This window comes from Carcharodon carcharias, chromosome 15 (genome assembly GCF_017639515.1).
Source record: "Carcharodon carcharias isolate sCarCar2 chromosome 15, sCarCar2.pri, whole genome shotgun sequence".
Taxonomy (NCBI): Eukaryota; Metazoa; Chordata; class Chondrichthyes; order Lamniformes; family Lamnidae; genus Carcharodon; species Carcharodon carcharias.
The window spans coordinates 63,941,751-64,077,086 of record NC_054481.1 but is presented as its reverse complement, the minus strand read 5'-3'; the positions used below and the strand labels follow the sequence as shown (position 1 = coordinate 64,077,086).

The 135,336-nt window shown below is 44.6% G+C and overlaps 2 protein-coding genes across 7 annotated transcripts; both read right to left on the bottom strand.

Moving 5' to 3' along the window:
* Positions 1-31,764: 31,764 nt before the first annotated feature.
* Positions 31,765-40,802, bottom strand: LOC121288316 (SUMO-conjugating enzyme UBC9-B-like). 5 transcript variants are annotated; one of them, XM_041206853.1, is made up of 7 exons: positions 40,505-40,802; positions 38,280-38,356; positions 37,512-37,595; positions 37,355-37,427; positions 36,131-36,240; positions 33,418-33,497; positions 31,765-32,497 (listed from the first exon to the last, which is right to left on the bottom strand). In XM_041206853.1, exons 2-7 carry the CDS (start codon positions 38,343-38,345, stop codon positions 32,434-32,436), a joined length of 477 nt encoding a protein of 158 aa, XP_041062787.1. In that variant the 5' UTR covers positions 38,346-38,356; positions 40,505-40,802; the 3' UTR covers positions 31,765-32,433. The 5 variants fall into 5 exon arrangements, with proteins under 5 accessions (XP_041062787.1, XP_041062786.1, XP_041062789.1 ...); XM_041206852.1 differs by lacking the exon at positions 40,505-40,802 and adding an exon at positions 39,560-39,897; XM_041206855.1 differs by lacking the exon at positions 40,505-40,802 and adding an exon at positions 39,384-39,542 and having other exon boundaries at positions 38,217-38,356.
* An 8,669-nt stretch (positions 40,803-49,471) lies between these two features.
* Positions 49,472-135,114, bottom strand: LOC121288160 (BTB/POZ domain-containing protein KCTD5-like). Of its 2 annotated transcripts, XM_041206562.1 has the most exons (7): positions 134,859-135,114; positions 82,530-82,638; positions 79,938-80,029; positions 76,358-76,453; positions 73,486-73,602; positions 57,590-57,715; positions 49,472-52,876 (listed from the first exon to the last, which is right to left on the bottom strand). In XM_041206562.1, exons 1-7 carry the CDS (start codon positions 135,084-135,086, stop codon positions 52,847-52,849), a joined length of 798 nt encoding a protein of 265 aa, XP_041062496.1. In that variant the 5' UTR covers positions 135,087-135,114; the 3' UTR covers positions 49,472-52,846. The 2 variants fall into 2 exon arrangements, with proteins under 2 accessions (XP_041062496.1, XP_041062497.1); XM_041206563.1 differs by lacking the exon at positions 73,486-73,602.
* Positions 135,115-135,336: the final 222 nt, after the last annotated feature.

Sequence of the window (135,336 nt, the reverse complement as noted above, 5' to 3'; positions counted from 1 at the left end):
GAAAAATTAATCATTAAAGGTTGGCACCACGTGTCAGCACGAGCCAGTACAGCACAGGTTAGATACAGAGGGTAGAATTTGCCAGGCTGGTGTGTGGGGATGGGCCCGACACGCCAATGCGTAAAATGACGTGTGATGACATCGGGCATGCGTCCCGACATCACCACGCATCATCACGATATTTCGGAAGGCGGGTGCGCCTGCCATTAATTAACGGGTCAGTTAAGGCCCCTAAGACAGAAATTGAAGATGATTTTTCGCAGCCCATGCAATTTTCAGGGCGTCGCACGGGCAGGTGGGTAGGCCACATTTTTAAAAACTTCATCCACGGGCAGGATAAGAGGGGTGAGTGGGCTCGCTAATGCGAGTTGTTAGAACTTTACTTTATTACTTACTGCTGCTTGCTTGTGTGAACAGGTCAACTTCATTTCACTTCAGAACTGCTTTGACAGAAAGAACAGGCTTCAGTTCAGGGCCCTGGAGGAATCACAACACTTGGGGCCTTCCAGGTATCAGACAGCCTTCCCTTACCCTGGGAATGGGGATTGTGGTCTCCGCTGGAGGCACTGCCTCTGAGGAGGAAGAGAGGGCCAGAAGGGGGAGGAGGCCAGGTGTCCCTATTCAGCCTCCAGGGGAGGGACCTGTGGGAGGAGAGGCGCAGGCACAAGGGGCGCAGGGCCAACAGGAAGTTCAAGGCGGAAGGGGCTGCAGAAGATGCCACTATCCTGCTGCCAGGGTTTACAGGAGGCGATGCAGCTACCTCAATATGTCCTAAGTGCAATGCTGAAGGAGGCTACATCCCTCAGGGGAGACAATGACCTCCATCTGTCAGATGATTGGCCCTGAGATCAGTTCCAACTGTGTGGGTGGACACCCCATGCCAGTGGCGCTGAAGGTCACAGTGGTCCTCAACTTCTATGCCTCTGGCTCTTTCCAGGGGTCAGTGGGGGATCTTTGTGGAGTGTCCCAATCAGCTGCCCACAGTTGTGTCAAGCTGGTGACAGACGCTTTGTTCAGGCTTGTGTTGACTTTCATTCACTACTGCTCGGATGAGGCCAGCCAGGCAGAGAAAGCCAGAGGCTTTGCAGCAATTGCTGGCTTCCCCCATGTCCAGAGTGCAGTCGACATATGGACATCAAGGTGCCAGCAGGTGAACACGGTGCCTTCGTCAGCAGGAAGGGCTTCCACTCCATGAACATGCAGATAGTGTGTGATCACAGGATGCAGATTCTATAAGTCTGTGCAAGGTACCCAGGCAGCTCCCACGATGCTTACATCCTAAGACACTCTCAGGTGCTGAGGCTTTTCAGTACTCCAGCCTAGCTGGATGGATGACTGCTGGGTGACAAGGGTTATCCCCTCAGAAGGTGGCTCATGACGCCTCTCCACCATAGGAAGCCGAGCAGCGGTACAATAGGAGCCATGCCTTCATAAGGGCTGTGGTGGAGAGAACCATTGGTCTTCTCAAGATGCACTTCCAATGCCTGGACCGTTCAGGGGGTGCACTGAAATACCCCCCGATCGTGTGTCACTGATAGTGGTTGCATTCTGCGCTCTCCACAATCTGGCGCTGGAAAGAGGGGCGCAGTGGAGGAAGAAGATGTTGATGTAGCTGCTCTGGCAGCAGACGAGTCCAGTAGTGAATCCGAGGACGAGCACGCTCAGGAGAACACTGAGAGGATAGACACTGATTTCGGCAATCTCCAGGGAGGCAGGGACACCCAGGAGGCTTTGATCCAATGCTCCTTCAGCTAGCCTACCAAAGATGAACCACCACATGCCAGGGCTCAGACTCCATACTCGATACCTGAAAGCAACATTTACCTGGTCAGGAACATGCACTATGTGCCATTTCAATAAAGCTCAATGACAAACAAGTCACTGATAACATCATGGGTTCCCCTTCACCTACAGAACTAATGAAGCACCCAGGGGCCTGTTGAGAACCAAAACATTTAATATTTGCCAATTTGCATACAGAAATCAAAGTATGTTAAAAGGTGTTGAACAGCACAGCTACTTAAAATCAACTGAAACGTGGGGCAAAAAAATAGCCCATGTTGTGTCTAAGGTGATTTACGCTTATGCTTGCGAGTGCTACGTCTAGGTTCTCCCCCCTTGCAGGTGCCAGCATTGGAGGCAGCCTGCTCACCCTGCTGTCCTGTTGGCCTTGATGTCCCTGGCGGGCATCCTCTGGCCAGTGGAGTCTATGCTGGCCCCGCCTGGGAGGGAGCGGCCAGTGGCACGGCTGGCATCTCCCCTGTCACCACAGCCTCATCAGTTGCCAAGGTCACTGGCAGAGGGATGGAGGAGCTGCTGCCATCATCCAGAGAACCCCGAGAGGAGCCCGCAGAGACAACAGGCAGCTCATGCGCCAACGTGAGGTCGCTTTGGACCTCCCTGCTCACCATTGATGGGCGGGCACCGAGCTGGGATACTGGGTGCCCAATCCATCTCCCACACTGACACTGACCACCTGAGGTCATTACCGCTGTGAGGGCTTGCAGGTCCGAGCGCATCCTCAGGAAACCCTGATTGATCTCCTGGAGGAGCCTCTTCATGAGAGTTGCCACTCTCTCTATGGGGGAGGCAGTGCACTCGGCCATGAGGGTCATAGCATTGCTCATGCTCCGCATGGACTCCTCTATCATGGAGACCATGGCACACATTCCCTCATTTATCTCCGCCAGATCCCACCTGCACACCCTACTGGACATCCAGTGTCTGTTACCTTAGGGACGACTCCAGAGGCTTATCATCAGCCACTGACTGAGCATGTTCCTGGTCCCCAGCATTTCTCTGACTGCCAGCGCCCTGGGCACACTCTGTCTCCGCCTGCACCTCAAGCAAGCGTGAAGTGCCCTCACCGTTGTGCACTGAGATACTAGTCGACGATCTTATCCCCACCGAGGTGCTGGTATCTACACTGGTGCCTGCCTAGCTGAGAGGGTGTGACGCTGATGCATTTATATCTTCTGTGATTTCAGGGGTCAGTAGTGGTCCCTCTGCCTTCTGAGACCGGGCATGTTCTGGAGAGGCTGAAAGGAAGAACAAGGACATTTGATTAGTTGAAGTTGTTACACTGTTGATGTGCCTGCCTGGCACGCATATCAGGATGCGCTCCTCCTTCCATTATCAATGGGCATCCCATGTTGGATGCTGAAATTAATACAAACTCAACAGTGGAATGTTTGCACTGACGGACATTGTGACCTCAGCACGGCACTCTTACCTCCCAGTGGCACCTCACCCTCACCGCGGCCAGTTAACCTGGGCACATGGCACCTCTCCAGCTCTATTGCCTCCTGCTCGTATCTGGTCCTGATGAGAAGGTGGGGCTGCCCTCCGCCAGTCTGCAGCCACTCTGCATTATTGTGGGCTGTCTTCTCCTGAACGGAGAGGAGCATTGATTAGTCCAGCCTGTACCTGCATTGCCATTGCAGCCTGGCCAACCCCACCTGAGGAAAACCTTGCAGGGCTCAGCCAATTTGTGACCCTGGAGCCACCATACACTCACTCCAAGCAGCCAGGGCTGACCCCCTCGCCCAGATGCTGCCTCCATGACATTTGCCACTCACATTCTAAGACCTTCCAAACCCATGAACACTACTACCTAGAAGGATAAGGGCAGCAGATAGATGGGAACACCACCAACTGGAAGTTCTCCTCCAAGCCACTCATCACCCTGACTTGAAAATGTTTCAGCGCTCCAGCACTGTCACTAGGTCCAAATCCTGGAACTCGCCCCCAACAGCACTGTGGGTGTTCCTACACCAAATGCAGCGGGGACAGAAGGCAGCTCAGCACCACCCTCTCAGGGACAACTAGGGCTAGGCAATAAATGTTGGCCTGCCCAGCGAAGGCCAGATCCCATGAATGAATACAAAAACAAAATTCTGAGTTGGGGGGAGCCCAGGGTTGGGGTGGGGGGGTGGGGGGGTGGGGGCGGGGGGGGTGGCACGGGCAATCTAACTTCTGTGCTAAGTGGCCCATGCCAACACGGTACTCACCCTTCCCGATCGCAAGAGGTCATTAAACCGCTTGCACCACTGCACCCAGGTGCGTATCACCACATCGTGGGAGCTAACCTGTTCTGCCACCTCCCCCCAGGCACATTTTGTTATGTGGGGGGCCTCTTCCTCCCGCCCCTTGGCACCAGGATTACGTGGTGTGTGCCACCTCCTCGAGGAGGGCAGTGAGGCACACATCTGAGAACCTTGGGGCCAACTGCCCCACCGACCTGCTCTCCCGCCTTAGGAAAAATCCTGGCCAGAGTAAAGCTCCCACTACACTGTCCCATCAAATACTCCCAGGACAGGTACAGCACAGGTTGTATACTGAATAAAACTACGCTACATTGTCCCAGCAAACACTCCCTGGGCAGGTACAGCATGAGCTAGATATAGAATAAAGATAGGTGAGGAGGGATAGTAAGTAGGGCAGATAGAACATAAAATTGCAAAGTGACACAGACAGGTTAAGTGAGAGCAAGAAAATGAAGGACCAGAGTTTAAAATGAGCAAGTGTGAGGGGAACAATTTTGGATATAAGAAAGATAAATTGGAATATTTCCTAAATGGTGAAAGACTAGGAACTGTAGTGAAGCAAAAATATTTGGGTATCAAAGTACAGAAATCATTAAAATCTGGTGCACAGAGTAAAAAAAAAATGCAATTAAAAAGACTAATAGAATGTTGATCTTTACCTCAGGGAAGCTAGAATACAAAGGGGAAGAAATTCTACAGTCTCCGTTGGACCTCTTTCGGAATATTGCGTATAGTTTTAGGCACCATGTCTCAGAAAGGATATATTTTGGCCTTGGAGGGGGTGCAGCATAATTTCAGCAGAATAATACGGAGATTTAAAGGGTTAAATTATCTGGAGAGGTTTACATGAACTCTCTTGAGTATAGAAAATTGAATGGAGATCTGACTGAAGTACTTAAAATGTTAAAAGGATTTGATAGAGTAGATAAGAAGGAACTGGGATATCAAGAATGCAATGGCGGGGGGGGGGTCATAATTTTAAAATTATAGCTAGGCCATTGAGGAAGGACATCAAGAAGCATTTTTATTGCACAAAGATCATGGAAATCTCTCCCTCAAAAGATGATGTTGGGCCAATTTGAACTTTCAAGACTAAGATCGATAGAGGTGAGAGGGATGTTCTGAGCCATGAGGTTGTGGTTTGTTATAGAGTTGATCTTCCAGACAACTTTTCTTGGTGGACACATTTTAACTTTATTTACAAGAGAGCAGCAGCTACATGCGTGTATCTAACTCTATAACTAAAGAAAAACTCTCCTCCTAGTGGTTCCCCGCGCTGCTATCTCATTGGTTTGCACAGACCATGCGACCTTACAATATAAGATTATGCTTAAAGTTACAGTCCTACATTTATCAGAGCTATAATTACTACATCTCTTCCCACCCCCTCCCCCTTTAACTTTTCTGTACATTTTGTATTTACAAGGATATTTATCTCATGACATTACAATACTTACACAGATCATGAAAATACAAGTTCAGTCTTTCAGGTGGTTTCCTGATCTGTGTGGAACATCAGATCTCTATGACTTCCTATTCTTTTGCAGGAACCATATTCTCTGGAACCACACTAACATCAGCTACCTCATTAGGCACATGCAGTTCAAAGTCTTCCACTCCGACAGAGACATCGGGCATATCTGTCCTTGGTTGAGCAACTTCAACAGCAACCACAGGTTCGGTAATGGTTACAGGTGAAACATCATTTTGTTCCTTTTTCCTTAAATGATCCACATGCTCACGGATGACCTGGCCGTCCACTTCCACATTGTATGACAATGGTCCAGTCACAGATCTTACTTTACCAGGTAACCACTTCAGTCCTCCACTGAAATCCCTTACATATACTGCTTCACCAACAGTAAATTGTCTCTCACAACTATGCAAATAACGAGAAGTTTTGTAGTTCCTTTGACTTTTCTCCACCTTCCCCTACAAATTGAGAAGTATCACGCTTAGCCTTGTTCGAAGATGGTTCCTTGGTAAAAAGTTAGAGGTATTTTTGGAACACTTGGGTAAATGGTGCCAACTGGTACTTTTATCGCTGGATTGACTTGTTTGACCAGCGTTTGTGTCTGGTAATTCTGGTAGTTGTAAGTGAACAAATGGCACAGCCATGGGTTGCCTCTGATCCAATGTTCTTGAATTATTCACAAAATCAGGGGCAAAAGGGACAAAAGTCTGTTCAGGCTTATTAAAGGATGTATTAGCCTTGAGTTCAGGTCCAGCACATTTATCATAATGGCTTATCTGAGGTATCAAGTGCTGCTCAGATAAGTGCTTTGTTATGGTAGAAACAGAAGACCATCCTTTTTTCAACTGATATTCCTCTAATTGCTTCCTGATTTCTTCCCCTAATTTTTTATGCAACTCAATTTTCAATAAAATTCTTCTCCAGGGTGTTGCACTGTTGCTGCATCAGCTCCTTCAGATGGCTTTGCCTGTAGATGAATTCCTCTTGTAACCTGTGTGTTGCAACAAGGTCCTCCCTCTATCTATACAGCTGTTGCTGCAATTCTTTCAAAAGTTCTTGTTGAACTTGAATACCTACTGTTGAAGCATGCAATCTCTCTTGATCCCTCAAAACTTCAGTATGTTTTGTCAAGGCTGTGGAAAGCATTGAGTGTTTCAAAGCTCCGCCTGAAATTTCTGATGTTCCCAGATGTCCTCCTTGGATTGATCAAGCAACATCTCCATGAACCTTACTTGTGTCAGGCTTTGCTGTGGCTCAACTATACCTGAAGTCCCAAATGCAAGGTTCTGATACTTCTGGGCCGTTCCCTTCAAGTACAGTGTAGGGCCTATTACATTTCTTTCAGATTTTGGTGAATCATGTTGACTATTGCTTATATTGCATACAGCAGACTGGTTTTGATTAAGATGGTCAGGGTCTCTAGAACTACTTAATCCATTATCAGTTATTCTGGCTATATTTTGTTTTGCCAGTGTATTCTCAGCAGCGGCAGCATGTTGCTGGGAAGTTTTGAGCAATGCTGAATCCCACACAGTATGATTTTTTAAAAGTTGGTGCCTTATCAATAATTCTGCATCCATTTTCCTACGTGTCTTCTTCTTTTTTCTACCACAGAGTTTGATCTCGGCCTTCTTTTTGACTTCACTGTTGGCCAGATGTCTCTTAGGTGAAATCTCAACTTGCCTTGGTTCAGTAGTTGAGCTACCCATGATTTCATTATCTACTCACATCTTCGAATGTCCTACAACTTCTGCTTTCAAAGCCTTTTTATCTGCATTCAGCTGATCCTTCAGCTCTTCTGTCTTTTTCTGTTGGCTTCCTCCTGGAAATTTGAACATTGCTGCTTCTTCTCTGCCAACTGGTTCTTCAATTTGTTCAGAGAGGTGTCAAGTTCTTTCTGTTTCTCTTCTTAATTTTTCAGAGGTACAAACTTTGATCAGAGGGATCCTTGTCGTGCGTGAAGATTTTTCAACAGATTTTCCTTTTCTTTGTGAAGCTCATTCACTTCATCTTGAAATCCATCATTCAGCAGAGTCTTCTTGGGTTTCTTCTGCTGTTCTTCCATGTCGTTGTTTTAGTCAGTCTTCATTTCTTCAGGTTGCTGAATGTTTACACACTCCTTTTTCATCCTGTTGCAGTCCTTGGACTCCCCAGGCTCTTTCTGAAGTACCTTGCCTTGTTCCTTTTCCAACTTCCTGCTTTCTTTTGAAATCTCACTGACCAATCAAGTTAATTTCCCTCATCCAATTTTGGCCTAGAAGGATTGGTCCTCTGCCTTCTAACACCATCATGGGTAGATATGCTGTTTGGTGTATATGAAGAACAGTTACGCTTGTGATACCTTTTACCTGGATTTCTTCGTCTGTGCATGTTTTCAACTTGGCAGATGTTTGTTCTAAATGTAATTGTTGATCAACTTTATTTAAATAACTGAAAGTGTGTTCTCCTATTACAGTGGTAGAAGCTCCCGTTTCGGTTAGCAGGGGCTGTTTCCTGCTTTGCAGCAGAGTTCCAGCTGTTCCCACCCAACTAGGAGAACGGTGCCATTTTGCACCCCTTGAATTGCTTGTGAATCTCTTATAGCGCTTTCCATCATAATCACTATTTCTGATGCTTCCTTAAAATCAAGATCCACTTCAACCAGCAAACTTCACTGAATAGCATCCTCCTGCACGCCACATACCAAATGATCTCTGAGAATGTCATGTATGGTTTCACTGAAATCACAATATTCTGTTAGTTGTTTTAATTTTTCCACATAGGTAGCAATGGTCCCATGGGGTTCTATTCCATGAATTGAACCTGAACCTCTGCATTGTGACTGAGGGCTTGGGTTGAAAATGTCAACCCAACTTAACAAAGTCTACTAATTCATTGAAAGTCTTCCTATCTGGGGCACAGGGAGCTGTCAAGCTTTGAATTAAACTGTCAGTCCTGCTCCCACCACAAACACTCAGGAGAATCACTCTCCTCTTTTTGTCTCCCGTGATTTTGTTGGCTTGAAAGTAGAATGCAAGACGTTCTATACATTGTGACCAGTCGACTGTGGCTGGCTCAAAGGGATCAAGTCTGCCAAACTGTGGCATCTAGGATGAGTATAACTTCCTTTCTTGTTAATGAACTTAGATACTGACAATCGCTGGGCGAGATACTGCAACAGATCTGATTTATCCTTGTCACCAGTTTGTTGTAGAGTTGATCTTCCAGGCAACTTTTCTTGGTGGACACATTTTAACTTTATTTACAAGACAACAGCAGCAACTACATGTGTGCATCAAACTCCATAGCTAAAGAAGAACTCTCCGGAGAGGTTCCCCAAGTTACTAACTCATTGGTTTACACAGATCATGTGATCTTACAACACAGGATTATTCTTAAAGCTACAGTCCTATATTTATCAAAACTATAATTACTATATGGTTGTATACAGTTCTGTTGCTGCTTCTGATGACCCAGGTTTGAGTTGCTATGTTGTTTTCCAATTAGTGTGATATTAGTTTCACATTACATGATGAAGATTGTCCTCACCATTAAGGTGAGACACTAATTTCCCTTTACTTTCCCCTTGCTCTAGATTGATTCAGGAAGGTTTGCAATTGGGAAATGCTCAGCCAGTTGAGGATAAATTACCCTAAAACTGTACAAACTCTTGGTACAGTGCCATGATATCCCAAAAATAGCCTCAATTACCATGAGCAACAAAGGACACAGAGTATCTCATTATTTCAAAAGAATTGAACATCTGAACAAGAATCAACTGCTTTTGCATTTTGATTCAAATATCAGTTCAGATAATTGCTCTCTGCTTCATGTATCCTGTCACAGAGATCCTGCCAGAGATGAAAGACTGGTTTCACTGTGCTGCATAATGCTCACTTGTGTAAAGGAGGGGAGATGGAAGGAGAAAATTCACTTCTCGTGGTGTCTTTGAATTGCCATCAAAGTGTATCTTTGATTAATAAGGGAAGGCTAATTAATTTTGGTTGTTTTCAGTACACAATTTCAAAAGAAAATTTTGAATTAGGCCAGGTACTGACGGCAGTTTTATGAGCTTTTATCAACTTCTCCCGTACCAATGGTAACTGATGGGCATTGGAGGAACCAGGGTAGGCTGAATGGGAAGGGGAGAGGAAGAAAGGAAATGATCTCTCAGATAGTGATAAAAACCTTATACGGATATTGAAAGAGAGTATTTGAAGGATGTTGGTGAATGGAGTTGGTAAATCTAAAATTTGAGGGAAAGGTTAGTTCTACATGTTAGTGCCAGCACATGCACCAAGAATGTGGGAATGCTGCTGGTCAGTGTGTACAGTGTGCCAGTGTATACAGTGTGTTGGTATACAGCATGTATAGTGTGTTGATATATGATGTGTACCGTGTGTTGGTATGCAGTGTGTACAGTGTGTCAGTGTACAATGTGTACTGTGTGTACAGTGTTGATATAGAGTGTGTCAGTATAGGGTGTACAGTATGCCTTTGTTGGTGTGTTGGTAACTGGTGTGTACAGTATGCGCAGTGTGCTGTGTGCCAGTGTAGTGTGTGAAACATGTTGGTATGCAGTGTATAGTGTGTCTAGTGTACAGTGTGTCGGTATATGTCATATATGGTGTGTCAGTGTACAGAGTGTACAGTTTCCACAATATTGGTATGCAATGTGTACAATAAATTGATATAGAGAGTATGCAACATGCTGGTGTTCATTGTTTACAGTGTTGGTATATAGTATGTACAGTGAATAAGTTTACAGTGTGTACAATGTGTTGCTACACAACATGTACAGTGAATTGATATACAGTGCATACAGTGTTAGTACACAGTGTATACCATGTGCCATATGCTGTGTGCACAGTGCGTTGGTGTATATTGTGTCAGTGTACAGTGTGTAGTGTCAGTGTACAGTGTGTGAGTATACAGTGTGTGATTGTACAGTGTGTGAGTGCACAGTGTGTTGGTATACAGTGTGTGTACTGTACAGTGTACAGAGTGTACAGTTTGCACAATATTGATATACAGTATGTACAATCGATTGATACAGAGAGTATACAACATGCAGATGTTCATTGTGTAAAGTGTTGGTATACTATATGTACAGTGAATAAGTTTGCAGTGTGTACTGTGTGTTGGTACACAGCATGTACAGTGCATAAAGTGTCAGTAGACAGTGTGCACTGTGTGTTGGTGTATACTGTGTCAGTGTACAGCTTGTGAGTTTTTTTTATTCGTTCTTGGGACCTGGGCATCACTGGCTAGACCAGCATTTATTGCCCATCCCTAATTGACTTTGTTCAGTGGGCATTTTAGAGTCAACCACATTGCTGTGGGTCTGGAGTCCCGTCTAGGCCAGAGGACAGCAGATTTCCTTCCCTAAAGGGCACTAGTGAACCAGATGGGTTTTTATGACAATCAACAATGTGGTTTTATGGTCACCATCAGGCTTTTAATTCCAGATTTTTTTTTATTGAATTCAAATTCCACTATCTGCCACGGTGAGATTCAAACCCAGGTCCCCAGAGCATTGCCCTGGGTCTCTGGATCACTAGTCCAGTGACAATACTACCATGCCACCTCTTCCCTCCTTGAGTGTACGGTGTGTGAGCGTAAAGTGTGCCGGTGTACAATGTGTGAGTATAAGTTGTGTCACTGCACATTGTGTCAGTGTACAATGTGAAAAATGTGCAGGTGCTGTGTGCCACTATACAGTGCGTCAGTGTACACTGTGTCACTGTATAGTGTGTGAATGTACAGAGTGCCACTGTACAATGTTTCAGTGTACAGTGTGCCAGTGTGCAATGTGTACAATGTGCTGGTGCACAGTGTGTAAGTGTACATTGTGTGAGTGTACAGTGTGCAGGTGTACACTGTGTTAGTGTATAGTGTATCAGTGTACAATGTGCTAGTATACGGTGTGTGGGTATACAGTGTGTCAGTGTACAGTGTGCCAGTGTACAGTGCGCCAGTGTACAGTCTGTGAGTGTACAATGTCTGAGGATACAGTGTGTTAGTGTATAGTGTGTGAGTGTACAGCATGCAGGCGTATATTGTGTCAGTGTAAAGTGTGCCAGTGCACAGTGTGTACAGTGTGCCAGTGCACAGTGTCTCACCGTACATTGTGGCAGTGTACAATGTGCCGGTGTACACTGTGTCAGTGGACAGGTGAAATGTGTGCCAGTAGCAGAGTGTACTGTGTGCCAGTGTACAGTGTGTGCAGTGCTTCAGTGTAGCGTGTCAGTGTATAGAGTGTGAGTGTACAGTGTGTCAGTATACACTGTGTTGCTGTATAGTGTGTGAATGTACAGTATGCCAATGTACAGTATGCTGGTGTACAGTGTGTACTGTGTGCCAGTGTACAGTGTGTCAGTGTACAGTGTGTACAGTGTGTTGGTGTATAGTGTGTGAGTGTACAGTGTGTCAGTATACAGTGTCAGTGTATAGTGTGTGCACTGTATCAGTGTACAGTGTGCCAGTGAACAGTGCATCACTGTACAGAGTGTGAGTGTACAATGTGCCGGTATACACTGTGTCAGTGTACAGTGTGTGAGTGTATGATGTGCTGGTGTACACAGCGTCAGTGTACAATGTGTACAGTATGCCAGTGTACGGTGTGTCTGTGTACAGTGTGTGAATGTACAGCGTGTGAGTACCTAGTCACCAGTGTACAGTGTGTGAGTGTGCAGTTTGTTAGTGTAAAGTATGTTGGTATACAATGTGTGCAATGTGTTGGTAGGCAGTCTGTACAGTGTGTGTAGTGTACAACGTGTTAGTATACAGGGTACACAGGGCGCCAGTGTACAGAGTGTGCAGTTTGCACAATATTGTTATACAGTGTGTACAATAAATTGAAATGCAGAGTATACAATGTGCCAATGTTCATTGTGTACAGTGTTGGTATACAGTATGTACAGTGAATAAGTTTACAATGTGTACAGCATGTTGGTACACAGCATGTACAATGCATTGATATACAGTGTATACGGTGTCAATATACAATGCACACATTGTTCAATATATAGTGAGCAGTGTGCAGTGTGTGAGTGTACACTGTGTCAGTGTATAGTGTGCCAGTGCACAGTGTCTCAGTGTACACTGTGTTAGTGTACACTGTCAGTATACAGTGTGAAATGTGTGCCAGTGTACAGCACGTACTGTGTGTCAGCGTACAGTGTGTACAGTGTGTCGGTGTACAGTGTGTCAGTGTATAGAGTGTGAATGTACAGTGTGCCAGTACACAGTGTCTCAGTGTACATTGTGTGAGTGTACACTGTGTCAGTAAACAGTGTGAAATGTGTGCCGGTGTACAGTGTGTACTGTGAGCCAGCGTACAGTGTGTCAGTGTACAGTGTGTACAGCGTGTCGGAGTATGGTGTGACAGTGTATAGAGTGTGAGTGTACAGCATGCCAGTGCACACTGTGTTGGTGTATAGTGTGGTAATGTACAGTGTGCCAGTGCACAGTGTGTGACCATACAGTGTGCTGGGATGTGGTGTGCCAATGTACAGTGTGGGTGTACAGTGTCCCAGTGTTCAGTGTGCCGGTGCACAGTGTGTCAGTGTACAGCAGGTACACTGTGTTAGTGTACAACGTGCACCATCTGCCAGTGTACAGGGTGTACACTGTGTCAGTGTACAATGCGTACAGTCTGTACACTGTGTCAGCATTTGGATGTTGCAGAAAAACTATTGAAACTTTCAGCAAATCACACTGAAGCAGTGTTGTGCAATTTTACTCCTTTTTCACTTCATTTGGAAAATCCAATTACCCCTATCAGTTTATCGGCATTCTCTTGGGTTCTTTCAGCCCGGAATGGGGTCAGCATTAAAATCATTGAATTGCTTTGCAAAATGCACATTCAGAACTATGGTACTTGATGATTTTCTGTTAACAAATGTGATTCACGAGTTTATAAAAGTGAACATTTGCTTTTTGATGCAGATTTACTCTCTCTGAAAATTTGATTGAGCAAAACATGAAACACTTTGCCCTCATGCCCGTGCTGTGGTTGATCTTCAGCTTGTCACCTTGGTAACCAACAGCCTTGTGGATCTATTTGGCACTGTACTCTGCATTAATGCACAATGTTCAGTCCATCTCATCCTCACAGTTCCTAATTACAGCTCACAGATTTATGCAGCTGAACTTGTTTGCAGCACTTCAGAGAGAGGGCGAGAGAAATACACTGACAGGACGAGAGAGAGACACACACACAAACAATCACAGCTGCAAGGAGGGATGATTTGCTAGAGGAATCATCGAATTAGGTCAAATTAGTTGAGCTGAGGATCAAAAAAGGGCAATCACACTGCTAGTGTTATACTATATTTCTCCAAACAGTCAAATCAGAGAGAGATAGACGAATAAATATATAGAGAAATTGCTGAAAAATGCAGAATCTATAGGCCAGTAATAGTAGGGGGATTTCGATTACCCTAAAATTAATTGAGTAAAATCAGTGTAAAAGGTGTGGAGGGCAGAATCCTTAGCATTCATTCAGGAGAACTTTTTTTAGCCAGGACGCTGCCTGAGGGAAGGGATAGTTCTGGCGTTAATTTTAGGTGGCCATTCAAGTGGGGTAGAAAATATAAGTGTAGTTGTAGTGGGGGACAGTATAGTTAGGGGGATAGATATTGTTCTCTGCAGCTGAGAGCATGAGTCCTGAAGGCTGTGTTGCCTGCCAGGTACCAGGGTTAAGGACATCTCCTCAGGGTTAGAGAGGAACTTGGAGTGCGAGGAGAGGATCCAATTGTCTTGGTCCACTTGGGTGCCAATGACATAGAGCAAAGGAAGAGGTTCTGCTGAGGGAGTATGAGCAGATAGGGGTTAAATTAAAAAGCCGAACCACAAAGGTAATTATCTCTGGATTGCTACCTCAGCCACTGCGACTTGGCAAAGGGTAAAAAAGATCATGGTAAAAAATGTAGTTCCATCATGCTCTTGTGAATTTGAAGGGTGCACACAAGGGTATATAACTAGGGGATAATCATTGCCAGTTTAAGGGATCAGTGTTGCAAGAACGGGTGTAATTGCTTCACTTTGCTGACTCCCTGCATGTCAATTGAACACCTGATAATCTGTCTCAGCTGTGGCTCTGTCCTCATTTTGGAAGTTACATTTCAGTTGGGTGGCCCTTTAGTGCCCCCTCAAGTCATGTGTTTCAATGCAATCTTCCCTGCTTGTTGCCCACAGTGGAGACCTTGCCCTGCAGCACAGCAAAATCCACCCCCGCCTCAACCCTGGCGTGGCCACTGTGGAGACTTGTCTGAGAGATCCCCTGATGTTGATGTGGTGCAGCCTGCGAAGCCTGGCACTGATCCCTGCGAGTGCTGCATGATTCAACTTATGTGAACTAGCCTCGGAGCCCTGAGCGAAGTGCAGGTCGCCAGCTGCATGCCGTTTAAATCCTGTTGTGAAGTACATCATCCTAACTGCACACTGACCTGGGCTCTTAATCCAGTGTGGTGGGGTGATTCTGGTGAGCAGGCACCATAATTAGATGCAGATTTATGTTAATTACGCTAGTGATGTTCAGTGGCAGGAAACATGTCTGCCATTGATGGTTGAAATGCACAATCGTTTCCTCATTTTATGTCATCTGAAATCGCGTTTTAGGCCTTCTCGCAAGATTCAGCTCACGCACCTGCCATGACGCCCATCCCGATTGGGAGCAGAAAATCTCGGCCCATGTTCTGAAACCAACCAGGGAATAATCTATTTTAGACTGACTTAATGTGGTAATGAGTACTACATTACTCTCATGTGTAATGAGACAGGATTAGTTAATGACCTCATTGTAAAGGATCTTCTAGGTAAGAGTGATCATAATATGATAGGCTTTCACATTCAGTTTGAAGTTGAGGAAACTAGTGCCTTAAACATAAATAAAGGCAATTACAAGGATATGAAGACAGAGTTGGCTAAAGTGAACTGGAAAAATAGAATAAAAGGTAATAACAGTAGAGAAGCAGTGGCAGATATTTAAGGAGATATTTCATAACTCTCAACAGAGATATATTCTATTAAGAAAGAAAGGTTAACGAGAAGGATGCACCATCCATGACTAACTGAGCAAGTTAAAGATGGTATCAAATTGAAAGAAAAGATGTACAATGCTGCAACTATTAGTAATAGATGAGAAGATTGGGGAAATTTTAGAAACCAGCAAACGTGACCAAAAAGATAATGAAGATGAAAAAATGGAGTATGAGAGAAGACTAGCAAGAAATATAAAAACAAACATTAAAAGCTTCTATAAGTATATAAAAAGGAATAGAGTAGCGACAATGAGCATTGGTCCTTTAGGGGTGAGACTGAGGAATTAAAATGGAAAGCCAGGAAATGGAAAATGTTTTGAACAAATATTTTGTATCTTTCCTCACAGTAGAAGTCACAAAATGCATCCCAAAAATAGTAGAAAAACAGGGGGAAAGAGAGAGACGTAAAACAATCTCAATCCCTAGATACAAAGTTGAGACAATGGCTTCCCAAATACCAGACCAACACCATAGATGGTATCTCTTTCGACCACTAGTGACTGGGACATTATCAGCCCTGAAATCAAAGCCAATTCCAGATGATGGATAAACATCCCTTTTGAAGTCATCGTGGAGGAGGATGGTCACATGACTCAAGTGACCATTTTGAAATTCCTATACACCTTTGAGAACTGAGGACTAGTTAGTCTGCTGTTTTAACATCCAGCTGGTGAGTCACCAAGAAGCAGCACCACCCCCCCCCAGGCAGAACAACAGCCTGTACCTCGAAACCTGCTACTGCTGGAAAATTTCATACCATCGCCTATAGGCTCGACTCAATCTTTGTGTGCCTACCTCGTCATACAGTATCAGCACCAGCTGAAAGGCAAATACTATAACTCTGGTCTTCAGCCAGCCGAACTTGAACTACTACATGAAAGAATCCCTCGTTGGATTCTGGCTTGGGATTCTGGAAATGACATGAACTAATATTCATTTCTGTGGCTTTTGTCCTGTAAAATTCCTTTTTCCTGTCCCACCTTTGCTGTGTAAGTGTGTGTGTGTCTTTGGAGTGAAATGTTGCAGACAGTCCTTCTCCCAGGTTTTTGAATGTGAAATAAACTTAACCTTCTGAGTTAATCCTAACTCTAGTTTTCTGCGGACTATTAATAAATTGGATCACAAAAAAATGAGGGGTTGGGAAAACACGCCACTGCATATTAAAAAAAAATCAAAACACCTGCTTACGGACGGGTGGTAAGAGGAAATAAATACAGTGAGCCTATCTCCCCACCCCTGTCCATAACAATAGCCTGGGGGTTTCTTCGAAACAGAGGAGGCTAAGGAGAGATTAAATTGATTAAAGATTGTAAGGGACCTAGAAAAGGACAAATAGGAAAGACCTAAATCCCTTAGCAGAGAGGTCAATAACCAGGGTGTATAGATTCAAAAGTAATTGGTAGAAGGATTAGAGAACAGCTCAGGGGAAATGCTCTCAACCAGTGGGTGGTAAGGATCTGGAATTCATTCCCTGAAAAGGTGGTAAAGACAGAAATCCTCATCGCTACTTAAAAAAATACTTAAGAGACTTGAAGTGCTGTAACCTATTATGGATCAAGTGCTGGAAAATGACATTAGATTGTATAGCCCTTTTTTTGGCTGGGACAAACATAATGGGTTGAGAGGCCTCCTTCTGTGCATGAATTTTCTTTGTTTCTATGTAGGGAGAGGGAGACATGCAGAGAAGGAGAGAGACACACACAGACACACACAGGTGAATTGAGACAGAGGGATGGTGAGAGACACAGAGGGTGAGAGTCACTCAAAGGGGCAGAGATACAGAGGGAGGGGGTGGGAGGGGCAGACACAGAGGAGTTCAGCACTTTGTGTGAGGGGCTCATTTTCTGATGAGCAGGTTTCCTAACACTTGTGTAGAATTGATTTTGAAGATTCTGTGAAGGAGGCATTGCTGGGTCTGGTGCTGGAGAATGAGGTGGGCCGAATAGACCAAAGATGGAATTTGACGGCCCGTCATGGCGGGGGTGGGGCTGGGGCCGTAAAATGCAGGGAGGCGTTTAAAAGGCCCCTTGACTTTGGCGGGACTGTAAAATCCCACTGTCATACAATTCGGCCTCAAGTGTCTGTGGTGGATCATCGTATCACAAGGTTTAGATTCGTAATGGAGAGGAGCAAGCAGCAGACTATAGTAGTACTTCTAAATAGGAAGAGGGTTAATTTCAATGGGATGAGAGGGCATCTAGCCAGAGTAAAATGGAACCAAAGGCTGACTGGGAAAACTTTAATGAAACAATGAGTGATCTTTAAGAGATGTTTCAGGTACAGATTCAGTACATTCCAAAAAGTCATTTGCACATCTATCAGAATTTCAATTCTCACAATCCCAGAATGGGAAATAAGAATACTGGTCTGAACTGGTCTTGTATACCTTAAAATGGAACACCAGTAAAAACTGGGAAATAAGAGTACTGGTCTGAACTATTTTTTCCTTCTGGGATGCCATATGCAGACCATGGATAGGTTTTAGATTGCATCAGGCATCAACTCATAGAAGGGTGGACACTCCTTGTCTTGGGGAGCTGTGCACAGGATATGGGTGGGTGCTGAGCTCAGTAGACCCATAGCAGGAAAAGAGAAATTTACATTTGAATCCAGGTACTAGAGAAAAAAGTATTGGAAAAATGATGAATATTGGAATAATCTGCACTTGTGCGGTGGAGTCAAAAATATTATGGAAGTTGTAGCTGGATACTCTGGGCTTGGGGGTGGTGTACTGGAAAAGCACCAAAGTGGGTAAACATGTATGGAATTATAGAGTGTACAACACTGACACCTTAAGGCAGGTGATTGATATGAACAGTGATAACACAGCAGGGAGCTAAATAAAACAGGAGAGCCCCAGTCACTCACAGGGCAGAGTTTTACATCCTGCGGCCGGGTGCGCGCCCAACCCCTCAGGTGTAAAATAGCGTGCGATGATGCCAGGCAAGCGTCCCGATGTCAACGCGCACTCACGCGATATTTTAGGTGGCGGGCACGCGCAAGAGTCGGCAGTGCGCCTGCCGACAATTAAGAGGCCAATTAAGGCGATTAATCAAATAATTGAAAGCTATTTTTTGCTGCCCGCCCAACCTCACGATTGGCGGGTGGGCAAATCGGCCAGGCAGCCTTTGGATTTTTTATGAAACCTCATCCAGAGGCGGCATGAGGTTTCTAGCAGCAATAAAAAAAATTTACATATAATTTTTAATACATCCCTGTTCATGCGACTGAGTCACATGCGGGGACATGTTTCTCTCATTTTTAAAATCTTTATTTTTGTCTCCACAATTCTTCAGCTCCCTGAAGCAGCACCGTGCCCTGAGGGAGCTTTCATTGCGGGGTCCCCTGCCCATCTACAGACTTCAGTGGTTGCCCTCCTCCTGCTCCCACCCCGGCAACGCTGAGCTTCTCAGCGCACCTTCCAAGCAGGCTGGCAAATTAACGGGGGCCTATCATGGGCAGTGGTGGACCGTTTCCTGGCTGCCCTCGGGCATGCCCACTGCACCTGCCCGACAGTTCTGAAACAGAAGTTTCTATTTGAGTATATAGAACTCCTATTGTCAAAGTGCTGCTGTTGTTGGGAAACAGTTCCAGTGGTCGCTCTCTGCTCTATGTCCAATCAGCCACTTCCCATGTAATTCTTATTACAGTGTCAGGCTATTCAAATGAGGGCACAATACAGTCAAACTTGATGCTGACCTCAACAGCTGTCCACTCACCACACACTTAAGTCCTGAGTCACGAGACAGTGATCGAGAGTGCAGAACCCTGTTTGTCCCCTTCCTAGCCCAGTGCTTGTACTGCTGGCCTATAATAATAAATTAAAATCAGGCCTATACTGTTTGTAGAATATGTTGAGATCAGGTGTTACATATTGTATAAACCAGGGGTGGGCAACCTATGGCCCATGGGCCAGATCTGGCCCACTGCTCAATTTCATCAGCCTACAGCAAGACTTCTAAAAATTGAAATGAGCTCAGGTGTTTTGTGTAGAGTCTGAATACGGTACTAGATCCTTCTATTGTCTAAGTAACTTCTTTTGTTGTTGTCTCAGATGCTATTTTTGGTGAGATCTGTACAAACTCATCATGACAGCATGGATGCTCATTTGTCTCTGTAACTGACCACAATGGTGCGTGAAAACAATTAAGCCCTGGGTGAACTTTAGGACAGTGTTAGGCTTTTGGGTTTGGAAACTTGCCATCTAATTTAAACAAAAGAATGACACCAGGAATGCTGAGAAACACAGGCTTGAATTTCGCGTCTGTTGGGTGCACGCGATCGGCGGGTCTGGGAGCAGATGGGAAGCGCTTCCCCGGCCGCGATCGGCCCCTGACTAATTAACCAATTAGCCAATTAACAGCCAGCTAGCATGAAATGTGCCCAGAGAAAAGCTCAGCCCTGCTGGGGTGGAGGCAGGAAGAGGGCGGCTGCTGACGTCACCGCGAGTGCTGCTGAGTGCTTCCATTGAGCTCCCTGAAGACAGGCAGCTGCCTCAGGGAGCTGCAGACCTCCAAATAATAAAATAAAACACAAAATTGCTGCAAAAATTGTCCACACAGCACAATCAAGCACCTGAAAACATACTTCATAAAAAAAGTCACCAGATATTTTTTATTTTTTACCCTTAAGGAGATATCATTCTGCCCTTAGATGAGGTTTCATCAAAAATATAAAGCCTGCCTGGCCGATTGGCCCGTCTGCCAACTGTAAGGTTGGATGTGCCACAAAAAAACCGCTTGCAATTGGGCTGTTAATGTGCTTAATTGCCTGCTTAATTGTCACCATGCGCTCTTCCGACTTCTACACGCGCCCGCCAAGCAAACTATCACGTGAGTGCACAATGGCATCGGGACGCTCACCCGAAATCATCTCACATGATTTTATGCCATTTGGGTTGGGCGTGCGCCTGCCTGCGGGGCGTACAATTCTGGCCATGATCTTTAGCTATGGTTGCTGTCTTGTGGGAAGAGCTCAAATCAGCAGATTACAAGTTGACAATGCAGTTTGATGTACTAAAACTCCACCCACACTGTTGATTTTTATGTGTGCGTGGCCAGCAACTGATTTCGTCTATGTGTGAATGGCCCGTGATATGTAAAGGTTCCCCACTCCTGGTATACACACATTAGCTGTTTGTATCACACTTACTATCACAGCAATACTGGATCCCTGGGAAAACTAGCCTTCACTCACACTTAATTTTGTTGGTTTTGTTTCATATTTGGGACAGTTGTATGAAACACATTTCCTATCATTGGCTGGGTCTCATATCCAAGCCATTGATGTTGGCTGCATTCAGCAAAATTTATTAAACCAGAAATAGTTGAAGATAAACTATATTAATTTACATTTAGATTTTATTCACAGCTACTGTTGTTCCGATATCTGGCACCTCTTAGCTTGAATCATTGCATCAATATTTGGAGCGGAGGGCTGGGCTGAGGTCTGTCTTGGATAAAAACATGAGAATGACTTGTCACTAAACAATTCTGTGCTCCAATTTCTAATCCTGGAAGTGAATTCCACAGCTTCAGAGCTCTGTGTAAATAAGTTTCTCTTGATCACTATTCTCATTCTCTTACGTTTAATATAGTATCTATAGGCTTGAATTTTCAACAGGTTGAGATGACTTGGGAGCCTTTTAAAATGGCGGTGTAAGAAACTGGGGTCTTTAAAAGCAGGTATTTTCTGCATCATATTGGATTAGTTACGTAGCATTGTCTCTCTGGAAAGAGGATTTCTAAACACTTCGAACTCTAAATAGTCTTATTTCAGGTTGCTATTTTGACATTCCTAAGCTGTTAGGATGACACCTTGTGCACCCCCATATCTATGCAATTGTTTAGAAAGGGCTAGGATATAACCCTCAGCAGGATGTAAACTAAAAAGTTGACCTGGTGCAGGGTGGTGAGCAGGGGGGCTGGTAACCACCCTGACAATTTGGGTACCTGTCTTGTATCCATTAGTCTAAAGGATGTAGATTGGTGATTGACATTGGGTAAGCTACCAGCCCCCAGAAAAAGGGTATATTAACAAGTGCACACACACAGGGGCCAGGTCGTATACTGATAAGGGATCTTATACTGCTGAGGTGCTGGGGAGGTTGCAGTACTTGTCAGCAGCCAATCTCTAGCATGGATAAGGAGGAGGACGAGGAGGAGGAGGTTGATGAGATTAACACACTCTGTGCCAACTGTTTGTCTGCCGTCTGGAACCAGTAAACCATAACTGTCACGGGTTGTATACTTTGTCTAATTAGTTAACATATCATATCTAAACTGTTGTTTCTGAATAAACTTTAATAAATCATCTTAAAATTACTAATGACTAGTTGACGGCCTATTTAGGTATCTGTGGCCCCCAAACCCCAGGAAATCTTACTTTGGGCAGGTCCTGATTCCAAGATTCCTATTCCTGGGCTGTCTGATTTTCAGGAGTGTTTTATTAAGACGCAGGCTGGTTCTAGTCAAAAGCCTGCACCCTGCACTCCTCACTTGGTCAGCTCCATTGCGAGGTCTGCAGCTTTCACTGAATCAGGCCAGGTTTTAAAGGACTTGTGGTTCACAGCTCCTCAGAGGAGTCGAGAACCATAGTCAACATGAGGGGATTTTTTAAAAGGTAAGTTTGCCCTCCCCCATACCTGGGTTTGCCCCGTCCTGCCCCCATAGGTCCTTATGCCCCCTATGTCATGGTATGCTCCCACTCACTCCCATGGCCCCTCATGCCCATGCCAAGCTATGGCATTTTCATGCCCATTCACCAACTACAGACTTTATGGGAATAATGAACCCAATAGTGACAGTAGGATGTGTTTAAAAAAAAGCTTTTCAAAAAAAGTTATTCATTCATTAATTTCCACTATGTTAAAAAAGTCCTTTCACTACAACCCTATGAAATTATCAATCATCCAGGCCCTTTGAAGTTTCAATAGCTGAAGCTGCAGGCATTTTAAACCTTTTTATTTTGTGTAAAATAAACATTGTGCAATTGACAGAAGAGATCAGAGCGCCAGAGCTGTCAACCAACCAATGTTTTCTCTGGGGCTCAGGTGATTTAGAACGCTAATGGATTTCTGGGCTCTGAGCCAAGCTCATTATGTATTCTTGGCGAGCCGAGCTGGGAATTTTCCCAACTCTTACTATGCGCCTTAGTGATGAAAATCCTGGCTTGTTCCTTGTCTTGACACCTCAACTAATTGAAATAGTCTGCTTCTGTCTATCTATTCTATCTTTCATAATTCAAACATTTCTGTCATAGCACCCTGGAATAAATGTTGAATGTGAGAATGCTGAGGCCTAACAGAAAGGCTACAAGGTCAAAAGGTCAGAGACTGAGCCACCTTGGTCAGAACCTGCCCTGTTTGATATCCTGCCCTCCTAATCTGTTATCCAACCACAATTGGCTACTTTAGTGATTATTCGCTATTGAACCACAATCACACTTCCCGCTGCACAAGCCTTGTAAGCATTGTTTCTGGGTCAACCACTATGGGGAGCAAAACTGTATGAAGTGGGAGAAAGAGGAGCTGATCTTTCCCATGGCTTTACTACATGCTTTATTGTATAACCTTTACAGTTCAGATAAAGTAAACTCTCAGGATTTTTTTGAGGTTTCTTTGAATATTTTCCTCACTTGGAGTGACTATTGACAATGCAGCCAACACAACAACATGGTGCAGAGCACCCTATTAACACTGCACAATTTAGGGTTAGTGGTTGCTTGTTAGGATTAGGATTAGAAATCACCATTGGCGATACCAATGTTATGATCAGACACCACCGAGGTCCCCCAATTTGTTAACTTCACGAACGAGACCCCCATTTTGTTATGCTCCTGGGTGAGGAGGAATGAGCTGGCTCCCTTTTTTTTATTGAACCCCTTCAGTTGGTCACAACAAGGTTAATTTAAAAGGCATCCCTTCACCCTGTGGATACCTTTTCCCAGTCGAAATGTATTTATATTTAAAGGAGCCAATTTAACCAGGCTTTGTTGAGTCAAAGAAAGAGTAAGTTTATTAGTCACTAAAACCCAAGAAAAATAACGAAAACACAGCACATATACACACAGATCAGAGATGAGTCCAAATAAAAGTTTTTTAAAATATACGAATCAGTCTTTGGCTTGTCTGTGAGACGTAAATGGTGGTACATTGTGGCTGTTAAGTTGGGTGATTCCACTGGAGCTGACTTTGGTAGTTTTGCAGTTAGTTTGGTTCTGCAGGATGGCTGAAAGGTTGCGTTATTTCCTTCAGGTTGTGGCTTCTGTTTTGCCTCTGGCAACAGAGTGAGAGAGAGAGAGAGGGAGAGATCTTTTGCCTGCAAGCTGCAGGGTGGGTTCTTCTGCTTGTTGTCACACACAGTCACACAGCACCCCAGCTTTTAACTGATTTTTCCCTGTGTATCCTGGAAGGGAAAAAACTGACTTGCACCCACAGTCCATCTTCTTTTCATCTCAACCATTTACACATTCTGGGATATAAATCAACAGGAGATGGGTTTTGAATATCTGCTGAGAAGTGCAAATCAGTCTTTTTATAAAGTTCAGTCTTTTGCTCTTTCCTATCTCCCTTTCAAGTGTTTCTGTTTGAAGAAGGCCATGACCACTTGCAGGTTCAACATTCCGTGTCCTCTCAGGACCAGTTGGTCAAATATAATTCACATAGGAATTTTCCAGAAAGTGGCCACTTTACATTATTAGCCATCTTTTGCTCAGAATCTTATATATTTTTTTAAAAAGGTCTTCCTTAAAAAGTTCAAATTGCCCGTAGGTAATTGGTACCATTAGTCCGCTGTCGTAACACCATTGGCACTAGACATGTCCTTTTACATTTCATGCTTTTTGATGAACCACATGTCAGTCACAAAACAGCCTCATGAAATGCTCATTTCAGAAAATTTCTTCAGGCCCTAGACTGATTTCCTCTCATTTCACATCTCTACATTTCTCAAAAAAAAAGACAACAAGAATATTAACTTTAAGGCACAAGAACAGATGCTCTACTCGTTGCTTTCAATCATCTGGCTCTCTGCAAACAGTTTATGGTAATATCATATCACCAGATTCCACTAGTTACCATCTGATTCCACCATTATATCGCTATCCATTTCCCACTTTTGCCTTCACTGGAGCTGGTTTCACCACCATGACCTTTGTCCATACTGAGGCACTTTGATTCCCTTAATTTGGTCTCACAGTGTAAGTGGTCCCTGGATTTGGTCTCACAGTGTAAGCGGTCCCTGGATTTGGTCTCACAGTGTAAGTGGTCCCTGGATTTGGTCTCATAGTGTAAGCGGCTCCTGGATTTGGTCTCACAGTGTAAGTGGTCCCTGGATTTGGTCTCATAGTGTAAGCGGTCCCTGGATTTGGTCTCATAGTGTAAGCGGCTCCTGGATTTGGTCTCACAGTGTAAGTGGTCTCATAATTTGGTCTCACAGTGTAAGCGGTTCCTCAATTTGGTCTCTTGGTTTGGGTGATCTGTGCTATTAGTCATTCAGTGTAAGTGTTCTCAGGATCAAATCTCTCTGCCACTCAATAAGATCATAGCTGACCTTCTACCTCAACTCCACCTTCCCACACTGTTCCCATAGTCCTCGATTCAATTAATTATTCAAAAATTTATCAATTTGTCTTGAATATACTCAACCGAACACCCAGAACTCTCTGGGATAAAGAATTCCAAAGATTCACAAGCCTTTGAATGAAGAAATTTCTGCTCATTTCAATCCTAAATGGCTGAACCCTTATGCTGAGACTGTGGCCTTTAGTTCTAGGTTCCCCATTCAAGAGAAATATCCTTCCAGAATCTATCCTTTCAAGCCCCTTAAGAATTTTATATTTCAATTAGATCACCTCTCATTCTTCTAAACTCTAAGGAATATAGGTCTAATCTACCTAATAGGACAATCCTCTTATCTCAGGAACCTAGCTAGTGAATCTTCTTTGCATCCCTCCAGGACAAGTATATCCTTCCTTAGGTAAGGAGACCAAAACTCCACACAGTACTCCAGGTGTGATCTCACCAAAGCCCTGAACAATTGCAGCAAGACTTCTTTACTCATATGCTCCAATAATTTGTAATAAAGGCTAGCATACCATTTGCTTTCCTAATTGCTTGCTGTATTTGTAGGTTAACTTATTGTGACTTGTGTATAAGGACACCCAGGTCCATCTGGTACCAACGTTTCTCAGTCTCACAACAGTTAAAAAATATTCTGCTTTTCTATTCATCCTAGCAACGTGGATAACATGTTTCTACATATAATATTCCCTCGCACATGGTCTTGCCCACTCACTTAACCTGTACACGTCCCTTTGCAGCCTCTTTGGGTTCTCCTCAGTTTATACTTCCATTTAACTTTCTATTGTTAGCAAACTAGGATGCATTACATTCAGTCCCCTTATCTAAGTCAATGATATGGATTGTAAAAAGCTGATCCTTGTAAACCCCTACCCGTTATAAACCTGTCAACACACAAATGACCCCTTTATTACTGTTTTCTGTCCATTGACCAATCATAATTTCATACTGATATATTACTGCCTAATCCAATGAGCCCTAATTTTGCATAATAACCTCTTGTATGTCACCTTAATTCTTTAAAATCTGAATATGCTACATCCCATGGTTCCCATTTATCTGCATCCCCATTTCCCCCACTGGTTACAATCTCAAAAGATTCAAATATATGACAAACATAATTTCCCTTTCATAAATCTGTGTTAAATATGTTCAATCATATCATGATTTTCCAAATACCATGTTACCATGTCCCCAATACTAGGTTCTAATACTTTCCCTACTACTGATGTCGATTCCCTTTGTCCTTCCTTCCTTTCTTGAATAGCAGGGGTATGTTTGCTAAATGCTCAATTCCAATATATGAGGACTATTCTAGAACCTAAAGAATTCTGGGAGATCAAAATGAATGCATTCATATCTTTGTAGCTACCTATAATCATAGAATGAGTACAGTATAGGAGGCCATTTGGCCCATCAAGCTCATGCTGGATCTCTGCAAGTGCAATTTAGTTACTTCCACTTCCAGGTCCTATCCCTGTAGCCCTGCATTTTTTTCCTTCAGGTGTTTATCCAATTACATTTTGAAAGCCACAGTTGAATTTGCTTCCACCACTCTTTCGGGCAATGCATTCCAGAGAACCACTTGCTGTATAAAAACATTTTTCCTATGTTGCTTTTGATTATTTTGCCAATCACTTTAAATCCGTGTCCTCTGGTTCTTCACCCTTCTAACAATAGGAAAAATTTTCTCCATCTACTCTGCGTAGAGCCCTCATGACCTTGAGCACCTCCATCAAATCTCCTCTCAATCTTCTCTTCTCTCAGCTCAATCCCAGCTTCTTCAATCTACCTACATAACTGAAGTCCCTCATCCTTGGAACCATTCTTCCAAATTATGGCATCTTCTCTAAAACCTTCATATCCTTCCTAAAGTGTAGTGTCCAGAATTGGAGACAATACTCTAGCTGAGGGTGAACAAGTGTTTTATAAAGGTTAATCATAATTTCCTTTCTTTTGTACACTATGCCTCCGTTATAAAGCCCAGGATTCTGTATGCCTTATTAGCCACTTTTGCAATCCGCCCAGACACCTTCAATGATTTGGGTACATATACCCCTGGGTCTCTGTGTTTCTGACAACTGCAACCCCCCCGACCTCCCCGCCCTGCACCACTATATTATTGTATCTTTAGTTAGTATTGCCTCTTCTGAAACCCTAACATGCAGGACATCAGGTCCAGGGGATCTGTCGACTTTTAGTACCATTAATTTCTTCGGTACAATTTCTTTACTATTACTAATTTAATTTTCTCATTCTTGTTAGACTCTTGGTCCATTGCTATTTCAGGAATGTTTGTGTCTTCTACTGTGAAGACAAATACAAAATATTTGTTCAATATCTCTGTCATATCTTAATTTCCCATTATAATTTCTCCTGTCTATGTCTCTAAGAGGCCCCTATATTCATTTTCACTAATCTCTTCCTTTATACATACCCATAGAAGCTTTTACAATCTTACCTCCCTTGCCAGTTTACTCTTTATCTTATTTTCTGTTCATCAGTTTCTCTGCTGAATCTTAAAATCCTCCAAAATCCCAGGCTTACTACTTTTTCTAGCAGCATTATAAACTTCTAATTAATATTGCACTTTAAAGCACTGAAGAAGAACTAACAGCAGTGCCTTCACAAGATCCTCCAAATCTGATGGCAAGGAAGGTGGTATAACACCCTCTCCCAAGCCAACATGCCCAGCATTAAGGTGCTAATCGCTCAAAACCAACTTCGCTGGATGGGACATGTTGTTTCTATCCTTGATAACAGACTCTCAAAGAACTGCTCTACTTGAAACTCGGTCGTGGCAGAAGATGCTCAGAAGGGCAATGGTAAGACTTTAGGGATATCCTCAAACCATCCCTGAAGGTCAAACACCCTCACCGATTCATAGGAGTCCCTAGCTTAAGACCAACCAAAATGGAGAAGGTTCATTCAGAAAGATACCATACACAGCAAGAGGCATTACCAGAAGCACGCAGAAGCAAAGTCGAGGTCTCGGAGGCAGCGCACAAACATTCCAACAACTCGTAGCAGAGTCTGCAGATTGCACATGGGATTTATCAACTATCTCTGAGCCCATCAAACTGGGGTGGGGAGCAAGTCAACCTTGATCCTGAGGGGCTGCTAAAGAAGTCTATACTAAACTGCTGTGGTTCAGTTGTTAGCACTCTTGTCTCTGAGTCATAAGGTTTCAGGCTCAAATCCCACTCCAGGACTTGAGCACTAAAATCAAGGTTAACACTCCAGTGCAGTACTTAAGTATGCTGCCTTTTGCATAAAATAGTAAACTGAGAGCCCCATCTATCTCCAGTGGCACATAGAAAAGACCCCATGGCACTATTTCAAAGGTGTCCTGGCCAATATTTATCCTCAGAATAGAGTATCTGGTTGTGCGAGCTTGCTGTGCACAGAATTGACAGTTGCATTTTCTACATTACAACAGTGACCACACTTCAGAAGTGCTTCATTGGCTGAAAAGTGCTTTAAGGCATCCAGTGGTCGTGAAAAGCACTATATAAATGCAAGTCATTTCCTTTTAGCCACAGTTGGCCCACTTATCCCATAGGCTATTTATGCCTTAAGGGAGTGTATAGTTGTTGCAAATTATGAATTAATTCTTGAAATGTTTTCCATTACCTAGTCACCATATCTTTTATTCTTGTTTCTCAATCTAGCTAAATTCCTCTCATACCTATATAGCTTACTTTGTTTAAATTTAAGAGCCTAGGTTCAGACTCAAATCACTCAATATAAAACTCAATCATATTATACTTCCCCAGAATCTGATATTCAACAATGTTATTAACCCTTCCTCATTGCTCAATACTAGATTGACAACAGTCTGTTGCCTATTTATTTCCCTGACATACCAATCTTGAATACACTCACTGAACTCGTTCTCCATACTATTATTGCAAATTTAATTTGATCAGTTTATTTGGAGATTAAAGGTCCCCCCATTACATGTACCTCTAATTTCCCAGTTTACACTCTGCCTGACATTACAACTACTGTTAGCGATTTGCAAATTACTCCAAGTATTTATTGCTTCTTGCTATTTCTTAACTCCATGCAACTGGTCCTACAATCTTAATTTTCTAAGCCAAGGTCCTTTCTATCATTATCTCATCATTTATCAGGGCTTACCCAAACCCCACTTTTTCTCTTCTAAAAGTCAAGTATTCTATAATAATTAGCTTCCAACCTTGATCATTTTGCAACCACGTATTTATACTGGCTATTAGATCAAACCAATTTATTTTTATCTGTGCTATTCAATTATTTATTTTATCATGAATGCTTCATACAATATAATACTATTAGCTTTAATTTGTTTATTTTTTTCCCAATGTCACTTTAGTCTCTTACACCCTATTACCTATTAAGTTGTCTGTCCCTTCCTGATCCACCCTGACGACCTTTAGCTAAATCACCACTCTGCTCTGCAGCCTTGGTAGTCTTTTGCTGGTACTGAATTTATGCTTTTCTGAATCCTTCTAATCACAGTTTCAGCTTAACATCCCACCTATTGCCCTAGTTAAAGTGATGGAAAGGTTCATCAACAGCGCTATCAAGCAGCACTTGCTTAGCAATAACCTGCTCACTGACGCCCAATTTGGGTTCCACCAGGGTCACACAGCTCCTGACCTCATTACAGACTTGGTTCAAACATGGACAAAAGAGCTGAACTCCAGAGGTGAAGCAAGAGTGAGTGCCCTTGACATCAAGGCTGTATTTGACAGAACATGGCATCAAGGAGCCCAAGCAAAACTGGAGTCAATAGGAATCAGGGGGAAAACTCTCCGCTGGTTGGAGTCATACCTAGCACAAAGGAAGATGATTGTGGTTGTTGGAGGTCAGTCATCTCAGCTCCAGGACATCACTGCAGTTGTTCCTCAGGGTAGTGTCCTAGGCCCAAACATCTTCAGCTGCTTCATCAATGACCTTCCTTCCATCATAAGGTCAAAAATGGGGATGTTCGCTGATGATTGCACAATGTTCAGCAACATTTGCAACTCCTCAGATACTGAAACAGTCCATGTCCAAATGCAGCAAGACCTGGACAATATCCAGGCTTGGGCTGACAAGTGGCAAGTAACATTCACGCCACACAAGTGCCGGGCGAGCATCTCCAACATGAAAGAATCTAACCATCACCTCTTGATGTTCAATGGCATTACCATCATTGAATCCCCCACTATCAACATCCAGTGGGGATTACTATTGACCAGAAACTGAACTGGACTAGCCATATAAATACTCTGGCTACAAGGGCAGGTTAGAGGCTAGGAAATGTGCGACGAGTAACTCACCTCCTGACTCTCCAAAGCCTGTCCACCGTCTACAAGGCAGAAGTCAGGAGTGTGATGGAATACTCCCAACTTGCCTGGATGAGTGCAGCTCCCACAACACTCAAGAAGCTTGACACCATCCAGGACAAAGCAGCCTGCTTGATTAGCACCACATCCACAAACATTCACTCCCTCCACTACTGACATACAGTAGCAGCAGAGTGTACCATCTACAAGATGCACTGCAGGAATTCACCAAGGCTCCTTAGACAGCACCTTCCAAACCCATGATCACTACCATCCGGAAGGATAAGAGCAGCAGATAGATGGAATACCATCACCTAGAAGTTCCCCTCCAAGTCACTCATCATCCTCACTTGGAAATATATCGCCGTTCCTTCATTGTCACTGGGTCAAAATCCTGGATCTCCCTTCCTGACAGCACTGTAGGTGTACCTACACCACATGGACTGCAGCAGTTCAAGAAGGCAGCTCAGCTTCTCAAGGGCAGCTAGGAGTGGGCAATAAATGCTGGCCTAGTCAGCGATGCCCATGTCCCATGAATGAATAAAAAAAAAAAATCCAGGGCCCTGGGCCCAGGCCAGTTTAAGTGGAACCTATCCCAAAGGAACAGCTCCCCTTTTCCCCAGTACTGATGCCAGTGCCCCCCGATTTGAAACTCCCACACAGCTCTCAGCCACTGAGTTAGCTATTTAAATTGTTTGTCCCTACGCCAATTTTCACATGACTCAGATAGTAATCTAAAGATTCTTGTGTGTGAGGTTGTGTTTTAATTGACACAAGTTCCTCAAACTCTTCTCACCAAACTTCATTCCTAGTTTTACACGTTGTCGGTTTCAACATGGACCACACCAACTGAATCCTCTTCTCCTTCTCCAAGTTCTTTCCAACCTCAAGGAGATGTCTTTTAACTTTGGCACTAGGAGGCAATACAACCTTCAGGACTTCAGTTCACAGCTGCAGAGAACAGTAATTAGCCCCAGTGCCTGTACTACTCCCTCCCACTATCACATTCCTTTTTACAGTCCCCACTTGAATTACCTCCTATACTACGGGCTATGGTCAGTTTGCTCAGCTACTCTACAGACCTTTCCCACATCCACATAGGCAGCAAGAACTTCATGCCTGATGCATAAGAGTAAAGATCGAGGCATTGCATCTGCCTGACGTGGTATAATTAGCCCCTGGATTTGATATCAGAGGAAGCAAAGACCCCAGGAGCAAAGGTGGTCAGGCTTGGACTGGTGAGTACCACCAGGCTACATGGGGCAAACAAAACAGGCATACCTGTACTGCCCAGGGGAGATGCAGCAACAGAGGCACAAGAATATTTTGTACGAATCCTTTATTATCTTTCTAAAGACACACATGAAATCAAGGCTGTGTAAACAGAGGAAATGTTGCACAGACTGTGCCGAGTGGGAGTCCAGCCCGCCTCCTGGTGGAACACAAAATAACCCCAGGATGCTCAAATTTGCCTTCTACATCTGCATAAACAGCACAAAAAACAATATTCCTCTCATTAAACACTGACAATAATAAATGGAGATGGTATTATCTGGACTTGTGAATTAGGAAAGTATAAAAGTTTTAGCTTTTTACAGCACTCGGAATATCAGCTTCTTTATTAAAATAAAAGCAAGTTTATTTCATCTTCATATTTTATCATAAACCATCAAAAATACAAATCGTCAGTCAGGACCCTGAAAGGGGTTTGAATTAAGCCAAGTCAGCAAGTACCTGGCTTGTTAATTGACCAATGCTCATTTTCCACATGGGGGCAACAATATGAAGCAAAAACAAAAACCTGGGACTGGAGGAAAGGGAAAACAAAGTGTCAGTCATCAGATAGTTCCTGGTGGAAAGAATGCATCGGGACTTTATAAAACAAAGGCCCAATTTAAAACCTGGTCACTTTAGTAAAAAAACCACAAGGTCTTGCCAAGCAATTTCCCTGTCATTTTCTATCATCCATTCCACAACCCACTCTGGCTCATATCTATGTTGGTGTAAATCGCCGGGCCTGTGCACGAATCCTCTTGTCATACTCCACACGGTTTTGGCTGCAAAAGGAATATGAACAGCATTACCTAAGCAGAACGCTCATGACTGGCCATTAACCATGCAAAGCTATACAGTCTACTGAATGGGACAAAATAAGGCAATGTTAATTGAGGCTTAACCTGAGGCAATTGTTAACAAAGGCAGATATGGGGCTGATTTTTGTTAATAAACCTTAAACTAGCCCAGCACAACTTACCCCTCACTGGCGAGTCAGTGCTGCTGGCCTGCTTTCCCACAACTCTCAGGCCCTTCGCTAATAAATGTTTCAAATGTTTTTCTGAAATAAACTTTACTGGGCCTTCAATGAGCAAACCAGATCATAACACAATTTAGCACATAATTATTTGAAATTAAAATGGATCAAGTCCCAGTGTACTAACAGTTGGATACATGCCGATGATCCCCAGTCGAATAGTATCGAAATCTGCTATAATTACAGAAAGAACGCTGAACTCCAACTTAAACATCAGACCCTAACCGTCCCACCCTTAGCCCTCCCCAGGGCTTCATGCTCAGACTGATATTAACATCCTCCCCCCCAACCTGATCACTCACTCTCACTTTGAACCCAACAGCACATTCAGAGGAGAAATCCAGTTTGAACAATACTGCATTGATGCAACAGCCCTTCTACATTCACACTGGAGTAAATGGGGAAGAGTGGACTGAAAATTCACTGCGGCTCGCTCAGTCGAGCGAACAAACTATTCCACTGCAGCAGCTGAGCTTTTTTAAAAATGTGGGTTTCCAAACTGCATTCAGTGGCTGATTTTTCAACAGAATCGACAAACACAAAATATGAAACTCTATTGGTGTAGCTGAGCTGGCAGAATTTCTGACAAATGCCATCTCTCAGAGTTTAAGTCTGTCCCCTAAAAGAAAGGCAGCAGTTCAAAATGCGCAAGGAGCTGATGCTTACCAGTAGATTGTGTAGGCTTCTGCTTGAGCAGGATCCTGAACATTTGGTTCATTTAAAAGTTCTTGAATACCTAATAGTATCTAGAGGAATAAAAGCAAATAAAGAAGCAAAATGGGAACACTGCATGCAACCTTCGCCATCCAGACACATTGTGCTACCCCAAAATGACAACTCTCCTGGTGAGGGCGGCAAAGGAACAAAGAGAAAAGAAAGAAGGGTTTTTTTTTTTAACCTGAAGGTTGGCGTTCTGGAGGCTAACGGAACTGCTAACTGTTGTTAGTTAACGTATTAATAATCCCATCACCTGAGCTGCTTACTTCCAATATCAAAGCTTTGAAGCCTTGGGGTTTGAAGTACTTCAGGGGCCCTCAGGTACTCTTTCCCCATAAAACAATGATCACACCTCTGATCGGAAAGGTGCTTCTCATATGAGCAATATCTGAGATGAGTTAGCTACATTTGCAAAGCTGCTGCAGTTGGTACACAAACAGCAACAAGCTGACTAACAAGTTCATTGTTTTTGCAATTATTTAAAAGAGGAACGTTGGCCAGGATACTGGGAGAGCTCACTGCTCTTTTGAGAAGTGCCTCTTAATGTAGAGTAAAGCCACACAGGTCAGGAAAGTGCCAGGTCAGTGTTAGCTGATCAGAGCAGGGCAGAAATCCAAGAGCAGAAGTGTGGGTAGGGAAAGGGGCAACATAAAAAGCCCAAAGACCCTGATCACCACCCAGTGGCACCTACTGGCAAATGCACACTTGGTGAGGGCAGTATTATCATATATACTCATCCAAAAGTCTACCCCATGACTTTTGACCTCAAAGAAAAATGGAATTTTTCAGATACCTAGTGTAAATGTCAACCCCAGTTTTTCCAGGAATCAAACCATGTTGTGATTATTAATTACTTAACGGTAATTACTACAGCTCATTAATTTAAAGGCACGCACTGGAAACTTTAGATTTCCCCTCCGCCAATTCTAGCGGCAAACTCCCAGCCAATCAACAAAACTAATGCGTACCACACGATGTATCTCGAAAGAATAACAAGTACCCAGCTCAGTTTAAACTGGAGGAAAAAAAGTGGCAGAATGGGTTAGTGAGCATGGGTAAAATGGTCATATTATCACCATTGACTGTTGCTCAGGGAAGTGAAGATGATATTTCAGAATTCAGTGCTGGCTGGTGCACAAAATTCATGAAAAGGCATGACTTAGTACTATCAGAAAACAAAACTTTCACAGTCTGCCACGTGAACTTGACGATAAAATCATCAAATTCCACCGTTTTGTCATCTCACCTTAAGAATGCATACTTATTGGCCTGCATTGGAAATGTGGATGAAACACTGATGAACTTCGACATGTCAGCAAATAGGCTGTTACACAAGATTGGTAAAAAGGCTGCCCTTATAAAAATGACTGTTCACAAAAAGACATGGTTCACAGTGCTTTCATTTTGTATGGCAGATGGCACTAAATTAAATCTGAAGATGATATTCAAGTGCAAAGCTCTCCCCAGAATAATTTCAGAAAGGCATTGTTGGCCATGTTCATAAGAAAGGCAAGATGGATGGAGCGGATACAAGAAATGGATCAGAGAATTTGAGACCAGGTGGATATTTGTATAAATAAATCTCTCAAGGACAGTTTCCAAAAGATGTGGAACAACTGGATGTTGGAAGGCAAAAAAAAACTTACTAAAGGTGGAAACATGCGAGCACCCTCACTAGCAACACTGTGCCAACGGGTCATAGACTCATGGAATGAACTTGATCTCAACACTGTCAAAAAATAATTTCCAGAACGTAGAATACCGAATGAGCTCGACGGTAACCAGGGGCGATTACTTGTGATCGGATGATGTCAAAGTTACCAGTACGACTAATGATGATGATGATGATGATGAAGATGAGGAAGGTTCATATGACAATGCTCTCCAGCCAGGATATTGGGACAAATTGTTTGGTGATTCACATAGTGACCAGAGTGATTTTGAAGGATTTCAATAAGTGTTGTAGTGAATTTGTTATGGCATATATTAATATTGTGTTGCATGAAATGTATAGAAAATTTATAAAGTTATAAAATAAATAAATTTATTGGAGAATTAATACAAATTCCTTAGCATTGTTGGTTTTTACTTCATTCCAATGCAAAGTCTTTTTTAGATCCAAATCAAACACACACGTCAATCCTTCAAAAACATTACATGTGTGAAAGTTGACCCCCTGACTTTTGGCCTAAATAATTGGTCTCAAAAATTTGGCTTTTACACAAGTACATATGGTAGGTCCTGGTGCAATCCTCTTCAAAAAGCAGGCATCCTACTGAAACAGAGAACATCCACTCGGCAGGATATCAGTGGGGCCCCAATGAGAGTTGGTCTCAGGGAAGGAAGGGGGAGCATGGAGAGGGAAATACACTGCTGAATTCTGATATCAGTCACTTCACAGACAGAGGGGTCAGCACTGGGATTAACTGACTGGGGACTGAGAAATAAGCTGCTCTGTTACTGTAGGGTATTGTTAACAAGCAAGTCCCATCTCCTTTTTCCAAGATTAGGCAGATTAATCCCTCCAATACCCTGGCTTTCCCTCAATCCCACCAGTAGGAAAGGATCAAACTTCTAAATCACCCAGTGACAATTAGTGGAAGTGCTGTCTGCAGAGTTTCAGTTAAACGCCATGCTGCATCCTAATTCACATCACGCTGACCTGTTTGATGGTGATTGCTGGCCTCCAGTCCTTCTCCTCTTCTAGAATTGACAGACACACAGTTCCCGACGGATACACGTTTGGGTGGAATATTGGTGGCTCAAATTTGCCTTAAACAAAGACCAAAAGTTTGAAAGGCACTGGAGCAATGGAGGTAATTAAACAAATTAAAAACTGATCTGTCATCCCACATAAAGGCACAGCAAGTGTCAATCACGCTTGCTTAGACTGTGATCGACATGCAATGCAGCTGTCATCCCTAAGCTCAGAGAGCCCACCAAGATGCAGTATACTTAATTCATGAACAAGAGATCTGCGAACATCAGTACGAACCACATTGTACAACATTCTACTCTATTTCATTCAGAGTTGTAAATTACAAATTGAAACCATCCAAAACTGGCTTGGTGTGATGCTTCATTTAAATTGGTTGGAGTCATACCCAGCACAAAGAAAGATGGTTGTGGTTGTTGGAGGCCAATCATCTCAGCTGCAAGACACTGCTGCAGGAGTTCCTCAGTGCCGTGTCCTAGCACAGCCATCTTCAGCTGCTTCATCAATGACCTTCCTTTCAGCATAAGGTCAGAAATCGAGGTGTTCGCTGATGCTCGCAGAATGTTCAACACCTTCCGCAACTCCTCAGATAATGAGAGAGTCTGTGCCTGCTGGACAGCTAGCAGCAATGTACACCATCTACAAGATGCACTGTGGCAATGCGCCAAGCCTCCTTCTAAACCCACCCAGAAGGGCAAGGGCAGCAGATGCATGGGAACACTACCAACTGCAAGTTGCCATCCAAGTCACACAAAATCCTGACTTGGAACTAGATCACTGTGCCTTCACTGTTGCTGGGTCAAAATCCTGGAATACTCTTCCTACTAGCACTGGGGATGTATCGACACCACACTGACTCAAGAAGAAAACTCAGCACCACTTTAAGGACAATAGGGATGAGCAATAAATGCTGGCCTTGCCAGTGACACACACATCCCATGAATAAATAAAAAAAAACAAATTGCTATATTCTCACCATTACATCAAAGCAAAATACAGTGAATTAACAGTTCAGATGAAAGTTCTCCAGACAACACTGACAGTAGCGTACCCTAACTGTTCTGCAGAGTGCCCTGGAAACAGTGGTCTCGCACTACACAAGGTGATCAGAAGATAACATTTCATATTTTTGCTTTTACACTAGGATGCTTGTTTATTGTAGATACTTACACTTTGGTGGTGAAGATGGGTAGTCGTCCTTAAAAAGCACTCGGAGTTTAAATAAGCCTCCTTCCCAAGTTGTCTGTTGATGTGAAAGGCAACATGGTTTTACATCGAAGTTTATTGGATTAATTCTGTTCAATGTGCTTCAGCCAGTTTTACTCACCCCTTTTTTGCCTGGAATAGCACATTCCCAATTCATCAGGTTCATCGTGCCATCTGGATTCTTCACAGGCACAGCCACAAAACCCTGCAGAACAGTAATAAGAGCTTACAACATTCAAAACACAGCAATGCTATGATAACAGCCCCCTCAAATGCAATTCAGTCCTGTATACTAGAGACACTGGCACCTCAACCACCATCCAGCCCCACAAAAGGGCACCAACTTGTCAAATACCATCCACACCCTCAGATCAAAGACACTGACCTCTCAAAATACCTGCGCACTAGAGACATGACACCTCAAATCATTTCACCAGTCTCTCTTTTAACTACAAGAAGCAGTTTGACTGTGAACTGCTCTGGGGCATTTTTAGGATGATTATTTTTGTACTTGGGATGCATGTGTCGCTGGAAAGAGCAGCGTTTTGTTGTCCATTCCCAATTCCTTGAGGTGGTGCTGGTGGTAGTGAGCCACCTTCATGAATCACCACAGTTTATGTAGCATAGGTTATTCCAGATATTTTACTTAATTAAATTTAAATGCTCCCAGTTACAATAGTGGGATTTGAACTTCTGTTTCTGGAGCATTAGCCTGGGCCTCTGGATTACAAGTCCAGTATTACCATTACGCTATTGCCCTCTGTATGAACCCAAGTTCCTCCTTCTTTCTCACCCAAAATATTTGTGGTTGCAAAAATAAACCTACATCAAGTGTTATAGGGGCAGACATAGTGTGCTGTCAGAAGGTACCCCCTGTGAACATACGTACAAATGGATGGTCTTTCCTCCATGCTTTTCTTTCCTGTGAGAGGCGATTCAGGGCGATCCCCGACATCTTGAGAGTCCCTAGGAATGGGGAGAAGAGCAGGCACTAAGCAGTGGACTCACTGAGTATTTATATGAAAGATGAAAACAAGCATTGAACCGTTTATAAAGTATGTTTAAAGCTATGCAAAAGATCAGCAAGAAACTCAGGGTCAGGCACCTGGTCATAAGGTTTGGAGGGAAAGGACCATTGCACCAGCACAAATATTGTAGTACCTAACCCTTTTACATTTCCCATCCCCACACCCCCTCACATTGCAATCCCTCTCTGCACTACTGTGCTAATGTGAGGTTTTCAGAGCCCTGAACAAGGCTTGGTTGTGATAGCTCCCCCAGTTGAACAACCTGCAAATGCTCACAAATGGCACACACAGTAGTGCACTCAAGCATAAGGGAGCCAACACAGCAGACCAGTGACATGAGTTATAGAAACAACCCCAACTGGTAACTAATTTCCAAGAGAAAAACTTATTTCAGTGCTGCACAACAAAACTCCTGACAAAACCCTATTACGTTGTGTCTAAAAAGGCACAGGTCCTGTCTGGTTAGACCAGAGTCTCTGAGCTTCTGGGTTCCATAGAAGAGTCGTATTGGACTTGAAATATTAACTCTGTTTCTCTCTCCAAGATGCTGCCAGACCTACTGAGTTTTTCCAGAACTTTTTGTTTTCATTTCTGAGCTCTGTAATAGCTCCAACCACAATCGAACACCTACCTTCCAGGTAAATATTGAATTGCGGCTAAAAGCCACAAAAGGATCTGTGGCATTGCCTCTTTGCCAGTATTTACTTGGGGCCTGTGCTCCTGGTCTGGAATCAGTTAGAGGATATGGTAGCATGACGGTTACGTTACTGGACTAGTAACCCAGAGGCCTGTACTAAGGACTTGGAAATATAAAATCAAATCCCGACACAGCAACTGAAAGTTTGAATTCAGTTAATTAAGTAAATCTGAAATAAAAAGCTGGTATCAGCAATGATCATCAAACTACTGGATTGTTGCAAAACCCCTATAAATGCCCTTTAGGGAAGGAAATCTGCCATCTTCACCTGGTCTGGCCGACATGCGACTCCAGACCCACAACATTGTGGTTGACTCTTAACTGCCCTCTGAAATGGCCACACTGTTGTCTCCAAGAAGACAGTCCACCATCAACTTCTCAAAGACAATGAGGGAGGGACGGTAAACACTGGCTTTTGCCAGTGACGAATGAATAAAAGGTCACCTGGAAGCCAAAAGTCTGGTCCCATTTGATCACAGCCCGGCTGAGTACAGAGCCTGAAGAATGAGAATTGCCTCGGGGTCACCACCCCTGATCAATAAAGAGCTCAACCAGACTGTGACACCCCCACTACCGAACATCCTTCAGTCAGTCCAAGCTCAATAATGAAACCCAATCCGGATGAAGGGGAGGGGAGGGAGAGATGTCAGGGGCTTTGGGCCCACTCACGACCGGCTCGGCGAACAAACCGTCGGAGATGAGAAACAATCACCGCGTAAAACAACTCAGATTGCGGACGAGGCGGGGCCCCGGGCTGGAGTTTTCCCGCACCTCGCGGGCCCCAGGCTGGAGTTTACCCGCACCTCGCGGGCCCCGGGCTGGAGTTTACCCGCACCTCGCGGGCCCCGGGCTGGAGTTTACCCGCGCCCTCGGGGGCCCCGGGCTGGAGTTTACCCGCACCTCGCGGGCCCCGGGCTGGAGTTTACCCGCGCCCTCGGGGGCCCCGGGCTGGAGTTTACCCGCACCTCGCGGGCCCCGGGCTGGAGTTTACCCGCGCCCTCGGGGGCCCCGGGCTGGAGTTTACCCGCGCCCTCGGGGGCCCCGGGCTGGAGTTTACCCGCACCTCGCGGGCCCCGGGCTGGAGTTTACCCGCGCCCTCGGGGGCCCCGGGCTGGAGTTTACCCGCACCTCGCGGGCCCCGGGCTGGAGTTTACTCGCACCCTCGGGGGCCCCGGGCTGGAGTTTACCCGCACCCTCGGGGGCCCCGGGCTGGAGTTTACCCGCACCCTCGGGGGCCCCTGGCTGGAGTTTACCCGCACCCTCGGGGGCCCCTGGCTGGAGTTTACCCGCACCCTCGGGGGCCCCGGGCTGGAGTTTACCCGCACCCTCGGGGGCCCCGGGCTGGAGTTTACCCGCACCCTCGGGGGCCCCAGGCTGGAGTTTACCTACCCCCGCGGGCCCCGGGCCCTCAGCTCCGCCTTTTCCGCGGTTCCGGTTTTTGCGGCTCGAGCCGCTCTTCAAACGGACCGGAAGGACCCTGGTGGGCAGGTGGCCGGTGCCGCGCCTGATCGGAACGGCAGGGATTTCAGTCGCTGCTCGGAGTCACCAGAAGCTGAGTAATCCACTCTCGGCCTAACCTGGATGGATCTGCAGCCGCACGGGAAAGATAAACCCTGTCCCCTCGCTAAATAATAACCGCGCTAGTCGCCTAAACTAAAACAAGCATTTCCCGTTCAAAACTTCCAATTCGCCCCGACCCCGCCTCCTTGGACCTCCGACCCCTCCCCTCCCGGGCATCGCCCCCCCCCCCCAACCCCCAGGGCCTCCGACTCCACCCCATAACTTTTGACCCTCAATGTTTCTGACTCCACCCCCTAACTCCTGACCCCCAGGCTCTCCGCTTCTGACAACAATGTCTCTGAGTCCATCCTATAACCCCTGCCTTAAGTGAGGGTGGATTGGCGTCTTACTGGCCGATCATTCCTTTCACTTGCTCCTCTGCGGTCTTCCTTGCACACTGGCACCCAGGTTTTTTAGCTTCAGCTGTTGCCTAACCGTGTCTCAGAAACCACCTTGGCTCAGAGCTTCGATTCATCCCCCTCCCCACCTCCTTTGGCCAGTGGACTGTGGGCATTATCCTTCCCTCACCTGCTTTAAATCTGTGTCAGCAAGGAGAGAGCTCACAGTTCAGCAAGAGATGGGGCTCAAGATAAAATAAACAACGCTGAAAGTGGGAGGTGCAATCCGATATGGTAGCAATTGGGAAGCTGGATTTTTTTTTGTGGGTGAAACAGTTTGAGACATTTCTGCGACGAGGGCCTGTATGTTAGACTCTGCAACATAGAGAGGCCATTCAGTTTGAAGGGTCTGTGCCCATATTTACACTCCACGTGAGCTAACTCCTACTTAACATTTCTCACCCTGGTCTCACACGTAGTCTCTCTTAAACACATCTAAGCCTGCTGCAATCAATCCACCTATCAGCGAATTCCACATTCTCATCGAGTACTACTGAAAAAAAACTCGAAGCTTTACGTCTTGCGCTCATCTGGACAATTTGCAAGAAAATACCAATGTCTGGGCAAACAACATATTTAGACTGAGTAAGATTTAAGTTTATCAAGTTGGACTTGTAGTGTGGCGCATTTGCATGTACTGGAAGCTACATGTATTAATACACAGGGCCCTGATCCTTGCAGACAGAAAGAACACATACACACATTGCACTTTTTTCACTAAACAAAATAAGTGACAGCCATTCACTGGTTTATTCTCCAGGGCAATGTCTTGACCAATCAGAATCAAGCTGACTGGTTTCAATTTCAAACAATGCTTTGCAGTTAACTGTGAATCAACTGGTGCATTCTCCATGACAACACCTAGACCAGAGTATACTTGCCAACTGTTCAGCATTCTCTTCTAATACAGTATAAATATGTTGTTTCCCCAACACTGGTATCTTCTTGTGAATTGCCCTAATGAGTACAAGACAAAAAGCTTTGACAAAAAAATCTTTTTTCAGCAATACTCAAGTTCTGTACTACCAACAACTATTCTCATTACTCTCTGTATAAAGAAAGTCCTCCCAAATTTGTTATTTGATCTATTAATAGCTATCTTTATTCCCTTGTTCTTAACTCTCAAATGGAAAGTGTTTCTCCACATCTATATTTATTATCAGAATTGTCAATTTTGAAAACCTCTATCAGGCCTCTTTCTTCCCCAGAGTAAACAGCCCCAGTATGAGCGTATGACATAAGGGAAGATGTAAACTTCAGCTGATCCCAATTCTGCTGTGTATCCTCCCCACGTTGTGTCCTGTTCACCCATCATCCCAATGCTCCCTGATCTACACTGCTGGTGCCTACCACGCATCAACATTTAAATCATTTTTTGTGTTTAAATTCCTATATGGTCTCACCGTATCCATGCCCCCCTCCCCCCAACCCCAGCTATTGATTCTAGCTTCCTCCAGAGTTCCAACACCAAAATTCTCTTCTGATTCTGAATATCTGTTATTGAAATATATAAGAACGATACTGCTGTTCCTTCACTGTCGCTGGGTCAAAATCCTGGAACTCGCTCCCTAACAGAACTGTAGGCATACCTACACCACAGGGACTGCAGTAGTTCAAGAAGGCAGCTCACCACCACCTTTCTAAAGAGCAATTATTGCCGGCTTAGCCAGTGATGCCCTCATCCCATAAATGAATTTAAAATAAGATTCTGAGGGGTCTTGGACAAGATAGATGATGAAAGGTTGTTTCCTTCCATGGAGGAAGCTAGAACTAGGTGGCACAGTTTCATAATAAGGGGTCTCCTATTTAAGACAGAGATGATGTGGAATTTCTTCTCTCAAAAAGTCTTTGGCATTCTCTTCCACAAAGAGCAGTGGAGGCTGGATCATTGAATATGTCCAAGGTTGAGTTAGACAGATTTTTGATTGAGAAGGGAGCTAAGGGTTATGGGCAACAGGTAGGAAAGTGGAGTTAAGGCCACAATCAGATTAGCCAAGATTTTATTGAATGGTGGAGGCCTGATGGGTGAATTGCCAACTCCTGCTCTTATTTCTTATGAGCTGTGTCCCCTCCCCTTGACCCATCATTGGCAACTATGCCTTCAACTGCCTGGACTTAAACCTCTGGAATTCCTTTCTAAATCCCCATCCTCTCTCTACCTTAAAACCCACCTCTTTGACCTAGCTTTTGGCTATCCCTCCTAATATCTCCTTTGGGTTGTTGTTCATTCGTGTCTCTCCATAAAATATTTTGAGATTTTTTTAATGCAATCTCAAATCCCTGCAGTGCATGCTCACCTTTCCACTGAACAGCTGTCACGTTTCCTACATTATAACATTACGGTGATAAATTAAAAAAAAATCTTTTTTCTTTGTGCTCTTGTAAATTAGCACCTGTGGAGAGTGGGAGTTGGTTAGCTGGAGATTGTAAAATTCAAGGCAGAGAATGTTCCAATTGTTGCTACATTCAATTATGCCTAGGGATATGTTAATAGGTCACACATATCAGTTCAAGAGTCAGTGAACAGAAGGTACTGAAGAGTCAGTAAGGAGCAGTCAGAGAAGGTAAAACAAAAACAGAATTACCTGGAAAAACTCAGCAGGTCTGGCAGCATCGGCAGAGAAGAAAAGAGTTGATGTTTCGAGTCCTCATGACCCTTCGACAGAACTAGGTGAATCCCAGGAAGGGTTGAAATATAAGCTGGTTTAAGGTGGTGGTGGTGGTGGGGTGGGGTGGGGGGGGGTGGGGGGGGGGGGGCGGTGTGGGGTGTGGGTGGAGAAGTGGAGGGAGGTGCTGTGGTTGTAGGCAAAAGCAGTGATAGAAGCAGATCATCAAAAGATGTCACAGACGGCAGAACAAAAGAACACATAGGTGTCGAAGTTGGTGATATTATCTAAACGAATGTGCTAATTAAGAATGGATGGTAGGGCACTCAAGGTATAGTTCTAGTGGGGGTGGGGGGAGCATAAAAGATTTAAAAATATTTTAAAATAATGGAAATAGGAGGGAAAAAGAAAAATCTATAATTTATTGGAAAAAAACAAAAGGAAGGGGGAAGAAACAAAAGGGGGGTGGGGGGGGATGGAGGAGGGAGGTCAAGACCTAAAGTTGTTGAATTCAATATTCAGTCCAGAAGGCTGTAAAGTGCCTAGTCGGAAGATGAGGTGTTGTTCCTCCAGTTTTCGTTGTGCTTCACTGGAACAATGCAGCAAGCCAAGGACAGACATGTGGGCAAGAGAGCAGGGTGGAGTGTTGAAATGGCAAGCGACAGGGAGGTTTGGATCATTCTTGCGGACAGAACGCAGGTGTTCTGCAAAGCGGTCGCCCAGTTTACGTTTGGTCTCTCCAATGTAGAGGAGACCGCATTGGGAGCAACGAATGCAGTAGACTAAGTTGGGGGAAATGCAAGTGAAATGTTGCTTCATTTGAAAGGAGTGTTTGGGCCCTTACACGGTGAGGAGAGAGGAAGTGAAGGGGCAGGTGTTACATCTTTTGCGTGGGCATGGGGTGGTGCCACAGGTGGGGGTTGGGGAGTAGGGGGTGATGGAGCAACATTTCACTTGCATTTCCCCCAACTTAGTCTACTGCATTCGTTGCTCCCAATGCGGTCTCCTCTACATTGGAGAGACCAAACGTAAACTGGGCGACCGCTTTGCAGAACACCTGCGTTCTGCCCGCAAGAATGACCCAAACCTCCCTGTCGCTTGCCATTTCAACACTCCACCCTGCTCTCTTGCCCACATGTCTGTCCTTGGCTTGCTGCATTGTTTCAGTGAAGCCCAACGCAAACTGGAGGAACAACACCTCATCTTCCGACTAGGCACTTTACAGCCTTCCGGACTGAATATTGAATTCAACAACTTTAGGTCTTGACCTCCCTCATCCATCCCCCCCCACCCCACTTTTGTTTCTTCCCCCTTCCTTTTGTTTTTTTCCAATAAATTATAGATTTTTCTTTTTCCCTATTTCCATTATTTTAAAATATTTTTAAATCTTTTATGCTCCCCCCACCCCCACTAGAGCTATACCTTGAGTGCCCTACCTTCCATTCTTAATTAGCACATTCGTTTAGATAATATCACCAACTTCGACACCTATGTGTTCTTTTGTTCTGCGACATCTTTTGATGATCTGCTTCTATCACTGCTTTTGCCTACAACCACACCACCCCCCTCCACTTCTCTCCACCACCCCCCCCCCCCCCCCCCCCCCCCGCCCCACCTTATATTTCAACCCTTCCTGGGATTCACCTAGTTCTGTCGAAGGGTCATGAGGACTCGAAACGTCAACTCTTTTCTTCTCCGCCGATGCTGCCAGACCCGCTGAGTTTTACCAGGTAATTCTGTTTTTGTTTTGTATTTCCAGCATCCGCAGTTTTTTGTTTTTATCTCAGAGAAGGTGGTTTGCTTCATATCGCTGAAATGCTGTTGTTTGTTCTGAGAAACTGGCAGCCATTTGCTAGCTCCTTGCAGGTGGGACTCGGAAGCCTGTGAGTTGAGGTGGTGGTGGAAGATTGCTCTGTGCTGCTAGGCAATTGTGACTCATGGCAGCCCTGGGGCACTTATCACCTCATTGGAGCTGAAAGGTAGCTGCTAGAGGTCTGGCAGTTGTGGTGAAGGAAGGCCTGTGAGCAGTGGGGTTCTTCTCAGAGCAGCTGGAATTATGCTGGTGATTAGATGCTGGAGAGAAACCTTGTGAATCCAGTGGAGGACAGTCTCAGGGGGGCCTCAACTTTTTACAATTTACATAAATAACTTGGATGGAGAGACAGATAGTATGGTTGCTAAATTTGCTGGTGACACAAAGATAGGTAGGAGAGTAAGTTGTGAATAGCAGAGCAGGCTTGAGACGCTGGCCTGCTCCTGCTCCATGTTCATATGTTCACATTAAGTAAGTCCATTGAGGCCAGCACTTGATGAAGCAGTCTGAGTTGGAGAGGCTTGAGAGAAATCAGAGGCCAGATCTTCGAAAGAAGGGAGGCAGACAGGGTTTCAAATAATTTTTGTGACTCACTGACATCTGGGTGGGTTGCTAAGAAATGTGGGATCGCTCTTGGCCGTGTCTGCCATTTAATCTACAGTTTGTGCTTTGTTCGACCAGTTTATTTGTTAAGTCATGTTTACCTTGTTAATTCTGGATGTTATAGAGAATAAGATAGTATTTACCGTTTGTAGTAACATTTCTTTTGCTTGTTAAAACTCCAGAATCTTGCAGATTTATTCCCTTAGTAAGTAACTGGGATTTCAAATTTTATTTACTTTAAACAAAGTTACTGGTCCCAAACAGGATCATAACAATTTGGGGGTCTGGTCTGGGATCGTAACAGTACCTACACTTCAAAAGTATTTCACTGGCTGTAAAGCCCTTTGGGATACTCTTGAGATATTGCAAAGTGCTATAAAAATGCAAGACTTTCTTGTTTGCTCATAACCATAGCTCAACAGCCATTCAAAGGAAGGGACCATCACCAAAGTTTGTCCAAACTGATGGGACGTCTAGGTGAGAATCTGATTCAAATCGTGACCTGTAGGGTTACGTCGTGAACTCTGGGCTGAGGGATACTGATGGTTCTTTACACCTGTGGACCAGGTGAGGACAGTCTGTTAAAGATGAAGTTTTAATACTTAAATCAGGATTATGGTGATCCTCAGGTTTGAACAATGACAAGATTCACTATCTCATTACACATTACGAAGTGTAAGGTACCAGAGGGCTGGGGGCAGCAATAGATCCTACATTGCCTGGCAGGAACAGAAAACACTTAAGGGTTTTGGGAATACATTCATAGTACCCAGGCACTTTATCCTGAAGATGTGAGCCAAGGGTGTGGCTGTTCTTCCACATCTGCTCACCCACAAGATTGAGGAATTCTGTCCCTAAGCAGAGGTAGATTTCCTGGTCTGAATGAGGAAGTGTTAAGCACTTGAGAAATTCCAAGTCAAAAAAGGTGATAAGTGGCCACACAGAAAACTCAAGAGCCCTAGTCTGGAAGGACTGAACCTGCAAAGTGAAGTGATCTTGGGCATATGCATGGAGAAGGACTGGAGTAGGGTTTATACATCTATAAATAGGGCTTGGGAATGATCCTGGGAACTGCAGACCGCTGAACCTATTACTTGAAGGAAAAAGTAAAGAACCACTTATAGAAATATAGGATTATGAGAGAGCATGCATGGACTTAGGATAAACAAATTAAGATAGGAAGGGAAATAACAGATCAGATGGATGACTCTAGGTAGACATATTATGTTGGATTTTAGCAAAACTTTTGACAAAGTGTCAGATAGGAGATGGTCCATGGTGTGAAAGGATGAGGTGTTTGAGATTCTGGCTGAATCAGAGGAAGATTGTACAAGGATCCACCAAAACACATGGGCTGAACAACAGATTCTGATCTGATAGTGTGCAATGATTTTGAAACTGGGGCTGGGGACCCAAAAGAGGGAAAGGAGGAAATAAAAACTCAGGGATTTGGAAAAAGATTAGCAAGTTAGGCTGACAAAGGCTGATTCAGGTGGAAAGTTCAAGAAAAATAGCTCATCTCAATTAAATGACACCTGCAGTTTGAGCAGGAGGCTGCAGCTTTGCACTTTCCAGAGTTTGGATAATTTCTGACTCCTCTGGTGGCAGCACTTTTGAATTCAGTCCAACCTACTGTGTCTGAATACTGCACAACACTGTACTGAACTAAGATGGGCACTTCTGCAATCCTCATTTCCTTCTTCACTGTCTTCCCCATGCAGTCACATCAGGCTAAGAGTATGAAGAACTGAAACCTGGACACCAAATGTTTGAGCAAGAAGTTGAAGTGCAAGTTAAAGACAACAGAATTTTCAGAGAAAGTCAGTATTTGTCCATTTAATGAACTGGATCGCAAATCAATTACAGGAAGAGCTATGCGACACATATTCAACCTCAGTATTCCACAGCTATTAACTTTCAATTATTGGTAAGACTTTGATGGTTTCAGAGAAGACATTTCATTAATTTCTACATCACCCACCAGTGCAAGAGTTAGTTATTGGACTCGTTTAACATTCCAGTTAATCCCTTACAATCTGCTCCACATGAACTCATTCTGGTCCTTTGAAAGAGGAAAGCAGTCCCCACTCACTGTTATCCTGAATTCAAATACTCATCCCAATTTCTAATTAAAACCTCTCCTTTCCGGTGGGGATGTTTTCTCCTAGAGCAGGGGGCCATGGAAGAAAGCTGCCTTCCAATTGCTGATCTTTGCATTGAGTGTCAACAGGCAGTCAACCATGGAAACAGGCATTGCTTAGCCCAGTCACATCCTCACCCATTCCACGCACACTCAATTTTCAGCAGGTCTCAGAGGGATCAGTAGGACTCAATGAACGAGGCTGACTTTTCCTCTCTCTAGTGCTGTGGTGTTCAGTCTGAGAACAGCTGGGTTGGAACAGGCTAGGAATTGAAGCAGAAATTTTCCTAGTCAGTTGCAGAGTTCCATAACCAGCTGTTAATTTTCTCTCAGATCATTGGGTTTTACAAAGTTGTTACAAACCAGAAAATCTGAGATACGACTGAAGTCAGATTCTGGCCACTATGCGGAGGTTTTGGTCTTATCCTGGACAGGTAAGCTGCTTTTGAAGGAGTCTGATCTTCCCAAATTGCTGATAGGGATGAGGGTCTGAGGGTTACAAAAGTTGGACTGAAGAGGATAACAGTTTCAATGTGCATTTTTTCCCAGGATGTCTAGAATTATTGAAAAATTCTGAACCCAGGCAGAAATCTGGGGCTGCCTCTGGGATTTAAACCCAAATCACACCCTCCAACCTCCCTTCCTTTCCGGTTTCTTGCTCTCTCTGAGTTGATGCCCTCCAGCAGATTGTCTTCAGCTAAGAGGCTAGAAAAAGAGCGTTGGGAGCCCCATCAACCGTAGAGGGCATTGCAGCCACAGTCCTTTCTTGACTTACACATACACATTTAACGAGAAAGACAGGCTGATTCTTCTCCACCTGCTTCAAAGCTGGGGCCAACCACAGGATTGCACTCACCAACCAGTCAATTCAGCAGGCTGGTGATCAAACTCGGATGTTCTTTTCACTTTTTGGCAGTTACAGGCATTACAGACTTGATGTTCTTGGTAACTCTCCCATCACCAGAACATTGTGGGTTTGGGCTCTCATTTCAGGTAGCAAGGGAATTGCCATGCTTCAGGTGGCGCATAAACTAAGACCCTGTCCTGTCACATTCCATGGTACTGTCAGTGTTCAGTTTCCTGGCTTGTTATCTGGTTGCTGGATATGGGAAGCAGGTATAGAAAGGCAGCTGCACTTGCTCAAATGTCACTGTACTTTCAGTGATTTTGTGAAAGGGTTTGGGGCATTTCAGCACAATCAAACAATGTAAACATGAGTATTAGATACCATTGGACTCAGTGAGGGATCGGCTTTTATTGTGTTCAACCAAACCCAACAGTTTACAAAATAACTTTCAGCTTCTGCAGATTTCTAACAACAAAAATTGAAGAATAAGTTTTGGAAGAATGAACAGGATTATACAGTTCAGCTGATGCCACTCCCCAAAGCCCTCCATCTTCTCTCAGGGATCAAAACCAGCATCTTTTGATAACAGTTTATGTGGATTAAATTTCCAAAATCAACCAACTATATTTTTGCAATTGTCATAAGGAACACACTTCCCTTGAACATAGGCACAGCCCTTAATAGATTCTCTCTCATTGCCTCCATTCCTGGACTATTTACAGAGATCAGAAATTATGCTGTCCACAGCCTTGGCTTGAAATGGAACCACCAAGGCAGCATTTTTCTCTTCTCCTAATGAGCTGTTGGTTTTAGCTGTGTGCTGGTGCACAGTTTGCAAAGGTGTCAGTCAGTCTCTAATACTTCATCCCAGTGGCTAGCCTTTGTCGACAAGTTAAGTGTTGGCAGGCTGTTTTACGAAGAGGCACCGTTGACCCGGTGATCAGAAGCAGGAACTCTGGCTAATATTTCCCCTTCCTAGTCCAGATGCTGGGACAAATTATAGTCCCTACTGCCTTCCTGGATCAGACTCTCAAGGTCAACAAACTTCAGGTGACAAACCTGGGACCAGCTGGTCTGTATGGGTCAGCTGTAGACAGAGCCACAAAGAGAGTCTATAAGCTGTAGATTCAAAATGATTTTCCTTCATCTCTCTCACCAAAAACAATGAATTTAACCATTTATACACTAACTACAGTTACAGAAAGACATTAAAATTACAACACAGAAGAAACAGGCCATTCAGTCCAACAATACATCGGTGTTTACCCTCCACATGAGCAAAGGGTTCTAATCTCATTTACCCACCATATTTCTTATATCCCTCCTCCCCTTTTCCTATATCTATCCACTCCAGTTATTTTGAAATATTGACAGTTTCTGCCTCAGCCAATAATCGTGGAAGTGAATTCCACAGCCTCAACTCTGAAGTTTTTCTTGCCTTCTGTTCTAAATTTCTTACATGTAATCCTGTATCCATGGCTCCTTATTACTGACTGAAATCAGTTTTCATCAATTCTGTCCCATCCCACATAATTTTCAATACGTTTACAACCCACTGCACCACCCCCCACCAACCAATTTTCACTATTCTAACAAAAAGCTGTGTAAATTTAAGGGGAAACTCTGCATGCAATTGAATAAAAACAAAGGGAGACCAGCAGAAAGGAGCTGCATAAACACAAAAGGGAGACCAGCAGAGAGGAATTGCGTAAACACAAAAGGGAGACCGCAAGGAGAGACTGCTTAACCGCAAGGGGAAAAGTGCACGGGACTGCATAAACACAGGGGAAATGGTGCGTGGGACTGCATAAACACAAGGGGAGACAGTGCACACAAAGGCGCAAACACCAGGGAAAACTGCGCTGGATTGCGCAAACATATGGAAAAAAAGTACGGGGACTGCATGAACATGAGTAGAAATGATGTGTAGGACTGCGTAAGCACAAGGGGAGACAGTACACAGGACTGCCTTAACACAAGGGAAAACAGTGCGTGGGATTGCATAAACACAAGGGGAAATAGTACAAGGGACTGTGTTAACTAAATGGAAACAGCACGTGGGGCTATGTAAACATCAGTGGAAATGGTGTGTGGGACTGTGTAAACGCAACGGAAATGGTATGTGAAGGTGTAATGCTGTTGGCTCAGCCCAGTATGTGCAAAGCAGGGGAGCTTGGCTATTATTTTGCTTCTCCCCTTTTGCTGGTGTAGGCTTCTCGTGGGCGTATTGCTCCATAGATGCCAGTCACTCTCACCCAGGTGGTGAATTTTCTTTTGTAAGTTCACAGATGGATTGTTAAGGAGGCTATTTCACTATGGAAAGGGGCTACAGCTGAACTAGATCCAGTGCTCATTCTGTGTGCGCAGAACCAGGAATTGACAGATTCCCCATCCTTTGTTCTGGAATATGGAGGTTAATTGTAAGGTTCACAGTGTCACCCTAAATGAGTGCACATTTGGGATCAAGGCTCTACCAGACGGCGTGGGCATTAACTGCCCACATAGATAGTTTCTTCGTCTGATTAACAAAGAAAATGAAAGAGAAAATTAGACCTTCATTGAGAGAGCGGGAGAGGAGTATAATCCCTTACCTCTGCTACAGATTTGGGAAAAGGAGTTCCCTATTGAGCACAAACAGCTTGATTTAATAGTCTTTCTGCTTAATTGATTTTTTGAGGTGATTTTTGTTTAAACGGCCAAAGAACATGGACATTGTTCTTGAAGAAAGTTAAATTAAAATATACTAAAAATGAGAGAGGCCTCAGTAGTTTATGACAATGAGAACTGGGCACAAACACTGTTGAAATATTGTTCTAAAAGCAGCTGAAATTTCAACAAGTCCAAGTGTTGGCTTCAGCTCGGCTTTTTTATATGAAGGTTTAAAATATACTAGAAAGATTTAACAGCTCAACCTATAGGTCTTTAATAATACACAGGAACCCAAAAAAAATATATAAGGGAATCCAAAAGCATACAAACCACTTCTTCGGTGTTTAAAACAGCAATTATTAAAATAAAAAGCAATACACCATGCTACGAGTTTAAAAATATCCCATCAGGATTTTGACAGTCTCTTTTAGTCATGTATTTCACCAATGATCTTTAATATAAACCACTTTCAATAGACAGCAATGACTAACTTCCTTAATAAAACACCAAATTCCAGCTGGAGCTGCTTGGACCCATCTTGAACATCCACAGAACCACCAGCAAAATGAAGCAGCTGATTTGCAAGTACAGTGAGTGACAAAGACCCAGCCATTAAACCTGCTTCCTATCTAACCATTTCTAAAGAAATTAGTTCAATCAGAGAATGACTGAATGGAAGTGTCTCTTGAACATGGCACAGCCTTTACTAAACTGTTACCTTAGCTATACACTCAGTTCAGGATATAGGCTCTTTTGCAAATAGTATTCATTGGTCTAATCCATGGAGTAGGACGTGGCACCAGAGTAGGCTTCTGGCCAGACGTATCCCATTACTGAGGTGTTACTGCTGCTCCTAACTAGTACAGACATGCTTTGATATACAGCTGTCTTTATAATGCATTAACGTTTCTAAACTCTTGAAATGTTTACCGTCAGTAAGAAAACTCAGTCACAGTACAGTGGAGGCAGAGAAAGAGGGAGATCCAAGTTTAAAGGTTTTGCAAGAAATGTTCATATCAGAGGCCATGTTTCGAACAACACCATGGCTCCATCTTGCATTTTCCCAGAAAATAAAATAACTTAAAATCGCTTCATAGGATAGTACAGTACTGACTTCACATCCGTGATCCTCGCTCTTGCAGAATCTGTAAGAGAAAGTAAAAATATAAGTTACAGTAACTCCAGTATCAAGATTCATTTATCACCTTGGTAACATAGCCCATAACATACCACAGTCAGTTTGATTGTTTAGGCATCTAGTCTGCTTGTTCGGCCGGCAGATTAACAAAGTAACTGAACAGACTGAGCATACAGCACTTTTGAACAACTTCCTGCCTTGGGAGACACGAGGGCAGGTAAGTCACAGTACTCCTGTTCTCTAGCACTTTTCCTTGTGGAGAAGAAAACAATCAGCCAGGGTTTCTGCTCCCGAGCGCGATCGAGATCTCTGATAGGTGTGTAGACATGATTTGACAGGACGATTAGGTTAAAGTCTGATGCCTGTTGTGCTCAAATACTCAGGTGACACTCGCTGTTTAGATTCACAAATGATCAAGGGGAATTGCTTCTGAGGAACAGTGACTCAAGAGTCAGCAGCACCACCAGAGGAGGGAGAAACAAATGTGGAAAGATCAGAGCAAGTATTTATAGGCACTCGGAACAAAGAACACAGTTCACCCCATATCCTGGCTTTCTCGCTTCTCTCCGTCATTAAAAATATTTAAATGTTCTAATCTGTAGCAGTGCAGAACTAAGTGTTCGAGTGCCAGGTGTCCATGACAATTTTTACATGAGGATGCAGGTGATATGCTGGCTCAGGGGAAATCTAGTCAACCTGGATAATACTCTCAATAACACATCTAAGTTATCAGAGTTCTGCTAGGTTACTCATTCAACTGATGTGCAATTCTCAGCTTTACAAACCAGAACAATGCAATGGGGGTGAGGGTATTTGCACTCTAATAATTTTATTTAATGAAAAAAAAGTGGCTGCTAAATTATGTTGCTGTTGGCACTGAAGTGAAGCTTTTATTTATTGTTGCGTAAACCTTGGGTAGTGTACGAAACACAGAAACATGGTGCGAAGAGACCAAAGGTCTGAAAGAGACAGGCAAATTCATCCCACTCCTCCTGAAGATGTTAACTCTTCGCTCTGGTGCAGATTTTCAAGTATCCCAGTCAAGAAGTTAATATTCCAACTTATATGTAAAAAGAAAAGTATCAGGTTATTCAACTGTGAGAGCATCACAGCTGAGCCCAGTCCTGCATTGACAGATTGTTCACATACAGCTGTGCATTCATTTCCAGTAGGTTATTAATACAAGCTGATCAAAACTTGGAACCATGCGACATTGCGGCTAATTGCAGCACTACTGCAGTCCAGTCTGGTCTAGTCAGCACCAGGGCTGAAGCCCGAGCCTGGGTTTCATGACACAATGGACTCCACCTCCTACACATGATGTATTCATTCTGGGGAATGGAAGTCCCACATTGTGCCCTGTGCCAACAGTGGCATCAAGCTCAGCTTCACCACACCCTGCAATATGCTCATCCCTCAGTCAGATGAGACTTCCCCACAGCTTCACATTTGTATACAGAATAAATGTATGAGTGGAGTCAGGCAAGCTTTCAACAGTCAAGAAACTAACAACCCAAAATCTGTCGTTTTTTTTTTACAGAAACATCGGAGTCAATCAGTGGGGCTGCATTTTGTATCTATGGGCTAGTCATGAAGTGCAAGCATCAGTGAAAGGTTAAAGGGTAAAGATGTTTAAGTACCAATTATGGACCAGCAGGGCAAGAAATGAATATACACTTCTCTTGGAATGTTCATCTTCATAGCCGTAATGTTATTTAAACTAAAGTCTGAGTTAATGTGAAACAAGGTATCCAGATTGAGGGCAGCGCTAGCTGGAATGGGAGATTTTTCCCCAGACAGGTTGCCAAAGGTTCCCTTTCTTGGGGTCAGAAGACAATGCCTGGGCGACCTGCCTAAGGACTCAGTTAACAGCTGCCGCAGGACAGAGGACTGACTTTCTGGATGAGACTACAGCCTGCATATATTAGTTCAGAGCCTGGGCTGAATGGCAAGAGGTCTTGGTGATACACATTGAGGATGAGTTGGAGGCAGTATCCTCAATTAGCTCATGCCAGAAATAAAATGGCAACAGCTCCCCTCCCTCCCACATTCCACCCTGAAACACAGAACCAGAGGTAGTATCACAAATTCAAACTACTGTGTAATCAAAAATGTTGAACAGGTTTGAGTCACATCCTTGAAGGAGCTGGTGCTCAAGGTCTGTGGTACCTGGGCAGGAGAATGTTATTGATTGCCAACATTTTAGTACATGGTGTACCCAGTATAGGGGGCACACAGACATAACTGGCAGCAGGGCAAGGGGGCAAGAAAGTGGATTTTTGGTGTACATATCTTACAGTTGCCCTCTATATTGAAGTCTGTCTCCCCACGGCTGACTGTACCAAGCATCTCTGCCTGCAGCACAGCAGAGCATGCAACACGAGGGTAACACATTGCACAATACCATACTACCAGGCACACGAGCATCCAGGCTGGTCCAGTGCAGGATCACAGGTGGAAGCTCTACAAGGGTGAGGGCAAACTGGGGGAAAATGAGAGGATTTGTGGGTTTCTACAGGTAGCCAGTGCTCACCAGTACATTTTATTTCAAATTAATCTGAGTCATTCATATCGCAATCCGTTTCTTCATCTTCACTCTGGATTCAACATGCAGCATGCAAAAATATAAACAGGAAGGAAAAAGAATGTTGTAGGCAATTTAAACTTTCAACTATAAGCAAGTATCGTATCAGCAATAACAAAATTGTTTTAAACAGAAATAAGTGGAGAAAGCTATGCAGTCTGCTCTATATTCATGAATTTGAAATCCAATAACGCATTTTTAGTCGTCTTCCTCCCCCTGAAGATGTGGATCCATGGTGGTGGCGTGGGAGAACACCCAGGGGGTGTGGGGGCAGCCTTTCAATCTCTTATCCAACCGAGCAAGGAGCTTTCCATGCAAGCACAGGAGATGCAACACCTGCCCTTTTACCTCCTACATTCTCACTGTCTAAAGCCCCAAACACTCCTTCCAGGTGAAACAACAATTTACTTATGCTTTTTTCAATTTAGCATACTGTATTGGTTGCTCACAATGTGATCTCCTCTACATAGGGAAGACCAAACATAGACTGGATGCCCGATTTGTAAAACCGCTCCATTCAGTCTGCAAGCTTGATTCTGAGCTTCCAGTCACCTGTCATTTTATTTTAATTCTCTACCTTGCTCCCACTCTCAGCTTCCTATTCTTGGCTTGCTACATTTGTCTTATTGAAGCTCAACACAAGCTTGTGTACAGCACCTCATCTTTTGACTTGGCGCTTTACAGCTTTCTGAACTCAACGTTGTGTTCAACAATTTTTGATCATAACCTCTGTCCCCATTTTGTTTTGTATTTTTTTGCTGGGTTTTTTTTCCCTTTTTAAAAAAAATCCTTTACTTTGTGCTTGGATGGCAGCTATCCTGCCATTCACAACTCCTCTAGACATCTTTTGTTTCTTTACTTGTCCCATTACCACTGCCTTCAGTCTTGCACTATAAAACCTTTTGTCATTTAACTTCTCCTACCCTTCTTCAGCTTATCACAAACCTTCTCCCTTTTGTTCTACTTCCCACCCTCCGCACTTTTTACTTGTCAAAACCTATTATATTTCTAGCTTTTCCCAGTTCTGAAAGGTCACAGACCTGAAACGTTAATAGCTTTTCTCTCCCCAGATGTTGCCAGACTTGCTATTCCCAGTATTTTTTGTTTCTATTTCAGATTTACAGCATCTGCAGTATTTTGCTCTTGTATTACTGCTCGCTTAGTATTTGGCTGTGATTTTGAAGAGAGAGTAGGAAGCAAAATGAGCTGGTGAATGAGATTAGATAGCCAGTATTTGAATGATCAAGGTGTACAAACATCCAGTGTAATGTTCAGATAAAGCCACATTTTTGTTCAGTTGCTCACAAGGAGACCTGGAGTTAGGACCTGCATCTCTTGAATGGCTGTTATGGTATAGTCCAGTAAGTAAGTGTTTTGTTATTTTTATGACCTGATGAGTCCAATGGCAAATGCCAGCTTTAAATTCTATTGTATTTAACGAGCACAGCTTAAGGTCAGGCAACCAGGGCAGGGGTATTCCTTCCATCAGTAGCTGCTTTTGGCAAAAGAAACAGCAGCACATTTAAAATCCCAGGTATATAAAATGCCCTCACATTCACTGTTGAATACAATACTGGAATATGCAGAGCCACACACTGTTACTGCGTGATAGATACCAGTAGAATATTCAGCAATGTAGTAACCAAAGTATGGTCTTTGTCAGATATATCCCACCTGAGACAAACAAGCTTTGAGTATTACAATTGACACTGGAACTGGCAAAATAATGTGCAGCAATGCTCAGTCAGCTGTATGTGGTGAGCTTGAAACATATTTAATGACTTAGTTTCTTCATAATGAAGGTTGGTGCACATCACTCCCCATACCCAATGTTTGAATGGCACTATCCCAGATGCAGCCTGAGCTGTAATGCCCTCTCTATATGCTATAACCCAATCTTACAGAAACACCAGTCAACCCTGGGACCCAAGTGTGAGTAAGAATGTGGTATACAATGAGGGACTGCTGACTATTTGACACTTCCCCAAACTCATTTCAATTAGGACTCCATCTTCAGAGCAAAAAAGACTTTTATCACAACACCCTGGGATGGATTCAAGCCAGAGGTGAAAACCACAGAAACAGGTATCTCAATCCCATGAGCCAGATTTAATTTCTTGGTACCATTTCACTCACCTTAGCTTTTTCGCTGGGTTCAGTATTTGTGCCATATGGAGCATTATGCAACTCCCTGGAGACAACACAGAGAAATTCAGCCTGGTCTTCATTTCCATAGTTATAGGAAGAGCCAATACTGACCAGCTGGGGAGGGGGAAATGAGACAATAGTCATCAGTGTACACAGAGACATGTCAACATATCAATAAATGATTCCCAAGGTACTCATGCAATCAGGAAAATTGGGTAACATTGGTGGGATGACACCTGCCCCACCACCCCCAAACATCAATAATTGTCTTCAACTTTCATTACTTTAGGTAATACATGGACAGTCAGATGTGTTTATAAGAGTGGCACGCAGCACAAGCAACATAAAGGCAGAGGAAAGGAAGAGGTGTGGTGGTTTACGGTTATGCTTCTCAAGCTGCCAGTGCTGAAAGTTTCAACAGGCACAAGGATTACAGTCACTGTTAAAATGCACACAATGACAGCTATCAGTGAAACACTGATACTGGCTGAAACAAACCAGGGTGGGTGGAATCAATTTTGTCGGAATAAAATCTTGAAGCTCTGGACAGTTCATTTATATTTGGAAGCTGACCTTTGTCCATGGTATACCCTTTAAACTGGTCAGCCTGACACTACATAGAAGCAACAATCCAAGTAGATCTTGGTTAAAAAAGCTTGCACCCTTTAAGGGTGTTGATAAGCCTGAGAAAATTCCCCCCATCTCCTTTGTTTATGTCTTCATTTCTCTTTTCCCTTCAGTCTCTCTCATTTCCCTTCTCACTCCCTCTATCCTACCCTGCAGTGTCTTGATCCCTCCCTTGCCTTTCATTTGGTCTTTTTATTATCTCCTTTAGTCCAGTCTCCCTGTCAACCCCTCAAATCGCAGTGCTTAGGGGAGGGTGGAGGTTGTACATTGAGAGGCAGTAAAATTCAGACCCTCCTTAGTTGAATGGCTTCAAGTCATTGATGGTTGTCACAGGACAACAAAGGCAGGAAAGTGAGCGCTAAATAATTATATATACCTGCACATAAAACAAGCTTTGCACAAACATATTCAATGCATTCAGTACTTTTTAAATGCCGAGATATGTGGCATGGTCAGGAGATGGATATGATTATACACAAGGGAGGCAGTGATTTGTGGGTTTGGTTACTACCACATCAAAGTGCTTTAACTGTGTCAGAGGACAAAAAGAAACAAGCCAGGCTCCGATGTGACTGTCTTTGTGATTAAATCAGAACCACAGCTTCAGTGATCCAATGAACATCCTCTGTAGCTGTAAAGATGCAGGGAGCCTGGAACCAAACACAGCAATGACTGATGGTTAGTAGCTGCCAGGAGATAGAGAGGTGAGGGAAGGCCCTACACTGCACACCAACAACCTGTTTAGGCAATGTCAAGTTTCAATGCTAGTTTTACCAAACAATAAAATCTCATTTCAAGTTTCATTTACACATCTGATCTATGATTACACAGTATCTGCTTCCTAGAGTGCTTGAGATTTGGGGAAATACAAAGTAGATAATTTAGCTGGAAATCATTTTTCATTAAATTCAGACAGGACTCAGCTAATGAATATTTTAATCCAACCTTCCCTTCTGCTCTACAAAAATTACATTATGGTTATATGGCTCCTCTGATACTTTGCCCAACATTCCACTACCTCACCAGAAATGTAGAGCCAAGTCCAGTACTACTTTCAACTAATTTCTATACACATGCATTTTTCAGTAGAACTGGTAACCAGTGATCAAGACTGGGTACTCCAGCCAACCTCCCCTCCTATACAAAGGGGCTGGCCAGTAATCAGTTGTGGACACCCTGGTCCATCTCTTCTCCAAAACACAGCAGCTGACCAGTGAGCAAGAGGAACAGCATCTCATCTTTAGACTTGCATTTTATAGTCTTGCAGGCTCAACTTCGAGTTCAACAATTTCAGATCATTACCTCTGCCCCCCCCATTTTCTCCTTTTTGTGTTTCTTTAGTACTTTATTTTTGTAAGGCAGCTATTGGTGATGATTCTGCTTTTCTTCAATATTACTGAAAAGACAGACATGTTGCTGAAACTTTGTCTTGCACTCATCAGAACAAACAAAAGAATGTGAAGTTTGAAATGATCACAACAATTTATACCACAGTAGAAAGGGGTTTTGACTGATTGGCAAGTCGATTCTGATTGGCCAAGGTGTTGACATGCAAAAAGCAACAGGGCACCATAGGGTCCCCAAGCTCCCAAGTAATTCAAAAAGGGTGAAGGTTAAGGCTTCATCGTATTCTTTTTGTTTGCTCAGGAGCATAATTCACTGAATTATTTAAAGCAAGAGCTGGGCCTGTGTCTGGCTATGGGAAAAAAACACATTATACCAAAGATGGTACTTGCATTGCGTTCAGAGCCTGCGTGATCTAGACTAGCTTACCAGGGTCAGAGGAATTTTCCAGGTTCCCTCGCCCCCAAATTGCCTGGGTTTCTGTACAGTTTTTGCCTCTCTCAGAAGACACATAGGTCTTGGTGGGTCACGAGACATCACAACTGTCTCAGGATCACTGGACAGACCAGTCTTTTCCTGCGCATTATTTTACTTTCTTTCTCCGCTCAAGATTAGTAATGCACCAAACTTGTCCCTCAGTCACATGCCACAAAGCTGATCATACTGACCCACCCAGAAAAACACCGACACTATCTGCCTATGCCGGAGTCTCTCAACAGAAAGTCTGTCCTTCAAAAAACAAGCAACTAAATTAATCCAACAGTAAAAGCTTTAAACCAGTTGTTTAATTATTATGTACCTTGTAAAACAAAAGGGAAAACAAAGTACCAGTACATGAAATGTTTTTGTAACATGGTCCCCAGGGAGGATACTTCTGGGACCAGGCTGAAAGGCCACTGTAAACAGGTTCACCCCATGAATAATAAGCAGCTCCCACTTGATTTTACACCAACACTTGGCTCTGGTCCCACCTAGACAGCTTCAAAAATATAAAATAAGCAAGCATACAGCAAGGAGACACTCAAGATGACAATACTCACAATATGGAACTCATTCCAGAGTCCCTTTTTCTATTAAAGAATGTATTTTTATTTAAACATTGCTGTTATGGAGATATTGGCACTGTTGATTAGGTGGTCAGCAAAAAACGCAACCTTGTCAACGTTACTTGCTTCTCAAGAACTAAGGCATTCAGGCTCAGTGTAAAATATTGAGAACACTAACCCGAAACAGTCTGATAACAGAAGCTCATTGTTTCCACCCTTGTACAGAGTGACCAGGCTAGAGTAGGAAAGGATAGTCATGGCCTGGTCAGGGCACATTTTAATATCTAGAACAATGGATTTTGAATGCAGCAGGCACATCCTAGTGTACAGTCCTCCAGCACCCATGGCAAGGGCCATTTCTCATGTGAGCCCAAGTCAGTGTTGGCTGTCTATTCCTTCACATGAGGCATCATAGCTAAGTCCAACACTGCCCTGCTCCATGTACACACACACGGTCAGTGGACTACAATCAGGAGGATCATCCTTAGCTAGTTGTGTGTCACCTGCTGAGGATACGGAGGACAATGGCAGCACCCGTCAACACGGCTGAGATCGGTTAACAGCACAGTTGGGGGCTGAACCTGGTCTGTATGTACACACCACCTTTACCAAGGGAGCCACCAAGGCTTAAAATTCCAACAGCACAGGGGTAGAAATGAGCTTATCATCGGTTTGTTATGGGTTAGTATTTCAATGACATAGGTAGGATAAGAAAGGTGGAAACAGGAGCAGCTAGGGGCTAAATTAAAAAGCAAAACCACAAAGGTAACCTCTGAATTACTATTGGAGCCACAAGCAATTTGGCATAGAATAAAGGAGGACTGAGAGTTGAATACATGGCTCAAAGATTGGCGAAATGGGAGAAATGGGTTTTGACTCATATGGTACCATGGGAAATAGGGAGCTGTTCCGTTGAGAGTGACTTCACTTGAACCATGCCTGGTCTAGCATTCTGGTGCATCGTGTAATTAGGGCTGTAGATAAGGCTTTAAACTAAATAGTCAAGGGGTGGGGTGGTGGGGGGTTTTCAAATGAGGGGAAATTTAGAAAGTTAAAGAGAAAAGACAAGGAAATAGTGCAGGGTACTGATATGGGTAATGATATCTAGAGTGTAACACGAAGGGACAGAGCGTGCACGCATGAGTGCATCAACAAATAGGGTGAAATATGGAAAACTAGTAAAAAGACAAAATTAAAGGCTCTTTATTCAAATGCACATGGCATTTGTAACAAGATGGATGAATTGATAGCTCAAATAGAAATAAATATATATGTTCTGATAGCCATTACAGAGCCGTGGTTACAAAGTGACTAAGGCTGGGAGCTGAACATTCAGGGGTACTTGGCATTTTGGAAAATTGGCAGAGTAACTCTGTTAATAAAGGTTGAGATCAATACAGTATTGAGAAATGATCTTGGCTTAGAACATCAAGTTGTGGGAATTTGGGTGGAGGTGAGAAATAGAAAGAAAAGAAATTACAGGTGGTAGTAGTCTATAGGCCCCTAACAGTAATCAAGAAATAATGTACTGCAATAATTGCAAGAGATTTTAAACTTCATATAGATTGGGCAAACCAAATAGGCAAAGGTAACCTCAAGGACAGGTTCGTAGGATGCAATCAAAGTAGTTTCTTAGTGCATGAATCACAAAAATGCAGGTACAGCAAGTAATTAGGAAAGCTAATAGAATGTTATCATTTATTGAGAGGGGAATTAAATACAAATTAGAGAGGTTATACTTTAGTTATACAGAGCACTAGCGAGGCCACATCTATGTAGTTTTGGTCACTTTATTTAAGGAAGGATGTAAATGCATTGGAAGTAGTTCAGAGGAGGTTTACCAGACTAATATCTGGAATGGGTGGGTTGTCTTATGAGGAAAGGTTGGATAGGCTAGGCTTGTATCCGCTGGAGTTTAGAAGAGTAAGAGGCAACTTGGTTAAAACTTAAGATCCTGAGTGTTCTTGACAGGGCGGATGTGGAGAGGATGTTTCTTCTTGTGGAAGAATCCAGAACTAGGGGTCACTGTTTAAAAATAAGGGGTTGCCTGTTTAAAATAGAAATGAGGTGAAATTTCTTCTCTCAGAGGGTTGAGTATCTTTGGAACATTCTTCCTGAAAAGGCGGCGGAAGCAGAGTCCTTGAATATTTTTAAGCCAGAAGTGGATAGATTCTTGGTGAGCAAGGGGGTGAAAGGTTATCGGGGGTAGGCAGGATGCAGATTTGAGGTTATCATCAGATCAGCTCTGATCTTATTGAAAGGCCTACTCCTGCTCCTTGTTCCTATGTTCATAACCAAACAGGGAACACACTGTTTTATATCTATTGTTACTGAGACAGGATTAATGATCACATTGTAAAGGATCATCTCGAATCGTAAAATTAAGAATTCAGACTGAGGATGAGAAACTGGGTCTGAAATTAGCATTCTAAATGTAAATAAAGGCAATTACAAAGGTAGGAAGACAAGAGTTGGCTAAAATAGACTGGGAAAATAGATTAAAAGGTAAAGCAGTATAGAGGCAATATCAGACATTTAAGGAGATACTTCAGAACTATCAAAAGATATTGAGAAAGACTCCATGAGAAGGATGGACCATCTGTGCATCTCTTTATAATTTACCATATAATCAATGGTTTGGATGAAGGGACAATGTATTATAGCAAATTTGCTGATGGTACATAGGTTGGAAAGCAAATTCTGAAGAGGACACGAAGTGTCTGCAAATGAGTGATAAATGAGTGAGCGAAAATTTGGTGGAGGGATTACTATGTAGGAAAATGAGAGGTTATCCACTTTGGTAGGGAGAACAGCAAAGCAGATTATTATTCAAATGGAGGGAAACTACAGAATGCTGCAACACAGGGACCTGGGTATCCTTGTACATGAATCACAAAAAGTTAGCATGCAGGATTAGCAAGTAATTAGAAAGACAAATGGAATGCTGGCCTTTATTGCAAGGGAGATTGGGTATAAAAGTAGCAAAGTCTTGCTACAACTGTACAGGCATTGGTGAGACTGCACCTAGAGTATTGTATACAGTTTTGATCTCCTTTTTTAAGGAGGGATATACTTACATTGGAGGCAGTTCAGAAAAGGTTCACTAGGCTGATTCCTGGGGTGAATAGATTGTCTTGAGGAAAGGTTGAGCCTATACATATTGCAGTAATGAATGAGTGGTGATCTTGGTGAAATATGTAAGATTCTGAAGGAGCTTGACAGAGTAGGTGAATCTCGAACTAGGGGGAATAGTATTAGAATAAGGCGTCCTCTATTTAAAACGGAGGTGAAGAGGTATTTCTTTTCTCAGAGGTTTGTAACTCTTTGGAATTCCCTACCCCGGGGAGCTGTGGAAGTTGAGTCATGAATATATTCAATGCTGCGACAGACAGAATTTTGATCTATAAGGGAGTCATGGATTATGAGGAACAGGTAGTACAGTGGAATTCAGGCCAAACTTATTGAATGGCAGAGTTGGCTTGGAAGGCCAGATGGTCTACTACTGCCCCTAGTTCTAATGTTCTAATCTTGGAGATGGATGGGGCACAGCTGGGCCAAGTGGGGTACACACCATCCAGACTGCAATGCAGTCCACAAGACTCAGCTAGCTGTACTGCCCAAACAGTTTCAGCACAGGTCTTTGGATTATAAAGAAAAAATGATACGTGTATCTTATTTTCAGCCAGCACATGCCTAGGCATGCCTGGCCTGCCCACTGAGTATATCCAGCTGTTGCAACTCTCTGCCAAAGTTCAGTAACTGAAGAGTGAAAACAACAAAAACAAAGCACCTTTCGTTCTTGAATGGTAAATCTGTCTAGATCACTTAGGTCACATCACACTGCTCTACTCAAATCCTACCCATGCTTATCCGCCTGCCTGGAAATACTTTAAGCAGCTTTGCATTAAAAGTTCATCTGGAATCCTATAACCTTAAACTTGGGTCACAAAGAGAGGCTGTGAAAGTATCAGTTTGCATGCTCGTTTACTGGAAGAGTTTACAGAAAAAGGTATGTTTAAAGCACTGTAGATGTTAGTACTGTCTTGTGATTACCAGTTTTCCTCCCATTGCTCATCATTTGCCATATTTTACACTGGACCAAATGACAACCCATCCCTTTCCTAATGATTGAGAATAAAAACAGATAAACTGTAAACAGCTAAGGCCCTGCCAGATGCGTGCTGATGGCTAAGCAGGTTCCAACATAACAAAAATGCAGAGATAATTACCTAGGTACTTTCCCCTGAAGTGATTTCAAGACAAGCCCATGAACTAACCTTCTCATTAAGGCCAACCTTAACCAAAAATCAACTATGCTACAACTCATTAAGGTCTAAGGTGAAGTCTAACTCTAAAAACAGCCTGGGGTTCTTGACACAGGCACACAACAGGGACTCAATCACATTACTGAGATAGACGAGAGAAGAGTACACATACTGGAAGTACACAGCAAGTTGTAAGTATTTGAAGAGAGAAGGTTACATAGAAACAGACACGGGCCATTCAGCTCAACTAGTTCATACTGGCCTTTATGCTCCACTAGAGCCTTCTCCCATCTTTACTCATCTTTCAGCACAAACTTCTATTCTTTCTCCCTCATAGTCTTATCCAGCCTTCCCTTTGTGTAGTTTGGTGTTTCAAATAGGAAACTGAGCTGATGAAAGCTCTCCATCCAGAATGTAAAACTGTCTTCTCTTCAGATGTGGATTCAGCATTTGGTTTCTTGAATTCCTTAACTGCTGACATTTTCCTGGAGTGGATCCAATTCAAATCAAAATGTGCTTGGCTACAGAAATTGAACTCTTTCTTATGCAGGCTGAATATACAATCTTCAGTTTGCCTCTTGGACTATTTAAACTCGGATTAACATTGGGCAAACAGCTGGGAAAGTATGCGAGTGTGTTAATACACTGTGGCATGGATTAGTCACAGAGTTATACAGCCCATTAACAGACCCATCGTGTCCTTGCCGGCCATCAAGCACCTAACTACTCTAATCCCGTTTTCCAGCACTTGGCCCATAGCCCTGTATGCTATGGCATTTCAAGTGCTCATCTAAATAATTCTTAAATGTTGTGAGGGTTCCTGCCTCTACCTCTCCCTCAGGCAGTGTTCCAGATTCCAACCACCCTTTGGGTGAAAAAAGTTTTCCTCAAATCACCTCTAAACCTCCTGCCCCTTATCTTAAATCTATGCCCCCTGGTTATTGATGCCTCCGCTAAGGGGAAAAGTTTCTTCCTATCTATGCCCCTCATAATTTTGTATACCCCTGTCAGGTCTCCTCCCAACCTTCTCTGCTCTAAGGAAAACAACCCTAGCCTATCCAGTCTCTCTTCATAGCTGAAACGCTCCAGCCCAGGCAACATTCTGGTGAATCTCCTCTGCAGCCGCTCCAGTGCAATCACATCCTTCCGATAGTGTGGCAACCAGAACTGCACACAGTACTCCAGATGTGGCCTAACGAGCGTTTTATACAGTTCCAACATAACCTCCCTGCTCTTATATTCTATGCCTCAGCTAATAAAGGCAAGTATCCCATATGCCTTCTTAACCAACTTATCTACCTGTGCTGCTGCCTTCAGGGATCTGTGGACATGTACACCAAGGTCCCTTCGTACTTCCTAGGGTCCTATCATTTATTGTGTATTCCCTTGCCGTGTTAGTCCTCCCAAAATGCATCACCTCACGCTTCTCAGGAGTAAATTCCATTTGCCACTGCCCTGCCCATCTTACCAGCCCATCTATATCGTCCTGTAATCTAAGGCTTTCTACCCCAGTATTTACGACATGACCAATTTGCGTGTCATCTTGGAACTTTCTGATCATCCTATATTCACATCTAAATCATTAATGTACACTACAAACAACAAAGGCCCAGCACCGATCTCTATGGTACACCACTCTCACAGGCTTCCAAGCACAAAAATAACCTTCGACCATCACCTTCTGCCACTAAGCCAATTTTGGCTAGAAATTGCCAAATTGCCCTGGATCCCATGGGCTCTTAGCTTCTTGATCATTCTCCCATGTGGGACCTTGTCAAAGCCTTACTGAAGTCCATGTAGACTACATCATCTGCACTACCCTCATCTACACAACTCATCAACTCCTCGAAAAATTCAGTCAAATTTGTTAGACATGATCTCCCTCTGACAAAGCCATGCTGACTATCCCTGATTAATCCCTGCCTCTCCAAGTGGAGATTAATCCTGTCCCTCAGAATATTTTCCAATCGTTTCCCTGTCACTCATGTTCAACTCACCAGCCTGTAATTACCTGGTTTATCCCTACTACCCTTCTTGAATAATGGTACCACATTCGCTGTCCTCCAGTCCTCTGGCACCTCTCCTGTGGCCAGAGAGGATTTGAAAATTAGTGTCAGAGCCCTTGCAATCTCCTCCCTTGCCTCACAAAGCAACCTGGGGTACATTTAATCTGGGCCTGGGGATTTATCCACTTTTAAGCCCGCTAAAGCCGCTAATACCTCCTCTTTCAATGTTAATTTGTTCAAGTATATTAGAGTCCCCTCTCCCTGATTTCCAAACCCACATCGTCCTTCCTGAACACAGATGAAAAGTAATCATTTAAAACCTCACCCATGTCCTCCAGCTCCACACACAGATTGCCACTTTGATCCTTAATGGGCCCTACTCTTTCCCTGGTTATCCTCTTGCCCTTATATTTATAAAATGCCTTGGGATTTTCCTTTATCTTGCCCGCCAGTGTTTATTCATGCCCCCTCTTCGCTCTCCTAATTAGCTTTAAGTAGCCCCCTACACTTTCTATAGTCCTCTAGGGCTTCCGCTGTTTTCAGCCCTTCTGTATCTGCCATAAGCCTATTTTTTCCTTATCCAATCCTCTAAATCCCTTTTCATCCAGGGTTCCCTGGACTTGTTGGTCCTCCCCTTCACCTTTAAGGGAACAGGTTGACCCTGAACTCTCACTATTTCCTTTTTGATTGACTCCCACTGGTCTGATGTAGATGTTCCTACAAGTAGCTGCTCCCAGTCCACTTTGGCCAGATCCTGTCTTATCATATTGAAATTGGCCTTCCCCCAGTTCAGGAACTTTATTTCCAGTCCATCATTGTCTTTTTCCATAACTACCTTAAATCTTACAGTTATGGTCACTATCCCCGAAATGCTCCCCCACTGACACGTCTACCACTTGCCCGGCTTCATTCCCTAAGATTAGGTCCAGTACTGCCCCTTCTCTTGTAGGGCTTTCTACGTGCTGGCTCAAAAAACTCTCCTGGATGCATTTTAAGAATTCCGCCCCCTCTAAGCCTTTCATACTAAGACTATCCCAGTTAATATTGAGGAAGTTGAAATCCCTTACTATTATTACTCTATTATTTTTCCACTTCTGAGATTTGCCTACATATCTGCTCCTCTATCTCCCGTTGACTGTTGAGGCCAGTGATTGCCCCCATTTTGTTTTTAAGTTCTACCCTTATGGCCTCAATTGAGGAACCTTCGAAGAAACCATCCCTCTTTACCGCAATAATTGACTTCTTGATCAATAGCGCAACGCCACCTCCTCTTTTACATTCTGCCCCCTTGCCGGAAGATTCTATACCTTGGAATATTGGGCTGTCAGTCCTGCCCTTCCCTCAACCATGTTTCTGTGATAGCAACAATATCATATTTCCATGTGTTAATCAACACTCTCAATTCCTATAACGGTGTTACCAATGTGAACCATGACCTCTGACTGTTCACAATCCTCTTTCAAAATTCCTGCAGCCGTTCTGTGACATCCTTGACCTTGACACCAGGGAGGCAACACACCATCCACACCATGGAGTCACATCTACGGCTGCAGAAGCGCCTGTCTGCACCCCTCACTATTGAGTCTCCTACCACCATTGTTCTTGCACTCTTACTCCTCCTATGTTATGCAACTGAGCCACCCACAGTGCCGTGAACTTGGTTCTGGCTGTACTGTCCAGAGGATTCGTCACCCTCAGTATTCCAACACAGAAAAACGTTTTTTGAGTGAGTTGCACCCTGGGGCTTTCCTGACTACCTGCCTGCCTCCCTCCTTCTGACTGGTGGCCACCCATTCCCTCTCTGACTGAATTAGTGGACTTAAGTTTGTTGCTATTCAAAATGTTTAAGACAACCTGCATTTATATAGATTTTCAACATAGGAAAACATCCCAAGGAATTTTTATACCCGATATCTGATCTCAGAAGCACTGTCGAAGTTGGCACTACAAACATGGAGATGCTTCTTCAGGGCACCAAGGACAAATCAGACTAAAGACCAAGACAGGCAAATTTCAAAACTACAGATTTTACATAGAGTTATATAGGATTTACAGAACAGAAATAGGTCATTTAACTCAACTAGTCCATGCTGACGTGTATGCTCCACTTGACCTTTCTCACATCTTTCATCGAAACCTCAGTGTAACCCTCTAGAGGTCTAACCAATGTTTAACATGGATTTAGCATAACTTCCCTACTTTTCAATTCCATCTCTCTGGAAGTAAAACCAAGTTCTTGGGCTGCTTTTCTTTTAAAATGACCTTGATAACCAGTAGTGCAACTATTAGTGATTGGCATATTTGTATTCCGAGATCTGTTTGTTCCTCTACCCCACCTAGACTTACACCTTCCAAGTAATAAGTGACCTCCCCATGCTTTCTACCAAAACGTACTACCTCACTTTAATTGTGTTGAGCTTCATTTACCAATCATTTACACATGTGCAAGTTTATTAATATCCTCCTGCATTTTTTGTTGTAGTCTTCCTTAGTATTGACTATCCTCCCCAGTTTGGTGTCAGGGATAATCTTGAGAACAGATTGCTGGAATAAACATGAACAAGCCTGGAGAAGAATCAACTACAACTTAGGAAGACTGCATGAAAAATGTGTTATCAAAACTAACACAATAAACTTAGGAAAAAGCAACTACTGATGGGTGAGGGCTGGACAAGAAAGGCTGGGATAAAGCTGAAGTCTTGATGATTAGCCACGGCTGAGAATATGGTGGGACTTGTGATTCACAGAAACAGACATGACCAACATAAGACAAAGCTGATCATTTTAAAGAAAAAAATTATATGATTGTCCATTGCATGTCCAACAGTTTCCCTCCACTGCTGTGTTCTTATTGAAGAATTTGAACTGTTTAACAATATGAAAGCCAGACCGACTGGACAACATCAAGTTTAATAATAACTTAAACTGTTTGGTTCTGTAATTTTCATGAAGATAATAACATGGCTGTCAGCTGACTGTCAACCCCTTCAACAACTACAAACGCCACACTTCACCACAGCACAAATGCTGCAAAATAACAATTTCTCTACATCTCTATAAATGTGCATACTGTAAATCTGAAATTAAAAAAAAAATTGGAAATATTCAGGTAAAGTAGCATCTGTGGAAAGAGGGAAAGAGTCATCATTTCAGGTCGATGAGCTTTTACCAGTTCTGAGGCACTACATAAATGATGGTGTTTTTTGTTTAACCACTTTCTCTCTCCAGGTACGTGTTCCTAGAAGTTCAGAACCATGATCAATTGGTTTAGATTCAGCTCACAATGAAGTATGAAAGGAACCATTCATGCACAAAAAAGCTTTTCAACAACTGCACCATCACCAATCCTACTACTTTTATTGCAAATATAGTTTCACAGGTGCTAGTCAACTTGCATCCTGGTCCAATCCCTGCTCAGTACCAGTAATCCCAGGTCCCTGGCCCAATCCCTGCTCTGTACCAGTAATCCCAGGTCCCGGACCCAATCCCAGGTCCCGGACCCAATCCCAGGTCCCTGGCCTAATCCCCGTTTTGTACTAGTAATCCCAGATCCCTGACCCAATCTCCGCTCTGTACTAGTAATCCCAGGTTCCTGTCCCAATCATTCTGTACCAGCCACGTCTGGACTCTGACTCAATCACTACTTTCTCTGATGGGATGTGGGTTTCACAAGGCCAGCATTTGTTGCTCATCCCTAATTGCCCTTGAACTGAGCGGCAGTTAAAAGTCAACCACATTGCTATGGATCTGGAGTCACACATTGATCAGACCCTAAGGACAGCACATTTCCTTCCCTAAAGGACATTAATGCATCAGATGGATTTTTACAACAATTGATGATAGTTTCGTGGTCACCATTACAGGCTATAAGCATTCGATTCCATATTTTTATGAACTGAATTTAAATTCCACCATTGCCAAAGTGAGATTTGAACCCTGGAGCTTTCGCCTGGGTCTCTGGATTTCTAGTTCAGTGACATTACTACTACACCACCATCTCCCCTGAAGTGCCTGAAGACTACTGGAGCATGGTTTGTCATTACAATTGAGCCTGGTCCACATTGAAACCTGATTTCCAAATAGAAATGTGGGGAATTTTAAGGGGCGATTAGAATAACAGAGCTTTTGTTAAAATATTTTTGCCCTGGTAGGTTGTCCAGCCAAAGCTGGGTATCCAGTAAACTTTTAATTATGAGTCACCACTTGCAACTCTGTTAAATCACTTAAAGGCACATCACGATCTCCTTGGATTTGGAAACCTCATCGCACCCCTGGTTTCTCATTAGTCTAGACTTTGAGACACTGCTAAATTATACTTTACAAACTTTGCAAGCCATCTGTCATAGATCCTACAGCAGTGAATTATAAAACTCCAATCTTCTTGGGGTAAAAACTTATCTAACTCTAAATTTAGGACTTCATTTCTCCTGTGCAGTGGCTTCAGTTGTCCAGACATATTTGCTGAGTCTTTGTGTATTGTGATGATTGCTGGCCTTTCAAGCATCCAACATTTTAAAAGCTTGATCCTGCTTGATTTTAAGCTCAAGGCCATGATATATTTAGCGAGTAAATGTTCTTCAATGGTGTGAATAAATTGGGAAACATTATTTCTGGCTTGGTGTACGCATATCAAATACATAAATAGTTTCTGACATTGGCACTGCAGCAACTTATCTTTCCTTCCCTTTCTACTTTCTTTTGATCTTGCAAACTTCATCCTATTAACCCCTACATAGGAATAAAAGGTCTAAGCGCAGCCATGTTATCTTCCAAGAACTGATATAATTTTCAGAGGAAGATGACTAGCATCTTTCAAGAAGAGAACTATATTTCCCCTTGACCCCCATGAATTAAATGAACAAAGTATCAACTTATTATTTAGTCCTGCACTCGGCGAATCTGAGCCACATTTCACACAGCAACACTTGATAACAGGTATATGGACAACAGGAGGCGCCAACTTAAACAGAAGTAACACTATCCTGACCATCTCTCCCTCTGTACTGTGGCATTAGTTGCATCCAGAATGCTTCTTTTGTGCCCTGTATTTGGTTGCGTGTGTGATGACCCAGCTATGAAGAAAATGTTGTGGTTTAAGGCTTATCCCCAGCTAACTGCTATCCTATAAAAGTTCTTGAATTCAGGTTTTAAGGAAATGAAGAGAAACCTGAGATGATCATATTCAGGACAATAGAATAGCAACAATGCCTAAAGTCAATGGAAGTCAAGTTAGTTACAGATCTTTATGTCTAATTTTCTGTCTCTTCTCTTGGAGATACTGACAACGTCCCGATACCTAGATCAAGTAGGCTCACACAAGGTGAATGGACAAGGGACCAGCAAGATTGCTTAACCCCGGAGCATAGCTGGTGTGACTGATTCAGTCCTCACTCAACCACACTTCCAAAAGGGTGTACTTGTACTGATCAGGAGCAAGATCTTGTCCTGATTTTCCCCTCTACAGGGTGCTGAGGCCAAATGTTGCCCAGCTGAGATCAAATAAAAGAGCAGAGACGAGGAATTGAACCCAGTAATTCTAGTCTCTATTGTCCCTGGGGGTCAAGGTCTAGCACAATCCTATAGAGAAGGTTGCAGCTTGGATCTATCAGCTGACAGCAGGTCCTAAAAAACAGCAACGCTCCGGACATTTTTCTGCTGTTGGGTCCAAAATTCCACTTTGAAATTAGACCTAAATTAGTAGCAGTTACAATTTTTGGAAGTTCTCAGCAGTCCTGATGTTTGTATTGAATATGCAGAGGATACCTTGGAACAAGCCTGTGCACACAGAGGCTCTCTACCCCATCAGATCCACTCTGCACTCCAAGTATCAGTGCTTCATTAAACCAAAAGAGCAAAATATTGGAGAAGCTGGAACTGAAACATAAATATAAAATGCTGGAAACGGTCAGCTGGTTGGAAAACATCAGTGAAGAGAGAAAAAGGCCATCCACTGGAAACATTAACCTGATACCACTCTCGTTAGAGATGCAGCCCAATCTGAGAGTTTTGATGTTTTCTGCTTATATGCCAGAGCTTCAGTGTTGCTGCTCGAGGGCAACTCAACAAGCTTTCCAAAATAGTTTTAAAACAATCATTTTTTTTAAAACCTTATAGATGTAACCCAATGGGAAAGCAATCATCGTGTAAGAGACAGCTGAGAGTTGACTGCATAGTAAAATGTTGAACCAAGCCTGCTGCAGTTTTCAAAATACTGTGCAAAACCAGGATTATTTGAATAAAAGTACTGGTCACATGAAACATTTTTGAATCTGATTTCATAGCTTGCATTTTAGGTCTACATTTTAAAAAAATCTGTTAAAAAATACATTAGAGAAACAAAAACATGTTTTAAGCAGTGCAAACAGCTGGTGTACAAAATTGTGAAAAACGTGTTGTGTGTACACTAAATTACATTATATACATTCACACATACACATATATAGTTACACAATATCAGCACACCACAGAATTGAGGCACAGATGAAAATGATCTTTCAAAGAATGGGAAGATGTAACATAAAGCAAGCAATGGTAACAAGCAGGGAAACTGGCCGTGCGTTTTTAGAGTGAGAGTGGAGGGTATTACTGGGACAGACCTCGCTGCTGCTGTTGTGGAAACTGGTCTCCTCCCCCTTCACTTCCCGCGACACAATCAGCAGAAACTCTGACTGATGATCCCGCCCATAGCCATACGGGGAACCTATACTGACCAGCTGTAACAACCAGAGCAGAAAGTTTGTAACACTAGGTATGCTAAAGGAGTCCTTTCATTTCAATTTTCCAAAAAGTGTAAGTTGAACACATTTAAAAATCATTGTTATAACATTTCAAATATACTTTCACTAATGATAGTTTTCAATACTGATAGAGTGGCAGTTATTCAAAATATGCAACAGACATATTGATCAGCAAACAACTCCTGCTTACCATTAAGGTCCTAGAATCTTGTGTGCCACAGAATGGTGAAAGGTGCCCTGTGATTACCCACTCAGTGACACCAGTCAATATATGGGATGGAGGTGGCTAATTGAGACCAGGCTTTTTTTTGTCTGAGGGATTGAGAAGAACCTCCTATAGGTCTCCTCCTACACAAAGTACTAGTGTATGGTTATAGAGAAGTATTCAAGAGATCTGCCAATGATGCCATCTATATTTACTTAGAGAGATTGCAAGCTCAGGTTGAAGAAGAGGAGAAGAATGACCTGGGTCCAAATATTCCAGTTTCAATTCCCGGTTTGCATGAAATTAGCACATCAGTCAAGGCTGTAGCTGTGGAGTTACAATTAGCCTTGGCATCTTTGGATTAGGGGGGAGGGAGAAAAAAAAAATCAGCAAGACTCCCATTAGTTACCCACTGACACTGTTAGAAAGGGTATGGGGATGGGGGTCTGCCTATAATGCCCTAGAGAGCTGAATAGCCTGTGAACACCATTGTCTCGGCTCATATGTGAAGAATAGTCACCTAGAGCAGGTAACCAAGTGAACCCAACAGCTGTGAAAACCAGCCTAATAGGTATCCCCTTCAGAAAAGGGAGGGAAATCCACAAAAAAGTAATGGAGTCCCTAACTCAATTTTGTTCAAAAGATTAGATTTCATTTGGCAGAAGGAAAAAAATAATGGCACAGTTCAAGCATGGCCACTTTCTGGAATATGCAGTATGACAATTTTGTAATATACACAACTCTCACAAAAGGGATAAAGATGTAAAGCTATTTTAATTAAAAATCCTTACAAAATCCAACGCTAAAATTACTGTTTTCCAACCAAGCCATTTAAGATTTCTTCTCCAGCACAAAAATATTGATTTTAATCTTTAATAGCCATTTAGCCCAATCAATATTTTTTTGAAGGAGAAACAGCAGTTTTCAAGCCAATTCTACAGTTTCCAAAACACCACATGTTGGGTATACAACCCAGTCAAAAAGGTTGAATTGTGCAAGGGATGCTGGGAAGCAGGAAACAGCAGTTGCCAGGGGAAAATTACTGGACTTGGGACATCAAGAGGGTCAAACAGTTGACTTTGGTGCATGTAGGCAGGTCGGAGAAATATGATGTAAACAGAGCCAAACACTTAACTGACAGGGAATGTACAGTCCTCTCAGGAAAACGTGGCAGATCTCTTACTCATCAGTCCAATGATAAAACAGTCCCTTCAAAGTAATGTGTGACCATTGCATATCAAACGCTGACGTGTTTGAAAATGGAACCAGGCACCATGCAAATGCAGGCCTTACTTTTTTGTAAATACAAAAGAAATGCTAAATGTACTGGCTCCAGGACCTCTGACAGATGCAGACTGTAGAGCTATATTAAATATATTAATTGATTTCCTGTGGTGTCACACATGCAAGTCAAAACCAAAGTGTAGTCTTCAGTTGGGTTAGAGGGCAGGAGAACACTGAGCCAGGACTCATCCAGTGCTCCTGCTGTTGAGCAAGATCCAGCAACTGCTTCTGAAAGGCTTCATTTGTATTTATCGAGTGAGCCCAAACTCAAGCCAAGCTAGGATGCTAACCAAGGTAATAAATAGAATAGCCTGCGGAGATGCATCGTCCCTGTTTATTTATAGTTAAACATTCTGACCTTATTTTTATCATAAATACCCTAAATCCATATTTATAATGGAAATTATCCGTGTAAACTGGACATGTAATCACACCTTCCTGCCAGTGGTAGCACTGCAGTTCCATTATATAGGCCTGGAAATTTATAATGGAAAATTTTGACAAAGTGTACTAACTTATGGTTATACGCACTAATGTATAAATCTAATATATAACCTTACCCCCAGAAAAGATATGTTGCAGTAATGTAGCAACATAAATGTGATCCTTAATAATGAATGGCAGTGTTCCAGGGGTCAGTGTGGACATTTGTCATCAGTACAAACTGATGCATTTAAAATAGCAGACCTAATGATTTAAATCAAGAAATAATGAAAAAATGGAGTTACAATATCGCCAATGCCACAATTATAAATACAGTGCCCAGTTATGCTTCTAATTACTGCAATGGGAATGTTGCATGTGGAAACTTTTTTTTAGGAAAAGAATGTTCCCTTGAGTGGAAACCCATTCATAACCCCAGGTCCACAGAGAAAAAGTTTAGAAGGTGTTATACAGCCTGTAGCAACAGTGCATTCTTTGAGAATTTGGACTTTGTTTACATCACTAAATGCTCATACACTTTTTGATCAGCCACATTCATAGATTTTTTTTTTTACACACATCTCTGCTAATTGAGCAGCCATAAAGATGAACCAGGAATTTGGTCAGGAATATCACATGTCTATGAATCTGTATTTGGTTTAGCCAACTATCAAGGTTGCCTTCAAATGGATAAGATGCTCATTTCTAATGGCATGGTGTGGTGCACCAAAGTGAAAGAGGAGTTCTTACATTATTCATTATATACATATAATCTAATGCTGGACAGATCTTCATTTCTGACTGTTTTAACATTTTTACCTGTTCAAACTTCCAGCCATCAGACATTGTAGACACCATCTGGGTGAGCTCCTCTTCCTGGCACTGCAATACTCTATAGACATGTTTCATTGGAATCTGAGGGTTAAAAGGCAAGAGGAATTAAATCAATTCCTAGTTCAAAGACCCATCAAAGAAAATAATGGATCACAGTTGTTGAACTTTGAGAATTATTCCAATGATGGAAATTGTACTGGCAAAATCATAGTAAATCTTGGGATAGAACCTTAAAGTGCAGCTGAAGTGAAGAAAAGATTCTTTAGTATAAATTACACTTCAAAGTTTTTAAATTATTAACTGGGATAATAAGTTGATTATGTATATATTTTCATTGAAAGCATGCATCCCATGCATGTGTATAAATGAAAGTAAAATTACCACATCAGTTGTACTGTGTATTTCAATGCAAGCTGGTCCTATTCAACGCTCTCAAATAATTCATCATATTTTACCTAACAGAAAATATCAAACCTTAAAGGACATCAGATTTTCTCGTAGGCCCATCTCCTAAAAGAAGCTCCATGCTTTGGTACCTTCCCCGATGGTCAATATTCATGTGACACTAAACAATGAGTTTTAGTGCGTTAGTCACAGTTCAACCTGACCCTGCCCCCACTTACTCACATCGATACATTTCTACCAGGGGTTATGGATAGATAAAAGGAGCAGGAAATCCTGGCTGATTTTCCTCTGCCTCCAATAAAGGGATATAAGCCAATTCTAGTAATCCTTACATAGCTGCAACTGAGATCAGCAAACTCAGCACTGATTGAGATTGAACTAAGGGATTTGGTCTTACTGTATAAACTAAACCATGCAGGCAGCTGCACAACACCTCTTTTAAAGGGTGTTTTTTTTTAAGCAGGCAACACGGAGTTGAAGCTACAGCTATTACTGACCTGCAGGCCTGGCTTGGCAGCTCCTCTCAGTTGCTCTTCCTTTTGATAACAAAAGCATCATACTGTTATCAATACTCATACCATCTGTGCACATGGAACCACACTAGTTTCTTTCAGATCTCTGACAACAGCTTGTATTTTTGAAAACGTTTACTGCAGCACTTTTCAAATATACTTAACTGTTGCTGCAATCTTTGCATTTGCTTGGCAGTAGTTATCTCTGATAAGTGCTACAAATATTCTGGCAACCGGCAAGGATTTGCACCTCATTTAACTTCTATCTACAAAACATGTACTTTTATCTGTGGCTATAATCTGGAATACAATTTTTTTTTGAAAAAAAAAGCATTGGGTGTCAGATCTCCATGTAATTCTCTATCACCACATTTTCAGTTTCCTGCTCCCCTTCACCTTCCCATGCTCCTAGTGCTCCCACATATGTTATGATTCTACTGAATTGGGCACCTTGTCTAACTGGCCATTCTTCAGCCTCAAGGTGAAGTAATGAGTGCCAGCAAGCAACTTGATCCCACGGCAAGCACACCACAACAGAGTCTGAGCCTATCCTGTATCCACTGCCAGCATCATTACAAGTGCACTTTTCCAGCACTGGATAGTAATCAAGAACAAAAATCCAAGGCAGACTTTTCTCTTCTAAATCTATGGGTTCAGAGATTGATTGTCATTCCAACTCTGATCAGCTAACTCACAATGGACCACGGATAACTGTAAGTCTTTCTACGTGGTCAATTTATACTTCACTTTTATACACAAACATGGGCAGCTACTTGCTGATTTCTGTTCAAGAGATCCACACAAAGCCATTGATTTTTAAAATTTATTTGTTGGAAGTCAGCATTGCTGGCAAGGCTAGGATTTATTGCCCATCCTTAATTGCCCTTGAAAATGGTGGTGAGCTACCTTCTTGAACTGCTGCAGTCCATCTGGTGTAGGTACACTCACAGTAGTGTTAGGGTGGGAGTTCCAGGATTTTGACCAGCAACACCAAAGGAGCAGTGACATAGTTCCAAGTTAGGATGGTGTGTGACTTAAGAGTCACCTTCCCTTGTTCTTCTAGGTGGTAGAGGACACAGGTTTGGAAGGTACTGTTAAAGGAGCCTCAATGAGTTGTTGCAGTTCATCTTGTAGATGATATAATGTTACACCATTGTGCGCTGGTGGTGGAGGGACTGAATGTTTAAGGTAGTGGAATGGGTGCCATTCAAGCAGACTGCTTTGTTCTGGTTGGTGTTGAGCATCTTGACTATTGTTAGAGATGCATTCATCCGAGCAAGTGTCGAGTATTCCACCACATTCCTGATTTGTGCCTTTTAGATGGTGGGCAGGCATTGAGGAAGTCAGATGAAGAATTGCTTGTTGTAGAATTTGCAGCTTCTGACCTGCTCTTGTAGCCACAGCATTTATATGGTTAGTCCAGTTAAGTTTATGGTCAATTATGCCCTCTCCCCTCCACCAAAGATGTTGATGGTGGTGGATTTTGCAATGGTATTGCCGTCAAGGGGAGCTGGCTGGATTATTTGTTGGAGATGTTCATTGCCTGGGACGTCTGTGGCGAGAATGTTACTCGCCACTTATCAGTCCAGTGATCTTGGTATAAACAGATATGGGCATGTAATGATGCTGAGAACATGTAATAATGACGAGGGACTAGGAGCTGTGAAGGAGTCACAGGTCAATGGGCCAGTCTCCATGGACACAAATCACTAAAAACTAATGCACAGTTACAATCAAAAATGCTATTAGAATGATTGCCTTTATCTCAAAGGGGAGAATGCGATATTTCAGTTGTATAGACCTTTATCAGGCTCCCATTTGGAGCATTGTTGTCACTTTTAGACACTGCACCTCAGGAAGTATACACTGGCCTTGGAAGGGATACTGCACAAGTTCACCAGAATGATAGCAGGGCATGAAGGGTTAAATCATAAGGGTGTGTTGCTTAAAACAGGCTTGTACTCCCTTGAGTTTAAAAGCTGGAGGAGTTATTTAATAGAGATGTTTAAAATAATTGAAGGATTCTATAGAAAAGAGAGAGAAATTATTTCTTCTGGCAGAGATTGCAGAGGTTTGGGGCATAACCTTATGATTAGAGCTAGGCCATTTAGATGTGAAATCAGGAACACTTTTATACACAAAGGGTAGTGGAAATCAGCAGGTGGTGTGACAAATTAACTTCTCAAGACTGAGATGGGTAGATAATTGGTAGCTAAGAATATCAAGGGATATGGAGGCCAATTAACTCAGTTAGCTAGATGGCTAGCATGAGGTTCAGGATAACGCCAACATGGGTTTGATTCCTGTTCCGGCCTGAGGTAGACTTGGGGCCTGTTCCTTCACGCTGCCCAAGACTGGGCAACAATGGCATAAAGCAGAACAGGCTCAAAGGATTGAATGGCCTACTCTTTTCTCATGGTCTTCGTGCAAGTGCTGCTTTCCAAAGCAGCTGCAGGAGGTTGCATGATCAATAATAAGAGGGAATGCCATAGAGTGAACTCCGAAGATCCATTCAGAAAGTGAGCGAGTTTCCTTATTACTGGAAATAGTGCAGTTCTCTCTCCAACACTCAAAGTTCCCTGCTCCCAGCTTCCATCCATTAATCCAAGATCATTTCACATATTTGCGCTGGGTCTCTTTCCACTCACCTGTGATGTTTTGGTGTCTCTCTCTCTTATCCTGTCTTTCACTAACTTTATTAGTGATGTGATATTGTAAAACTCGGCTTCCTCCAGCACACCTGAAAGGGACAAAATTTCCATCAACTATTTTCAATCTATAATACTGCAGAGAGGTTAAAGAGAATTCTTTTCAAGTACAACTCAATTTGCAACTTTTTATTTGTTCCTGGAATGTGAGCACTGCTAGCAAGCCCAGCATTTGTTGTCCATCCCTACCTGCCTCTGAGAAGGTAGTGGTGAGCCGCCTTCTTGGTATAGGCACAACCACAGTTCTGTTAGAAAGGGAGTTCCAGGTCATAATGGTGTGGCTGGAAGGAAACTTGCCACTGATGGTATTCCTATATGTCTGCTGCCCTTGTCTTTCTAGGTGGTAGCGATCACGGATTTGGAAGGGGCTATCAACTGTGTCTTGGCAAGTTTCTGCAGTACATCTTGTAGTTGGTGCACAATGTTGCCACTGTGCGCCAATGGTGGAGGGAGTGGATATTTAAGATGGTGGATGGGGTGCCAATCAAGTGGGCTTTGTCCTGGATGATGCCCAGCTTGAGTGTTGTTGGAATTGCACTCATCCAGCAAGTGGGCAGCATTCCAGTACACTCCCGACTTGTGCCTTGCAGATGGTGATAAGGCTTTGGGGACTTAGGGGGCAAGTTCCTTGCTGCAGGATTTGAACCCTACTCTTGTAGTCACTGTGTTTATATGGCTATTTCAGTCAAGTTTCTGGTCACTGGCGCCTCCCAGGATGTTGATGATAGGGAATTCAGCAATGGCAACGTCATTGAATGTCAAGGGCAGATGGTCAGATTCTCTCTTGGAGATAGTCATTGCCAGGCACTTGTCTGGCAGGAATGTTATTTGCCACTTATCAGCTCAAGCCTGAATGTTGTCCAGGTTTTGCTGCATGTGGGCATGGACTGCTTGTCTGAGGAGTCCCAAACGGTATTGAACAATATGTAATCATCAGTGAACATTCCCTCTTATGACCTTATGATGGAGGAAAGGCCATTGATGAAGCAGCTGAAGATGGTTGGGTCTAGGACGCTAATGCAGAAGTTCGTCAGGGTACTGTTTTGGAGTTGAAATGATTGACCTCCAACAACCACAACCATCTTCCTTTATGCTAAGTAGGATTCCAACCAGTGGGGAGTTTTCTCCATGCTTCCCATTGACTTCAATTTTGCTAGGGCTCACTGATACCAACTAGCTCAAATGTTGCCTTGATGTCAATGTCTGTCACTCTCTGAGGTTCAGCACTTTTGTCCATATTTGGACAAAGGCTGTCATAAGGTCTTGAGCCAAGTGGTCCTACAAAACCCAAACTGAGAATTGGTGAGCAGTTAGAGATGCTTGATAACATTGTTAACGGCACCTTCCATCATTTCATGGCTGAAAGTAGACCAACGGGGCAACAATTGGCCAGATTAGATTTGTCCTGATTTGTGTGGACAGGACACACCTGGCAATTTTTCACATTGTCAGGGCGATGCCAGTGTTGAAGCTGCACTGGAATAGCTTGACTCGCAGTGCAGCTAGCTCTACAGCACAAGCCGTGAGCGTTACAGCCAACTGTTGTTAGAGCCCATAGCTTTTGCTGCATCCAGAGTCTTCAGCCATTTCTTGATATCATGTGGAGTGAATCCGATTGCTGAAGACTGTCATCTATGGTAGTGGGGACCTCAGGAGAAAGCCGAGGTGAATCATTAACTTGGCACTTCTGGTTGAAGATGGTTGCAAATGCTTCAAAAGTCTTGCCTTTTGCACTGGCATGCTGGTCTCTGTCATCATTCAAGATGAGATGTTTGTGGAGCAACTTCCACTTGTTTAGCTGTTTAATTAGCATGCTCTCTTCGTTTTAGCATGCGTGCAGTCCTGTGTTGCAGCTTCACCAGGTTGGTATCTAATTTTTAAGTACGCCTCTTGGATGTAAAGTCATAATTTTAATTATTGTCTTTTACTAGGGGGGAATTCTAGTACTTTTCATCTTATTCAACAAAACATCTCTCAGGATGAAAGCTATGGTGGGGGCATACAGCCATGAATTTTCAAGGGCCTCAACAAAGTATAGAAGCTAAAACAGGAAATGTTGGGAAAGCTCAGCAGGTCCAACAGCATCTGTGGAGAGAAAGACAAAGTTGAGTCCATGCGGACTCAAAACGTTAACTCTGTCTCTCTCCACAGGTGCTGTTAGATCTGCTGAGTTTTTCCAGCATTTCCTGTTTTTGTTTCAGGTTTCCAGCATCCGCAGTATTTTGCTTTAATCAAAGTATAGAAGCTACTCTGTAGCTTAGACAAGTCCTCCAATATAAACTAGTGGAAAATAAATCCAGAACAGATATGGAAAGAACCTCTTCAGCTAAAGTGTCACAGTTACCTAGAATGTGACAGGAAGAGCAGCAGAAAAACAAAACTCAGGAGCACTCAAAACAAACTGGACAAGAGATAGCAAGAATTTGAAAAGGCTTTGGTAAGCTACATGACATTTCCCCCCATTCTTTTGTTTATAATCAAAGAAGGTAATAAAGATAAACAAAAATTGAAGATGTAACAAACAGGTCTTGCCTTCCTCTGCTAAATCTTTATTAATAACCAGCTTCCCATGTCGCAGGTAATTAAGCACAGGCCCAAAATAAGTAGGATCTCGGTCTATTAGATAGGCACCAGTCTCATCCTGAAATGTCAAACACAATAGTCTGGTTAGAAAGGATCACACGTGCAAGTATTTACTAAAGTATTTCTGTTAATCAAATTATTGGCCCAGATCGTCTGAAGAGCAGCAATCATCACTGGATTGCCACGGTGTCCAGAAATTTCCCCAACCCAACACTGCTCCGCATTTCTTACAGAGTCTTCCAAACCTAGCTGTCCCACAAACGTGGAGTGCAGCAACCCTCGAAGAACTCCACTGGATCGTAGTAGAGTTGGACAAAGACAGGGCACACCGTTGGGAGTTCCACAGGGTCCCAACACATCTCAGTCGTATGTCCAGTCTTCAATGAACTGGAAACTGGAAGATTTGGCCCATTGTTTTAATATTTTCATCATCTTCCCTTCTGGCCTTTCTTTTTAAAATGTAGTAGTTTACTAATATGGTCTCTGTAACCCACCACGAATGGCATTAGGGTGTTATTAGATTCAAATTTATGGGGCAGGATTTTATGGGATTCAGGGCCGTGCTATCTGGCTCAAATGGGGGCCAGAAGCCCACATTATGCAGGAGAACAGCCACTCATCTGTGATTTTTCCGAATTGGCCAATTAATGGTTATTCAAATAACGACGATGGATGGGTTCTTGAAGCAAAGGGCTAAGAGGCGGCCCTCCAGCTCAGAAGCAGCAGCTTACCTGTCAAGGTAAGCGAGAGAGGGGGCACCCCTTGCACCAGGCCATCTTTGTGGAGTCCCTCCATATGGTAACCTGTGGCTATAACCGAAACCCGGCAAGCATGGTGGGCCTCCAAGTCTTCCTGGAGCCTTGGATCCTGGTCTTCCAGAGTCCAAGGCTGCTTTACTATTTCCTGATGCCTCCAGGTATCTGGAGGTCAACTGGAATTTTCCAGTTGGCCTCCAAAACTAGGCCTTAATCGGTCTTTAATTGACTCAATTGGCTACCTGCCAATTGCAGTTGGGTAGCCCTGCTACCCACCCCAACACCCCTCCTCTGGGAAAATGGCCCAGGGACTGGATGGAACCGGGAATTGTCACGCGCTGACTGACACTGACAATTAGGGCCTAAAATTCACCGTGTGGAGCCTGCATATTTGCAGGTCTGTTTGCACTTAATTCCCCCATTCCAATAATCTAACCACCACTTACAGCAACTTTCATTTTTAATTATCTGCTGAGCTGTTAGTAGCACTTGCGCCTTTGAGTCAAAGGATGCTGGCTCAAGCTCCACTCTAGACTGACATTTCAGTGCAGTATTGAGGGAACGTGGCACTGCCAGAGGTACTGTTTTTTGGATGAGGTACTAAATTGTGGTTCCATCTGCCCTCAGGTGCACCCTAAAAAAATCCCATGATAAATTCTGAAGAAAAATAGGGTGCTCCCCTGGTGCCTTGGCCAATGTTTATCCAATGCCACCAAACAAGTTATCTGGTCATTTATTTCATCGTTGTTTGTAGGACACTTTTGTGCAAATGGGCCATTATAACATTCAGAAGTTATTAATGAGCCACAAAGTGCTGTGGGACATCAGGCGAATATGAAAGCTCCTATAGAAAGGCAAGTAATCTATTATAGCATCATTCAGAAAATCTCAGACCGCTTTACAAGGCTTCTCTAAACAGGGCACAGGAAAAATGGGCAAGCGAGGCAAGAGGAAAGAGATGGGGTGTTCATAATGGTGGAGTTTAAGACTGAATATATTTATGACTGACTGTAACATTCCTGATGCTGGGAAGTGAAAGGAAGATCTGGATGTGCCAGCATTTTTATTTGCAAAAATATACTTTATTCATAAATCTTCAACAACATTTCAAACCATTTCAAAATCACCATCACAAAAATACAATCAGGTTCAACTTTTACAACATGAATCACAAGGTGTATCAGTACAAACAATAAATATTACAATCATTGGCAGACATTCATTTTGAGCTGTACATCCAGAGGAGCTCTTTACAGTTCCCAGCCCCTTGGTGCACTATGGCAGAAAGGTCTTAGGCAGCGACCCTTCCCCATTGCGCCTTTGCGGCGGCTGCCCCAAACTTTAGTGCGTCCCTCAGAACGTAGTCCTGAACCTTGGAATGTGCCAGTCTACAACACTCAGTCAGGGACAACTCTTTGCGCTGGAAGACCAACAAGTTACAGGCAGACCAAAGAGCGTCTTTTACCGAGTTGATGATCCTTCAGCTGCAGTTGACATTTGTCTTGGTGTGTGTCCCTGGGAACAGCTCATAGAGCATAGAGTCCTGTGTCACAGAACTGCTTGGGACGAACCTCGACAGAAACCACTGCATCTCTCTCCAGACTTTCTTTGCAAAGGCACAATCTACAAGGTGAACAACGGTCTCTTCCCCACCACAGCCACCTCGAGGGCAAGGTGCCGAGGGGGTGAGACTCCTGGCATGTAGGAAGGATCTGACTGGGAGAGCCTTTCACACCACCAGCCAAGCTACATCTTGGTGCTTGCTGGAAAGTTCTGGCGATGAGGCATTCTGCCAAACAACTTTGTCAGTCTGCTCGGGGAACCATCCCACCGGGTACACTCTCTCCTTTTCCCTCAGGACCTTTAAGACGTTACATGCCGACCACTGCCTGATGGACTTGTGGTCAAAGGTGTTTCTCTGCATAAATTTTTCCACGAGGGACAGGTGGTACGGCACAGTCCAACTACTTGGAGCTTTCCGCGGCAGCGTGACCAGACCCATCCTTCGCAACACTGGGGACAGGTAGAACCTCAGCATGTAGTGACACTTGGTGTTTGCATACTGAGGGTCTACGCACCGCTTGATGCAGCCACACACAAAGATGGCCATCAGTATGAGGGCGATGTTGGGCACGTTTTTTTCCCCCTTTATCTAGAGGCTTGTACATCGTGTCCCTGTGGACACGATCCATTTTAGACCTCCAGATAAAGCGGAAGATGGCTCGGGTGATCGCCACCGGAATGGGCCAGACCTGCGCCACGTACAGCAACAGCGAGAGTGCCTCACACCTGATGACCAGGTTCTTATCCGCAATGGAGAGGGAGCGTCGCTTCCACATGCCTAGTTTCCTTTTCACCATAGACACTCGCTCCTTCCAGTTTCTAACGCGTGCCCTGGTCCCTCCGAACCATATCCCCAGTGCCTTCAGGCCGTCAGCCCTGACAGTGAAGGGAACAAAGGATCGGTCAGCCCAGTTCCCAAAGAACATAGACTTGCTCTTCCTACGATTTACCTTGGCTCCCGAGGCCAGTTCAAACTGGTCGCAGATGTGGATCAGTCTGCGCACCGACAGGGGATCTGAGCAGAAGACGGCGACATCGGCCATGTACAGGGAGGCTTTGACCTGACTGCCTCCACTGCCTGGGATCGTCACTCCTCTTATGCCCGGATCCTTCCTGATGGACTCAGCAAAGGGTTCTATGCAACACACGAAAAGAACAGGCGAGAGAGGGCAACCCTGTTGGAAAGCTATCTGATTCCCACCCATTGATTGAGACTGCACTACTGATGTTCTACTAGTGTAGAGCAGTTGGATCCAATTGCGAATTCCCTCCCCAAACCCCATTTTGGATAGCATATGCCAGCATCAAACAATGAATCCAATACTAAAACACTAGCAGCAGTATTTACACTGATCCTCTCTGGCCCTTTACCCTAGAGCTACTTCCCCAAAGTTCCACTGGTGTTGAATTGTTCACATTGCTGGACTGTCTGACAGCAAGCTCAAAGCACATAAAAAACAAAATCCCTAAAACCTATATGCTTATTTTGCTTGGATGGAAAATTACATAGTTTTACATTAAATATTCAGATTAGGGATAAAAAAAAGCCTGCAACCACAGGAAATGGCTGCATCAAGAGAATTGTTCAGGAAAAGCCAATGGCAAACAAGTACAAAACAGAGAACATTCTGCTGATACCAGAAATAAGGGACTGAACAAATATGACATGCTAATGGGAATCAATCTCCAGGTCATCCTACACTTCCACAAGCCTAGGTACGAAAAACAGAATTTAAAAAGACTTGCATTTATATAGCTTTTCATGAGCACCACCCAATTAAGTACTGTTGAAGTTCTGTCACTGTTGTAGTAACTTAAGTTAAAAGAAAAATTCAGAAGTAATCATATATGCTGTACTGCAACTGAAAAATCTACCTCATTCCAATCTGGCTTTTATTTCTGGAATACAACTGAGGAGATGGAGGCCATGAGTGGGATAATGACACCTACAATTCAAAACAAAACTGCTCCTCCAGACACTGAGAATAAAACAAATATCGGTCAACATTGTGGGATGTAGTAGGAATGAGCCCGTTCTGCCATTTAATGATGGCTGATCTTCTACCAAGTTGACTTTCTTGCCCAATCCCCATATAACTTGATTTCCTTAGATTCCAAGAATCTATCGATCTCTGCCTTGAACATATTGAATTGGACGACTGAGCCCTTGGAGGAAAAAATTCCCAACATTCAGAAACCTCTGAGGGAAGAAATTTCTTATCTCAGTCCTAAATGGCTGACTTATTTTAAGATTATGCCCTTAGTTCTAGGCTGTCCAGCTAGGTGAAACAGCCTTGTTTTAATAACATCACCTCTCATTCTTCTAAATGAATATAGACACATTCTAATCAAACTCTCCTTATTGTCAACCCTAATCCCAGGAATCAATCCAGTGAACCTTCATTGCACCCACCCCTTCCTTATCCTTCCTTAACTACTGAGACCAAAACCGCACAAAGTGTTTCAGGTGTAGTTTCAAAGCTCTGTTTAATTGTATTAATACTTTCTTATGCTTGTACTCCAATCCGCTTACAATAAAAGCCAACATACCATGTGTTTTCCTACTTACTTACTGTTCATGAGGTGTTTTGTGTACAAGGACACCCAAATCCCACTGATGGCAAATATTTAATAGTTGCTCACCTTTTAAAAGGTATTTTTATTTTTCCTACCAAAGGTAATAATGTCACACTACTTCACATTATACTCCATCTACCACCTTCTTGCCCATTCAATTAACCTGTCTATATCTTTTTACAGATTCTGTGCCCTTCTCACATCTTAATTTCTCACCCAGCTTTGTACTGTCAGCAAACTCAAGATATAGTACACTCCGGCCTCTTATCCAAATCATTAATCTAGGCCGTAATTAGCTGAGGCATAAGCACAGATCATTGTGGCACTCCACTAGTATCTTGCACGAGGAAATACAAATACCAAAGAGCGAGTGGCTTTTATATTTAATAGCCCCAGAATAAACTTGCGAGAGTCACCAAAGGCCACCATCAGGAAGACCAGGGTTTTTCATTTTAAAATGGTCTTGCAGTTTTAGTGAAACCAGCAAGTTCACTTTAGAGATCCTTTGTGCAGGCAAGCAGTGTGCACTGGGAGACAGTGGTACTCTCAAAACATGCAAACAACAAAATAGGAGTATCAGAAAGCTGCACTGGCCATTCAAACACATTTAACAGATATTTAAAAAGATGCTGCAATAAATTAAATCCTGTTTGTGATTCATGCCAAATCAGTGCAACACAAATGCATCTTTTTAAAGTATGAAGTCCAACTAATAGCTGTACGATTACAATGCTTTTGTGAAACTATATTGGGACAGAATGGCCAAAATTTCTCATTTAAAAGTTGCAATCTGATCAATGAATGGAGTTGAATATAAACAGCCTGTGTCTCTATCCCTTTCCCAAGGGTCAGCAAGTTTGTGCAGTAGTAACTGAACCATAAAAGCTTCTGATCCTTCGTATTTATAAATCCCAGGCCAAAGAAGTTTACAGCCCAGGAGGTGGCCACTTAAGTTTCAGATTATGGTGCCTGTGCAACTTTTCTGAAAATTATCCACAATGTCTTGCACTTCCTGCTCTTTCCCCACAACCTTTTAATTTTCCTTTTTCAAATTTACATTGCTGTCCTTTTAAAACCTATTATGAAATTCATGATTCCTGAAGGTACTCTATACCCTAACAAGTCTGCATAAAAGAATTTCTCATAACCTCTGGTCACTTGGGTGAAGCATCAGAAGCGACCAGCAAGCACGGAACCAAACTCCAAGTAAGGAATGGATAATTTCAGGAGACAAGGGCAGAAATTTAGCAACAGGAATTAAGTTTAAATGGGACAATTGTGCACCTGAGCTTCAGCAACATTCTTCTTTTCCTCTTGAGGCAGTGTTTTATGTGTGGACAGCAACGTAAGAATCGCTGCCTCAGGGATAATTATTTGAGAATGTTACTTGCTTTTTAATATTGAAGCGCAACTGCTCTGAAAAAATCCAAAGTTCAAACGCTCGAATCTGGGGAAGAGATCTACACATACAATTTGCTCCATTTACCACAATATTGAATCATGCAGTGGTAAAGTGACTAAAAACAAAAAAACTGCGGATGCTGGAAATCCAAAACAAAAACAAAAACAGAATTACCTGGAAAAACTCAGCAGGTCTGGCAGCATCGGCGGAGAAGATGCTGCCAGACCTGCTGAGTTTTTCCAGGTAATTCTATTTTTGTTTTGGTAAAGTGACTATGTTGTTTGAAATACCATTAAGCTGGCAAACCTCATATTGAATGCAGTGGAAGAGCCACATTGATCAAAATGGCTGAAACTCCAAATACCCTTTTCATCTTTATCTTCCTTCCCTCCGTCTTGCTATCATGTCAAAGAAATAAGGTCACTTCTTTCATGAGCAGGGAAAGCTGCCTGAGGGGATTTCAAGATAGTTATACAGCAGATAAAACAAAAGACCAGCCCAGCAATCTGCTGTCACCAGCTCTAATGTCAATTAGAAGAGCATGGGGCTGAATCAAAAGCAGAAAATGGATTCACAGAAGGTCTGTAGCATCTGTAGAGAGGTCAATGTTTCAAACTTCAGATGAACAAGTATTTTAATACCAGGATTAAGGGGGAGAAAAAGGGAAGGAAAGAAACAAAAATAACCATAAACCATCCAAAACCAAATTCGTAATTATCTTGAGTGTTCCAGGGAACATTTCCTTGAGCATGGTATCCAGTTCTGGTCACCATGATATAAGGGAAACAAGCACTGGAAATGGTCCAGAACAAAAGCCACAAGGCTGGCCCCATGCCTAAGGACTCTGAGAAACCATCCAAACATATCATTGCACTGCCAGCATCATTTAACATTAACTGCTTCAGACTGTTGGACAGCCTGGAAACATGGGAGATATTAAACTACTTTAGGTAGTGCAGAGAGGATTTACAGGGTTGAATATTCTTATACACAAATCACAGAATGTTAACATGCAGATGCAACAAGCAATTAGGAAGGTAAATTGTATGTTAAACTCCAATCTCTGCAATAAAGTTTGAGTGTAAGTATATCTTGCTGCAAATAGGCAAAGCTCTGGTGAGGCCACATCTGAATTATGTGTACACAATTTGGTCTCCTTACCCAAGGAAAGATATACCTGTCTTAGAGACAGTGTAACAAAGGTTCATTAGATTGATTCCTGCTGTGTGTTGACATGGTTAGTAACAATAATACCATCTATCATGAGCTTTTTTTTGGCAAGTTTTCCACTCCTGACAGTGTTGCTTTTACCCCACTGTGGCTCCACAAGTACTAGTAGAAATGCAGTGTCGCACTGGAAACATTCAAACACAGGAGCCACATCAATGCATGCTGGCAAACTATTTGATCATGGTGGTGAGAGGAGGGCATTATTACACACTCACTCACATTCAACACATGCCCCTTCAAGAAGGAATCACTAGGTGATGATTTGTTTCCACCTAGTTCCTAGCCCAAGGGAGTTGAGGTCAATTGCAATGATAATGTTTTTGCCTAGGCTTACAGCTTGCATCTTGTGACCTGTTCGGCTATATGCCACTTACTGTGAGTCAACATGTAATTAGAGTTTCTGAAGCAAACAATTCCAGGAATTGAGGCTAAAAGCTATAAACTTCACGAGTGGTAATAACACCCAAGTCTTTCTCACCTTCCTCCCCTCCCAAAAAAACACAAACTCCCAAGATATCACAAATTCAATAACAGAAACACTCAAGTCTGTCAACACCTGAAGAACAGGTAAGTTAAATTTTAGGTGCCAACTCATTTGAACGCTACTTCCCTGGCTATTAGTTATTACTGTTAAGCAGGTGAAGTTTAAGCACATTACTGCCTATTCTAGATATAAGTGAGCAGGAACTCAGTCCCCATGTGAGAAAGTACTGTACATGCACTGTGCCTTTTTGTCTTGCACATTTCAGGTACATTAGAGACAGGTTGAATCCAGCTGGGGTAAGATGATTGTTAGTTCTCACCTAGGGACCAGAACCTTTCCAAATTATTTTTAACCCCGGGGCCTCTCCAGGCTTTGCAGCAGAGGTGCTTTTTGTTAGTTCTGCTCCAGGTTGTTGCAATTTGTTTGAAGGGGAAGACTCCGAAGATTTTCACTCTTCTCTCATCAACAGTGATCAGAAGCTGTGTTAAGATTTTCTTATACCAGGGAATGGTAACAACTGAATAAACACCAACATGGCAGTTTTGCTTTTCAAACCAATTATCATTATTTTGCTGATATAGAATACTTAAGTCAGAATGCTGAGCAGTGAGCACAGAATTGGTCCATTGGAGTATTGCTGCGACTGTACATAAGAAAATGCAACAGGTGTAGATATTAAACCATCATAAATTCCACATCCTGTAGCTGTGGTCAGTCACACCGAAATCAAGCTCAGCTAATTTACATCATGCTTTCCATACAGATGTATCAATTGCTCAATGAATAAATTTAAGGCCAGAAATAAACTTTATTATTTGAATGTTAACACATTTTATAGAACAGGAAATGGATTGGATGAAATGTCCAAGACACTAAATTGCTTTGTTATTGGAGCTCCACATTTATTTTTTGAAAAAGAAAATTGCTGCAGTTTTTTCAGGGTTTAGTTTGGATCTATTAAAAACAGGTTAAAATTGGGGATAGCAAAGAGAAAATGAGTCAGAGTTGGAAATGGAGGGTTTTCTTTTGCAAATAGTCCATTAGCAGTTCCATCTCTTCACAGTGGAGGGATTCAAACCCTTTAAAGGATGCTTCAAAGAACTAACCTTTTTCTGTTCACCATATACAGTAATGGAAGCAGGTGGTGAGATTAGCGCAGAGCAAGACACATCGCCTCTGTGGGAAAGCAAATTTAGAGGAAAACAGTGTTGCTGCAGCTTTTTGTCATGCCCTTGTAAAGTACTGTAGCATACTGGGTTGCACCCTTATGGAAAAAACTTGGCTCAGACTCAGTTGTGTAGATTAATTATGCAACAAGAGAATGCTGACTACAACATCAATTATTAAGCACAAGTCTCAGCTGCTTCAGTTAATCAATGCACCCAGATACGACCAGTTTTAAATAAATACCATTCCCGAGCAACTGTCCAACAGGCTCATTTTCTCAGATAGTTGCACTTCCACACTGTCGAGTAATGTGCACTTAAGCTTAATGAGAAAGTTGAGTGATGGGGATTTGGGGCGGGGGTGGAAGAGACACTGCAAAATATCTGAACAGCAGTGTTTACTCTGTTTGATAATTTAATACACTGCACAGGCATTGGTTTCATGCCAGTCCCTATACAACACAACAAATTGCAACAGATTTCCATCTGCAGCTGTAATGGAACCAACATGAATAATGCAGGGCAACATTAAAAAACTGTACACTGATGGAATTACCCACACTGCAAAATATGTGGTCTTTATGGATAATGCATTGTATGTCAGTGAGTGAGCAGAGATAATGAAGGAAAGCATTTTTGCTGATTCTTTACTCCACTTAAAATGTCTATCAATCTCTAATCATTTAAAATAGCACATTAGCTAACCATTAAAACATCTGCTCCTGATTGCACCAAACATGATTTTCATAAGAACTTTTTTTTTTGCAAAAATACAAGCTCCAATATGTACTTTAGCTGCTTTTATATCAGCATGCTGTTGGTGGCTTTAATTTAAAGGAGACTAACAGACCTACAGTAGTACATGGGACCTGCCTGTTAGTATTTCCTGAGAATAAGAACATAAGAAATAGGAGTAGGCCATTCGGCCCCTCAAGCCTGCCCTGCCATTCAATAAGATCATGGCTGATCTGCTCAATTCCTCTTCCTCATAACCCTCAACTCCTTGATATTTCAAGAATTCTCTACCTCCTCTTTAAATACTTTCAGTTATCTAGCCTCCACAATTCTCTGGGGTAGAGAATTCCAGACATTCACTACCCTAAGAGGAGAAATTCCTTTGCATCTCAGTTTTAAATCAGTGCCCCCTTATTCTGTAACTATGTCCCCTAGTTTGAGATTCTCCCACTAGTGGAAACATCTTCTCAACCTCTCCCCTGTCAAAGCCCCCTCAGAATCTTGTACATTTCAATAAGATCACCCCTCATTCTTCTAAACTCTAATGAATAAAGGCCTATCTGTTTAGCCGTTCTTGATAAGTCAGCCCCTTCATCCCAGAAATCAGCCTGGGGAATCTCTTTTGAATGCCTCCAATGCCAGTATATCCTTTCTTAAATACGGGAACCAAAACTGTACACAGTACTCTAGGTGTGGCCTCAACAACACCCTGTACAGCTGTAACAAGACTTCCCTATTTTTAAACTCAACGCCCTATCAATACAGGCTAAAATTCCATTTGCCTTCTTAATATCAACTAGTGATTTGGATAATGACCTCCAGACATAGACATAAACATTGGATCGTAAAGTAGCGCTTGCAGAGTATCGGATTACTCCATGAATGCCTAACCGTACACATTACATAGGTGCTGCCTTATTTTCTCTGATCTTTTGCTTTGCTCATTATATTGTCTATGAGTTTATTTTTTTTATAAAGACTTGATAATTTTGCATTGACAATATCTTATACCAAAAGTTATTTGTTCATTGATAGCTGGTGTTAACCAACATGAAAATGCACTGACATAAAGTCCACCCATGCAGTAAAAATGCCCCAAAGTGCTTCACAAGGGAGACTGAGACATTTGGGGAATGGCTTAGGAAGATAGGTTTTGAGCAGGTGGTCCAAATGTCAAAAAATGGAATGATTTGAGAAGAGAATTCAAGAGCACATGGAATCAGAAGCTGGTTTGGCCAGTAATAGTGTGGGTACGCTGGAAGGTTCTTAGTAGAGCAGAGGGGAGATGCTGGGATGTAGGGCCGGAGGAAATTGTAGATGTATAGTGGAGAGGGGCATTGGAGGGATTTATAAAGTAGGCTGAGAATTTCAAAGCCATTGTATTCGAGGACAGAGAACATGTTGAGGTTGCGAGATGCAGGACAATACACGGGCAGGACTTAGTAATGGATGGGGAGGTGAGCATTGGAGTTTTGGATGTTTCAGAAAGAAGCTCCAAAAGCTCATGAGGGAAACATTGGAGAAATCAAGCTTGGAGGTGACAAAAGTGTGGAACAGTGTTTTGACAGTGCGATGTGAATATTACTATAAGGATTCTGAGCTCTACTCTGTCAAGCACACTGGATTATGAGCTCAAGAGATCTTATTTAGTGAGGAGTCAACACTGATTAAAAATGACAAAATATGCTTTCTGAATGAGGTGTTAAACTGAGGCCTCATCTGCATCCCCAGGCGGATATAACAGTTCCCATGGTACTATATGAAGAGCATGTAAGTTCTCCCAGTGAACTGACAAACATACAACTGTCAACCACAAAGCGTATTTATTTCATTACAGTTTATGGAAGCTTACCTTGTAAAAAATGGCAGTTGCAATTACCTGTTAAAACAGTGACTACACCTCAAAAATAATGTTATTGGCTGTGATAGTGATAGAAAAACTCAGCAAGTCTGGCAGCATTCATTCCACAGAAGTCATATTGGAGTCAAAATTCAACTGTCTTTCTCTCTCCACAAACGCTGCCAGACCTGAGGTTTCCCAGCACTTCTGTTTTTATTTCAGATTTCCAGCACCTGCATATTTTGCTTTTATTTATTGGCTGTGAATCGCTTTGGGATCTCCTTATGCTGTGATGGTGCTACATAATTTCTTAACTGTATACATAAAAAACACATGCAAATAAAAAGAATCAGACATTGCTATGCACAAATAAAGACTATAACAAAAACAAAGGAAACCAGTTTTTGCAAATAGGCCATTCCGTAACCTGCATTAGGTCCTAACTGCAGCATCTTCAGATATCTAACCATTAACAAACTGATTACATACTGAAGCAGTTGTACTGCATTTACAAGTGTATCCAGTGATATAGGGAGAGTGCAGTTGAGAGTACTGACACCACCACAGACATGCCAAATAAAGAGGTCATAATAATCTCACATGAGCTGTGATGGTCAGGGCATGTTGTCAGAATGCCCAATTTAAGACTGCCCAAACAGGTATCCGTTCACACATGGGCCAAAGGAAATGTTTCAAAGTCAAAGTTTCTATGAAGGTCTGCACTATTAAAGATCAACACATGGGAAGCAGGTGCCCAGTTGTGATCAAAATGGCAATTCATCATCAAAAACGGTGTTAAGACCAATCAAAAGAGAGAAAAAGGTGAGAGGCAGAGAGACCAATCTGCCACCACCTCTATCAGCAACAACCAATGTCCTCATTGTAGGAGAGCCTGCAAGGCTAAGGTGGAGTTGATAAGTCATCTGTGAACCCATAGCTAACACTGACATCCCATTTCCACCCAGTCATCCACAAGGAAGAATCATCCTTGACATGAGGGATGGCTGATAAGACAGGCACATTATTGTCACATTCCTCAGATGATTGGTTGTGATTTTAGATAGCATGAGTGTCATGACCTTAGCAGTACTGCTTAAGTAAATAGTGATTTGTAGGTCCTCAAGTACACAAGGTGCAAAACTTGCCTAATGAAAACCTAATCAGTTTAGGCAAATGACTGGGCTGGTACATACTCTAGGCTCTACACAATGGGGCACTTGGCTGCTCCCAGGTAGGTTAACAGCATTATTTATTCAATGCAAATGCACTCAAAACACCCAGACCATTTCCTTTCTATGGAGCAGGGCTAGAAAATAGTTTACTTTATCAGCCCAAGTTACTCTACTTTCTGATACCTACTGCAATGGTAATGAAATCCTGATTTGAAAGATTACCAGCTACAGAATCTTTGCTAATATTTTTTTAGTAAGCAGACACAAAATTCTGTTCAATAAAAGGTATAGTCGTATTGGACAAAATTCAACTGAGCTGTCTGGTAGCTTAGTAAAATCCTGCGTTCACATAGCACCTTTGTCAGAAAGCATCACAATTTACTTCAAAGTGAGGATATGCACTACAATCCCAGTCCTGGCAGAATGACAATGGTGATGAACATGTAAGAAGGGAAGAGAATGGGAAAAAAAGTGGACAATGCAGGTGTTAGAGACCAATCATTCATTCCATAGGTAAGTCCAACGCAAGCTGCTGGGGTGAAAACCACCTCTGTGAAATGAGTTTGGGCCCAACACACAAAACTGGCATTAAGTATTAATCTCATACAGATAATACACGGTGGCTAGTACGGGATATGGAAAATGTAACCCTGGTGGAGTAACGACATGCTCTTGAGAGTTTGATGTAAAATAGCAAGAACTTTACTCTGCATTTAACTGTGCTGAACTGCTTAATATCAACTGCTGGCTTCCAAAATGGAAAGAGTTTTGCATTCTTTTCTGGTAGCTCAGCATAAAATTCCTCCAAATATTAATAACCTAAAGGATGGCTTAATAAGCAACCTATTTCAGTTTTACCTGCAAAACTGAAAAAAGCTACATCAGCCCTAGCATAGGTATATTAGTTGAACAATTTTACCTGCCCAGCCAGTTGTGGGTTTATTTATAATTAGAGTGTTGCCATATGATAATACTCCAAAAACTTTGACAGAAAGCAGCAGCAGAGACACCTGCATTCAATCCCCAAACACAGTGACACCTGCAAGTCACAAACTGGCTGGCAATTTGGCATTCTGTAGAGAAAAGATCAGAGGGTAGAGAAAGAGTCTTTTTAAAACAATACATTGAATATTCAAAGTTCAGACCTATTCTCCCACCTTCCTCCTCTCCCCCAATTGAATTCTCACTTTTTCTAACTCTACACGCAAATGTTCCCAAACTTCAAGCCCAAAAGGTTTGCAGCACAGGAGGTAGCCAACTCCTGCCTTATATTACAAAGCAGCTGTTATTTCCCACTAAACTAGCAAAATATTCCTGTATTACTTGCCTCTTGTGATAGAATGCACTGAGATTTACAGCATAACTGGTACTGCATTGGACAGCTGAGGAGACAAGACAGGACAGATACTGCTTGAAATTACAGTCTACCATATTTTACTACATAACATCCTAGCATCTCCATCAGTTACATATGCATTATTTTACAGGAATAGGAACATAGAACTTAGGAGCAGGAGTGGGCTATGCGGCCCTTTGAGCCTACTCCACCATTCTATAAGGTCATGGCTGATCTGACTGTGGTCTCAACTCAACTTTCCTGTGTGCCCCCATAGCCCTCGACTCCCTTGTCTGTCAACAATCCAGTATCTTGTACGTTTCAAGAAGATCACCATTCATTCTTCTAAACTCCAATGGTAAATTAAATGGATAAAGGCCTAACCTGTTCAACGTTTCCCAAAGCATGTAAAATTTCCTACTTGAGTCATTATGGCTACTTGTTCATAAATTTCCAATAGTTCTGATGTTATGGTTGACTAGTCCAAAATCCCAGATGCATATGGATGAATTGCAGACAAACAAACTCTGATCTGGGTGGGTTTAATGCATTTGAATTCCTTAATTTTTTTCAACAGTTTATAATTCACTTCAAACAGCCATTTTGAAACAAAAACAGAAAATGCTGGGAATACTCAGGTCATGTAGCATCCGCAGAGAGAAAAAACAAGAGTTATCAGGTTTGTGACTTTTCATCAGAACTGATCACTGTTAATAGTATGTTAATTATATTGTTTATATTGTTAAAGTACACAGGTAAAGGGCATTGTTTAATTAAGTACTTTGATCACATATAAATAGGGGATAGCTAGGACACTGGGGGTTGGAGGGAGAAGCATGAGACTGAACAAAGTTAATAAACTCAGTGAAGAAAAACTGTCTTGGTTTTTACTTCATCAACTGGCTTGAATTCTATTAACAATCACAAAAATTATTTTGAATGTAGTTTGTCACTGAAGAAATGCACTATACTATTTACCTAAATTAACTGTGGGCTATCATGCAAATTAAAAAACTGGGGATTAGCACATATAAATATTGCTAAACTAAACCAAGCTGGATAATGGGTAAAGTCTAATAATTGTCCTATCTTGGTTGAGTTAGACATGACCAAGCTTAATACCATTCAATTCCATTAAATATATGATTTATAGTACAATAGCCTAACTGTAGCTCAAGTGAAGGTTCTAAACTGATCAAAGCCTTGCTCTTGCTGTTTACAGTGCCATGTAAGCCTTTTAATAGATTACTTTCGAAATAATGAGTATCTGGAAAATCTTACAAGGAAGCAATGAGCATCAGTTCTATGCAAATTACAGACTGGCAAGTTTTATCCTTTGCTTTTAGTTAAGAGATAACAGGGGAGGGAGGGAAAGGTGAGCCTAGAGATGGCAAGACTAGGTCTGGTTAATAAATAAATTCTAGATGACACAATGTAACGTCAGTACAGTGGGCATAGCGCTAATCATTGAATGAGTCACCTGGAGATAAATATCAATGTTTGCATCAAATGGATTAGGTGACTAAGATACTAAGTTTTTGATCCTGACATCAGAGTTTAACTTCAGACTATTTTTCGCAAAAAGGCTTGTGAAATAAAATTAAAAGTTTACAAACAAGTGAATAGGATTAAAACAATGACAGGTAAAGTAGTAACACAAACCAGGCAGAAGCAAATGAGGCTGAATTGCCTATGGGACACAAACCTTTCCTCCACAGGATCGCACATGTGTAAGCAGCATCAGAATCAGCTACTTCAGTGATGGGAGCATGGAAAGATAAATGTTTAAGGTTAAACTGAATAAATCTACATCAGATCATCTGGTCTATTCGGTTTATATCATGGATTGGACCCGACAGGTCTGTCCTGGTTAAGTAAAAAGAGTAAAACGGAAATTTGTAACTGGTTTAAAGTGTTCATATTTATCCCTGCCTTAAAAGCCCCCTCAGATGTCCATTATTTCATACCAATTCTGTTCTCACCCATCACTCACACTCAGTGGGGATTACTAGATAATGATCTGACAGAAACCCTGGCCAATTTCCACTCTCCAGTGTAGATCACAAGGATCAAATACAGATTTCCCATGAAGTGTATCAGTTAAGATTGGCTAACTCAGACCAGTGATAAAGCTTGGGACCTTTAGATTTGTGGGGTTTAGAACCACAAGGTTCACTTTTTCTTACCCCCATACATCTTTTTGCAGGAATAATGATAAGGGTGAGGGGAGATGGATCAGAGAAATGGCTGAATCTCTATGATGCAGAATTAATGCACATTCTGAAACGTCACAGGGTTAATCATCCTTACTGATGTAAGCTCTCAGGCTGGTTTTATAACTCCTTCCTAAAGACGTTTCCTCCCGAATGCAGCTGCACTGAGTTTAAATAAAAATATTTGAAACAAAACACTTAGCATTTTAAATAGGAAATGTTTTCCTTAATCATCTGAAGATGAGGAGCTACACTAATCAGCAAGCACTGAACTCATCTTAAAATTAGCCCAATGGCTGCCAATGTTTACAGTAGATACAGCATCTTTCACCACATTGTGTTCCCTTCATACTTCACTAAGACGAGTTCACTAAAGCTCTGCATTTTTAACCATTCCAAAAAATTGTGCACCATTTTTCTATCTATATTATGCTATTTAATAAGATGAGTGTTATGCTGCTTGGCTAGGACATTATGTTGAATTCAAGATTCAGTGCATTACATGCGATTCTCATTCACTCTTTCAGGACCTATTTCCCAATTGATGCAAAAGGCTCCACTTTAAGATGAAGATGATACCACGACCAAATTCTGTTTAGGTCAAGGGCAAATTCTAGCTGTTCCTCCTAGAAACAACTATTGATTTTAATAACAGGCCCTCACCCAGCCACTTCAGGCAGGAATTACTGTTGGTAAGACAAAAACATGTGCACTAACTATACAGGTGCAGCTTCTTTAAAGCAGTTACATTTCAGATGATTGCACATGCATAATATGAACAGGGTGGACCACTAACAACTGGGATATCAAAAATTCCGAACTAATTAAATATTTAGTTATTATTGCTGAACATCTACTTAATACGTAACCAATAAAATTTTCAAGTAAGGATAGATTTTGGAAAAATGACAAATTAGCATCAAATGAGGCTACATCATAAATTGCCATATACCCCAGTTCTGCACAATATCTTCATTTCTGTAGTATCTTTGGCAGGCTTCAATAAAGCAACATGGTGGGCATAGGACATTATTGCATAACTCCCAACAGCAGATAGATAAATCCAGTCCATCTAAACGCAGGCTGCATCTGGAAGAACTTCAGCAATATAATAGGTACTGTATAGCTGGCAGTGACAGTGCGGAATGCAATTTAAAGTGATGATGTGTTTGCAACGCATTGAAGCTCATTAGCTCCAGAGTTTGATCTCCAATGTAGAGAGGTGAATTATTAGGATGGAACAAAGAAAGCTGGGATTTGTTCACTTAAATTGTTACAGGCGTATCAAATAGAAAACCGCATAGGAACAGTTGATCCAGCCAATAATGTAACAATAAAATCTTGAATAGGACAAGGAGGCACAGGTTCAAACTAATGAAAGCAAATTTAGGGCTGTTATCAAATTCGTCAATGAGACTGAGATATGGAATGGACTTCCAGGTTCTCTGATTCTGAATGCAGTGGAAACAAAAAGCTATTTACAATCTATATCAATGACTTAGATAAGGGGGCCAAGTGAATGTATGCGAATTTGCTATGATACAATGTTAGGTGAGAAAGTAAGCTGTGAGGAGGATGTAAAGGGATATAGATAAGTGAGTGCGCAAGAATGTGGCAGATGGGGTATAACGTGAGTAAATGTGAAATTATCCACTTTAGTCGGAAGAATAAAAAAAATAGGATATTTCTTAAAAGGTGAGACTAGTAACTATTGGTGTTCAGAGGCATTTGGAAGTCCTACACGAATCACAAAGTTAGCATAGAAGCACAGAAAACAATTAGAAAAGCAAACGATGTTTTATCCTTTATTGTAAAGGGTTACAATATAACAGAAACTAAGTCTTGCTGCAATTATAAAAGAGTTTGGTAAGACCACAACCAGAGTACTGTGCGTAGTTTTGGTCTCTTTACCTAAATAAGATACTCTCCTTCGAGGTAATGCGACAAAGATTCACTAGATTGATTTCTTGTATGACAGGATTCTTCTATCAGAGATTGAGTAGAATGGGCCTAAATTCTCTGGAGTTTAGAAGAATGAGAAGTGATTTGAATTATATGAATAAAATTCTGAAGAGAGCTTCACAAGATAGATGCTGTGCAGCTGTTTCCCTTGGCTGGAAAGTCCAGAGCTTGGGGGTCATAGCCTCAGGATGAGGGGGCAAATAATGTAATACTGAGATGAGGAGAAATTTCTTTACTCAAGATTGAGAATTCTTGAAATTCTCTGAGTGCTGTCTGTGGTTGCTCAGTCATTGAGTACTTTCAAGAATGAAATCGACAGGCACGGAGGGAAATGAGGGCTATGGGATTAGGGCAGGAAAATGGAGATAAAGTCAAAGATCAGGCATTAGCAGTATTGCCTACTCCTGCTTCCATTTCCTATGTCCTGAATAAACCAGGAGATGCTGGGGGAGTAGCACTACTGTTGAACCAAAATTCCTCTTCTAGGCATCCACACACAACTCATTAGTTTGCCAAGATCAACGCCACATCTGTGTAGGCTCAGTCATTTGAGTATGTTCAGGACAGGGATTGCCAGATTTCTAGATATTACAGACATCAAAGGATATGGGGAAAGTGCAGGAAAATGGCTTTGAGGTAAAAGATCTTATTGAATGGTGGGGTAGGCTCGAAGGGGTGAATAGCCTAGTCCTGCTCCTATTTCCTAGGTTCCAATGATTTTTCTCTTCCCCATGGCACTGAACAGGACATTACTACATCACCCCTCCAATATTGAGGTCAGCGAATGAATCGGGAACCTTCTAGGTTCGTGTTGCTCAGCAGCAGCATATTGAGCTGTGGAGTCCTCAGGAAACCTGGTGAACATTTCTGTTGAATTCTAGAGGATGACATTGGTCCAATAAAACAAAAAGGAGCAATGCCTACACAGACTAACATTCATACATCAAGCAGGGATTGTACCTCACCTACCAACAGGCAGTTTTCTTATAAAAATAGTACATCAATGCTACCACAAAATCTAGCACAGGTTTGCAGTCAGTTCATAATATGTCACAAGTACATCACTGCCCACAACAACCTTTAAGATCAATACAGTCCCCAGAGGCACAATTTCACATTCCAAAGACCCCATTCATTTGATTAAATGAATGGACTAAGTTTAGTCCCTGACATGTTTTATATAAGTATAGAAAAAACTTGATTCTTGAAATTCCATGATTTTTTTTTTGTACGCTATGCAGGTGTGCATGTATTCTTGCAAGAGGTTTTCCTTTCCCCAATCTACTTCTGAGATTTGATTAAATATTAGTCTCCAAAGCAGGGCTCTTGAAAACACCATGACCTGGACGTGGAACAGCTTAACACACTCTACTGACATGGACATCTGCAATGAATTGTTTTTATACTAGCTTTGTTAAATAAGCTCTTACTTAAAGGTGATTCTGGAGAACTTTACAGTGAGGGAGGATGCTGCTGAGCATAAGCCTGGGCAGGAGGCAGTGTCAGGAAAGGGGATTAAAAAATGTTTGGAGAGCGCATTTTTTCCAAAGGATGTTTTTGAAAGGAAGGGAAAAGCTACCAAGGCAAACCAAGGAACAGGAACATTATGAACAATGCCATCAGCCACCCTCTTGCTTAAAAACAGGGGCCACTATTTAATGAGGAATAGGTTGAAATATTTGATTGAAGAGATGTTCAAAATTCTGGGTTTTTTTTGACAAGGTTGAGAAATAAATAATAGCCTCAAATCCCCTTCAAGGAGTTCCATTAAACCTTTTATATCTAGTGAAGGCAGCAGATGGGATCTCGGTTTAACTTCTCATCTGAAAGACCACCTCCGATGTTGCAGCACTCTCTCAGTGCTGCACTTAAGTGACAGCTGTGATTACACACTTTAGTCTCTGGAGTGAGGGTTGAGCCTATGGTTTGGGTGGAGAGAGAGCTATTCACTGAACTGTTCGCAGCAAAGCATTCCATGCTCTAACAACTCAAAAAATATCAATTTCCCCACATGGTTCTTTTAACGAGAATCTTAATTCCCTTTTACTGTCACCTGTCTCGACCAGGACCACCAATAAAAACCAATGGTTTGGTTAATTATCTAATAATTGTTTGCAGGGCTTTGCTGCATTAAAATTGGTAGCTTGAGCTTGGCTTAAATAGCCAAGTGGTTATGGTACTGGGTTTGTAACCCCAAAATCAAGAGTTCAAATCTCACAATGGCAAACTATAAAACAATGTAACTTCATCTGAAACAGATGGAAATGTGTTTAAGCTTGGCCTAAATAGCCAAGTGGTTATGGTACTGGTCTTGTAACCCTAAGATCAAGAGTTCAAATCTCACAATGGCAAACTATGAAACAATGTAACTTCATCTGAAACAGATGGAAATAGGTTTACTCAAAAGAGTATCAAGAGTTCAAATCTCACAATGGCAAAACTATAAAATACGCTTGGCCTAAATAGCCAAGTGGTTATGGTACTGGGTTTGTAACCCCAAGATCTAGAGTTCAAATCCCACAATGGCAAACTATGAAACAATGTAACTTCATCTGAAACAGATGGAAACGGGTTTGTACTCGAAAAAGTTACACAGCTATCACAATGCTGACTGTGATACAGATCACTTCCTGGTGTGCACCAAGGTTAGAAAGCTTGGCCTAAATAGCCAAGTGGTTATGGTACTGGGTTTGTAACCCCAAGATCAAGAGTTCAAATCTCGCAATGGCAAACTATGAAACAATGTAACTCTTTGGTTCTAAAAATTGGTAGCTGTTGTAAAAAAAAAATTGGTAGCTGGGTTTTGTAAATTAAAACAGTGACTACACTTCAATAAGGTCTGTGTTGGCTGTGAAGGTAACATCTTCTCAACGGAACATCTAGTTTGACATAAGTCTTGACAATTTTGCTGACGTTCCTCCCCACCACAAATTTGTGACGACGTTTGAATGATTCAGATTTCATGTGGACTTCAGAATTGGAATTGTCTTCCTGCTCAGTAAACATGGTGCTTCAGGCGACCCATCCACACAGGCAGCATGGCAATCAGCATGGCAATCATTACGGCAAAACAATTATGTCATTGTTCAATCACAGCAGCAACAGTAAAATCCCTGAGCCATGCTTCCTCTGCGATTTGTGCAGTACCTGCAGTAAATATAGAACAGCTCTTTACAAAGCTAGTTGTTCTCCTCTCCAACCACTAGTTTGACTCAAGTCTTCAGGAATCTCAGGAACCCCAACAATCTGTGGCATTTATTTTCCACTACATGATTATTCACACTACATGAGGCTCAGTGAAGCCATGGCAATTGAGGTTAATCTGAGCCATTAAATGAAAACAAGAGAAAATAATTTGAGACAGGATAAACTAATACATTTTAAGTGCAAAAATCATAGCCTAGTTAAAAAGTTGGACACTGTTTGGCATGGTAAATTATCTCCAGGATATAATGACATGAAGAGGATGTTAAGCAACAACAGGTGTATGCAGATGGGTTGGTAAGCAAGGCAGATGACCAGTAATGCAGAGAAATATGAGGTGATACATTTTGAAGGAATAAAGAGGTAGCAAAATACTAGACAGTAAATCATTAAAAATGCCAGAGCATCACCCCTTGTGGAGCTGGGAAAGGACTGTGCAATATTAAACCAGCACCGCCACAGAAAATGAGTTAAAATTAAAGATTTCGCAGGACATCTTTTACGAAAATGCATATTAATGACAGTAAGAAAATGGTATAGTAGTATTGCTGTTATGTTACTGGGCTAGTAATCCAGGGGTCTGGATTAGTGATCAGAAATATGAGTTCACATCCTGCCACAGCAGCTGAGGATTTTAAATTTAATCAGTTAATGAAATAAATCTTCACTAACAGCGACTACGAAGCTACTGGATAGCTGTAAAACCCATCTGGTTCACTTCAGTGATGGGAATCTGCTGTCCATACCTGGTCTGGTTTGTGTGCAACTCCAGACCCTCAGCAGTGTGGTTCGTTCTCAACTGTCCTCTGAAGTGGCCTAAGCAAGCCACTCAGCTGTATCAAAACTGTTATGATAAACTATCATAAGAAAACCAGACCAATCATCAAGCACCGGCCTAGACACTGAACATGACGAAAGTACGCCTAGCCAAGTGGCCCTGCAAAGTCCCCCCTCATTAATATCTGAGGTCTTGTGCCAAAATTGGAAGAGCTGTCTGACAATTAGGCAAACAGCCTGACAGAATCATAGCTTTCAGCCAACATCCCAAACTCCTCCATCACGATTCCGGAGTACAACCTGTTGATAGTCGGGGATAATGATGGTAATGCCATGGAATGTCAAGGGACAATGGTTAGATTCTCTCTTGTTGAAGATGGTCATTGCCTGGCACTTGTGTGGTGCGAATGTTACTGGCCTGGATATTGTCCAGGTCTTGCTGCATTTGGACATGGGCTGCTTCAGTATCTGAAGTCATGAATGGTGCTGAACATTGTGCAATCATCAACGAACATCCCCACTGCTGACCTTATGGGGAAGGAATGTCATTGAAGCAACTGAAGATGGTTGGGCCGAGGACACTACCCTGAGGAACTCCTGCAGTGATGTCCTGGAGCTGAGGTGACTGACCTAACAACCACAACCATCTTCTTTTGTGCTAGGTATAACTCCAACCAGTGGAGAGTTTTCCCCGATTCCCATTGACTTCAGTTTTTCTAGGGTGCCTTGATGCCCCACAGTCAAACGCGGCCTTGATGTCAAGGGCAATCACTCTCACCTCACCTGGCTTGGAAATAGAATACAAGGTCACGGAGGCTATGGTGAACCTTAAAAACATGGATTCAGCCTCAACTAGAGGTTGATAGAGATATCTCTTTAAACTGGATTTTACTTTTTAAAATATGGAAGGATTGCATTATTTTTAAAGGGTTATAAGTTCACTTTGGAACTGACAAGCAATCACCAGAGCTATACGGTACGAGGAGTTTTTTTGTTCCTTTTGAACTACAAAGCACTTTAATTAATGAAAAGCTGGAAGACAAAAAGGCAATCAGATGGCAGAGGCAAACCTTAAGTTTGAACTTGTGGTTTTGCTTTGTCTTTTTGGGGAAAGGTAGAGAACAGAAGGCTACCCTGATGAGGTCTCTCTCCCTCTCTGCTTTGTGAAACAGTGTGTGGTTCTCAACCTGTAGCCAGATAATCCTCATCTGAGTGTAGTTTGTCTACATGATTTTGGATGTATTAGCTGAGGCAGGAAGAATTGGTCCAACTATACTCTCCGCCACTCTGAAGCATTGTTGGTGAACTTCCTGACATTTACTGGACCCAAGGGAACATCAGACTGACGGCATCAAACCTCCGTGAACTTCAATTCTTTTCTAAATAAGACTTTTTCCATCTGCCCGACTCTACACAGACCGTCTGTGTCTTTTTTTTGTCTGTGTGTGCACACGCTGGGGAAGTTTAAAAGGTTGGTTGTTACACTTCTAGATTACAATCACGTGTCAACCAGTCCTTGAAACTTGTTTGAAAGGAGTTTTGTTTTGTAATAAATTAATCATCGAATTTTTTTGAAAGAAGCCTGGTCAGAGTCTCTTTTCTTCTGGGTACTAGAAATCTAAGTAAAATTTGGCCATTTTGGTGAGAAAATTAAACAATTGAATTAATGGTACAGCCTGCAGAGTAACGAGGCTTGATACTTTGTGCACTCATCCCATCCCGGTCTTAACAAGGTATGTGTTCAATTGTGGGCATCACACTTTAGAAAAAACGTGAAGGCACTAGAGAGCATGCAGAAAAGGTTTATGAGAATGCTTACAGCGATGAAGGGCCGATGAGGGTGGACTGCAGAAACCTGGGCTTTTCCCCTTAGAGAAGGTTGAGAAGTGGCCTGGACAGAATAGATAGGGAGAAATTGATGCCATTGGCGGAAAAGTCATAGAGACACAGAGGTCTACAACACAGAAAAAGGCCCTACGGCCCATTGAGTCTGCGCCGGTCAAACAAGTACCTAACTATTCTAATGCCATTTTCCAGGACTAGGCCCATAGCCTTGTATGTCGTGGCATCGCAAACGCACATCCAAATACTTCTGAAGTGTTATGAGGGTTTCTGCCTCTACCACCCTTTCAGGCAGTGAGTTCCAGATTCCCACCACCTTCTGGGTGAAAAAATTCTTCCTCACATCCCTTCTAAGCCTCCTGCCCCTTGGTTATTGATCCCTCCACCAAGGGGAAAGGTTCTTTCCTGTCACTCCTATCTAAGTCCCCCTTAATTTTATACATCTCAATCATGTCCACCCTCAATCTCCTCCGCTCCAGAGAAAATAACCCCAGTCTATCCAATCTCTCCTCATATCGAAAACTCTCCAGCCCAGGCAACATCCTGGTAAATTGCATTCTCTCCAGTGCAATCACATCCTTCCCATAATGCAGATTCCAGAACTGCACACAATACCCTAGCTGTGGCCTAACCAGCATTTTATACAGTTCCAGCATAACCTCCCTGCTCTTATATTCTATGCCTCGGCTAATAAAGGCAAGTATCCTATATGCCTTCTTAACTACCTTATCTACCTGTCCTGCTACCTTAAGGGACCAGTGGGCATGCACACCATCTGAACCTCGGTACTTCCCAGGGTCCTACCATTCATCGTGTATGCACATGCCTTGTTTGTCCTGCCCAAGTGCATCACCTAACATTTATCCGGATTAAATTTCATTTGCCACTGATCAGCCCATCTATATCCTCCTGTAATCTAAGGCTATCCTCCTCACTATTTACCACCCCACCAATCTTCATGTCATCCGTGAACTTACTGATCAACCCTCCTACATTCAAGTCTAAATCGTTTATATATACCACAAACAGCAAAGGACCCAACACCGATCACTGTGGAACCCCAATGGACACAGGCATCCAGTCACAAAAACACCCCTCAACGACCACCCTCTGCTTCCTGCCACTCAGCCAATTCTGGATCCAAATTGCCTTCGTTATCAGTCTCCCATGTGGGACCTTATCAAAAGCCTTGCTGAAGTCCAAGGCTTCAAATGCATCGCCCTCATCTGCACGCCTGGTCACCTCTTTGAAAAATTCAATCAAATTGGTCAGACATGACCTCTCCTTAACAAAACCATGCTGACTGTCCTTGATTGATCTCTGGCTCTCCAAGTGTAGATTAATTCTGTCCCTCAGAATTGCTTCCAATAGTTTCCCCACCACTGAGGTTAGACTGACTGGCCTGTAGTTCCCTGGTTTATCCTTTCCTCCCTTCTTGAATAACGGTACCACATTGATGGTCCTGCAGCTCTCTGGCACCTCTCCTGTGGCCAGAGAGGTATTGAAAATTATTGCCAGCGCCCCTGCTATCTCTTCCCTTGCCTCACTCAACAGCCTGGGATACATTTCATCCAGGCCTGGAGATTTACCTACTTTTAAACCTACCAGACCTCCTTCCTTTCTATGCTAATTTCTTTAATTATATATCAGTCCTTCTGCCTGATTTCCATACCCACGTTGTCCCCTCTCACTTGTGAACACCGACACAAAGAATTCATTTAGAACCCTAACTACGTCTTCCAGCTCCACACACAAATTACCACGATGGTCCTTAATGGGCCCTACTCTTTCCCTAGTTATCCTTTTACTCTTAATGTACTTGTAAAATTTTCCTTTATTTTACCTGCCAATGTTTTTGCATGCCCCCTTTTTGCTCGCCTAATTTCCTTTTTAAGTTCCCCACTACACATTCTATACTCCTCTCGGGCTTCCGCTGTTTTGAGCCCTTGGTATCTGCCATAAGCTTCTCTTTTTTTCTTTATCCAATCCTATATATCCCTCAACATCCAGGGTTCCCTGGATTTGTCGGTCCCACCCTTTGTCTTTACTGGAATATGTTAGCCTTGTACCCTCCTTATTTCCTTCTTGAATGAGTCCCACTGCTCTGACGCAGGTTTACCTAAAAGTGTCTGCTCCCAGTCCACTCCGGCCAAATCATATCTGATCTTATTAAAATTGGCCTTCCCCCAATTTAGAACTCTGATTTGTGGCCCACCCTTGTCCTTTTCCACAACAACTTTGAATCTAACAGAGTTATGATCACTATGTGCAAAATGCTCCCCCACTGATACCTCTACTACTTACCCGGCTTGATTCCCTAAAATTAAGTCCAGGACCGCCCCCTCTCTTGTAGGACCTTCTACGTACAGGCTTAAAAAGCTCTCCTGGATGCATTTTAAGAATTCCGCTCCCTCTCAACCTATCACACAACGACTAACCCAGTTCAAGTTGGGAAAGTTGAAATTCCCACTATTACTACCTTATTATTTTTACACTTCTCTGAACTTTTCCTACATAAGTGCTCTTCTACTTCTCTCTGACTGTTTGGGGGCCTATAGCACACTCCCAGCAATGCGATTGATCCTTTTTTGTTTTTAAGTTCTACCCATATGGTTTCATTTGAGGAGCCTTCTAAGATGTCATCCCTCCTTGCTGCTGTAATTGATTCCTTGATCAATACTGCGATACCCTCTCCTCTTTTACCTCCTTCCCTGTCTCGCTGGAAGATCCTATATCCTGGAATATTGAGCTGCCAATCCTGCCCCTCTCTCAACCATGTCTCTGTGACAGCAATGACATCATACTTCCATGTGTTAATTTGTGCCCTCAACTCATCTGCCTTATTCGTCAGACTCCTTGCATTAAAATAAATACCATCCAACCTTGCCAAACTCCCTTGTGCCTTAATTGGCCTATAATTTCTATGCCTTCCAGACGCACTTGTTCTCTCTTCTAATTTTGGCTTTGCATCTCTCCCTGCTGACCCTCCTCTCAGGGTCCCAACCCCTGCCAAGTTCGTTTCAACCCTCCCCAACAGCACTAGCAAACTTTCCCACAAGGATGTTGGTCCCATTCCGGTTCAGGTCCAACCCGTCTGCCTTGTTCAGGTCCCACCACCCCCAGAAACGGTCCCAATGTCCCAGAAATCTAAAGCCCTCCCTCCTGAACCATCTCTCCAGCCATGCATTCATCTGGACTAACCTCCCATTTCTATACTCACTAGCGCATGGCACTGGAAGTATTCCAGGGATTACTACCTTTTGAGGTCCTGTTTTTTTAACCTGTTTCCTAGCTCCCTAAATTCTGCTTGCAGGACCTCATCCCTCTTTCTACCTTTGTCATCGGTACCAATATGTACCACGATCTCTGTCTGCCCTCCTCCTTCAGAATGCCCTGCAGCCATTCAGTGACATCCTTGACCCTGGCACCATGGAGGCAACATACCACCCTGGAGTCACGTCTACAGTCACAGAAATGCCTGTCTGTTCCCTTTACTATCGAGTCTCCTACCACTGTTGCTCTTTTCCTCCTTTTCCTTTCCCCTGTGCAGCTGAGCCACTCAAAGTGCTATGAGCGTGGCTACACTCCCCAAAGGAACCGTCACTCTCATCCTTTTCCAACACAGAAAAATGGTTCTCAAGCGAGATGCACCTGGGGGTTTCCTGACTACCTGCCTGACACCTTTCTTCTGACTGATGGTCACCCATTCCCTCTCTGCATGCACTTCCGTAAGCTGTGGGGTGACCACGTCTAAAAACGTGCTATCCGTGAAATTCTCAGCCTCTCGGATGCGCCTCAGTGCCTCCAGCAGCAGCTCAAGCTCTGAAGCCTGGAACTCAAGTAGCTGCAGCTGGTGGTAATTCCTGCACACGTGCTCTCATCTGTGCTGTAACCATTCTATGACAGACCCACTGGAGGTGGCAGGAAGGCACGGCTTTGGGAAACCTCATTGACCTGATGCCACAAGAGTAGTCAAACACGGACAAGGAAACCTTCTGTTCATGACCATCTGCTGCCTTCCTCAGTCAGTGAATCATACTGCTCCATATTGAACACCATTTGGAGAGACGCCCAGGGTAGCAAGGTTACAGAATCTACGCTGGGTGGGGGAGTTCAATTTTCATCAACAAGGGAGGATAGGTAGCACCATTACTGACCAAGTTGTCTGAACCTCGAATGACATTTCTGCTGGACAGGGCCTGGGAAAGGTGGTGATGGAACCATCAAGAGGGAAAATCCCACTTGACCTTGTCCTCACCAACCTGTCCATGCCAGTATTGGTAGAGTTACCCCACGGTACAGATCTAGTGGAGACAAAGTCTCACCTTCACTAGAAGCATACCTCCATTATGGCGTGTGATACTACCATGTTAAATGGAATAGATTCAGAACAGACCTAGAAACTCAAAACCTGACATCCATGAAGCACTGCTGGTCATCATCAGTAGCAGAACTGCATTCTACCACAATCAGTAAACACAAGACCGGGCATATCCCTCACTTAGCTATTACCATCAAGCCAGAGGATCAACCCTGGACCATTAAGTGTAGAACAGCATGACAGGAGCATCACCAGACAGACCTTAAAAAATAAGAGATTCCAAACTGGTGACTCTAAAACACTTGTAGTCCTGTGTATAAACAAAAGTAGCATGCTACAGAGATAAGTGATCCCACAATCAGCAGAGCCAATCAAAACTCTGCAGTGCTACATCCAGTCGTGAACAGGGACAGACAATTAAATAGCTAACGGTGAGGTGGGGGCAGGCAAATGAGTAGGTTCCATGGACATCCCCATCCTCAAATTATGTCAGGATCCAGCAAAAGGCAAGATAGGCGTTTTCAAACATCTCCAGCCAAAACTGCTAATTGGAAGATCCGTCTCAGCTTCCTCATGAGGTCCCTATCATCACAGATACCAGTCTTCAGCCAGTATGATTAATTGCACATGAAAACAAGAAACGCTGAGTGCACTGAATACAGCATAGGCCATAGGTTAATACCCTGGCTGTAGTGCCGAAGACTGTGCTCCAGAAGAAGTCACGCCTCTAACCAAGTTGTTCTAACACATCTACAACACTGGCACCTACCCCACAAAGCTGAAAATTGCCCAGGTATGTCCTTTCTACAAAAAGCAGGACAAAATCAATCTGGCCAATTGTTGCACATCAACCTACTCTGAGTCAGCAATGAAGTGATGGAAGGTGTCATTGATAGTGTAATTAAGCAGCACTTACTCAGCAATAACCTGCACACTGATGCGCTGCTCGGATTCTGCCAGGACCATGCAGGCTCTGCCAGGACTACATGGCTCCTGACCTCATTCCTGCCTTGGTCCAAAAGTGGACAAAAGAGCTGAGTTCCAGATGTGAAGCAAGCATGAGTGCCCTTGACATCAAGGCAGCATTTGGCATAGGGTGACACAAGGAGCCCAGTAAAACTGAAGTCAATGGGAATCAGGGAGAAAACTCTCCACTGGCTGGAATCATACCGAGCATGAAGAAGATGGCTGTTGGAGGCAAGTCATCTCATCCCCACCTGCAAGAGTTCCTCAGGACAGTGTACTGGGGTCAATCATCTTCAGTTGCTTCATCAACAACCCTCCCTCCATCATAAGGTTAGAAGTGGGGAGGTTCGCTGCTGATTGCAGTTTTCAGTTCTAATCAACTTCTCAGGTAATGAAATGGTCTGTGTCTGCATGCAGCAAACCTAAATACCATGTAAGCTTGGGCTTTTGTCAAACAAATGCCGTAAAATGACCACCCTTACAAGAGAAATTCTCTCCACCTCCCCATGACATTCAATTCTACTATCATTGAATTCCCCACCATTAACATCCTAGGACTTAGCATTGACTAGAAACTTAGCTGGACCAGTCACATAAATACTGTAGCTATAAGAGCAAGTCATAGGCTGGGTATTCTGCAGAGCAACTCACCTCCTGACTTTCCACCATTTACAAGCACAAGTCAGGAGTGTGATGGAATACACTCCCATTTGCCTGGATGAATGCAGATCCAACAATACACAAGTTCAACACCACCAGGAACAATACAAATACAGCCCACGGGATCAGCACGTATCCACCACCTTAAACACTCACTCCCTCCATTAGACAACAATGGCTCCAGCATGCACCATCTACAAGGTCCACCCATCCATCATTTTCACATGTCCATCACTGACACTTCCCTTCCTTGAACTCTCAGTCTCAATTTCTGGCGATAGACTGTCCACCAATATTCATTACAAGCCTACCGACTCCCACAGCTACCTTGACTACAGCTCCTCACACCCCGCTTCCTGTAAGGACTCCATCCCATTCTCTCAGTTCCTTCGCCTCTGTCACATCTGTTCTGATGATGCCACTTTCCAAAACAGTTCCTCTGACATGTCTTCCTTGTTCCTTAACCAAGGTTTTCCACCCACGGTCGTTGACAGGGCCCTCAACCCTGTCTGGCCCATCTCCCGCACACCTGCCCTCACACCTTCCTCTCCCTCCCAGAACCATGATAGGGTCCCCCCTGTCCTCACTTATCACCTCACCAGCCTCCGCGTTCAAAGGATCATCCTTCGTCATTTCCGTCAACTCCAGCATGATGCCACCACCAAACACATCTTCCCTTCATCCCCCCGGCGGCTTTCTGCAGGAATTGTTCTCTCCGGGACACCCTGGTCCACTCCTCTATCACCCCCTACATCTCAACCCCCTCCCACAGCACCTTCCCATGCAACCGCAGAAGATGCGACACCTGCCCCTTTAAGTCCCCCCTCCTCACCGTCCAAGGGCCCAAATACTTCTTTCAAGTGAAGCACTTGCACTTTCCTCAATTTAGTCAATTGCATTCGCTGCTCCCAATGTGGTCTCTACTACACTGGAGAGACCAAACGCAGACTGGGTGACTGTTTTGCGGAACATCTTCGGTCTGTCCGCAAGCATGACCCAGACCTCCCTGTTGCTTGCCATTTCAACACACCACCCTGCTCTCATGCCCATATGTCCGTCCTTGGCCTGCTGCAATGTTCCAGTGAAGCTCAATGCAAACTGGAGGAACAGCACCTCATCTTCTGACTAGGCACTCTACAGCCTTCCGGACTTAATATTGAGTTCAACAATTGCAGATCATGAACCCTCTTCTCCAACCCCACCCCTTTTCCAATATTTTATAATTTTTTTTAACAAATATATTTTTCTTTTCCCTATTTTTAAATTTATTTTGATCCATTGTTTCATCTCCACCTTTTAGCCCATTTCGATCCCTTCCCCCTACCCAACCCCCGCTAGGGCCATCTCCCACTTGCTCGTCCTGCTTTCTACCCTTAATGTCCCCATTAGCACATCCTACAGATAATATCACCACCATCAACACCCCTTTGTCCTTTTGTCTATGACATCATTGGCAGTCTCTTCTTGGCCTCCACCTATCACTGGCCCCCTATCGAGCTCTACCTGTCCCACCCACCCCCCTCTACCAGCTTATATTTCATCTAATTTCTATATGTCTTAGTTCTGATGAAGGGTCATACGGACTCGAAACATCAACTGTATCCCTCTCCACAGATGCTGTCAGACCAGCTGAGTTTTTCCAGGGATTTTTGTTTTTGTACAAGATGCACTTTCCAATTTAGCAAGGCTTCAACAGCATCACCCAAACCCACACCTCTACTACCTAGAAGAACAAAGACAGCAAGCACATTGGAACACCACCAATTGCACTTTCCCCTTCAAGCCATACGGAATCCTGACTTGGAAATATATCACTGTTCCTTCAATGCAAGGTCAAAGTCCTGCTACTCCCTACCCAACAGTACTGGAGGGGCACCTTCACCACACGGATTGCAATGAATCAATTCAGTGGATCACTGTCATCTTCTCAAAACCAATTAGGCATGTGCAATAATTGCTGGCATTGCCAGACACACCAACATTCCATGGATGAATAGAAAAATGAATAGTTGTGTCCAAACTAATTCGTGGCTTCGACTGCTAAATTTGTTGTAAATTTCTCTTCCCGCTCAGATTATAGTTATCTACAAAGACCTGGCTGCTATGAAACAAACACTGACCAAGAACTCTTTCAGAATAAGTGGGCCAGAGTGCTGGTGCATTGTGTACAGATGCTGTAACCTGCCAGTGATAGATCTGCCTCTTTTAATGGATAAAGGCCTGTTTGGATACATCTATTTGGATAAATGCAGGAAGATTGAACTGAACCACAAACCCTCAAATTGAGGTCTTTAAGTTTTACGTCTAGCCACACCTCAGATGAAACACTTTATTTTCAGGATTTAAGGAGTAATTCATTTAAACATTAATAAGATTTCTACCTTGCTGATCACAACAATTAGCTTTATTAAAGCCAGTATTTACATATGTCAGTCTGTTGCAGTGCTTCAAGTGACATTCATCAAAGGAATATAAACAGAAGGCGGCTATTTGATTGCAGAAGTTATCAGAAGTAAACCTAATTTTGCTCTCCCCCAGAATGCACATACTTGCATGTGACAGAAGTCACTGATTAAAGTGGGAACACTAAAACACCAACAGTTGACACTGTAGGGTGAGGAAAGGCAAGAGCTCACAGTGGAGAAATCAGGCTGTTGGAGAATGCCAAACTGACAGAGGGAGGCCATAGGGACAGGGAGCTAAAAACTCCAAAAATATCCGTGACAAGCAAAGCAACAAAATCAAAATCAGCTGAGCTAAAGATTACAAAAGAGGAATTATGCTATGAACGCCAAAATTTTTTAAAAGGAGAGTCACGCGATAGTAGATCTTGGTTGCCCTTATCCACCAACATTGTGAACTATTTTATATATAAAATTCAAAAACCTCTCTGCAGCTCAACTGCAGTTGTTGTCCAACGTGTTTCAGCAAGGTTCCACAGCTAAAATTTCCCAGCAAACTTATACCCAAGCAAGTAGCAACTTTCAACACTAAGATGAAAACAAAATATTGCAGATGCTGGAAATCTGAAATAAAAACAAAATGTTGGAAAAACTCAGCAGGTTTGGTAGCATCTGTGGAGAGAGAAACAGAGTTAAGGTTTCGAGCCTGCATGGCTCTTCTTCAGAGCTAAACAGATACTGTTTAAGAAGGGGTGGTCAGAGATAGGTGGGAACTCAAGAGAAACTGACAAAGGTGTCATGGATACAAGACAAAGGGAGTGTTCAAGACTTAAAGGTGCTGATAGCGGCAAAATGGTAAGATAGCAGAATGTGTTGATAGCAGAACAAAGGTCAATGCTCTGTGAAAGCAAAACATAAGAACAAGTGACAGGTGGCTTGGAGTGGGGCGAGAGGATAAGAAAGGATAAAAAATAAATTAAATTGGAATTTAAAAAAATAGGGGAAAAATAAATAAAAGTTTAAAAATTGTATTTAAAAATGGGTAAAGGAGGATGAAAGTGAGTTCAACAGCATCAGACCACGAACAACGTTGAGTCCGGAAGGCTGTAAGGTGCATAATCAGAGGGTGAGGTGCTGTTCCTCCAGTCTGCGTTGGGCTTCACTGGAACATTGCAGCATGCTAAGGACGGGCATGTGGGCACTAGAGCAGGGTGGAGTGTTGAAATGGCAAGCAACAGGAAAGTCTGGGTCATGCTTGCAAACTGAGTGAAGGTCTTCCACAAAGCAGTCACCCAGTCTGCGTTTAGTCTCCCCAGTGTAAAGGAGACCGCATTGGGAGCAGCGAACACAGCAGGCGAAATTGAAGGAGGTGCTAGCAAAGGAGGGAGAAAGTAATGGGGCAGGTTGAGGGGGGTTGTGGTGAGGGGAAGATGTGTTTGGTAGTAGCATCATGCTGGAATTGGCAGAAATGGCGGAGGATGATGGGGTGAAAAATGAGGACAAGATGGGCCCTATCATGGCTCAGGGAGGGAGAGGAAGGGATGAGGGCAGAAGTGCAGGAGATGGGTTGGACACAATTGAGGGCCCTGTCAACCACAGTGGAGGCGGGGGGACCCTTGATTAAAGAAAAGGAAGACATGTCATAAGTGCCATTTTGGAAGGTAGCATAATCAGAACTGATGCGACAGAGGCGGAAAAGCTGGGAGAATAGGATGGAGTCCTAGGGTGGTATGAGAAGCTGTAATTAAGGTAGGGATTCGTGGGTTTGTAATGAATATTGGTAGACAATATCACCAGAAATTGAAACAGAGAAGTCAAGGAAGGGAAGTGTCAGAGATGGATCACGTGAAGGTGAGAGAGGGGTGAAAATTGGAAGCAAAAATCGATAAATTTTTCCAGGTCCAGACGAGGGCATGAAGTGGTACTGATTGCGTCATCAATTGCACCGAAAAAAGGAGAGTTGTGGGAAGGGGCCTGAGTAGGACTGGAACTAGGAACTGTTCCGCATACCTCACAAAAAGACAGGCATAACTGGGGCCCAAGCAGGTGCCCATAGCCACAACCTTTTAATCGAAGTGAAACAACGTAAAGGAGAAACTGTACAATGAGAGAACAAGTTCAGCCAGATGGAGGAGCGGTGGTGGATGGGGATTGTTTGGGCCTCTTTTCAGAGTTATACCTGTCTTTTTGTGGGGTACATGGAACATTCCTTGTTCCAGTCCTACTCAGCCCTCCCATAACTTTTTTTCAGTACTACATTGAAGAATGTATCAGTGCTGCTTCATGCTCTCATCTGGAGCACGAAGCGGTACTGTCATAAAGGTAAGACAGCAGAATGTATTGCCACAACTCTTTTCTCAGTACTGCATCATGCCTTCGACTGGACCTGGAAAAATGTATCAATTCTTGCTTCCAATTTACACCCCTCGCTCACCTTCTCAAGGTCCATCTCCAACATCTTCCTTCCCTGACTTCTGTCTTCATTTCTGGTGATAGACTGTCAACCAATATTCATTACAAGCCCACTGACTACATGATAGGGCCCATCTTGTCCCCACATTTCACCCCACAAGCCTCTGCACTTAAAAGGATCATCCTGTGCCATTTCCACCAACTACAGCATGAAGCCACCACCAAACACATCATCCCCTCACCTCCCCGTCAGCATTCTGTAGGGACCGTTTCCGTCCTTGACACCTTGGTCCACTCCTCCAATGCCCCTAACTCCTCATCCCCTTCCCAAGTAATCACAGAAGATGCAATACCTGCCCCTTTATCTCCTCGCTCATAACAGTCCAAGATCCCAAACGCTCCTATCGGGTGAAGCAGCGCCTCACTTGCACCCTTGCAATTTGGTCTACTGTATTCGCTGCACCCAATGCGGTGTCCTCTACACTGGGGAGACTAAACACAGACTGGTGATCACTTTACAGAACACCTTCGTTTAGTCTGCAAGCATGACCCAGGCATTCCTGTTGCTTGCCATTTCAACACATCTCATGTCCAAATGTCCGTCCTTGGCCAGCTGCAAAATTCCAGTGAAGCCCAACACAAACTGGGGGACCATCACCTCATCTTCCGATTAGGCACTTTTACAGCCTTCCGAACTTAACATTCAGTTCTACAATCTCAGACCGTTGACTCTCACCTCCATCTTTACTCCCTTTTTAAACACAATTTTTATTTATTCATGTTTTCCTTTTTATTCATTTATTTATCCTTTTCCCCAACACCCCTACCTACACAGGGCTGTCACTTGTTTCTGTTGTGATTTCATAAAGTGCAGACCCTTGCTCTGCTATTAACACATTCTATCTTACCTTTATGCCACAACAGCCCCATCTTTAGTCTTTAACACTACCATTACCACTCTCTTTGTCTTGTGTACATTACATCTTTGTCAATCTCTCCTGAGCTCCCACCTACCTCTGACCTTCTATTTTGCTCCATCCCCTCTTAAACAGTACAAAATCCATTGCATTTCTACTTCTCTTTAGCTCAGAAGAGTCATACAGACTCAAAATGTTAGCTCTGTTTCTCCCAGATGCTGCCAGACCTGAGTTTTTCCAGCATTTTCTTTTTTTTTCAGTAGCTTCAAACAGCCTTAGTCAACCTTCGTTGCCCCGAGCCATCAGGAATATTGCACTCGCAAAAATCGAAATTGTTAGAAAGAAGCTAAAGATGTGTTTTGGTGCTCAGTAACCCGGGATGTCCCAGAGAGGTAAGTTAAATGAGCAGAATACACGTTTAGATTCAGAGTCAAGCAAAGTGCCGCTTCACAATCTTCAAGCATCAGCAGGCCTCCTTGTACCAAAAACTGCAATTCAACTAGTGTTATTAAATTTTTAATACCCTTTGACCTTGAATTACTCCCACCACTATTTCATCCTTGTTAATACATATTCAGCCTTTCGCTCCTGAATCCATCTGCAAGGGTCCTTTCATTCTCACCTTCCATCCACCAGTCTTCGTATTTGCCAAATAACTTCCAAAATTTATAACAAAAACCAAACAATCCCATGTTTACCTAGTTTACCCTGCGAGACTACCCATGCAAGCAGAGATAATGCAACGCCTTCCCATTAATTTTCTCCCATTCCACTGCCCCATGCTGTAAACGCTGCTTACATGTAAGATATAGAAATATTTCTCTTGAGATCTGGAGGGAAATAGTCTGCTGATGCTTGAAGATTGTGAAGGGGTTCTTCACAGGACGATCTTACTTATGTTGGCGCGCCTGTTCTGTAAACTCCTCCATTCTATCCATGTGAAGCCATGTTGCTGCCCCATTCCCATTCTGGCTACTCCATTTTCAGCCATGCGGGGGTTAACAGAAGCTCAACAAGCTCCCTCTGGTCTGAGCACTGACTTTAGCAATTTAGGCCCTTAACCACAGACTCTACTTCCTTTACAGTGGAACCACAGAACCATATAAAAGTTATGGCACAGAAAGAGTCTATTCTGCCCATTGTGTCTTCGACAGCCAAAAAAATAGACTGAAGACATGATAGGTCTGTCTGAGACTAGCTAAGACTTGTGGAGGAAATGCTATCAGAGACACAGCTGGCTGGGGGTCAGTTCCATTGATATAAGTCTGCTTTCACTCTCCTGGCACACAGTGGACCTTATCCTATTTAGCAGCATTTGACGTTTTAATTGCAGAATCGATCTACAAGCTTTCATGTCTTTGAGCTTCTGTCTCTTCCTACCTGCCAGTGCTGTAGCTATTTACACAATTTTTGTTTTCCTAATGGCTTTAATTGCCTGAAGCAAGGTACCAGGGCATTCTACCGACGTTGCTTATTTCTTCACTTCTCTCCTGTGCTCTTAAGTTTTGATTTTATTAAAATGCTTCTACATCTTTCATTTCTTCAGTTTTAATTAAGGGCTGCAGCCTAAACCTTAATCTGCCTGTTCTCTTCAGATGCTGACTGACCAGCTGCGTTTTCTCTAAAAAGAAATCTATGACCTAACTACACTGCTGGGTGCTTTTTCACAGCTGTTAAGTACAAACATTTCACACACTCACGGCTGTGTATTACTTGCAAAAACCCATTAATGTGTAGCTGCAACCACCATTACAGAGTTCAGTGACAATATTTCAAAAGGTTGGCAAATGCTTATCTGACTGAGTTCTAACCCAATGCACTACAATGAAAATATAGTAATGGAAACTTTTGTAGCTGCCATTGGAAATACCCTTGCTCAGCAGTCTCACAACACTGTAATGCAGTCCCAGTCATCAGATATTTGCTACACAACTGTCTGCAATTGGAAAGGTCCTGTTAACGTAAAGAACTCCAAAAAGGTCCATAATTAAACCTGGTGGGTTAACCCCGGCCATGCAGGTAGCATTTTGTGACGACTGGTGGTAATGTTCCACATATACTGTGTGTATAAACATAACATATATATGTTGGTATGTCACTTATAAGGTGGTATTGTACATTTTAAAATCATAATAGCTTCGTGGTTACCACAGTTTTGTTTCCCTCAGAAGAAAAGCATCACGTCTTTAGGACTCTGACCGACACTTTTGTTCCTGTGTTCAGCTCTCTATGTTGTTTCCAACAATGGGAATGGCAAAGATTCATGCCACTGTCTCATGATATGCTATATAAACAAGTTCACTTAGTATTGATACTAAAACTATCCCTGTTCCTGGCGCACCCGTGTTAACACATTCTTCCTGGGAGATTATTCCCAACTGGTTGTTGACAGATAAACACTGCTTTACCTGTACTTTGTTTCAATAGCCTTTAAAGGGGATACCTTCCAAACTGTCAGCTTAGACTGATGCTGTGTGCTGAAATACCAAACATGCCGAGAAGTAAAAACCTCCAACCCGTCAGCTTACAAAAAGACTGTACTTTACTTGATAGAGAGCAAGGCACTGTTGTCGTACAAATGGATCTTAGTGACTTCTATCACCCCATCCTATCATTTGCACCACCGTGTTCAGCCTCTTCAGAGGCTGTCACTTCTCTGTCTCCAAGTTTCCATGTGCTTTCAGGGGGCATTCTCAGAGGTCATTCTTCACATTTCATAAAAGCAGTACTTTGTATTTTAGAAAAACTAGAGGTAATTTGAAAACTGCCTTCTCTAAACTCAGGCCAATCTCAACAAATTAGATCAGAGCTTGGTTCAGATTACCTCAGGGCTCCAAAAACAGTTACCCTGCCTCCATTCTTCTGCTTACTGGACCCCTCAATTTGGCTGCATCCTTTCTATCTCTCCCCTATTATTCGAGATCAGGTTCTCCTTGTGCTTAGTGGTATAGAATTTCATAGATATGAGCTATTGAAATAAAAGAACAAGTTATTTTTGAAGTTCAAAGCAATTAGCAATATTTCAATGTAAAACCTCCTACAAATCAAGATGGAGCATTAGTTAGAAGCTTCCAAATCAAAGAGTTCTATAACAACCTTTCAAGTGTTTTGCCACAAGCTTTATAGGCATTGTTTCCTTCTCCTCTCCACCAAAACGCTGGCAGTAAAAAATTATATTCTGGGAGAGGCAAACAGCTTGACGACAGAACTAGAAACCTTTGACAGAGCACCAACTGGGTGCAGTTCAGTTACAACACACATTCCAGTGTTCAAGTCAGAGTACAATTCAACAGTTGGAGGAGTAGCTTTTCATAGTAGATGCAGGGCCACATATTGGTTTACTCTATGTGATAAGAGTTACCCAAAAACTGGGTAACAGTTAAATAATGATTGCAGACATCTGTATTTTTTCCCACATGGATTACCAATAGTGCCTTAGTGAGGAGTTTAATGCAGTAACAGATGACTAGGGCTGCATGCTCCCAAGTTAATTTCAGACCAGCAGGTGCACAGATGCTTGCTTATCGTACTCACTATTGAATAAAGCTTCCTTACCCCAAATAGAGAGAAAATGTTGGAAATACCCAACAGGTCACAGCATGTGGATAGTGAACTAGAATTAATGCTTCAAGCTGAAGACCTTTTGTCGGAACTGGCAAAAGTCAGAGATGTAACAGTTTTTGAGGTCTGCAATAGGGTGGAAAGCATGAGTGATTTAAATGCTCAAAGGAATGATGGTGCAAGGAAAAAGTAGGTAGTAATGGGAAGTAAAGAAACAAAAGATGGATCTAGAGGTGTTGTAAATGGCAAGAGCCTGTTGTCTGAAAAAAATACAAAAAATGTTTATGATCTGAAATTATGGAACTCAACTTTGAGTCCAGAAAGTGACCTGAAACATTAACTGTTTCTCTCTCCACAGGTGATGTCTGCCCTGAGTACTTCTAGCATCCACAGTACTTTTTCTCACCCTACCTGCTCCAAATGGTCTTCACAACAGAATCCACACTGTTCTGTTTTAATTGACTTAAACACATTGCTACATAGGTCTTTCTCCTAACTACATCAAAGAGAATCCCAGCCTCCTAGAAAGCCTAAGGAAACTTTGCTGATTGAATAAGTGCCTGAAACTGTGATAGAAACCAACTACATTTTCAAAGCAGAGGCAAAGGAGACTGAGGAAGAAATCAGCAGACTCCATGGCTCACAGAGAGGCAGGATTTCCTGCTTGTCGCATGTATTAAAAGAATCAGATACCCGCTTATGGTTCTACCACGACACATTGCAGGTTTCTCCCCCAAGGGCTCTCAGGACCAAGGATTATTTTGCATCTTGTAAAAAAAAACTAAGTGGAACTGTAATGCAAGAGTGATTTCAAACAGCGAAATATTTCCACTTGTTCTCAGAGACAAAAATGTGACAAATTTTAATTTATATACAAACTAGATTCTTCCTCTCATCCATAAGGTTGTGCAAGAAATATTTAAGGCTTGTGATCCCACAAGGACCAACTGCAATTTCAGAGAAGAATTCTTAGAGATTGTTCACTATTGACACAGTTGGTCTCCAACATTCCTAAAATACCAGCTCATCTGAAATGAAATCCTGTTTGAGAGACTAATTTTGTCCCCTCTCTCCATTTATTGTCACCTTCCTATCCATTGTAATTATAGCTAACCCTCAGCTTCCAGTAACTGACATTCATTGAGCATTGCAACACCACCCACTGAATAAGGGCCAGTTTATATATGCTTTCCATTGAATGGTCTCGTGTTGTTGCAGCCTGGCTACTAACCAGAGCCTTTGATCTTGATATTGTGGCCTCAAGCAGCTCAACAAATAAAACAATTCCTGAAGCTTCACACTAAACTTAGAAACAACAACATGATTCAACGAGCTCTAACAAAATCTAAAGATGTCAAAGAAAGGGAATACTTATTGCAAATAGCTTATTTTTAGGAATGAAACAACTGTCTGTTCCAAAAGATACAACAGACGTTTTGTAAAGAGTATTTTACTTCTCGAGAGATTACCAGATTTTTGTGTTAAGTAAGTGCAGAGTGGCTGGACAGCAACTCCTAATAGAGCAAACTTCGTCTTAGTGATCCTGCAAAGTTTCACCATTTGTGGTCACTACACCTCAATGCTCTGGAGCTCCTGCCCAAAACCATTCCACCATGTTGCTCCACCTTTCTGATAGAGTTTTTGGTCCAACCTTCTCCCTTCAGGTTTCCAATTTCTTTGTCAAGATTGAGCAAAGTGCTACCAGATACACTTCTAGATATAGTAGCTTTTAAAACTCAAGTTCCAGGGCAATAGATAATACCTGGGATGAGATCTCAGTCAGACCTCTTATGGAGTTATTACTATGTTATCTCTGTGCCGTGTGCCAGCACACTGTTTGATGGAAGCACCCTTTTCCTGCAGGAATCTCACTACTCAGAAAAGACAGCTCAGGGGAGTGTCAACATATATGTAATGCATCAACCATGCTGAAAGGCTTGGAAACAGTCGACCAAAGGATAGCTACAAACACCAGTTGTTAAAGCTATAGTGCTTAATGGGCGAGAAGAGTGATATCATTTTATAAGAAAATCAGACCCCAAAACAAAATATGGCTTGGCTGGTTATTGACAGTACAGTACCACTGAGTTCCTTGACTCGTACCTAGATAGCGTGCAACAATCAACTATTGCCATGGGACATCAGAACCAAATGTAATCCTTTTGCTCAGCCCGTACCTTTCCTGACAGATACTTTCATAGAAAGACCTGCAGAATACTCTCTGCGGTGGCAAAGAAAACTGCAGCACCTCACCTGAAATCAGTAAACAAGCACAGGACTGGGGCTAGGTCTGGGATCTTCCCAGCTCTGTAGTTTTCTATTCTCCTGTGAGCTCTCTATGCAACAAACTGAAACCGCTGACACAAATATCTCTTACCGATATCAAAATAGGCCTTTCAGTCTGCTACCTTACTTAGACAGCACAGGGAACTCAATGGATTGTGGCGTTTCTCCAGCACCTGGCTTGCTCAAATCAGAAAACAAAATAAATCGCAAAACAAATTACTTTAAGTGGGCACTATGTCTCCAACACTGAAGCAATAAGCAAAATAATTCACCATGCTTGTTGAAATAAGCGATATATATCCATCACAAGCTAATAAACAGCAGAAAATACACACCCCATCAGCATCTGATGGATAATGTTTAGGATAAACTTTAGGTAAATTGTGGTGCATTTCTACTCTCACCTCTTAACCTTTGCATGTTCTTGATGCCTGTCACCGCTGAAAACTCTTTACAATTGCTGCACAATCGTGTTTCTCATAAAACGATGTTCTCGGTGGTTGACTCAGTATCAACCATACAGACAACTGTTAATGCTCCTCCTCAGACAATCATACTGGATTAAGCATTCCTGTATTCTTGAGGTGGGAAGTTGTAGCGCCTTTAATGATAAGGCTAAGGGGCTTGAATGAGTCGCTTGCTAATACACTGCAATGGATTAACTTGACATGCATTAAGCAGCACAAAATAAATAGAAATACACTGGTAAAGGTGGTCCACATGGGCAAAAACAAAATCACTAATTTTGCTCGTGATTTTTGGTGTCAGCCTCATATATCCTTTCTCAGACTTTTCAAACACTCTTATCTCTGGATCAGAGAACATGCATGTTGAGGAATGTTAATTTTTCCACATTCAACCTGAAAGTGAGATAGTGTCTCGGTCTATCTCCCCACCAAAACTCAGCGTCGTCCTCACCAACTACCCCCCCCCCCCCCCCCCCCCCCCCCCCCCCACCCAAACCACACTCCCCCAATTACCAGCCCCACTCTCCTCACCCGCCCACCACTCTCCCCCACACACTATTCAACACCCCACACTCCCCTCACTCACACCTGCCCCACTCCCTCACGCGCACCCTCACACTCCCCCACACACTCCCCCACACTCCCCCACACTCCCCCCACTCCCTCACACTCCCCCCACTCCCCTCCACTCCCCCACACTCCCCCCCACCCCCTCACACTCCCCCCCACCCCCTCACACTCACACCCCCCCACTCCCCTCACACACTCACACCCCCCCACTCCCCTCACACACTCACACCCCCCCACTCCCCTCACACACTCACACCCCCCCACTCCCCTCACACACTCACACCCCCCCACTCCCCTCACACACTCACACCCCCCCACTCCCCTCACACACTCACACCCCCCCACTCCCCTCACACACTCACACCCCCCCACTCCCCTCACACCCCCCCACTCCCCTCACACCCCTCCACTCCCCTCACACCCCTCCACTCCCCTCACACCCCCCCACTCCCCTCACACCCCCCCACTCCCCTCACACCCCCCCACTCCCCTCACACCCCCCCACTCCCCTCACACCCCCCCACTCCCCTCACACCCCTCCACTCCCCTCACACCCCTCCACTCCCCTCACACCCCTCCACTCCCCTCACACCCCTCCACTCCCCTCACACCCCTCCACTCCCCTCACACCCCTCCACTCCCCTCACACCCCTCCACTCCCCTCACACCCCTCCACTCCCCTCACACCCCTCCACTCCCCTCACACCCCTCCACTCCCCTCACACCCCTCCACTCCCCTCACACCCCTCCACTCCCCTCACACCCCTCCACTCCCCTCACACCCCTCCACTCCCCTCACACCCCTCCACTCCCCTCACACCCCTCCACTCCCCTCACACCCCTCCACTCCCCTCACACCCCTCCACTCTCCTCACACCCCTCCACTCTCCTCACACCCCTCCACTCTCCTCACACCCCTCCACTCTCCTCACACCCCTCCACTCTCCTCACACCCCTCCACTCTCCTCACACCCCTCCACTCTCCTCACACCCCTCCACTCTCCTCACACCCCTCCACTCTCCTCACACCCCTCCACTCTCCTCACACCCCTCCACTCTCCTCACACCCCTCCACTCTCCTCACACCCCTCCACTCTCCTCACACCCCTCCACTCTCCTCACACCCCTCCACTCTCCTCACACCCCTCCACTCTCCTCACACCCCTCCACTCTCCTCACACCCCTCCACTCTCCTCACACCCCTCCACTCTCCTCACACCCCTCCACTCTCCTCACACCCCTCCACTCTCCTCACACCCCTCCACTCTCCTCACACCCCTCCACTCTCCTCACACCCCTCCACTCTCCTCACACCCCTCCACTCTCCTCACACCCCTCCACTCTCCTCACACCCCTCCACTCTCCTCACACCCCTCCACTCTCCTCACACCCCTCCACTCTCCTCACACCCCTCCACTCTCCTCACACCCCTCCACTCTCCTCACACCCCTCCACTCTCCTCACACCCCTCCACTCTCCTCACACCCCTCCACTCTCCTCACACCCCTCCACTCTCCTCACACCCCTCCACTCTCCTCACACCCCTCCACTCTCCTCACACCCCTCCACTCTCCTCACACCCCTCCACTCTCCTCACACCCCTCCACTCTCCTCACACCCCTCCACTCTCCTCACACCCCTCCACTCTCCTCACACCCCTCCACTCTCCTCACACCCCTCCACTCTCCTCACACCCCTCCACTCTCCTCACACCCCTCCACTCTCCTCACACCCCTCCACTCTCCTCACACCCCTCCACTCTCCTCACACCCCTCCACTCTCCTCACACCCCTCCACTCTCCTCACACCCCTCCACTCCCCTCACACCCCTCCACTCCCCTCACACCCCTCCACTCCCCTCACACCCCTCCACTCCCCTCACACCCCTCCACTCCCCTCACACCCCTCCACTCTCCTCACACCCCTCCACTCTCCTCACACCCCTCCACTCTCCTCACACCCCTCCACTCTCCTCACACCCCTCCACTCTCCTCACACCCCTCCACTCTCCTCACACCCCTCCACTCTCCTCACACCCCTCCACTCTCCTCACACCCCTCCACTCTCCTCACACCCCTCCACTCTCCTCACACCCCTCCACTCTCCTCACACCCCTCCACTCTCCTCACACCCCTCCACTCTCCTCACACCCCTCCACTCTCCTCACACCCCTCCACTCTCCTCACACCCCTCCACTCTCCTCACACCCCTCCACTCTCCTCACACCCCTCCACTCTCCTCACACCCCTCCACTCTCCTCACACCCCTCCACTCTCCTCACACCCCTCCACTCTCCTCACACCCCTCCACTCTCCTCACACCCCTCCACTCTCCTCACACCCCTCCACTCTCCTCACACCCCTCCACTCTCCTCACACCCCTCCACTCTCCTCACACCCCTCCACTCTCCTCACACCCCTCCACTCTCCTCACACCCCTCCACTCTCCTCACACCCCTCCACTCTCCTCACACCCCTCCACTCTCCTCACACCCCTCCACTCTCCTCACACCCCTCCACTCTCCTCACACCCCTCCACTCTCCTCACACCCCTCCACTCTCCTCACACCCCTCCACTCTCCTCACACCCCTCCACTCTCCTCACACCCCTCCACTCTCCTCACACCCCTCCACTCTCCTCACACCCCTCCACTCTCCTCACACCCCTCCACTCTCCTCACACCCCTCCACTCTCCTCACACCCCTCCACTCTCCTCACACCCCTCCACTCTCCTCACACCCCTCCACTCTCCTCACACCCCTCCACTCTCCTCACACCCCTCCACTCTCCTCACACCCCTCCACTCTCCTCACACCCCTCCACTCTCCTCACACCCCTCCACTCTCCTCACACCCCTCCACTCTCCTCACACCCCTCCACTCTCCTCACACCCCTCCACTCTCCTCACACCCCTCCACTCTCCTCACACCCCTCCACTCTCCTCACACCCCTCCACTCTCCTCACACCCCTCCACTCTCCTCACACCCCTCCACTCTCCTCACACCCCTCCACTCTCCTCACACCCCTCCACTCTCCTCACACCCCTCCACTCTCCTCACACCCCTCCACTCTCCTCACACCCCTCCACTCTCCTCACACCCCTCCACTCTCCTCACACCCCTCCACTCTCCTCACACCCCTCCACTCTCCTCACACCCCTCCACTCTCCTCACACCCCTCCACTCTCCTACACTCCCCCCACTCCCCCGCCACTCCCCCCACTCCCCCGCCACTCCCCCCACTCCCCCGCCACTCCCCCCACTCCCCCGCCACTCCCCCCACTCCCCCGCCACTCCCCCCACTCCCCCGCCACTCCCCCCACTCCCCCGCCACTCCCCCCACTCCCCCGCCACTCCCCCGCCACTCCCCCCACTCCCCCGCCACTCCCCCCACTCCCCCGCCACTCCCCCCACTCCCCCGCCACTCCCCCGCCACTCCCCCCACTCCCCCCGCCACTCCCCCCCACTCCCCCGCCACTCCCCCCGCCACTCCCCCCCACTCCCCCGCCACTCCCCCCACTCCCCCGCCACTCCCCCCACTCCCCCGCCACTCCCCTCACACTCCCGCCACTCCCCTCACACTCCCGCCACTCCCCTCACACTCCCGCCACTCCCCTCACACTCCCGCCACTCCCCTCACACTCCCGCCACTCCCCTCACACTCCCGCCACTCCCCTCACACTCCCGCCACTCCCCTCACACTCCCGCCACTCCCCTCACACTCCCGCCACTCCCCTCACACTCCCGCCACTCCCCTCACACTCCCGCCACTCCCCTCACACTCCCGCCACTCCCCTCACACTCCCGCCACTCCCCTCACACTCCCGCCACTCCCCTCACACTCCCGCCACTCCCCTCACACTCCCGCCACTCCCCTCACACTCCCGCCACTCCCCTCACACTCCCGCCACTCCCCTCACACTCCCGCCACTCCCCTCACACTCCCGCCACTCCCCTCACACTCCCGCCACTCCCCTCACACTCCCGCCACTCCCCTCACACTCCCGCCACTCCCCTCACACTCCCGCCACACTCCCTCACACTCCCGCCACACTCCCTCACACTCCCGCCACACTCCCCCCACTCCCCCCCACTCCCTCACACTCCACCCCCACTCCCTCACACTCCACCCCCACTCCCTCACACTCCACCCCCACTCCCTCACACTCCACCCCCACTCCCTCACACTCCCCCCACTCCCTCACACTCCCCCCACTCCCTCACACTCTCCTCACACTTACACCCCCCCACTCTCCTCACTCCCCCCACTCTCCTCACACTTACACCCCCCACTCTCCTCACACTTACACCCCCCCACTCTCCTCACTCCCCCCACTCTCCTCACTCACTCACACCGCCCCACTCTCCTCACTCACTCACACCGCCCCACTCTCCTCACTCACTCACACCGCCCCACTCTCCTCACTCACTCACACCGCCCCACTCTCCTCACTCACTCACACCGCCCCACTCTCCTCACTCACTCACACCGCCCCACTCTCCTCACTCACTCACACCGCCCCACTCTCCTCACTCACTCACACCGCCCCACTCTCCTCACTCACTCACACCGCCCCACTCTCCTCACTCACTCACACCGCCCCACTCTCCTCACTCACTCACACCGCCCCACTCTCCTCACTCACTCACACCGCCCCACTCTCCTCACTCACTCACACCGCCCCACTCTCCTCACTCACTCACACCGCCCCACTCTCCTCACTCACTCACACCGCCCCACTCTCCTCACTCACTCACACCGCCCCACTCTCCTCACTCACTCACACCGCCCCACTCTCCTCACTCACTCACACCCCTCCACTCTCCTCACTCACTCACACCCCTCCACTCTCCTCACTCACTCACACCCCTCCACTCTCCTCACTCACTCACACCCCTCCACTCTCCTCACTCACTCACACCCCTCCACTCTCCTCACTCACTCACACCCCTCCACTCTCCTCACTCACTCACACCCCTCCACTCTCCTCACTCACTCACACCCCCCCACTCTCCTCACTCACTCACACCCCCCCACTCTCCTACACTCCCCCCACTCTCCTACACTCCCCCCACTCTCCTACACTCCCCCCACTCTCCTACACTCCCCCCACTCTCCTACACTCCCCCCACTCTCCTACACTCCCCCCACTCTCCCGCCACTCCCCCCACTCCCCCGCCACTCCCCCCACTCCCCCGCCACTCCCCCCACTCCCCCGCCACTCCCCCCACTCCCCCGCCACTCCCCCCACTCCCCCGCCACTCCCCCGCCACTCCCCCCACTCCCCCGCCACTCCCCCCACTCCCCCCACTCCCCCGACTCCCCCCACTCCCCCGCCACTCCCCCCACTCCCCCGCCACTCCCCCCACTCCCCCGCCACTCCCCCCACTCCCCCGCCACTCCCCCCACTCCCCCGCCACTCCCCCCACTCCCCCGCCACTCCCCCCACTCCCCCGCCACTCCCCTCACTCCCCCGCCACTCCCCTCACTCCCCCGCCACTCCCCTCACTCCCCCGCCACTCCCCTCACTCCCCCGCCACTCCCCTCACTCCCCCGCCACTCCCCTCACTCCCCCGCCACTCCCCTCACTCCCCCGCCACTCCCCTCACTCCCCCGCCACTCCCCTCACTCCCCCGCCACTCCCCTCACTCCCCCGCCACTCCCCTCACTCCCCCGCCACTCCCCCGCCACTCCCCTCACTCCCCCGCCACTCCCCTCACTCCCCCGCCACTCCCCTCACTCCCTCGCCACTCCCCTCACTCCCCCGCCACTCCCCTCACTCCCCCGCCACTCCCCTCACTCCCCCGCCACTCCCCTCACTCCCCCGCCACTCCCCTCCCCTCACTCCCCCGCCACTCCCCTCACTCCCCCGCCACTCCCCTCACTCCCCCGCCACTCCCCTCACTCCCCCCACTCTCCTCACTCCCCCCACTCTCCTCACTCCCCCCACTCTCCTCACTCCCCCCACTCTCCTCACTCCCCCCACTCTCCTCACGCTCCTCACACTCTCCTCGCACTCACACCCCCCCACTCTCCTCGCACTCACACCCCCCCACTCTCCTCGCACTCACACCCCCCCACTCTCCTCGCACTCACACCCCCCCACTCTCCTCGCACTCACACCCCCCCACTCTCCTCGCACTCACACCCCCCCACTCTCCTCGCACTCACACCCCCCCACTCTCCTCGCACTCACACCCCCCCACTCTCCTCGCACTCACACCCCCCCACTCTCCTCGCACTCACACCCCCCCACTCTCCTCGCACTCACACCCCCCCACTCTCCTCGCACTCACACCCCCCCACTCTCCTCGCACTCACACCCCCCCACTCTCCTCGCACTCACACCCCCCCACTCTCCTCGCACTCACACCCCCCCACTCTCCTCGCACTCACACCCCCCCACTCTCCTCGCACTCACACCCCCCCACTCTCCTCGCACTCACACCCCCCCACTCTCCTCGCACTCACACCCCCCCACTCTCCTCGCACTCACACCCCCCCCACTCTCCTCGCACTCACACCCCCCCACTCTCCTCGCACTCACACCCCCCCACTCTCCTCGCACTCACACCCCCCCACTCTCCTCGCACTCACACCCCCCCACTCTCCTCGCACTCACACCCCCCCACTCTCCTCGCACTCACACCCCCCCACTCTCCTCGCACTCACACCCCCCCACTCTCCTCGCACTCACACCCCCCCACTCTCCTCGCACTCACACCCCCCCACTCTCCTCGCACTCACACCCCCCCACTCTCCTCGCACTCACACCCCCCCACTCTCCTCGCACTCACACCCCCCCACTCTCCTCGCACTCACACCCCCCCACTCTCCTCGCACTCACACCCCCCCACTCTCCTCGCACTCACACCCCCCCACTCTCCTCGCACTCACACCCCCCCACTCTCCTCGCACTCACACCCCCCCACTCTCCTCGCACTCACACCCCCCCACTCTCCTCGCACTCACACCCCCCCACTCTCCTCGCACTCACACCCCCCCACTCTCCTCGCACTCACACCCCCCCACTCTCCTCGCACTCACACCCCCCCACTCTCCTCGCACTCACACCCCCCCACTCTCCTCGCACTCACACCCCCCCACTCTCCTCGCACTCACACCCCCCCACTCTCCTCGCACTCACACCCCCCCACTCTCCTCGCACTCACACCCCCCCACTCTCCTCGCACTCACACCCCCCCACTCTCCTCGCACTCACACCCCCCCACTCTCCTCGCACTCACACCCCCCCACTCTCCTCGCACTCACACCCCCCCACTCTCCTCGCACTCACACCCCCCCACTCTCCTCGCACTCACACCCCCCCACTCTCCTCGCACTCACACCCCCCCACTCTCCTCGCACTCACACCCCCCCACTCTCCTCGCACTCACACCCCCCCACTCTCCTCGCACTCACACCCCCCCACTCTCCTCGCACTCACACCCCCCCACTCTCCTCGCACTCACACCCCCCCACTCTCCTCGCACTCACACCCCCCCACTCTCCTCGCACTCACACCCCCCCACTCTCCTCGCACTCACACCCCCCCACTCTCCTCGCACTCACACCCCCCCACTCTCCTCGCACTCACACCCCCCCACTCTCCTCGCACTCACACCCCCCCACTCTCCTCGCACTCACACCCCCCCACTCTCCTCGCACTCACACCCCCCCACTCTCCTCGCACTCACACCCCCCCACTCTCCTCGCACTCACACCCCCCCACTCTCCTCGCACTCACACCCCCCCACTCTCCTCGCACTCACACCCCCCCACTCTCCTCGCACTCACACCCCCCCACTCTCCTCGCACTCACACCCCCCCACTCTCCTCGCACTCACACCCCCCCACTCTCCTCGCACTCACACCCCCCCACTCTCCTCGCACTCACACCCCCCCACTCTCCTCGCACTCACACCCCCCCACTCTCCTCGCACTCACACCCCCCCACTCTCCTCGCACTCACACCCCCCCACTCTCCTCGCACTCACACCCCCCCACTCTCCTCGCACTCACACCCCCCCACTCTCCTCGCACTCACACCCCCCCACTCTCCTCGCACTCACACCCCCCCACTCTCCTCGCACTCACACCCCCCCACTCTCCTCGCACTCACACCCCCCCACTCTCCTCGCACTCACACCCCCCCACTCTCCTCGCACTCACACCCCCCCACTCTCCTCGCACTCACACCCCCCCACTCTCCTCGCACTCACACCCCCCCACTCTCCTCGCACTCACACCCCCCCACTCTCCTCGCACTCACACCCCCCCACTCTCCTCGCACTCACACCCCCCCACTCTCCTCGCACTCACACCCCCCCACTCTCCTCGCACTCACACCCCCCCACTCTCCTCGCACTCACACCCCCCCACTCTCCTCACACTCACACCCCCCCACTCTCCTCACACTCACACCCCCCCACTCTCCTCACACTCACACCCCCCCACTCTCCTCACACTCACACCCCCCCACTCTCCTCACACTCACACCCCCCCACTCTCCTCACACTCACACCCCCCCACTCTCCTCACACTCACACCCCCCCACTCTCCTCACACTCACACCCCACACTCTCCTCACACTCACACCCCCCACTCTCCTCACACTCACACCCCCCCACTCTCCTCACACTCACACCCCCCCACTCTCCTCACACTCACACCCCCCCACTCTCCTCACACTCACACCCCCCCACTCTCCTCACACTCACACCCCCCCACTCTCCTCACACTCACACCCCCCCACTCTCCTCACACTCACACCCCCCCACTCTCCTCACACTCACACCCCCCCACTCTCCTCACACTCACACCCCCCCACTCTCCTCACACTCACACCCCCCCACTCTCCTCACACTCACACCCCCCCACTCTCCTCACACTCACACCCCCCCACTCTCCTCACACTCACACCCCCCCACTCTCCTCACACTCACACCCCCCCACTCTCCTCACACTCACACCCCCCCACTCTCCTCACACTCACACCCCCCCACTCTCCTCACACTCACACCCCCCCACTCTCCTCACACTCACACCCCCCCACTCTCCTCACACTCACACCCCCCACTCTCCTCACATTCACACCCCCCCACTCTCCTCACACTCACACCCCCCCACTCTCCTCACACTCACACCCCCCCACTCTCCTCACACTCACACCCCCCCACTCTCCTCACACTCACACCCCCCACTCTCCTCACTCACTCCCCCCCACTCTCCTCACACTCACCCCCCCACTCTCCTCACACTCACACCCCCCCACTCTCCTCACACTCACACCCCCCCACTCTCCTCACACTCACACCCCCCCACTCTCCTCACACTCACACCCCCCACTCTCCTCACTCACTCCCCCCCACTCTCCTCACTCACTCCCCCCACCCCTCACACCCTCCCCCTCCCACACCCCGGTCCCCCTCTCCCCTCCCTAATCCAGTCCCGGTACCTTGTCGGAATCCAGGTCGGGGTCGGCTTGGCACAGGCGGTACAAGAATGACTTAGGGTCACGGCACAGGGTCTGGCGGGTGCTGAGGAACCGAGTGCCACCCACATTCAGTCGGACCCACTTAGCGGCGCCAGTCGCACGCTCCAGGCCAGAGCATTTCCGGCACAGGGAACTGTTAAAGTTTTCCGAGAGCTCCGACAGCGATCCACTCAACGCCGCCATCCTCATCAACCGCCACCCACCCTGCCTCCCTCACTCAACCCAAAGCCCCACCACCCCCCCCCCCAACCTCCCGGCAAACACCGCGCCGCCCGTCAGCCACACCTCCCGGCAAACACCGCGACGCCAGTCAGCCACACCTCCCGGCAAACACCGCGACGCCCGTCAGCCACACCTCTCGGCAAACACCGCGCCGCCCTGAACTAAAATGCTCCCTGAACCCCGCCCTTCATTGAAAATTGAGCATTCTGGTATTAGT

Excerpts from the sequence above, each read along its gene's own strand:
- LOC121288160 (XM_041206562.1), bottom strand. The coding sequence starts at position 135,086 with ATGAGGATGGCGGCGTTGAGTGGATCGCTGTCGGAGCTCTCGGAAAAC. Across the intron at positions 82,639-134,858 it reads CCGACCTGGATTCCGACAAG|GATGAGACTGGTGCCTATCT; the intron begins GTACCGGGACTG and ends TTGACATTTCAG. Across the intron at positions 52,877-57,589 it reads AACCCAGCGAAAAAGCTAAG|ATTCTGCAAGAGCGAGGATC; the intron begins GTGAGTGAAATG and ends TTTCTCTTACAG.
- LOC121288316 (XM_041206851.1), bottom strand. The coding sequence starts at position 39,420 with ATGTTGTGGGTCTGGAGTCGCATGTCGGCCAGACCAG. Across the intron at positions 38,357-39,383 it reads TCGCATGTCGGCCAGACCAG|GGACTCTCAAGATGTCGGGG; the intron begins GTGAAGATGGCA and ends CCCCATTCCTAG. Across the intron at positions 32,498-33,417 it reads GAAGCCTACACAATCTACTG|CCAAAACCGTGTGGAGTATG; the intron begins GTAAGCATCAGC and ends TTCCTTTTGCAG.